Raw genomic sequence first — 144,179 nt, 5'->3', positions numbered from 1 at the left:
CTGGAGTATCTTAGCCAATAATACTTTCACATCTTTGAAAACCTGGGTCAGATGCCAATTCCTCCAGAAACACTTCTCTAGTTCACAGGCTAGGTAAAATTTCATCCTTTATTTTTCCATAGTAAACTGAATTGTACTTTTCTGTTTATGTATACATTTTATAGTAAGATACTACATCTGCCCCTCCCATCCTTACTCTACTAGCCTGTGAAGTTCCTGAAGATAAGGACTAATGAATTCATCTTTGCATGCCTAACACTCTAAGATAGCATTAGCATCTCAATAAATGTCCCTCAAATGACTGGCTGCTCCCTGACTCTCTGGTCACAAGCCAAGGTCTTTATCAACCTGGAAAATCTTTTTTGGAACAATAATTCTTACTCATTGGTTAGGAGTCCTTACCATGGACTTACCCCTTCCTTCCTGCGGCCAGACTATGAAAATCAGACTATGAAGAATGGTGCCAGCTTAGAGAAGCTCCAGTTTTACCATTTCCTCATGAATATTATGATATACCAGGCCCTTTGGGGGGTGGGGCAGCTGAGAGACTCCCCTTTGGCTGGTCGCTGTCACTTGGACCCATTTATTCTTGGATGACTCCTTGCTTCACAGGCCCATTGTTGACTGCTCAGCAGACTTGAAGTCATAGACATATAAATTATAACACAAGCTACTCCCTCCAAATGCCATAGATGTTCCCATCTTTGTACTCATTTTTATGTTGTGTCTTCCTGAATTCTCCCTGCTGACTTCTCAGCTTAATTAAACCCTCCTCATTCAAATTTTATTTCAAGTTCTATCTTCTTCGTGAAGTTTCTCTAAACACCCTAGCCCACATTAATCTCTTCTCATTTGCATTCCTCTTAGTATTTAGACTCCCAAATTAGCCCTTCTCTTTCTCTCAATTCACCAGGTTTTTTCCTACAAACCTATCCTGTTTTCTCAATTGGGTTATAAACTTCTCAAGCTTGGGTGTTTTATCTTGGGGATACCTAAGTTTAGAACATGTGGACACTTCAGTAACACATCCCATCTCAGGCTTGGGGGGGAGCAGGAATTATAGGACCAGATCAGAGATGGACAGGGTGAAGTTGACCTGTCCATAGAGGTTGGTTTCTTGGGGAGACTGAGGCTGACCAGTGCTCTATGTCCCAGAGGTGAGGTGGGCAGAGGTGGTTCACGCCAATGTTGGGGAGAAGAAGTCTGATGTGTTGTGTGAGATGGGGCAACATGGTGAGAATTTGGATAGCGGATTTTATCGTGGCTCCAGTTAAACAACGTCCTGCTTATAGGAAGCTAGTCAGGCTGTGCCAGCAGGGAAGGCTCTGGGAAAATCCAGGTAGACTGGGAAGAAAGGCTCAGTAGGAAATGGGATTGGATTAGTAGGTTGAGGTAAAAGTTTAAACCACGTGATTGAGGTAAAGATAGGGTGAGAGGAAAGGGAGAAAGAAAGAGAAAAAAGGAGGATGGGAGACTTAAATGGGAAATAAGGGAAAGGTAGATAAGTTAAAGTGAAAGAAAAGAGAAGAGAGGAAGAGCTGGAGAGGAGAAAAAGAGGTGAGAAATGGAAGTGAGAGAGAGAAAAGATGGTAGAAAAGAGATTAGAAAAGAGAAAGCAAAAAAAGGAACAGAATATTGGAAAGCTTATCTCTACACAACACCTGCCTGAACAACAACAAAAAAATCCAACCCATTAGTTGTGGTAAGGTGTGGGGTCAAGTTGCATTATATTCCTGTAAAATCACCATTAGTTTTCACCTACTTTGACATGGACAGCTGTCATTTTTTTTTTTTGTTGACTGTGAGCAAAAGCATTTTAAGAAAATCTGGTTACATTTAATTTGCATTATAATACATCATATATACATTACATATATTATGCATGCATTCTTTATTAGACACAAATACACTGTGATTGCTACTCAAACACAGCTTCAGAACAAATTTCCTAACTGCAGTGAAGCCTAAATCCCTGTGTGCAGTTCTGGGTCTGCTATAGCTTCAGTCACAACCAGCTTGTAGCTTTGAGGCTGCTGAGGCGTTTCCTTGCCTTTTTAAATTAGATGGCTCATTTCTGGGCAAGTTCAAGATGGTAGATAGTTGAGAACGTGGTCATGATGTAGTTTTAACATCCAGCTACGCCAGGATCAACAATCATTCATTCCCAACATTCTAATATAGTAGATATCAAATAGATGAGTACAAATAAAATAATATCTGTGTGTAAGGCAAAGCTGCTGTGAGGACTTAGAGGCAAATGCTTAGAGCAGTAACTTTGCACAAAGTGCTATTTAATATGATCTATTATGAGTTTATTTTATTATTATTTGTTTGGTGCTTACACCTTATAATGCAGTACTTTACCTGATCTTCGCAACACTTATAAGGTGGAGCAGGCGTTATAACTCGTTGCATTAATGAGGAAACTCAGTTTCGCCTATGGTTTTGCAAAGGCACGCTGGGAGGAACACAGCCCCAGAAGTGCTCTGTCGCCTAGTCCATTGTTGTCTATTCCCTTGTGAGCTACAGCCAATTTGACCAGCAACAGAAAAATGACTATTTCTATATTATTTCTAAGTGGCCACAAAATAATATATTTTATGCCCCGACAATCCTCCAGTAAACAATTTCAGAGCTGTATCTGTTTGATACACTTTAACAAAATTTAGTTTCAGCCAGAGTTTATTTCTGTGCTCTTTCTCCATTATGTTTCAAAATTGAGAAAGTAATGCTCACAATTTTAAGACTAACGGGCAACTGGGAACAAGGTTTCAAAATAAAACTGGCTTCCAAACTGTGCCCAGTTTTATTAGTGTGTGTAAAACTGACATTCAGTGGTGCTTGTGTGTGGGCTTCAAGTTATCTTCTGCTGAAGTGAAAGGACAAGATGGTAAATCTGAGGCCGGAATCAGGACAGCCAATTTCTGACTTGCTCTCTCATTTTTGAGAAGTCAGTTGGTATCCATACCTTGTTATCTTGCAAATGCAAACTAGGACAAACACCAGGACAGGAATGGCGTGGGGCATTGTGATTATCAGCAATCAAAACATTTGTTGAAGCAATTCGTGGAAGCAGTGTTTCCATACGCATGTCAGAATGTTGGATGGATTTGGGCCTCACAGTTCAGATCTCTTTGGGCAGACACCATCGCAGGCATTGATGCTGGGCCTTGGTGATTTTACAGGGGACGTGCTATGAGCATAGTCACTGCCTCTGGTGGATGCATATTCATTCTCTTCCTGTGACCTCCAGAGGATTGCTGAGGAAAATCTTGAGAAATTACTTTGGATTTAACTCAGACAAAAGGCCTACAGCGAAGCACTGGCTGTACCTCATTCATCTTCCGGAAGCCCTGAGGATGCCCTTATTAAGCATTTCTGGCATATTTTAAATGTGTGAAAACTGAAAGAATAAAAGATGTAAGTTAAAAGAGATTATGTTTCTCTCATATCCACAATTCTTCTTCAGCAACTTGGCCATGATACTTAACACACTTAAATAAGGATTTTATATAATTCCATTGACTAGCAGAATTATCCCTTCACTTTCCACAATTTTAAAGATCTTCAGAATATAGTGTTGTTGAATAAAATTTGCTCAGAGACCAATTCATATTTCAAATTTATGTGTCTCTTTTTTAATTATTACTCACTCTCTAGGTGATCTTATCTAGCATCAAGGCTTTAAATACACTCTATGTGTTGACACTCCCATATTTATATCTCTGACCTAGGCCTTTCCTCCGAACTCCAGATTACATATCCAATTGCCTGCTTCACACCTCCACTTAGTGTCTAAAAGCATCTCAAGCTTAAGATGCCCAAAACAAAATTATTGTTTTTCCCCACCAAACCTGTTATTTTCAAAAGTATTCTCCAACTCTATGAATGGCAACTTCATTCTTAAGTTGTCCAAAAACTTGGGGTTATTATTTGCTCTTTCCTATCTCACAACCCATACTCAACTCATCAGAAATTCCCACAGATTTACTTTTCAAAATGCATCCAGCATCAGACCACTTTGTGTCATCCCTTGACTATCAGATAGTCACCGAGCCACCATCGCATTTCATCTGTGTTATCGTAATAATATTCTAACTGGTCTCCATACCTATTATCATCACAGAGTTTCCCATGTGCTCCTTTAAAATGTACACCAAATTTTGTCATCCCCATCCTCAAACCTTCTGGAACATTCCCAACATGTGGATAGTAAATTAAGTCTTTAAAATGATGTACAAATCCTACAATATCTGCAAGTCCCCATACCTACCCATTTTCATTTCCTAACAGTCTTTCTCTTACTCTCTTCCAGGTACTGTCTGACCTGCTCTTCCCAACAATGCCAGGCACTCTATAGTCTCAGGGTCTCTGCATTTTTGTTGTTGTTGTTGTTGCCTTTTCCTGGAATTTTCAGATGGGGAGGAAAAACTTCTCCTCTACCTTTTTAGGTCCTTCTGACTGGTCCAAGAATGAAATTGATATAAGACAAATTAACAAGAGAAAAAGAAATTTAATTTTGTACATATGAGGGCTCCATAAAATATGGGGGGCCACAGATAGTCAGGCAATTAGAACTTACATGTTATTCTGAATTAAGGAGAAAAGGTAGGAGCCTGGGACTTCAAAGGGAGGAAGACAATTAACATGGAGATAAAAGCAAATGTTTGATACACAGAAGTTTGCTGAGCATGCAGAGACAATGGGACATAGAAAGGACTTTTGGTCTCCAAATCCTTGTGAGTTCTCCCTCCCACCCATAGTCCATATTCTCTCTGGATATCTTTGGTGATAGTTCCTTTCCTGGACTGGGCCCTTATCTGATTTCTTTTAGAAAGTAAGGGAGAGGTAAAAATCTCATATTAAGCCATTTGGGCCTCAATAGTTTTCAGGTCAAAATAGTCTGCATGCCAGGGTGACGCACTGTGGGAAGGCCTGTTTTGAACCTTTATAGCTCCACCAGGTCCTCTAAAGATGGCCTTCTGTGCTTGTTTGTCAGCTCCCACATTCTGATAGCCGCTTTCTCCCATCATGGCACTGTTGGACTGCAAACAATAACAAAGAATCTAGAACAATGCATTATCATTTGTGGTTCTCTCTATATCTCGTCAATTAGCCTTTTGTAATAAGCTTCCTTATATTGTCCTAATTTGAATATGCTCTTTCTTTCCATGACCCTGAATTACACAATAATTAGTATTGTTACTGAGCCCAGCTAGTGAGGCCCTACTGCTTGCCACCAATAGGCAAAACTCTGGAGACAGACTTGGGTGGAAAGGAAGGGAATCTTTTATTTGGTGAACACACAATATGAAATAAAGGCACATTTCTGCTCTAAAACCTATTTCCTTCTAAAAAAATCCAAAGAAAAATAAACCTGCCACCCTCTGCCAGGCCAGACCAATCTTAGGCCACAGCCTGAGTTCCCTTTTCCTTTAAAAGTACTGTCCTTGGGAAAATGCCGGCAGCTGAATCATGCTTCCCGTCATGGTCTGAGTGTGCTGCAACTTCTTCAGCTTCGGCTCATTGGTCCAGCCTTGGCTTCCCATATTTTCTGCATCATCTCACTGGTGCGACTGTGCTTCTAGCCAGGCAACTTCCTGGACTGGCCTGGATGGCTATTGACTGCTACAGCAGATGTGCAGTGTTTCTGTCATGCAGGCTGTGGGGCCAGTGCCAGTCACATGGCCATGTGGCTTCCATGCTGTCCAGGGCAGAAAGCACTGACTGGCTAAACACCTTCCTGCACATCAGTGTGGTGGGTCCGAGGCCCTGCCTGGGCTGGAGTGGGTGGAGCAGCAGTGGCAGCTCTGCCACTGACAGTACATGTGCTGGAGGAGCACACATGGTTGTCAGGTGAGAATGGTTGTCAGGTGGGTGGCCTCCTGCTGGCCGGGGGACTTGAGTCTCCAGTGTCCAACTAGAGCAGTGAGAGGAAGGGGATTGCAAAAGCGTAGTGTTTTCTTGCACTGTTCTTTTAAAGACTGCCCCTAGAATGCATTGTCTTGGTTGCGAGGCAAAGTATGCTGGTTCGTACTGTAGCTGCTGCTCATGCAGTTGTCCTGGTACTTCCCAACCCTGCCCCCATTTCCAAGAAGGGTTTCCCTGTTACAGTATTACATTTAGCACTTATTGGTACTGGAAGTGGCCATAGGAAACAGGCCTGCCAAATGGGATTCTGACATGGAATTTCTCCTAAATTCATGGAGCACAGGGATTATTATCATCTTCCCAGGGCAAGGTGGGACATGAGTACTCCATGGAATGGTGAGGCATTATTATATAAATTTTCAATGATGGTGGTATAGAATGATGTACAGATCACTATGTCAACAAAAAGAATTATAAAGATTGTGGAGTAAGCTTGCTTCTTCTTCCCTTCAAGAGCTTACTTGAAGACAAAAAAATCAGAGATACACACATGGAGAACAGGAAAGTCTCTGTGGAAGTTCTCATCTCCTGTGGAAGATGCCTCATCTCCTACTCTGGGTGGACACATTTGGCTAAGGCACAAGCCCAGAGCATGGTTGTAAGAGGTGTGGGATTATAGCTTCAGTCAAATGCTCAAGTCTGTCATGTTTTTCATGTAAGGAAACTGGTTGGGCGGTCATTAGGCTGAGAGCTTTGACCCTCCAAATTCTCCTGAAATTCTCTTGCCTGGGAAGGTAGTCGCTGCTCTGTGCCATCCCTCTAAATCTCTCTAAATAGTCCTCCTATGCATAAAAGCTTTTCAATGATTGAGCCTAAGTCTGTTGCTGCATAACCTGGTGCTGATTTTTTTCTGACTCAATCTATTTATCACTCATTTCTTTTAGACCTAAAATGAGAGTTATTTTCTAACAGAATGATTTGAGAAGCTCAAGACCTGCTTCCATGAGAGTAGAACATATAGAAAAGGACAGAAGACTTGACCAATCTGTATTAGCAGATGACAATAGAGGATGTGGGAGAATGAATTCTAAAGGTTTTAAAGCAAATAAGAGAATGACCGCTGAATCAAGATAAAGTCAGTTACAAAGGTCCATTCACTTGGCAGTCTAGATTTATGGTGTTATCTCCAGGACTTTGGAATGGTACTTATAGTCTAGTAGGTTTATTAACTGAATTCTAGATTCATATGTGGAACTTGCCTGGCATATTGCAGAGCAAAAATTCTGAAGGCTTATGGAAAATAGAAATATTGGAATGAATGTACTATAAGGAAAACTGCTTAGCTACTCATTAGTGTGAGGACCTAAAGGATCCACCATTCACCTAAGCATTAGGAAATACCTTGGTGTGAGGGACAGCAGTAGGCTTGGAGTGTTCTATGCTTGCTCTGTTTAGGTCAAAGAAGATGGAAGCGATAATGTAATGTAATTGGATTCACTGATCTCAATGTGAATTGTGAAAATTTCAGATTTGTAGAGGAAATGAAGTAGCAATTAACTATCAGAGAAAAACTGGGTGTTACTGCTGTAATAAGCCATGAGACTGGCATGATATAATCATAGAATTTAGATTTGAGGGATCTGTGAAATTGCTTATTTGATGAGGGAGTCTTAGTATTAAAATAAATGGCATACTACTAGTGGACTGTTTGACATAAATAAGTGGAAAAATTCTTGGTTCACAGCGCAAAAACCTAACTCAAATTTTTGAAATGGACTCCATGACTTCTATCCAATTTCTGAATCTAAATTGTCTCAAAAACCTGAAGCTTCTTAACAGAGGACTAATGCAAGTCCCTTTGATGAAAGACCTTATAATATGGACCTATCAACCCCGCTAATCTTTCCCCGAGGCTTCCTGAGAGATCTGAAGCGGTTTATTACTGTGGCTGTGCACTGAGAAAAAGGTAAATGCCCAGCCTTTTGTATGAGCTGAAGCTAATCCCTCAGGACCCAAAATAACTCTGTATCCCATTCAGCAGGGACTCATAGACACCAGGTGATAGATATAATTGTGGCTCAAATCTAAGAGTAGTTTTAGGAGGCCTGGGAGTAAATGCTGCCATTAATTCCTTATCCAAAAAGTATAGGGGAATTAATACATTTAGGAAGAGATATAACTCACATACTGGCACTCTGACCCATGAAGCAAGGGATTTTATGGTAGAAAAGATCAAGTAGAAACCCCTGAAACTGCTTCCAATCCTTCCTCCTCCTCTCCCCAATAACATAACCAACCAAAAACAATGTCTAATTACTGGAGATATTGTAGAGATTAGTGTCACTTTCAAAATTTTGAGAAATAAAATGGTTATGCTCTTCACATATTATTTATTTATTTATTATTGAATTTATTGGGGTGGTGTCATTAATAAAATTATACAGGTTTCAGGTACACGATTCTACATCATCTGTAAATTATATTTTGTGTTTCACATTTGATTTCCTTCCATCACCACTTATCCCCCCTTTACCTTCTCCTACCTCCTCCCAAGCCCCTTCCCTCTAGCAATCACTATACTATTGTCTGTGTCCATGAGACTTTCTTTTTTTTTAATGTTTGCTTAATACCTTCACCCTTCTCGCCCAGCCCCTAATCCCCTCCCCTTTGATAGCTGTCAGTGTGTTCTCTCTGTATCCAGGAGTCTGTCTCCACTTTGTTTGTTAATTTATTTTGTTCATTAGATTCCTCATGTAAGTGAAATCATACAGTACTTATCTTTCTCTGACTGGCTTATTTCACTTAGCATAATGTTCTCCAGGTCCATCCATGCTGTCCCTAAAGGTAAGATTTCCTCCTTTTTTACAGCTGAGTAAAAATGCCCATTTTGTAAATGTACTACAGCTTTTTTATCCATTCATCTACTGATGGGCACTAGGGCTGCTTTCAAACCTTAGCTATTGTGAATAACACTGCTATGAACACAGGGGTGCTTATGTTCTTTTGAATTAATGTTTTGGGTTTCTTCAGATATGTTCTCAGAAGTGGAATTGCCAGGTCATAAGGCAGTTCCATTTTTAATTTTTTGAGGTACCTCCTCACTGCTTTTGACAGTGGCTGTGCCAATCTGCATTTCCACTAAAGTGCAGGAGGGTTCTCCTTTCTCACATCCTCACCAATACTTGTTGTTTGTTGATTTATTGCTGATGGTCATTCTGAAAGGTGTGAGCTGATATCTCATTGTGATTTTAATTTGCTTTTCTCTGATGATTAGTGACATTAAGTATCTTTTCTTATGTCTATCGGCCATCTGTATATCCTCTTTGGAGAGGTGTCTATTCAGGTCCTTTGCTTATTTCTTAATTGGATTGTTTGTTTGTTTGTTTGTTTTTTGGGTGTTCAGTTTTATAAGTTTTAAAATAAATTTTGGATATTAAGCCCTTATCAGATGTATTGGTGAGTATGTCCTATTTTTCTGATATATGGCTTTGGACAGGGGAAACAAAGAAATAAACAAATGGGACTAAATTGTAAATTAAACTAAAATGGTTTTGCACAGCAAAGGAAATCATCAACAAAATGAAGAGATAACCCACTGAACGGTAGAACATATTTACCACATATCATTTAACACACCTATTTGCTTGGTATAAGACCAGATATATCATGGAGAGTAATAGTTGACTATAGAAAACTTAATGATATAGTGATTATATTTTCAGCTGTGCATTTCAATCAATGAGGAAAATTGGAAACAGTTTGCATTTTCATGGCAGGTACTGCCAAGATATTTTTATTATTTTGCCCAAAGGCTATGTCAACTTTCCAACTCAATGTTATAACATAATCTAGATGAACCTTGATTATCCAGTTTCACAAATATTTCACTCATCTACTGAATAATTATGACATTGCTAACTAGGTCTGGTAAGTAGGAAGTAGCAAGCACTCTAGATATCTTAGTAAGACATGTGTATTCTAGAGGGCAGAAACTACAAGCTATAAAATTTCAGGGTCTGAAAGACCAGTGGTGCGGTAGGAATAATGTGACTTCCTTCCTGATGTGAGGGACAAGTTGCTGTATTTTGCACAATACTCTCTACAGAGAAAAAGCTATACACCTAAGACCAGTTAAGGTTTTGCAGACAATGCATATTTTGGTGTATGATCCTCTCATCCATTTATTAGTCCTTCATAATGTTATAAGTTTTGAGTGTGAGCTATAATAAGAATGAGCTCCATAGCAGCTCTAGGCTGCAATGTAGACTGCTCTGCTATCTGGGTCTTATAGTATGGGACAATACAAATAAAAAAATACGATAGACATTCTCCTTGAATATCTAGAAAATTCAATAGAAAAACTAGGGATCTGGAATAAGGTCCTTATTTACTGACAGCTCTTTTCCAGGCTCTGGGAGACACCAAACACTTGACATAGAATGTAAAATTGCTATGCATCCTGAAATTCCCATTACATATAGAGTATCATTTAATCGGCAGAAGTTAAAGTTGAACAGAAACAATAATATTATGTTATCAAATCAAAGTAGCGTCCAACCCCGAGCATCTTCATCACTGCAGGAACAGGCAGCTCAGACTCATATTGTACCTGCTTCTACTGCTTTGCCATTTTTTCCTCATCCACACCAATGACTTCAGGGAGAGTTCAAAATGACTTGTGAATTATGAAGGCAAAGCATAGGTCTGATTTACGGATAGATGATCTCCATGCTTTGCTAGCACCAGCTGAAGGACAGATACTACACAGCAATCACGATCAGTGGTGACCTTGAAAGACAGGTGACAATATGACGGAATTATTATCACTCCACGATAACAAAACAGTTGATGGGACTTTATCAGATGAAGCCATGTATTTTTCAACTGGACAAAGGGCAAGAATGAGTGGTAAGGGGCAAAGTATGTAGGCTGTGCTGAATATTTCTCATTTGAAACTACAGATCAACTCTCACCCTTCTAAATTTTGATCCCTGCCCTGGCAGATGGGTTTGTGTGGACTACATCACAGGCTCCTTGGACTTTCAGCTGACTGTGGCCAGCAGGGATCCCAGGCAGAAGGTTAGAACCACAGGGAGATTGACACGTTTATCCTCATTGCTCTTTTCTTGTGAGTTCACTTTAAACCATCTTTGTCCCTTGTCTCAATATCACCATTAGTTTCAAGGTAATTTTGTTTGCCTGAGTCTATTCTTTTATGTTTTGGTAACTGGTCCTTACCCTTATCCTTTTAGGCCTACAGGTGATGACAGCACTGTTCTAACCTACTATGGGTTAATGCACAACCCTTGTGATTCTGATCTACCCTATCTATACCTCTGCAATAAAATCTTAATTTAAACAATTCCCTAGGATTTTCTAATTTGAGTGGGCCATCTTTTTTTTCATTGGGAAATACCCTGTTTATTATTTAGAGATCATGCATTTGCAAATGACAGAAATAATCCAACTCACCTTGTTTAAGCTAAGAAAGCATAGGGCTTTATTAGCTCATATCACTAGAAAGTCCAAGGGGTAATTCTGTCTTTAGGCATGGCTGAATCCAAGAGCTCACATGGTATTGGCAGGGCTCTTCCCTTCTCTTGGCTTTATTTTGTGTTGCCTTCTTTTTTAAAGGCAAGTCCTTTTTACAAAATAAAAAGTATGGACACTGGTAGTTCTGGCTATTCTGACTTTACAGATTGCAATCCCAGAGAAAGAGTGTGTGCGATATTGCAAGTGTCCTCACACCCATTGTGATGCTGTTCCAATGGTGAACTGCTGGGTGGAGTTGAGGTTGCTTCCCTAGCTGTCACATTGGCAGTCATGCAGAATAAATTAACAAACCCACTGCAGTTTGGCTCAGGAGCAGCTGTTAATAGAAAAGAACATTGCCTAGCTCAGAGGAGTACCATCTTCCAATCCTCAACTGGAGCTCATTCTCTTTGAAGTTTAGATTTGAAAACAAGGAGGAATGCTGATAATAGAGGCAGTAGGGCAAACCAGAGGCCAACTTCTGTTTTAACTGGAATGTTCTTCTTGCCAGAAGACACTGTCACTTGTCAGCCTCAGAATAAAAATTGATTTAGCAAATCCACTTGGAATGGCCTCTCAGCCTCAATCCGATTATCAAATTCAACAATATGTGAAGAGAGATTTCTTTGTGTGAACAGTGAAGTAGATCTCTTCAAAGGACTTTGTGAAATACAAGGAAGACTTTGCCAAATTTGCATTTTTCTGTCACAACTCATGCTGCAAATGTGACTTGGAACAGTGCGCCTGACTTTGGGATGAAGGGGAATGTAAGACAGCTGGCTTGTCTAGGATGGAAGGTGTATTCCATCTTCTGTAATTGATAATCTGTAATCCATAATCCAAAACAGCTGTGTTATGGCAGCAGCAAGAACAGATAGATACGGTCAAGTAAGTTCCTGAAGGAAATAACCACCATTAATGTACTTAGTAGAATCATGGAAAACCTTTGGGATTTCTTATTGAAGTACAACATGAGAGTGGTGAGCATGGAAAATAACTTTGTCTATGGAGTTAGTAGACTGCAGGGAAGGAGGTTATAGCTGTTAAGAAAGAAGCGCCTGGGCTATAAACAAGGGAATGAACAGTTTACTGGAGAGAAAGTAAGACAAGAGGTAAAGAAATTGTTCTGTGCTGGAGACAGAATGAATTGTGCTAAGAAACAGTAAACAGAATTCATTGGCCTTGTAATTTCTCATTTGCAGCCATCAAGCCAGGAATGAAAGTACTATAGAAGTACACATTGTGCCTTTCACAGAACACATAACATTTTGTGACTGGAGCGTTTGGAATGTTTTAGTCAACAGATGTTTTTTTATGTTCTTTATTTTTACTATGTATTTAGTAGCTACTATGAAATGAAGTATAGTATAATGGGGGAAAGTATGGGTTTTGTTGTCTGGTAAGACGGGTTTTTAAATACTTATTCTGTCACTTACTAGTTTATGCTTTTGGTAAAATACTTGACCATCAAGTGTAAAATACAGAACACAATTCCTACCTTATGGGATTGCTGAACACATTAAGTTAGTGCATACAAAGTGGCTGCTGCAATAATCACTCAACAAATGGTTGCTGGTGTTCCTACCAACTCCTTAGTTAGGAAGGCTTTGTTAAAAGCAGGATGACATCATACTTACGTTCATTGGCATGTATATCAATATTTACTCCTACTCACCCTGCCTGCTTCACTTTGAATTATTTGAACAAACTGAGCATGGTAAGGGTCACCACCTGTTACTTTTCAGCCTGTGGTCTGGGGTAATTCCCCACTGGGATCAAAAGCATGTTGTCGGCCTGGGTCACACACTGCACCAGCGGGGACATAGATGGTCTCTGCTGAGATTTAGAAATCTAGCGGTAGTTTAAAATTTCTGGCCTCCACCATGAGCTCATTCCTATATATTTTAATAACTCAGGGTTTTCCATGTACATTTCAATACCAGTGTAGCTTGACCCCTGGCCCTCCCCTCATTTTGCCACCACTTAAAATTACTGGTGCAGAACTAGCTGTTGTCTTTCCATTAGCAGAAGAGAAAGGCACACTTAAGTGGCGTGTTTGGTTCTCTGGTTCAGTGGAGTGAGTTAACCAGGAGGATGGTGCCACAGCCACCAGTTACACAAGTGTGCCAGCAGGGGGAAATGTGTGAACGGAGGGAAAGTGCCATTTAAAAAAAAGTTAACTTTTATGCATACTATTTAAAAAATGATTACAGCAATTATATTTCCCCATTTGCTATTGAATGTGTCAGGATGGTTCCTCAGTTTAAAGTTGGACTTACTGAAATAATATTGAAAGTTGGAACTCAAAATTGAATATAAGAAACTCCTTTTCTTGATTATTTTTTAATCAGAGAAAGTAGCTGGTGTTTGTGGAAGTATTTATTTTGGAAATTTTCTGGATGCTTTTTGCTAATTCTAGTTTAGAGCTTAGTATCCTGTGTTCGTTTTCTTGTCAGATACCTTGTACTTACAACCTCCTTCTGATTTTCCTGGTTACATAAAATAAAGCTCTTGAGAACAACAGGAACACAGTTGTGCAAAGCAGAAGTGCCTCATTAAAGTTACATTTAAAAACTACTTAAAAATTTCAGAATGACCTTGTAAAACTCAAAAGACTTTTTTGGCTTTAATTAGTAAGTGTATTTCTTTGTTTAAAACATCCAAGCTAGACATTTTCAGGTTGCAAAGAATAGTGGTATGTCCAGGATACTCAAACCTGAGTTTAATGTTCAGGATTAAACTCAAATTTTGTGAGTTTAACCCTCTAAAGAGAGATAGCTGATGTGGATCCGGCTCGTGGGGTCCAGGTCATTATGGATGAATATGAGACATTCCTCCACTACCGAATCCAGTGGAGGAAAAGGGACAGCACAGCTTTTCTCTCAAGGGGAGCAAAAGCCTTGGCTCTTGAGCCAATGAGCTTTTATTGTCTTACTGGGCACATGACAAGAAGGTCCTCATTAACTATGCACAGGCTCACTTTAGGTGGTTACCTCTACAGAAAACAAAGGAGAGGATGCCAGTAATCACATCACAGAAGAGGGATATTTGCAAATGAAAAGGCAAATGATTTGTACTGGTTACACTCATCCTTGGAAGGTTTAGCATGGTTTTTAGGAAGTTGCTTTGCAGTAAATGTCCTCAGTTCAGGGTGAGGGAGTTTTAGCAAAAAGCAAGACCCATCGTGGCCTAGGTACATTGCAGGCCTGAAACCCCATGGGAGAACCTATCCGTGGGTGTGGGTCCTGTGCATCTCTGAGTGGGAGCTGGGCCCACACCATGAAGAGCAGTCTCCCACAGATAGCCACAGAGACAGACTGCGGGACAGAAGCTGGAAAGGAGGTACAGTGTGATGCCCCCTGTGAACACCTCATCTTCACTAAGACACCTGGTCAAACTGTGGCTCAGTTGTCATTTCTTGGTCCAATTAGTTGTGGCCAGAAGAGCAGGGTCTCAAATATAAAGCGTGAGATGACATGCCTGAGGGGCCATCCGGTACAAATCGTGGAACCTTATGCCTATTACATTTTTTCTTAGCAGAACATGGTCATAGCAAATGTTCAAAGCCAGATGAAGTTTTCTACAGTATATGTCACTCAAAATACATAATCTAGAAACTTCCAAGAATTTAAAACACATACCCTAATTCACACCAATTAAGATGACTACTACTTAAAAAAATAACAAGTGTTGGCAAGGATATGGAGAAATTGAAATTCTTTGTATTGTTGGTGGGTATGTAAAATGGTATGACTGCTATGGAAAACAATAGGGTGCTTCCTCAAAAAATTACAAATAGAATTACTATGTGATCCAGTAATCCCACTTCTGGGTATAGAGTCAAAATAGTTAAAGACAAGACTTCAAAGATAATTGTATAGCCATGTTCATAGCAGCATTATTCACAGCTGCAACCTAAGAGTTCATTGACAGATGAGTAAACAAAATGTGGTCTATACATACAATGGATATTCCTTGGCTTTAAAAAGAAAATTTTGATACATGCTATAACATGAATGAAACTTGAGGATATTATCCTAAGTCAAATAAGCCAGTCACAAAAAGAAGTACCATATAATTCCTCTGATACAAGTATGTGAAGTAGCCAAATTCATACACAGAAGTCAGAATGGTGCTTGCCACAGCCTGAAGAAAGGGGATGAGAATGGTGAGTTATTGTTTATGAGAAGATTTTTTGGAGAAGGATGGTGATGATGGTTGCACAAAAATATGAGTGTAGCTAATGCCACTGAACTGTACACTTAAAAATTGGTAAGATGGTAAATTTTATGTAAACATTTTAAAATGGAAAAATAGACACATAACACACCACACTACACACAATGTTGCACATATGGAAGAGTCGGTATGGTGCGACGCTGAAGTGCACACTCTCTATAACCAGAATGCCTAAGCTCAACTCCTGCCTCTAACATCTGACAGCAGTGTGACCCAAGATGACAGCCTCTTTGTCATCTTCAGATTCCTCATCTGTAAAATGGGGATAATAATGCTATTTACCTCATAAGGTTGTTTTAAAGATTACATGAGTTAATACAGTGTTTAGAATAATGTTTAGAAGATAGTAAGTGCTCAGAAAATGGTAGCTGTTTTTACTATTTAGGTATGCATAAAATATGATACTTTATTGTAAATAAATTGAGTATTTCGAAGAATAGTGACTTTAGCATGTGCATCTTGTTTTACAATCTGAACTAAGGAATTTCTAACAGAAGGTTCTACTATCCTAAATGTGAAAGAATAACAGCTCTTTGCTTTTGGAACACAATGGTTTGGTTTCTTTAGGTCAGAGATATTCACATAAAATCCAGGTATTGTATTCTGTTAAATTAGCAGTATCTTTCGCTTGTAATTATTTTTAATTTTGCCATTTACTTAGAGAAAATATATTTCTACACTGGATATTTTGCTTTCTCAGCCTCAGCCATTCTATTTTTTGCTAACTCTCCTTTCTCAGTTATTATGGCTTGTATTTATTACAGGATGATTTGGTGAGTGAGCTTCTGAAGCATGGCTGAAAATACATCATGTTGCAAATCAGACTATGCTAGACACAGAGCATTATATTTGCATAATGGCCACAGTACACCTAAACTTAAAACATTTTCCTCTGCATAACAATGACATTGAAATTATTATGCTGCTCAGAATATAGCAGTACACTAACCCAATCGTGTGTCCCAGTTTAATATAACATGCTGTAGTTGTTTTCTCCATGAGCATACCTCATGAGGTTCCTGGTTATCCAGTTTTTTCATGTCACAGTCCATGTAGGGCACCTCAAATGATCAGTTTGTGTGAGCCTGTGCATAGGAGATTCTTGCTTAAAACAAAGGCATGTGTTTTCCTGGTTTGTTTTTAGTCCTATTGCAATTAATTTCCCAATCTGCATTCTTATTGATGCAGTTAAAATAATTTTTAAAGCCTAGGAAATAGGTATGTATGAATAGTAACAACAGCAGTTTGTAAAAAAGAGTGTATTTCGGCTTTACGATCTCAAACGATTTCAAAGTTTTCTTTTTAAGTAGCTACATTGAGAATGTAGGATTTGTTACGGCTACCACAAAGTCAGGTTTTTCAATCGTATATGGAAAAATGTGAAATTATAGACTTTCGCTATATTCCTTTTTCACTTAAATGACAGTTATGAACTTTAAATTTGGCATCACGTGCACCCCTTTCTATGTGCACCCATGTGCTGCTTTTCTATTTACTAGTTATGTGGCTTTGGGAAAACTAATCTCTTTAACCCTCAGTTTTCTTATCTATAAGTGAGGTAATAATACCTATGTTTTAAAGAGGTTACAAGGATTAAATGTGAAGCATAGAATATGCCTTCCTTCTCAGGCTGGCTCTTCATCGTGGTAGCCACATGGTTGGGAGCAGCTCTAGCCCCAGCCCCAGGCAGTAAACTGCAACAGTTCCAGGACACTGTCACATCTATGTCCCTCCTCTCAGGGATGAGAATCCTGCACAGCCAATCACCTTCTCTCTAAATAATTTATATATTTTTCTATGTTTATAATTGTAAATGATGATAGGGAAATTCCTGGGCTAGCTAATTGTTTGTGAGAAGAAACAGAAGCCCTTATTATTCTTAAAGCTGGAGTCTAGGTTGGTCTAACCACAAAGATTATGAGTGAAAAAAGATGAACCTCAATAGAAAATCAAATTTATAATTTTCCTTTGAGATACAAGAATAGTGACTGTGGATGCTGGATAGGCAAGATGCAGGAATAGTGACTATGGATGCTGGATAGGCAAAACAGCAACACTGTGCATGATAATTTTGTTATAGAATGAGTTCTATAACAAAAATTGGAGTTCTGCTAACCTCCAATTACTTCTTTTACCTGATTTGTAATACCTGAAATATCACAAGAATAAGTTCATGCCTTTAGATTAAAGCTTCATTCATTATTTAAATCAATAACATTTTTTAAAGAGTGAAAAATTTAGGTTTCATAAACTCTCTTGGACAAATAAAAGTATCATATTATTGGTTAAAGTAGTGTTTGATATAGAAGCAATAGAGAAGAAAGAAGTTTGAATCAGAGGATTACAAAATAAAGGGGATATTCCAAACAAAGCCTGTTTAATATCATCCATTACTTAGAAATTATTTTTCATCTGAAAGCAAACTCCCATTGCAGCTTAAAATTAACAAATTGTGCCACATTGACTAGAGATCAGAAAAGTTCACATACTTCATAAAGATATCACCTTTAAAAATAGTTCTGATAAGGCACTAATCCCTTTAATTCTGCCATTGTTAGAGGTTCAAAGAGTATGTTTGCTAGGTCAAAAATAATATTTTCCCTCTAATACAATTATCAAAGTGTAATTGATACACAACTGAATGTGTTTAAAGTATACCGTTTGATATTTTTATGCATGCAAATATACTTATGATATCATAACCACAGTCAAGGTAATGAACAGACACATCACCTCAAAATGTTCCCTTCTGCCATTCCCTACACCCCATCCCAGGGGAACCAATGAACTACTTTCTGTCACTGTAGATTACTTATTGTTTTTCAAAATGTCATGTAAGTAAAGTAATGTAGGAGGTATTCTTTTTTGTCCATATTTAAAATAATTTTCTTTACTCAGTATGGTGCCCTTGAAGTTCATCCATGTTGAGTGCATCAGTTCCCTCCTCTCAGGTATGGAGGGGTTGCACTGTCCATCTCTGGCAACAGCTGTGGATTTATCAAGTTTTTCTGGCAATGCCATCAGGTTTTTTCTCTTTGCTTCATTTTAATTTGAATTCTATAGTTAGGTACATAAACATTTAGAGGATTGCTATGTTTTCTTAAATAATTGACCCCACTCTCAGTATGAAATAATCCTTTTTATTCCTGGTGATATTCTTTCTTCTGAAATCCACTTTATCAAGTATTAATATAGTCAGTCCACCTTTCTTTTGATTAGTGATAACAGGTACATTGTATTAGATCTTTTTTAAAACCTATTTGTAAGTAGGTTTCCTATAGGAAGCAGGAGTTGGTTTTGTTTATGTATAATTTGACAATCTCTACCTTTTAATTGGTGTGTTTATACCATTTACAGTTATATTTGGTCTAACTCTTCCCTTCTTCTTGGCAATATATCCCCTATCATATTTTGAAGACCAAAAGAATTAAAACTTCATATTATAATTATTTCTCTTTACTCAGATTCTAGACTAAAGAGGCAAAATCATAATTACAATTTTGCATTCCATTGGTTTTCCGTGAAACCATAATGTACTGGCAACCTATAAGAACTGCTATAGTCTACTTAAAAGTTGTATTTCTCATTGTAAGCTTGTCCCTCAATAATCCTGATTATACAGCTGTCTTTGTAACCAGGGTGAGCCTCAGGAAATTAACCACCCTCTGAGCAGCTGACATCCTTCAGATCTGAGGTTTGACCTTGGAATACAAAATCCCATTGAGATTACTACCACACTCTGATTGGGTGTTCTGCCTTCCCAGATAGCTCATTCTTTTTGCTCTAACTAGTGAGTGGTTTATGGAATATTTACATAAGAATCATCTGGCGTATGTCCTGCAGTGTAGCTTAATTGAATTTATCTCTGTCAGGTGGGCTATAGGAATTTACATTTAACAAGCTTCCCAGGTGCTTTACATGCACACTCAAGTTTGTAAACCATCATTCTATATCATGAACTCTGATTAATAAAGAAATTTAATGATACTCTGTATTTATTAAAAAGTTATAAATTAAAGATGTATAATATAAAATTATTATAATAAACATCTTTTGTATTTATAACATTTGTAAGTGTTACACATGTGTTATATTATTGTGTTATATAGATCATAAACTTGGCAAAAGTTAATTCTAAAACATTGAAATTTTAAATAAATAAAAATAAAATTTCTAATATTGTATGTCTCTGTCTATTGTGGTGGTTGTATTGTATCCACTCACTTTGCAGACCCATATTCTAACTTTGGGGAGCTGGGTAAGCTGAGGTCTATTTTCAATAATTTTATTTAAAAAAAACATCAACACAAATGCTCCAAAGAAATTGTTGGTGTATTGACTGTCAACCCTGATAATGTCCAGCCTCACCCAGACCAATTAAATATGAATCTGGGATGGGACTCAGGCATAAGTATTTTCAAAAGTTTCCCATGTAATCCCAAAGTGCAAAGAACGGTTGAGACTGTTTCTATTAGAACAATGCTTCTTAAACTTTAGCATGTGTAGGAATCACCTGGAGAGCTTGTTAGTACTTGGATTCCTGTGCTCTACTTGCAGATAGGTTTAGGTGGGACTGGTTTTTATGTTTTTAACAAGCCTGCAGGTGAAGCTGATGTTACTGGGCCATGGATGATACTCAGCAGCCCTGTATGAGTGGTCATACAGCCTTAAGAAATCTTTAGATAGGTTTTCACTTCTGATAATATCGTCCAGCTTTTAGTCATTAAAACCTTGTATTCAGCTTACACCTACATTAATAAATTATTCCTTTGAGAAGAAAATAATTCCTTTAAACCATTTAATTGTTGGCTCTGTCTTATGTATTTGAGAAGGACCATTTACCACACACTCTATACCGGGTCATCCTGACCAGTTAACACTGTGGCCATATGATGAGTAAGATGGGTCCACATGTTTGTATGTACTTTTTCTTCTCTACTGAAATTTTTGTTTAATATATTTTGTTCTTGATATAAGTAGGGTCTGGTTTATACAATTAAAGGTCCTTTCTTATTTCAGATGTAGGTCTTCATAGACTCCTCTGGTATCAATCCTCAAATCTCAAAATTAGACACAGAGAAAACAAGAGTGAGAAGACTCTGTTCTAGTCTGACTCTGCCATTAACTCTAAGTTCAAAAAAGGCACTTTAAACTTTTTGGGCTTCATTTCCTTCAGTTATAAAATGAGATGTTCGACAAGATGAATATTTTTAAGTTCTTTTCCAGTTCTAAAATAGTCTTCTCTATAATTTCACAAAATACCAGACCCAAGGCAAAACGTTGTTTATTTTGTGAGTTGTTGGTTCAGTAACTCAATACATTTGAAAAAAGAAAGTTCAAAAGCCTAACTCAGCTTTTCAGCTTTTAGGGCAGAGCAAACACAGTTAAAATGGGTAGAGCTCCACGGTGGCCTTGCTCCATCCAACTGTGACAAGGAAACCTCCACAGCATCTACTTGAAACAATAAAAATCATGTTTCAATGTTCCTTTGGCAAAACAAAAGGACTCTGTTATGCTTGCAGAAATATTTTTCTTTGTGTAGGAGAAATTGTATTCTTTGCATAAAGTTCATGTGCCAAATAACAAAACTCAATAACATTATTTCCAGATTCAAAAAGGAGGATTAGTGGTTTTTAAAAAGGTTGTGAATCGGAGTTTCCAGTATGTCAGCCCGATACAGAGCAGTTGGATAACTGACAGTGACCTATGCCCAGAGGGAATTTGAAAGGTGGGATTTAGCTTATTACTGATTTCAAGGACTAACAATCTAGTAATATACAGTGCTTGGAAAAAATGAGAAACATTTTAGGAGTTTTAAAGAAAACAGTGGATTATAAAGCTCACTCTTAATTACTTAATAATCTTCTTCTGGATTTATTCCCTAAGGAAATAATTGCAAACATTACAAAAGCAGGGTTCATAAAAATTCGAAGGGCAGGCTTACACAAGGTCTAGAAAGTACTCATCCATGTAATATGAAAAATAGAGATGTTTATTGAAAAAGATACAAGGTACAAGAAGCATTGTATATAGGAAAATGACATTTCAGTGCCCTTCAAAGTAGACACCTTGGGACCTCACACAGTTCTCCCAGTCACCATCAGCTCCTCTATTGTGTTTTCCTGATTCTCACTGATGGTCTGATGTCTCTTCCCTTTCAAAGGTGATTTTAGATTGGGGAAAAGCCCGAAGTCATAGGGGTCCAAATCTGGGTGGCAGTGGGCTGAGTCACTCATGGGGTGACTTGGTATTTCACCAAAAAAACTCTGCACAAGACGCAATGCATGAGTGGCACATTGTTGTGATAAAGCTGCCAGTCACCAGTTGCCCATAGCTTCGGCCTTTTGAACCATCCCAATAGTTTTCATGGAGGAATGTTCAAGCTTAATACAAAATTTGATGCAAATTTGTTACTCCACTCACTCAGTAATTTTGATTGTGATGGCCACACAGTACACATGCTTACTCAATGGAGTCTACTACCCCTACTGACTAGCACAGTGAAGTCATCATTGTTTATGCATGAGCATTCTAATCCAATCTCCCTGGCTGCCAGGTTACATTCATGTGGAACAAACTATTCTTATTATATTAACATGGTTGGACTTTTTCAGGACAGACCTCATATACGTATACAGTAGGAAAATATTGAATGTAGCTGATTGTCCAATAGTGGAACATTTAAGTGAATTATTCCACCCACAGGATTGAATAATATGAAGACATCAACTGAATTGTAATAATTATACAAAAACATGGGAAAACAGTAATAATATGATATCTGATGAAGCCCAAGTATAGAATATGTACTATAATAACCATGATACAAAATTATAAATGTAGAAAGATGAAAAGAGACTATACAATACACAACAGTAATGTAACTGTGAAGAGATTATGGGTGACTTTTCCTTTACTTTCCTAACTTCCCTAACATTCCATCTCTATGTGTTACCTTCATATCATAATGGCTTATTTACAGCACAAAGTTTGCACCTATGTACCTGTTGTCAAACTTGGCTCCGGCTCTTATCAGCTGGGTGAACTTGGAAAAGTGATTAACCTTTTCTCTCAGTTTCCTCATTTATGAAATGGGTATAATTTTAGTAACTCCCTCATGTGTTGTGAAGATTTTATAAATTAATGTATACAAAACACTAAATCAGAGGATATAGCTTATAATAAATATAAGTGTTTGCTATTTATCAATGTTTAAAGTAATTTGTTTTATCTATAATATCCTTTCTATTAATAGAAACACTGCATCTTATGTTTTTAAATAAAAAGAACATAAAAGTTCCTTTCTTACATTACTTAATTCTTCACAATTCAGGAAAAATTACTGGTAAACTTGTATATTCTATACATAATCTCTCTTCTGCTTACATCTAATATCTTGGAAAGTTCCTTAAAGTAAAGTTAGATAATCCAATTGATTTACAGATACACAAATATGCAGTTTCAGAAATTATCTTTGGTGTCACTTTAAATGAAAGATGCAATTTTTGTTTTTGTTTGAACCTCTAAAATCGCCAGAGAGTTTTCTGGTATTTTTCATGTGCTATGGTCCTGGTCAGCAAATAAGGAAAACGTTTTTTAAACAATTATTGTAGGCAATTTCATCTCTCAAAATGCTGGAAACCAGGATCTACCTTTAGGCCTTCTCAAACTCCCTGGTACAGGATTTGTGTATGTCGTTATGAGGCAGTGCAGAAGGACCAGACCTCAAATTCACCGAGCAACCTTTTAAGTAATCCCTTAAACTGAGAAAAAAGTTTAGAATATTTGGAAGTAGATGATACCCAGGTATTGATAAATGTTAGTAGTGACATGCAGATACTTCTAAACATTTAGTTGAAAGTTTTTTATTTTTTTAATTTTTTTATTTTTTATTTTTAATTAATTAATTAATTTATTTTTTTAGAGAGGGAAGGGAGGGAGATAGAAAGAGAGAGAGAGAAACATCAGTGTGCGGTTGCTGGGGGTTATGGCCTGCAAGCCAGGAATGTACCCTGGCTGGGAATCGAACCTGGGACACTTTGGTTCCCAGCCCGCGCTCAATCCACTGAGCTATGCCAGCCAGGGTAGTTGAAAGTTTTAAAGTGGAAGAAAACACCTAGCTCCACTTTTTTGGTCCTAGTACATCTCAGAGGCAACAAATTCTATTGGTTTTATTTTCAGTTCTTATTGTTATTACTCCTATATAGTCAAATAATGTGCTGATACTACTACTTCTTGATTTACTAGTTTTTAAAAAAAAATAATTTGACAAATTCTGTTTTACCAGACAAGTTAATGCATTTGTATGTGTAATTATTATTGGCATTTTAAAATGATTTCTACAACCTTATTTTGTGTTTTCTTTTTTTCTCCAAAGCATTTCCCTCCATCCACCCTTTTTTGTCTTCTTGGATTATCAAGATTTTAAAAATTCTCTTATTTGCTTTAACTAGTTTAGAAGTTATGAATTATGTTTGGGGTTACTTGACTTAACACACCTACACTGACGGGTTTTGAAATGTTAAACCAAATTTATAATTCACATATAAACCTAATTTGTCATGATATAGTATTCTTTTTCATACAGTGCTCTTTCTGAGTTGCTCATATTTGAGGATTTTTTTTATCTCTGTTTATGAGTGAGATTGGCCTATAACTTTCTTTTCTTTTATGGACCTTGTTGGGATTTGCTGTCTAGGCAATGCTAATTCTTAAAATCAGTTGAATCAGTTGAGAACTTGAAACACTTTCAATTCTATGGAAGAGTTTGTGTACAATTAGAACATCCTTCCTTAAATATTCATTAGAACTCAGCAGTGAAACAATGTGTACCTGAAGTTTCCCTAGTAGACAGTTTTAAATTACTACCCTGAATCATTTAATATAAAATTATTTAAAATTTTTACTTATTTCCACAAATTAAAAATTTCTTGTCTGTAAAATCTGAAACAATGTCTGCTTTTTTCATGACTGAAACTGATTATCTCTTTCTCCAACAGCCAATTAATTGTAATAGTCTTTTCAGTTATTTTTGCCTTTGTCAATAGTCTTTACTATATTTGTTTTCTATTTTGTTAATATTTTCACTTTCTTTAAAATTATTTATCTTCTAACTTCTTATGATGGATTCCTAGCTCCTTTATGTAAGGCTATAGTTTTCTCTCTATAGTGATTTAGTTGCACCCTATGAGTTTTGATAGAAATGTTTTCAGTTTATACAAAGAAGTGGATTTGAAGGAGAAGCTGTGATTTGTGGTGGGTAAGGTTACGCATTTCCTGATCACCCTTCCAGAAGGAATAACTGATCTCTCAGTTGCTGAGAGGCCTCCTGGTGGAAAGCCCTCTACTCTAGGCTCCCTTCACACACTGTCTTCACTGATAAGTACTGCCTCTTCAAGGCTATACTTCCTTCCTTGCACACTCTGCATTCAGTGCTTGATCGGCATGAGATATAAATTCCTGACCCTCTCTCCTCAACTTGGGACAGTACTTGAAGGTCAGCCTTAAAACTTCCCCTGGAGTCAGCTGAGGTCTCTGTTGAAATTTCTTCACAGCTGTATTTCTTCTGGTCAATCTTATTTTCTGCCTTTTTTTCCCACAGATATTGATCCCAAGAGAACTCTAAAAATCCTGTGGCAGAGTTATCTCTGTGTTATTCTCCTCAGGGAATTGAAGCTATAAGAGATGGCTTCCTAGAGGAAATGGTATTCATCCTGAGAACCCAAGTAACTGTACAGAAGAACATACACAGTAAGTATTAACAGCTCACAAGGTTGGAGAATAGAAGGTGTGTGCAGGTGTATGTCTGCTGAAGTGGAGTGATGGTGGAGAAGTTTGGCATTATGGGAGGTAGAGCTAGGAAAGGAAGCTGTACCTAAATCAGATCTTATAACCCACCTCGAGAAGTTTTGGCCCTTAGATACCACTGGTAGTACCACAGCTGTAGGTGCTAGACACAGTTCATTTATTGAAAGACCTTTGCTGGGTAGAGAGCTCAAGAATATATGGGGAGACAGATTTCATCAAAACAGTAAGTATATTTTTTTTTATTTTGAAGTTTGATAGTCCCTATCCAACAACAAAAAATGTATGCAGATAGAAATGATCACTAAGTGATTACAGAGTTGCTAACCACCCAATTACTCATTAGAAATTCATTTCATTGTTCACTTACCCAGCAGGATTTTGGAAAATGTTAACTCTACTGGGACCATGTAACCTTCTACTCTTACAGCTTGTAGGCAAATGGCACCCACAGGGAAAATTCTACTGCCCATTGTCAGCTTTCGATATGCAACCAGATCACTGCTGTGCTTTATTAAAGGCATAAATCTCAACTTGTGCTAAATATGTACAAAGGAAATTTGGTTTGTACAGCTTTATAACATCAAAGAGTTACTTCAGTTTCCAAAGGCAGCCTACTTACTGTCGCATTAAAGGATCAGCGCCACAGTAATATTTTCCGGTAGGTGATTTCACTGACAGGTCTGAGTTTCCTGTTTTAAATGCAGTGGAGAATGCAAGATAACCATAAAAAAATACAAGCTCATACTGACTTTTCAAATTGCCAGGAATTCACCAGATATGGAAAATACTGATTTTATTATTATAAATGCAGTTAAATTAAGCTTCTTGGTTAGAAAAGAAATCTCTGTTGAGTACGCAGAGAATTGAAGCAGAAGTTGGTGGCAGGAGAATGAAAGGAGGGAGAGGAAAGTGAAGGGATACATACCTGTGCTTGATGGAAGAGAAAAACAATGATGCTTCTCTGAAGATGTGAACAAGCACTTCAAAGATCTGACACTAGTAGAAAAGTCATCAGTGTCACTTTGATTATTCATTCTGCTGAGTAGCAAATCCTGTTGCATATGCATACTTCAAAAGCAGTATTGCAACTCCTGAGTGACATACTGTTCAATTTACCAGTTCAGTATATCCAGGAGAAAACAACGCTTGTGAATGAAGTTTCATAAAAAAACTGTTAGGCAAAAATTGGTATTTGTGGTCTATATTAGGCTCAGACTAGCTGCTGCAATAATTAAAAGCACCAAATTTTGCTAATTCAGTACAGGACAAGTTATTTATCATTGGTGCAGCAATCCAATGAGGATTGGGCATATGTTCCCACCTACCTGCAACGGAGGCTGGGAACTGTAATCAGTGTTTGTGAAGCCACTTCCCAGCATCATTTCCACACCGGTGATTTGGGTGGGCAGTTAACTCTCTTTCACATGAGCCAAGACTGTCCTCAGGAAATAGCAACAGAACCCTATTTGATTTACTTTTCTGATAATTTCTGCATTGGAATGCATATATCTAATCTATATCAGATTCTCTGCATTTAAAAATAAAAATTATTATATTCAGTTTAATTTAATAAAATTGTACTAAATATTCTAAGGATCTAATTATTGTTGAAGTGCAATGTTAAATTCTGTGAATATCAATAGTAGATGAAATATTGTTAGGGTCCTCAGAGAACTCATAGAATACATTCTAATAAAACCCAATTTCCATGCAATGTAATAAGTGCCAGTCTTTTTTAAGAGTGCTGGAGATTTACTCTTCCTATATTTTAGTGAAGCATCTTTCTTTTCTTTTTTTTTTAAAGATTTTATTTATTTATTTATTTATAGAGAGAAGGGAAGGAGAAAGAGAGAGAAAGAGAGAGAAACATCAATGTGCGGTTGCTGGGGGGCTGTGGCCTGCAACCCAGGCATGTGCCCTGACTGGGAATCGAACCTGAGATGCTTTGGTTCGCAGCCCGCACTCAATCCACTGAGCTATGCCAGCCAGGGCAGCATCTTTCGTTAGAGGATTGTCACAAATACAGATATAATTGTCTGACATTTGAATGGTCTGTTTATGTCACAGATAAATAAAATAATTTTATAAAATTTTAGTATATCTCTATAATATAATCATTTAGAAAACTTGATGTTGCATTAAAATGTCTTATTTTAAAGAAAACTCAATTTTGTCTTTCCAAAGTGGAGGAATAGCATCAGGCAGACTCAGACTAGCCAATGTCATTTTTATTTCGTAATGTGACACATGCAGCCAGCCTTTTCTGACACCTAGTGATCAATGTTTTGTTTTAATGAGCTTTAGTTTAAGAAGTCCTCCCCAGCACTAAGGAGTCTGACAGGTCACGTAAGAGCACAACCATAGACCATATGACAAACAGTTTGCTTTACCTGTATCATCACTTTCTATGTTCTTCAGTGTCTGCCATAGCCAAGGTTCACTATTCCTAATTCTACTCTGGGACTTTTTGATAAAGAATCAGATCCATTTTGAATCTTCATAAGGTATTAGATTAAACCCAAAGGGCCTGGGTCTGTCACTCAGGGTCTTCATTTCTTCATATGTGAAATCAGAGTTTCAGATTAGTGAAACTTCAATTCCCTATGTATCCTGTTCAGTGAGTCTATTATTCTAATGCATTTTTAATATAGTTATGTTGTTTACACAGGGAATTTCAGTGTGAAAAAAAAAAGTCCAGTGGATACAGACTTTTCAAATAATAGCCCTTGTATTATTTAGATATAATCTTCCCTATTTGTTCAATTTGGAAATCAGTTTGTTAATGCTACCTTCTGTTTATGAGGTTAGCTTCTTTTGTGCTATACCTTCCTTATCTTCATAAATGCAAATTATTGCTTACCTGAAACTTATTCCATAAGCTACATACTAAAAATTTGCACAATTCTTTTGTTTGGCAAAACTCTACCAAGGAAGATAATGTACTGAAATAAATAGGCTAGGCTTTGGGAATGTCTCCAATTTTGAATCCTTGGCAGGGTTGGACTTCCCCTGGAAAATAAAATTAGCCAAAGCTCTAGCTCAAAATCTTTTAAAAGATAAAGCTATGGGGATTACTCTAATGCATTCAAGGTGTCCATGTACTCTGAGTACAGCTAATAATAAGCTCCCTGGAAAATATGATGAAGACACTGGCAGATTATCACTGTTCAGCAAAATCAACTTCATGCATAGCCAGGACTGCCACTACCAACACAGAGTGGTGGGTTTCAGGTTTATTAATTCATTTGGAATGTTATCTTGGGGAGTGTGGGGGCATTTTTCATAATCGAGGAGAAGGGCACGATGAGCTTTGACTCCCACAGCCAGTGTGTGTCCTTACCTTGTTTCATCTTAGCATCTTAAAGTCAAAGGGCTTCCAGCGAAGGAGAAGGCCACCCAGAAGCCACAGTGGAGATATTGCAGTAGAGCCTGGCTACAGTCCTGAAACCCCCTTTCCTGTATTTTTTTTTAAGAATGTAGAGTAATATTTGAGTACTCATAATGAAATAGATGTTCTACCCACCAAACTCATCTTTTAGGAATTCTGGAGTGGCACTGTGTCCTCAGAGGGACTGGACTTCAAAAGTAACTTAAGATATTACATTGCTATTCCAAAAATACAGAGTAAATAAGAAAAAATTCAGATCATGAGACTTTTCTTAGTAATTTAGCTACATCTAGGGTTCATAGGAAAGGGTTTAATTGTTAACTGAATAAATTATATAACTTCCCTTTCTATTCAGGAATTATATAGGGTAACTTCCAGCAGTTATTTTCAACTAGGGGGGCAAAGTGAGTGTCGCAGCAGAGTTGTCTGTGATGCTTTTCCAACTTACGCCGTCTCTCTTCTCAACAGGTCCTGTTTCCTCCCCAAGAATCTGGCACATTCCTGCCCAGGGGGCAGCATGGATTGAATCTGCTGCTGTAGTCAATAGTTACTTATAAGAGTGTGTTGCATGTCCTGGATATTGGAGTGGAAAAAAAGTTGAGAAACAGCTCCACTGTCTTGGAGCAATGTTTGTCCACAGTGCCCTCGCTCTTTGGGGATTCATGAAGTTAGTAATGGGGACTTGCAGGCCATGTTTGGGGATTCATGACACTAGTAATGGAGACCCCCAAGCCATGTTCATTATTTTTTAAAATAACCTTACAGACCCTGTATATCTCCTGACAATAAAGTTGCTCTAGCTCCTGGCTAAAACCCTTTTTCTTGTCTTCAAGCTAAAATTATATAAACTCCTGGTGATTAACTATGGCAAGTATTTGGAAACTCTGATGAACACTTACAAATTCCTGGATGAACAGATTAGAAAAAATAAGTGTTTAATTACATTTGATCATTTAATAGATAGACCATTTCAAAATACCAGACACATAGAAGAAAAATAATTAAAAGAGCACGTGACAGCTAAAAAGTTTGGAAACCAGTGATTCCAAATGAGATAGGATAAGTAACAGCAGAGATATCTGTTGATTTCTTTCTCTTTAATCAATAACTTTCATAGTCATGGTGATGTATATATGTATGCAAGTGCACAGATATGTGTATTATTCTAAAGTAGATGGGACTGAAGAAATGACAAATCTGTTATTAAAGATAGGGTTCTCTCTATAATGATAGCTGTAATCAATGACTAATTTTAATTATGAGTTCTTTAGACATTTTTTATGTTTTATTTATCTTCAGCATATTCGAATTTCACAGCCTCACCTCTCCTGCGATGGGTGCTGTGGGTGGTGAGGCTCAACTTCAGAATATATTTTACAAAATTATTATCATTAGTAAGTTCTGGGTCTTATGTGAGGTGTGAATGAGTGACCTTAAAAGTACACTTGTAGCCCTGGCTGGTGTGGTTCAATGGATTAAGAGCCAGCCTGAGAACCAAAGAGTCACCAGTCAGGGCACATGTCTGGTTTGCAGGACAGGTCCCCAGTAGGGAGCACATGAGAGGCAACCACACATTGATGTTTCTCTCCCTTTCTTCCCCGCCCTTCCCCTCTCTCTAAAAATAAATAAATAAAATCTTTAAAAAGGATTGATTAAAAATACATTCATAAATACAATGCTCACTAATATAGTTCTTAGTACTTTCTGTACAACAGGTGATAAACTAAAGTCTGGGTCTTTTTCTTTCTTTTATATAATTAGTAGAATTTCTACCAGCAAACTGTTATTAGGGAAGTTGTTATTAAGGCAAGAAAATCATAGAGCAGAGGTATGAGGCCTTAAAAGTCACTGGCTTTAGCTTTTGGAGAGCAGAAAGCTATTTGTCCTTTTTGTTATTTTCTTTCTAATTCCAATTAAGACTGGGGGTGGCAAAGGGTGACGGTGCTTTGTTAGATGGCAGTGAGGGACAGGAGCATGAGAAGGGTGACACAGTTTTGAGATGAACAAATATCTGCTTCTGTTGGTTTGGTCTCCAAGGTATGAGTAAGAAACAGTGAGAGGCTGACCTGCTGATTTTTCTTCCTGGAAGAAAAGTGTCTTTTAATTCTGAAACTAAAGTGAATTCTAGAATTCTGCTTTTTAAAAGAGTAGTCAACAAGTTCTTGACATTCCAGGTCTTCCTTTTAAATTGCTTGAATAAAGAGCAAACGTACATTATTGATAGCAGTGAATATGTTCATTCACATATTTATTTAACAATAGGTTAGCATGTTTAGAGTGACACTGGGTGACTATGCAGTTAGTGGTCACAGTGACTCCTCAGTCAGATTTCATCAAAGGAGATTGGTCAGAAAACAAAAGAAAAGGAACGAAGGATGCCAAGCATTTTCACTACGAGATAACATTATATGGATTCGTCTTTTTGTAATCCCTTTTCCATCAATGCCTATTTCATTGTAAAGCAGGAGTAATAACTGGAAACTCAGAAGCAGTTTGACATCTGTTGCGCTTCATGTATATGAATGGTATCCATACTCTGTCAGTGTGTGCTTTAGGCAGCAGAGTGGAAGTCTAGAGTGCAGGAACTCGAGAATCAGCATAACACAGACCCTTGGTTCTGTGGTCCTTTGAGTTGGAGGGCTCAGAACAAAGTCAGGAAGGGAGTCTTACAGGTGTGCATGTGCTCCAACAGCCTAACAAACAATTGCAGAGAAAAGTCAGAGATCATTACATTATTTGTCAGCAATTCATTACCTTCATCCTGCTCTGAGCTTTTTAGTAATTTTCTTATCTTTCCTATTCTTCATCTCCCATCACTAAACTTTAGTGTAGTGCTCTGTATACACATTGGCCTCCCAATGATTGTGGGCAAATTGAAAATGTGATAAATTTGAGCCAGTAGGATGGGCGTGGCCTGAGAGCCATGCAAACACACCACTTGGATCTGCTGTGCAGAATGACGGAGGGTCCCACTGCTGCCTTCCGAATCCTCTTCTGGCAGACCCATTCCTACGAGGGACAGGACTCCTCCAGGGTGATTTCTTCTTTCAGACCCTTTATAGGTCTGGCTGAGGCCTTGTAGAGCTGTGCCACACTGTGAGATTTTCTACCGACCCTCCTGCCCTTCTTTCTTGTCCCACAGAAGTCAGACCTATTGGCCATTCTGAAGGCTTTCCCTGTCTTCTCCAGTCTCCTCCTCTTGGTTGTTCACAGTGGTTTTCTCCCATAAATCCCTTGTGAGTCTACTATTGTCATGGCATCTGCTCCTTGGAGGAGGTGAGCTAACATGAAAGGGAAATAAGCTTTCTCTGGCTTAAATCTGAAAATCTGAATGTAAATAATTTGATAGGGAAAGCCAAGGGACAAAGGCAATGTTCAAGTAGAACTCTGAACTGTGCTTGGCCACTCTCTCTCTTCTTAACTCTTTGGCCTCTTCTCAGACCTCTAGTAGGGGTAGTCAGCTTTTTATAGGGCTAGATAATAAATGTTTTCTACTCATAGGTGGTGTGATCTCTGCTGCAACTACTCAGCTCCGCTATTTTGGTGTGAAATTACCCATAGGCAATGCATAGAGGAATGGACATGGCTGTGTTCCAATAAAACTTTATTTAAAACTAGCCTGGAGGACATATTTGGCCTGCAGGTTATCATTTGCTTATTTCTTATCTTCAAGTTCATATTGAAGATTTGCTTTGGCTGACTTTTTGAGTCATTTATTTAGGCTCCTAAAAATGGAGATCAAAGCTAAGCTAACAAAGACCAGGAGGATCTTTTGTTCTGCATCAGCACCTGCTCCTTTAGGAATGTCTTTCCCAGGGGTCTGAGTGCCCCATGGGACCCTCTCCCCAGCTCTTTCATTTTGCTTACAGACTGCTAAGCACTTCTCTTTCTATTCTAACAAATAAAACATTTCTTTGTTTTTCTCATTGCTGGAAATTTTAAGACTAAAATATAACAAGAAGATGACTGCATCTTACAAAAGCTTCTAACAATTACAAGAGGAGTCACCATGGCAACTCACATTTTTTTGGATTAAAGTATTTAGCGTGGGAGCTGATGAGAAAAAAAAAAGTAAGTTTCACAAAGCAAACCGGGGTTTTGACTTTAGTTAGAAAAATACCCTGAAGTTTTCCCAGAGGCAGAGGTGTTGGGGAAAAGGAAACAGAGCTAATATGGTTTTCACGGCCAAGAACAAACCCAGGCAGCAGGTCAGTCAATCTGCAGCTTCAGGTGAGATGGGAAGGCTTTGCTTGCCTGATCATGCTCAGCTGGTAGTGAACACGACTATTTTGTAATTAGTGTTTTACATACTTGCTGTCCCTTTATTTCTATACTTGCTTGGATGGTGCACTTGGGTTGTCTCATCACGAAGTAAAGATGTAGAAAAGGGCACTAGGCCTAGTTGGATCGCCATTGGCTCTTGTTCTAAAGTCTAAGACAGAATGGAAAAAAAAATAGCCTCATTTCTTGGACAACGATGTGGTATGCCGGTAACATAAACCCTGGCTGTACTCTTGAGAGAGATCCGTGACTCAGAATGGGTTTCTAAGCCATTCCTTTGTCTCCTGGCACTTCACCCCGATCCCTTTGTTCTTCCCTCCCTCTTTATTCTTATTAAGGATTGAGGCAGAGCCAAGCCTGCAAAATAAGTAATAGATGATAAAGCTTCCTTTATAGAGAACATCTTAAAATGGTAACAGTGTGCAATAGTTTTAACAAAGCACCCGTGGTTGTAAGGGTTTATTATCAAATTAATTATAACATAGCATGTACTTAATAGAAATCATTAGTTATAAAGTGGTGGACTAAGAATTATTACAATGAGTAATAAAATAGTAATGAAATGTGCATCATATCATTTGATTTTCTGTGTAGTTGCCATTTTATATATTAGAAAGTTGAGGCTCAGAGTTTAATTTTGATTCAATGAAGCTACTAAGGGAAAAAAGCTGATAATCTGTGGAGTCGAAATTGTTGGCGAATCTGGCCTCTAATGACTGAGGCCTGATGGTTAGGCTCAGACCTCTGGGTTTGATGATGTGGGTTTGAATCCTGATTCTGTTTCTCATTTGGTAAGTTACTCAACCTCCATGTCTGCCACAGAGGGCAGTAGTACTGCTGTGTTTGGAGAATGTTTAGAACTATGCTTGGCATATATACTACATTAGTGTTGGTAGAATCAATAACAAAATTGCACTGGTTCTAAAAAGTTGAATACATTAGCTGACCTTTGGAAATCGGCCAGATCTTTCTAAGCTTCATTTTCTATTTATCCACAAAATGAAGATAATAAAGTATCTACCTTATAGATGCTTTCAGGGCTAATCAGACTTAATGTGAAGACATTAAGATTGTACCTGGTACTTATTAAGGACTCTATTTTTGTAAGCTATTGAACTAGTATAGATTCTGTAGAGAAACAAAACAAATAGGATATATACATATATATTTATATAATATGAGATTTCTTTTTTAACACTGAATTTACATATTATTCCCCTCCCCCTCCCCCCAAATATCTTCTGGGTCATCAGGAGATGGATGATAGCACATTTTAAAAAGATGATTAACTCCAAGAGCTTCTCACAAATTTCTCACCCATTCCTTAAGTATTTATATACACATGCCCAGACAATGACAATTCCATCACGACTGCTGCTTGGCTACAGTGATTTTAAGATTGAAGAGATGTTAAAAGTGAAACTATAAACATGGCATTTGCTAAAGAAATCCTGAGAACTATATAGATGCATGTAAGAAGTTCTATACAACTATATATGTAGGTAGGCAAGTCATAATAACATTTTACACTCAATATGCCTGTGAAAAATGAATAATTCACAGCTAATTAGTTATGGAGAGGCCTCTTCAAGAGATTTAGAGGTCAAGGCAAGAGTGTTGCATCCTCTTCTTTGTCCTGTTCCTGACTCTGCAGAGGTGTAGCAAGAAGGATGGGGCTTTCACTTAACTGGGAAAAAACTTGGCTATCTCCTTTTTTTTAGCTTTGGCACTTTTTTCTTCAGCCTCTTGCCTTCTCACTATAATCTGTCTAAATTTATGCACAGTGGCTTAGGATTCTGATTCTGTTAAGGCTGATAACACTATACATTTTATGTAGTCAAATGTCTTTAATTTACAAAAATGGAAATTTGATATCCATATAGAGGTAAGAGGCAACATGTTCATAGTCATATGTGAATAGATATAGAGTAAAATGAGTAGATATTTCAGTGGAAGGTCATAGGCTAAACACGGGAAAGCCTAAACTCATGCAATGCACACCTATAATACACACTGTTTAAAAGCATCTGTTAGAGGCTGAATTGTGTCCCCTCAAAATTCTTTCTTATATTGAAGCCCTAATACCTCAGAAGGTAACTGTGTTTGGAGATGGCATCTTTAAAGAATTAATTATGTTTAAAATGAGGCTATTAGGTAGACCCCAATCCAATCTGACTGGTATTTTTTTAAAGAAGAGTTTAAGACATCCACAAAAAGACACAAGGGGTGCAGTAAGGCAGTGACCATCTATAAGCAAAGAATAGAGGCCTCAGAGAAAGTCAACCCAGCACTTTGATCTGGGACTTCTGCCTTCACAATGGTTAGAAATTTCTGTTGTTCAGGCTACCCTGTTTGAGTTTGTTTTTTCTTTTCCCTTTTCTCCTCTTCTCTTCTCCTCTTCTCTTCTCTTCTCTTCTCTTCTCTTCTCTTCTCTTCTCTTCTCTTCTCTTCTCTTCTCTTCTCTTCTTTCTCTTTCTTTTCTTTCTCTTTCTGTTTCTTTCTTCTTTCTTTTCTCTTTCTTTCTTTCTTTCTTTCTTTCTTTCTTTCTTTCTTTCTTTCTTTCTTTCTTTCTTTCTTTCTTTCTTTCTTTCTTTCTTTCTCTCTCTCTTTCTTTGACAGTGCAAGCAGATTAATACAACATCTTAATGAGAAAAGAGAAGAGGGGATTCACAGAGATAATTACAAATGAGGGAGGAAGAGCCCGCTGGAATGTTCTTAATAACTTGCAGCAAGATCTGGATATTAGATATCATTGTTCAAAGAGTCCCTGGAGAAGGGAAAGCCTCTCTTAAACCACAGCACTTTTCTTCTGAAGGCACTCAAGGAAGATATTTGCTGAAGGCACAGTTGTTAGCGAGCTGTGGTGCAGGATTCCATTAGAGAACTCTGGTTTGCTGGGCCCAGGAACAGGACAAAGCCTACTTTCTGTGCCCTGAATCCACACCCATTGTAGCCCCCGGTTTGTTAGTTGTTAGTTTGTCATGCAAGAGGACCGTACACAGAAGAGAAGAAAATGCCTTTCTTGGCAGTTTCAGGTTTTTCATTTCTTCTTGAGTAAATCTACTCAAGTAAAACTACTTATATTTCCCTATAAACTCACCTATTTTATCAAGATTATAAAATTATTAGTACCTAATTATATATATTTTTATAATTATAAAACATCCTTTGTATTTATTATAGACCTTTTCTTATTCCTTGTTTTATTTGTCTTCTGCTTCCTTTTTTCCTTCCCTACATTTACTACATCAAAAGAGAATTTAAATGCCTCTGTTGTGCCTGTTCACTCAGGATCTCCTATACAGTTGCCCTCACGTGCTGCCTCTTAACCTGTGTTCTTCATGTGTGTCTCTCGGTCATGGAGGGGGTGCTCTTGTCCAGCCTTCTCTCCTGATTCTCAGGGTAAGCCAGTTTCAGATCTATGCTCTTCTCCTGCCCTGCATTGTATTGAACTAGCTTGCTGTTATACACTGAAGGAAATAGATTGATACATGGTGTTTACAAACTGCAGTATATGAATTGCCTTTGATCTCGCTCATGAGCCACGTTAGCATTTGTCTTGTTTTTTTCTGTCTTCTCCTGTGCATTAAAAGAGGGCAAGTTGTTGCAGTTTCCATTTTGTTGCTGGAGTTTGGCATCCTTTTACCTAATGTAACCCTAATGAGGTTCAATCACATGACGCTGCTTCTCAATTTGCTCCACCCCAAGAATCAGAGCACTAAATGAAAAGCATAATATGCAGAACATTCAACTCCTCAGGTTCTTTTTATGCATGTGCTTAAGGCCTGTTCCTACTTTCTGGCTGGTTGTATTCTGAGTGTTGCAGTCTCTATATGGGTATAGAAAGAGATTTATAATGTCCAGGGGGGAGGGAATGCATGAGATATCACCTTGCTGGCCCCTAGAATGGAATACTTGCAACTGCAGGACTTGGGCTCAATGTTTTGGTTGATTCATGTCCTTGTTCTGAGTGGGACAAGCAGTGAGGAAATAAAAAGATATTTTCTTTTCCATTATCTTGCTTTTGCAGAACAGATTTGCTTTCTTTCCAGAAGGAAAATATGTATGCAACAGGAGTCGTGTTTTGCAGTCCCATTTCATCAGTTCAATCTAGTTTTAGGGAATTATATGAGTTTTTATGTTTTTCTCAGACCGCTAAAGTGGCAGTCTGTCTTGTCATCTTACTTCTGACATATTCACAGCATCTGGTATACCCAAGGTACTTGATAAATAATTCATTTAATTAATGAATGAAAGTCACTATTCTTATATTACTGGATTATTAGGACAATTAGGTAGAAGAAATTTTAAACTAGTCTTCCCTACTTAAGTTGGTTTCATTAAGTTTTAGTGCCAATTTTATTTCCATCCTACCTAGTAATGTGTCTATAATTTTAACAAAGGCTAATCACTTGATTTGGAAATTTCAATATAAAAAAATTATATTAAGATCAATAATTTATTCCATAAACATGTATTGAGTGACACTTAGGCTGGAACTATGCCAGGATAGAATTATTTCTAGCTCTGTAGGGGATAGGGGTTTGAGGGTAGCTGTATAAATATGAAGAGCATAGGTTAAATATACAAATACATTTTATATTAAACATAATTACAATGTATTGTGAAGTATAACAGAAGTACAATGTATTGTATTGTATAACAGAATTATGTGAAGTATGCAATGATATACAGAAGCAATGGCACTTAAGTTATGTTATTGGCCTTGAAAGAATGCCATGAAGATTACAAGTTGTGAAGGATGAAGATCTAAGAAAAGGAACATTGCTGGGGAAGGTAGTGACACCCGGGTCCTAGAAAGATCAAGAAATCACATGTAGTTAACTGTGATTTATAAAAGAGAGAGTGATGATAACTGGAGGGGTTTGAAAATGCAGTTACCTGTGGGTCACTAAGGATGAATTAGACCCAAAATGTGTGGGTGACACTAGATTCAGAGGGGGCCACGTGCCAAAGTGATAATGGCTGGGCAAGACATGTATGTGTGAGGGGTTGTTAGATGTGTGCATGGGTAAGGGTTATGTAATTTGAAAGGCTTCCTGTGAGGAAGTCTATTTAAAATAGCATTGTATAGGTTAGAATAGAAAGTGCTGAGATAACCATTTTGCACTTATGGAAAGAAATGTGTGTGTGTGTGATCATAAGTGCATGTGAACGAGAGTTTGGGCTGTGTAGCTGCTTCAGTCAGCCAGCATTTGTTTGGTATCCCTTGGAGCCATGGTTTAAAACACGGGCTCAAATCCAAGACAGGAAAAGTACAGATAAAATTAGAGAATAAGCTAAGAATGCTTGAGGAATAGAACAAAAAGAACTACCAGTGACATTGTTGGGGAAGCGTCACCACAGATCTTCCAGGGCTCTAAGCTGATATCAGAGGATTGGTGCAGAGTGAATGCATAACCTTAAAGAGTAAATATGAAGATGGGAAACTATGATTAAGTAAGGGGTTTACAGCAAGAGTGGGTCCAAGCAATCAGAATTATGATGTTAAAATCAGTAAGAATGATTTTTTTCACTTGACATTTTATACTTGACATATACTATTATACTTGTTTCAGGGCTACAAAATAGGGTTACACATTTTATAATGGTCTGATAGTCTGCCTGGAAAAAGTCCAACCATTGTTAATATAACAAAAATGGGTTGTGTGACATTGATATAACCTGGCAGCCAAGGAGAAGGAACTGGAATGGACATGCATGAACAATGATGACTTCACTGTACCAATCAGTGGGGTCAGTAGATGCTGCTGAGTGAGCATGTGAACTGTGTGGCTGCCACATTCAAAATGACTGAGTGAGTAGAGCAATGAGTCTGCATCAAATTTTGCATTAGGCTTGAACATTCCTCTGTGAAACTATTGGATGATTCAGAAGGCTGAAGCTATGGGCAACTGGTGATTGGCAGCTTCATCACAACAACATGCCTGTTCAGGCATCATGTCTCTTGCAGAGATTTTTGCAAAACATCAAATCACCTAGATGACTCAGCCCCCCTACAGCCCAAACTTGGTACCCTGTAACTTCTGGCTTTTCATAAAATTAAAATCACCTTTGAAAGGGAAGAGATTTCAGATTGTTGGTGAGATTCAGGAAAATAAATAGGGCAGCTGATGGTGATTCAGAGAACTGTGTGAGGTACCAGTGTGCCTACCTACTTTCAAGGGAACTGAGGTGTCCTATGTTTCTTGTATCTTGTATCTTCTTCAATAAAAGCCTCCATTTTTCATACTATATGACTGGATACTTATATATACATCATGCTCTGGTCTTGGTTGGGTGGAGGCATGGGAGAGATAGGGGAGTGATGGAGGGTGGGGCTACTTTTTTGACTAACAAATGTTTATGTTCGCTGTAAAAATTAAACATAGCTTCAAAGTTAACAAAGAAAATAACAATGAGAGAAATGCCATCTTTTAGTTATGAATTGATATGCTTATTTATTTCCGAGTTTCCTGATAACTTTGACAAATTGGGAGATATACCAGGGTGGAGCAAAAGTAGGTTTACAGTTGTTCATATGAAAATAATATGATAATAAATAACAATAAGAGAATAAACTCTGTGTTTTGAGTACTCACAACTGTAAACTTATGTTTGCCTTACTCTGTATTGGCTTTATGTTGCCTAATAAGAGAAATAATACCAGCTCATCTGCCAAGACAAACTTTGGTGGCAAAAACTTAAATCCACTGTGTGATACAGAGAACAGACTGACAGCTGTCAGGGGGAGGGGAGTTGGAGGGCTGAGTGAAAAAGATGAAGGAATTATGCAAAAAAAATAAAGCTTTATAGACATAGACAGCAGGATGTTGATTATCTGAGGGAAAGGGGAGTGGGGGAGGTAGGTGAGAGTAAAGGCGGGGATAAGTGGTGATGGAAGGAGACTTGACTTTGGGTGGTGAACACACAATACAATACACAGATGATGTATTAGAGAATTGTACACTTGGAAGCTATATAATTTTATTAACCAATGTCATTCCAATAAATTCAATAAAAGTAACAATAATAAAATAATAAAAAATAAAAATAAATATATGTGTCAGTCTTTATATTAAAGGGCTATGGAGAACCAACATATCCTGCAATGTTTTCTGTTAGGATTTTGCAAAGGACACATCTATGTTGTTCAAAATGGAGTTTTATGTATCTATTATCTATAAAACTTGAGGGAATGACATTAAAGCATCACTTGGGGAAGGCATTTCTGCAGAAAAAATGAGTTGGATTCAGGAATATTGTTTCATAAAGGTCTTTTTTAATGCAGGCATTAAGTTTAGAGAATCTAGGAGAATGCTTAGTTAAGGTACTCATATGTTATTTTTCTGAATTATCAGTGGCTGAAGAGTCATTCACAAATGCTCAGAGTTGACTTTTGGTGCTTATCTGCTAAGAACCTGAAGCAGAGCTATTGCCAAAGGAATCTGATTTATTGGTTCAAATGAGGCTCATGTGTTTGACTTTCAGGAGTTGTGCTTTCTATTGACGCTAACTTCCATTTCCTTCTGTAACGTTCTCTCTCTAGGTTTGTCACCACCCCTGATACTATTCAATCTTAATTTTCCTTCTGCTCATGTTTTAAACATTGGTGCTTTTCCATTGTTTTATTCTCACTGTGTAAACTCTTTTTGTCACAGCATATCCACTCTCTTTAACCACCATACATGTGCTGTGATGTCTCAAACTGTCCCAGTTGGGATACCTCCTCTGAGATCCAGGCTTTTAATTCTCACCACATCTCCATGTGGAAGAATATGTGTATATATAAATAGATATTGCAAACTCTACTTCTTCAAAATTAGACTTATGATTCACTCTCACTCCTGTGTTTCTTATACTAATACCACTATTTAATTGGTTATTTAAGGGGGGCATCCATCTGGGAGTCATCCAAGATGTATTCCCTTTGCTCACCTTTCATGTCTTACATTGCAGAATTCTGTCAACTTTCCTGTTCTTCTATCTTTATGGTAATTGTCTTAGTTCAGGCACTAATAAAATTTAAACAGAACTGTATTAATAACAGCCCCCCACACACAGTAGATTGGAGCACCTTAATAGCATGGATTTCTGTCTCATTTTTGCTTTTCTCACACTTACTTTTAGCTGATAAATGTTTATTGAATTAATATGTAATGTGAAAAAATGTAATTAAATTATGAATATCTCTATCCTCTTTGTTTAAAAAAAACAGGTTAAAGATTTTGTCATTTCATTTATTTCCTGTTCCTTAGCTACCCTGAAGGTTTCCACATTTGTTAACCTGCAGGTTTCCTTGGGATTCTGAATAGAGAATTAAGATAAGAAACCAGAAAGAAAGAGGAATCTTGAGAAAGGGCTTGAAGGGCAATTACTCCCAGAACCTTTGAGAAAGGTAAATGTATTATATGACTAAAATGGATGTGGCAGAAAGAAGAGATTTCAGAGTATGTTGCTACAGTCAGGAAATCTCCCTCAAGTATAGAGTAATGCAAGTAGAATAAAAGCGATATAGAAGACAATTTAAAAATGACTTTTTGTTACCTAATTGTGTATAGACTTGACAGAAGAGTCACAGAGTCAATGCAGATATTTGAATGCAAAATATATAAAAAAGTGAATAAATGAGTGAATGACTAAACATTTCACCAATATTGTCATCTGAATGGAGGGTATTTCACCTGCATAGAATTTATTGCAGTTTGTCCACAGGTAAGGGTTTGTAACAGGAGAATTCTGTGGCAATTAATTTAAAAGAGGCAATTTTGATTTAAGTGTTTTTCAAGGTCAGGTGATGATTATTTCATAATAGTAAAGATGCTTGAACAGAACCATATCTTGATGAGCCTATTAAAATAGATTTATATGTGAATACATATCAAAGCATGGAATAAATTTATCTGTTTGATGAGATTGCTTAATATTTTTTTTAAACATTTTATTTATTTATTTTTAGAGAGGGAAGGGAGGGAGATAGAGAGAGAAACATCAATGTGCGGTAGCTGGGGGCCATGGCCTGCAACCCAGGCATGTACCCTGGCTGGGAATCGAACCTGTGACACTTTGGTTCACAGCCCGAGCCCAATCCACTGAGCTATGCCAGCCAGGGCTGAGATTGCTTAATATTTTTAATTTAATTATATTTGTGTATATACTGATCTCAATTTGAATGTAGTTGGTGGGGAGTTTTGTGAATATATATATTTTGTTATGGATAACATTCAGCTATTATGTTCAGCTTTCTTTAATTCACCTCCTAGTTATGATAGTATAACTGCTATTAACTTAGCAAAGAGTAAATGCTGTAGCAAATGCATCCAGTCACCTAGTAACTATTTAAATTTTTATTGTAGATTGGGGACTTTAGGACATAGGCTTGATTTTCACATCATTAAAAATCAATTTTTTCTGTGATAAGTTTCTTTGCACGCACTGTGATATCAGCAATTTTATTAGAAAATAGCCTCAAGGAAGCATTAATAGGGTGAGAGCTAGAGAACAATGATCCCATTTGGTACACAGGTGGTTCCTTCTTTATAAATATGCAACACAATGAATGGTTGGTAAAATTGAAAATAATCTTACCTTATCTTTTACTATATTTGTAATAATTATCTCACTGTTGATGCCAAGCAGAAATATCTGCTGGGTCCACATGAAGGATACTAGATTTTTAAACCTGGTTGTAATCTTTTTTGAGAAGAAAACTGGAGAGTAGGAATATCTGGTAGGGCAACTAATTTGTAATTGAAGATATATTTTCTTTATAAAAATCATATAAATGACACATTATTTTGAAGAATTAATTGGATAGTTAGACAAACTTTGATTCCACCAGTAAGGACTGGTTCTGAGCTATCTGACATTTTAAAGCATTACCTTATATTCCTGCTTCCCCTTTTCTTTGGGAATGGAGGTTCTAAATCCGAGGATTGGGGTCCCTAGACTCCTTGGACCTGTGCTAATAAGGTAGACATTAAACACTATGGCTGTTGAACATCTGAATGTGGCAACTCTGAACTGAAATGGAGTATAATTGGAAAATTTATTGTGTACCTGATTTTCAAGACTTAGTTTGAAAAAAAATAGTGCATTTTTTGAGTTTTAAAATATTTTTACTTTTCATATGCACAATGGAGAAATTAATTTCATTTGTTTTTTCCAGTTTTTGATATGCTACAAGAAATTTTAAATTACATGTTTGGCTCACATTCTATTTCTGTTGAATAGCATGGCCTTAGGCCCTGTCATAGGATTATTAGTCTAGGTGATATAATTTGATGATGGGTCAGTGGATATGTGAGCTTTAATAATTTTATTAGTTGAAGTAGTATTTCAGGATTCTTAGGATATATTCACTGAAGTGGAATCACTGGGTCAAAAAGCAGATCCATTTTTTAAAATTTTTTGAGGAAATTCCATATTGTTTTCATGGTGGCTGCACCAGTCTGCATTCCCACCAACAGTGCACTAGGGTTCCCTTTTCTCCACACCCTGGCCAGCACTTATTGTTGATTTGTTTATGATGTCCATTCTGACTGGTGTGAAGGGATAAAGGGGGATAGGATTGAAGATGGGGCAGGGGAAATTGGTGGTGGGAAAATGGAGACTACTGTACTAGAACAACAATAAAAATATTTTTAAAAATTAACCCTTGTCTAATGTATTATTGGCAAATATGTTCTCCTATATAGTCAGTTTCTTTTTCATTTTGATGATCATTTCTTTAGCTGTGCAGAACCTATTTAATTACAGTCCCATTTGTTTATTTTTTCCTTTAGTGATGAGAGATATATCAGCAAAAAATATTTTTACACAAGATACCTGAAATTTTACTGCCTATGTTTCCTTCTAGGCTTTTATGGTATCACAACTTATTTTTAAGCCTTTTATCCATTTTGAGTTTATTCTGGTATATCATGTAAGATGGTGGTCTAGTTTCATATATTGGCATATACCAGTCCAGTTTTCCCAACACCATTTCTTGAAGAGGTTGTTTTTACTCCATTGCTCTCGCCTCCTTTTTCAAATGTTAATTGACCATAAACACATGGGTTTATTTCTGGGCTCTCTATTCTCTTCCATTGATGTATGTGTCTGCTCTTATGCCAGTACCAGACTGTTTTGATTACAGTGGCCTTATAGTATAGCTTGATATCAGGTATTGTGACCTTCCCAACTTGGTTCTTCTTTCTCAAGATTGTTGAGGCTATTTGGAGTCTTTTTTTTTTTGGTTCCACATAAATTTTTGAAATATTTGTTCTAGGTCTGTGAAATATGCCATTGGTATTTTAATAGGAATTATGTTGAATATATAGATTGCTTTGGGTAGTATAGACATTTTAATGATGTTAATTCTTCCAATCTATGAATATGGTATATGCTTCCACTTATTTGTATCTTCCTCAATTTCTTTCTTTAGTGTCCTATACTTTTCTGAGTACAGGTGTTTTTACCCCTTGGTTAAATTTATTCCAAGGTATTTTACTATTATTTTTTGTTGCAAGAGTAAATGGCATTGTTTCTTTAATTTTTCTTTCTGATAGTTCATTATTGGTGTATAAAAATGCCATTGATTTCTGAATATTGACTTTGTATCCTGCTACTTTGCCAAATTCATTTACTAGGTCAGGTAGTTTTTTGGTGGAGCCTATAGGATTTTCTATGTACACTATCATGTCATCTGTGAATAATGACAGTTTCATTCCCTCCTCCCCTATTTGGATGCCTTTTATTTCTTCTTCTTGTCTGATCACTGTGTCTGGTACTTCCAGCAGTATGTTGAATAAGAGTGGTGAATGTGGACACCCCTGTTTTGTTTCTGATATTAAAGGAAAAATTTTTAGTTTTTGCCCAACCATATAAGGTTGGCAATAGGTATTATATATGGTCTTTATTATGTTGAGGTATGTTCCCTCCCTTCCCACTTTGCTGAGTGCTTTTATCATAAATGGGTGCTGGATTGATCAAATGGTTTTGCTGCATCTATTGTTATGATCATGTGATTTTTGTCTTTCATTTTATTTATGTGATGTATCCTTTACTGATTTGCAAATATTATACCAATTTTGCATTCCTAAGATAAATCCCAGTTGATTGTGGTATATAGTATTTTACTGTATTGCTGGATTAATTTGTTAATATTTTCTTGAGGATTTTAGCATCTGTGTTCATCAAGAATATTGGCCCATAATTTTCTTTCATTGTTGTGTCTTTCCCTGGTTTTGGAATTAGGATATTACTGGCCTCTTAAAAAAAGTTTGGAAGGCTTCTCTGTTCATCGCTTTTTTGGAGTAGTTTGAGAAGGACAAGTGTTAGTTCTTTGAATGATCAGTAAAATTTGCCTGTGAAGCCATCTGGTCTAGGATTCTTATTTGCTGGGAGATTTTTGATTACTGTTTCAATTTCATTAGCTGTCATTGGTCTATTCCAGTTTTCTGTTTCTTCCTGATTTGGCTTTAGAAGATTGTATGTTTCTAGAAACAACTATTTACCCAGGTTTTCCACTTTCTTGGCATATAGTTTTTATAGTATTTTCTTATAATCCATTATATTTCTGTGGTATCAGTTGTCACTTCTGCTCTTCTCATTTCTGATTTTTATTGTTTTGGTTCTCTCTCTTTTTTTTTCCTGATGAATCTGGCTAAAAATTCAGACCAATTTTGTTTATCTTTTCAAAGAACCAGCTCCTGGATTCATTTTTTTAAAATTGTATTTTTAGTTTCTATGTCATTTATTTCCACTCTGATCTTGATTTTTCCTTTTTTCTACTCACTCTTGGATCTGTTTGTTGTTTTTCTAGTTCTTTTACATGTAGGGTTAGGTTGCTTATTTGAGATTTTTCTGTCTTCTTTAAGTAGGTGTGTAAAGATACAAACTTAAGTCTCAAGACTGCTTTTACTGTGTCCCATAGGTTTTGGATTGTTATGTCTTCATTTTCGTTTGTTTCCAGGTACTTTTTGATTTCTTCCTTAATCTTACTATTGACCCATTCATTACTTAATAACATGTTATTTAGTATTTAATATTCAAAGACTCCATGTATTTGAATATTTTTGAGTTTTTTTATTGAGATTGATTTCTAGATTCAAGCTATTGTGATCCAAGAAAAATTTTTGCTATGATTTTGCTATGATTTTTCTGTAGTTATTAAGACTTATTTTGTGTCCTACCATGTGGTCTGTCTTTGAAAATGATCCATGTACACTTGAGGAGAATGTGTATTCAGTGGCCTTAGGATGAAATGTCTGTAAATGTCAATCAAATCCACTTGATCTAGTGTATCATTTAAGGTAGCTGCTTCCTTGTCGATTTTTTGTCAGGTAGATCTATCCATTGTTGACAGTAGGTTGTTATAATTGCCTATAATGACAGTATTGCTCTTGATCTCTTCCTCAGTTACTCCAAGATTTTAAAAATATATTTAGGTGCTCTTATGTTGGGTGCATATATGACTACAAAGGTTATATCCTCCTGTTGGATTGATCCTTTTAGTATTATGTAGTGACTTTCTTTGTTTCTTGCTATGACCTTTGTTTTGAAGTCTATTTTGTCAGATATAAGTACTGCCATCACAGCTTATTTGCCTCCATTTGCATGGGGTATTTTTTCCATCTCTTCACTTTCAGCCTCTGTAAATCTTTTGTTCTGAGGTGGGTCTCTTGTAGACAGCAAATATAGGGGCCATGTTTTCTTAGCCATTCAGCTACCCTATTTCTTTTGATTGGAGCATTTAATCCATTTACACTTAAGGTCTTTATTAATAAGCACTTATTCATTGCCATTTTTCCCCTTTGAATCTGTGTTCCTCTCTTTCCCTAGTTCTCCTTCTTCTTAAAGCAGTTCCTTTGGTATCTCTTGCAAGGCTGGTTTGGTGGAAACGTACTCCTTTGGCCTTTATTTTTATTTATGTATTTATTTGTTTATTTATTTATTTATTTAATCTTGGAAGCTCCCTATTTCGCCTTCTGTTTTAAATAATAGCTTTGCTGGATAAAGTAGTCTTGGTTGTAGGTCCTTGTTTTTCATTACTTAGAATACTTCATTACAATCCCTTCCAGCCTGTAGTTTTTCTGTTGAAAAATCAGCTGACAGCCTTATTGGAGCTCCCTTGTAGGGGACTGTTTTTGTCTTATAGCTTTTCAGGTTCTCTCTTTGTCTTTAAACTTTGGCATTTTAATTGTGATGTATCTTGGTGTGGGTCTCTTTGGGTTTACATTGATTGGACTCTCCATGCCTCCTGAACTTGTGTGACTTTTTCCTTCACCAAGTTAGAAAAGTTTTCTGTCATTATTTCTTCAAATGGGTTTTCTATACCTTACCCCCTTCTCCTTCTGGTATTCTTATGATGTGATTATGTTACATTTTGTGTTGTCTCCAACCTCCCTTAAGTCATCCTCATTCTTTTTAAGGTTTTTTTTTTAAATGCTCTGACAGGGTGTTTTTTCCTACCTTGTCTTAAAAATTGCTGATTTCATCCTCTGCTTTATCTAGCCTGCTTTTAATTCATTCAAGTATATTCTTCATATCAGATATTGCATTCTTCATTTCCAATGGGTTCTTATTCATAGTTTATGTGCTTTTTTTATGCTGATGTAGTTCCTTGAGCATCCTATAGTTCTTTGTAGCTCACTAAATTCCTTGAGCCTCCTTATAACCATTACTTTGAGCACTATGATAATTTTCTTGCCTCAATTCCATTTAGCTCCATTTCTGGGGATTCTTTCTTTGCTTTTGTTTGGAGGTTGTTTCTTTGTCTCTCCATTTTAGCCATGTCTTTCTGTTTGTTTGTTTCTGTGTATTTGATAATTTGCTTTGACTCCCTGCCTTGGTGTGATGGACTTATGTGGTAAAAATCTTGTGGGACCCAGTGATGCAACCTCCTTGATCTCTTGATCTGGGTGCTGTAGGAATGTCCTTTGTGTGAATTATGTAGACTCTCTTATTGTACTTGGGTCCTGATAGCTGTTGGCCTATTCTTTGGTGGGATATCCTCTCTGGCTGGCTGACTGAGAGGCTCAACCCCTTACTACACCTTGTACACTATTGTATAGATGCTGACAGAACAAAGCAAAATAACAAACACACACACAAAGCACAAAAACCAAAACAAGCAACCCCAACAACAGCAAAATCAGTGACAAAAAGAATACATAATTATACAAGTGGAAAGAGAAATAGAATATTACAGGAAGGGGGAAAATGAATAAGAGAAGACCAACAGAAAGAAAAGTGATTATGACAGGAGAAAGGAAAGAGAACTAATATGAGTAATGAATAGAAAGAGGTAAACAGGGGAAAAGGGACAAAGAAAGAGAAAGAATAACAAAAATATGAAAAGGAAAGAAGAAAAAATGGAGTAAGCAAAGGTAACAGTAAAGTAAGAGATTGTAAGAAAAATGTATCAACAAAGATAGAAGAAAAAACTCTAAAACACAATAAAAAGGTTATGAAAAAGAAAAAATAATGAAAAAAAATAGAATTTGTCTCAACATAGTTTAGTACTTACCTGCTGGGTTCTCCCTTTGGATATGGCTCTGACATTGTCTGAGGCTGGTGTGAGCCAATGTCAGGTGATGTCCCCATCTAGCCCTCACCAGCCCATTCAAAACTACAGGCAATCTCCAGTTTTTGGCTGTTTCCTACTGGCTTGGCTGCATGCAGGATGGGCCAGCCTTTGTTCCCGAGCTGTCTTTTATCAGCACTGGGTCCAGGGGTGGGTCAGCAAACATCCCAAGCCATTGCAGCATCTGCCTCTGCCTGCCTTTGCCTGCAAGCCTATGGTCAGTCTTAGACTAGTCTCTGACCTTACTGTTTCTGATGGGGCTTCTGGCAGAATCTGGGGAATGGGACTCCTGAATGTCCTGTGGAAAGTGTCTGTGCTTTTCAGACTTCAGGGAAAATGGTGGTTGTGTTCCCCTCCCACTCTCCAAATGACTTGTCTGAGTCTGTTGGGGTTTATTTCCCTGAGCTCAGCAAGGTAGAGCCCATAGTGGGTGGGGTCTCCAGAGCTTGGACTCTGGGTCTGCTGGAAATCAGGAGGATTTTTCTCTAGCTCTCTAATGAGGGGGAAGAGCCAGTCTGGTTCCCTGGGAAAGTGTACAGAATGGCTGTGCCCTAAAGCCTGTTTCTGACACCCCCTGAGTCTGCATATGTTGCTGTATCCTCAACAGAGGTTAAGATGAGGGAGTGGGGGAGAAAAGAAAAAAGAAAAGGGAAACAAAACAAAATAACAAAACCAAACAAGAGATGCAGAATGGGGCTAGCAGTATCCCATAGGTTGGGGTAATTATTTTTCCCCTGGGAGTGGCTTGCTCTTCTCAAGAAGATGGCTGCTGCAGTATGGAGGTATATTACTGCACAGAAATCCCCACAGCCACTCCCTCACTTCTCTCCTCTATGCCTCCCACTCCAGACTTTGCTCACATGACTCCAATCTGTACTTCCTTCCCTTTGGTCAAACCCAAATTGAGTGTCTGTGAACCCAAAACATGTGCTTTGGCTCCTTTAAGAAAAAAAAAATGGTGTCCCTGTCTCCGGTGGGTTCCATTTCTCCCAGCAGACAAAACTCCGTGACTTGTCACAGCTGGAATCTACATGGGTGGCTGATCCAGGCATTGGCACTGTTCTGTGCTTGGGAGCCCAGTCTGGGGTCCCCACTGCGCTCCTCTCAGGGGCAGCACCTATAGGCAGGCCACAACCTTGGTCGCCCCCTGCCCTTGGGAACAGGGCAGTCCCATTTCACATCCCTGGCCTTCCTACTGTCTCTAGTTGGTTTATGGCTGTCCTTGGTTAAAAGTGCTCTTTCCAGCTTGTCTTTGGCTATTTATTTTGTGTGGTTGCTTTTCTCTTTCATTTTATTTCCAGTTTTGTTCTGGGAGGAGGTGCACGACATATCCTCCTACTCTGCTTCCATCTTGCGACCCCCACCTCTGTATCTTCAAAGTTCCAGTTCAACCTTTAATTCTGTCTACTGAGTGATTCCAAAATTGAGAACTTAAAAACAAATCTTACATTGTCATGATTATGTGAAGTATATTCACAGCAGAATCTAACAGTGAGGTTGTCTTTCTTCAAAACAGTTTTTGGACAATTCTACTGAGGCTTCCTTCTTGTGGACTTAGAACACCATAACCTAAGTGTGATAGAGAAAGCTTTATAATATTCTATTACAACAGAAATTTATGTATAAGATGAAAATGATAATATTAAATACACTTACATCATCATAGCTTGTATTTCCCTGAGAATTTTTGCTTACATAAAACTTCATAATGTCTTTCAGACAGTAATGGAGACCTGCCTCCTGATGCCCCTAATAGGAAAATATGGATTGTAATTGGTTATTACTGTTGTCCATCACCTTGGGATAAAAGAACTGGACAGGTTGCCTCACAGAAGAGATTCAATTATCTGTAGATCTTGGCCCTAGATGAATCACATTTTTAAAATCTACCTTTTTAAAGATAGAAGCAGAGTTGGTGAGTACAGAAAATGCCAGGCCTTTGAAACAAGGACAATACTCAGGTGACTGAAGTTTGAGAATCCAGTGTATATAATCATTGATTATTAATTAAGTTGCGTAGCAAATAAAAGGATTTTTTTCCCTGGAAGTCCTTAAACTAATGTTTGTATTTTAAGAGTGTGAACTTTTTATTGCTTTACTAAAAATACCTTATTAATTAATTTGGCTCAGCAAAAACAAGGGAGCCTTTCTTGATCTTTGGCCAAAACAATTTCTTAAAATAGGTTAAGAGCAGGAAACATAATCCAGTGTCATTCAACTGTGCCATTTGAAGTATGCTATTCTAAGCATCAAAAGCTTTTAGAAATATTCTTCACTGTGTTTTTCCTTTCTTCCTGCATTAGAAAATAATTAATAAAGCAAAGTAGAAAAGATCTGTTGCATCTTCCTTAAACTGTTTCTTACCTCCGTAAGATAGTACTTGGCTGAACTATGTTTAGTTTCTTCAATGCCTATGGAAAAGAGACAAAGCTTTTCTAGTATGTGGCTTTTATTTGTGTTCAACCTTGTATACCGAATTACTTGTATTTATTAGCTCTCTTTTTTTTTTGTTTTGAAGTTACTGTTTATGCTTGGTTTATTTGCTAGGCATTGTACTAATCTTCTCAAAACCTTAATATTGCCATTTTAGAATTAAGAGGATAACTGATGGAACCTAGACTCAGCTCATGTCTAACTCCGAACTTGTCATTTATTTCACTCCTGTGCATTGTACACACTGTATGCAGCTGAGAGAACAAGCAATGTCACATAACTGATAGTGTTCCATTTAATCACTCCAGCTCGCCTACCCATTTCAGTAGTAAACCTGAAAAGCCCTCCCCTTTAAGTCATCATATCTTCTATACTAGACAATAAGCTCTTACAGGGAAGTAACGATCACTTATGACATATTTTCTTAAATCCTGTGCTTAAAATAACATGTTGAACTAGTAGGAGGTAATAAAGCTAAATTATTGATGACAAAGATAATAACTATTAGCATTTGGTATTAGTAGATCATTTCAATTTCTGTTCCCTTCCCATGAGCATTTCTTAAAACTTCAAATTTGAAAGCTTCCCACACTTCTCTATCCAGACAGTTTGACTTCAGTTTTATACTTCACACTCTGAACCACCACAGAGTGAGAAGGTCAGATATCAGAACTTCAGAGTCACTGTTCTTTTTTTGAAATAAAAACTTATGCCAATCCTAGGGAGTGGGCCATATCATAATAATGGGATGGAGCTGAGATAGAGCTCATATTTCTAGAATGCCAAAGTGAAGTTCAAAACTTTTCTGAACATAATTCCTAGATATTAGAAGCACTAATTAAAACTGGCGGCTCCTTGCCACACACACACGTGACAAACAGTGGTACTGCACTCAGCAGATCAGTGGGCTTTACTGTGAAGCCTGAGGAAACTTCCTCTGTGCCTTGTCCTATCTATCAAATCATCTAAGCTCTTTGAGGTAATTAAGTGACATAGCAATGGAAACAGTATTGTAGTGGCTGATAGTATTTGTTTTAACTGTTTTTATTTGCTTTAGTTTTATATTTTAATTTTATTTAAAATTAAATTTATTGGGTGACATTAATAAGGTCATTTAGGTTTAAAGTGCATAGTTCTATGATAGATGATCTATATATTGCAATATTGCATTGTGTGCCTACTGCCCAAAGTCAAATCACCTTCTGTCACCAATATTTGGCCCCCTTTATCTTTTACTATCTTCCAACCCCCTTTCCTCTGGTAACCACCATACTGTTGTCTGTGTTTATGAATTTCAGCTTTATATCCCACATATGAATGGAATCACATGGTTCTTAGCTTTTCCTGACTGACTTATTTCACTTAGTGTAATATTCTCAGATTCACCGTGGTTGTCATAAATTTCATCTTTTCTTATGGCTGAGTAGTATTCCATAATATATACACACCACATCTTCTTTACCCAGTCATCTGTAGAAGGATAATTCAGTTGTTTCCATGTCTTGGTCACTGTGAATAATGCTGCAATGAATATAGGGGTGCATATATTTTTTCAAATAAATGTTTTCAAATTTTTTGCATAGATACCCAGAGGAGAGATTGTTGGGTCATATGGTGAATCTATTCTGAATTTTTTGAGGAACCTTATACTGCTTTCCATGGTGGCTGTACCAGTTTACATCCCCACCAGCAGTGAATGAAAGCACCCTTTCTCTACAACCTGTCCAACACTTGCTATTACTTGTCTTGCTGATAACAGCCATTCTAATAGGTGTGAAATGCTTTCTCATTGTAGTTTTGATTTGCAGTTCCCTAATAGCTAGTGAAATTGAGCGTCTTTTCATATATTTGGTGTCATTTGTATGCCTTGAGAGGAGTGTCTCAGGTCTTCTGCCCATTTTTTAGTTGGATTATTTGTTTGGTGTTGAGTTATATGAGTTCTTTACATATTTTGGATATTAAGCCCTTGTTGAAACTGTTGTTTGCAATATTTCTTCCCAATTCGGTTGGTTGCCTTTTTGTTTTGGTTGCAGTTTCCTTTGATTTGCAGAAGGGTTTGAGTTCGATATATTATCATTCATTTATTTTTGCTTCTTCTTCCCTTGCCTTTGGGGTCAAATTCAGAAAATGTTCTCTAAGACCAAGGTCCATTAGTTTTGTATCTATGTTTTCTTCTATGTAATTATTTCAGATCTTATATTTAGGCCTTTGATCCATTTTGAGTTAATTTTTGTCTATGGGGACAAATTGCAGTCTAGTTTCATTCTCTTGCATGTGGCTTTTCAAATTCTCTTGCAACATTTACTGAAGAGTGTGTCTTTACTCCATTGTATGTTTTTGGCTCCTTTGTCAAATATTTTTTGCTTATATACATGTGGTTTTATTTCTGGGCTCTTAATTCTGTTCTATTGGTGTGTCTGTTTTTCTGCCAGTCATGCTGTTCTGATTATCAGTGCTCTGTAGTATAATTTGAAGTCAGATAGTGCGATACCTCCAGCTTTGTGTTTTTATATCATGATTGCTTTGGGCATTTGGGGTCTTTTGTGGTTCCATACAACTTGATGATTTTTTTGTTTTGTTCCTTTTAAAAATGTAATGGGTATTTTAATAAGGATTGCATTAAATCTGTATATTGCTTTGAGTACTATGGGCATTTTAACTTGGTTGATTCTTCCAATCTATGAAAATGGAATATTTTTCCATTTCATTGTGTTTTCTTCAATCTCTTTTAATAATGCTTTGTAGTTCTCCATTTATAGGTCTTTCACATCCTTTGTTGAATGTATCCCTAGGTATATTTTTGTTGTTGCAATGCAAAAGGAATTTTTTTTTCATTTCTTTGTCTAAAGTTTCATTGTTGGTATATGGAAAGCAGTGAATCTTTGTACATTGATTTTGTATCCTGCAACTTTACTATATCTGTTTATTATTTCTATAATTGTTTAATTTTTTGGTGGAGTCTTTAGGATTTTCAATATAATGAATTATGTCATCTGCAAAAAGTGACAATTTTACTTCTCCATTCCCAATTTGGATGCCTTTATTTCTTCCTCTTCCTTGATTGCTCTGGCTAGGACTTCCAGCACTACGTTGGACAGCAGTGGTGACAGTGGACATTCTTGTTTTGTGCCTGATCTTAGAGGAATAGCATTCAGTTTTTCACCATTAGGTATGATATTAATTGAGGGTTTGTCATATATGGCCTTTATCATGTTAAGGTACTTTCCTTCTATAGCTATTTTATTGAGGGTTTCAATCATAAATGGATGTTGTATCGTATCAAATGTGTTTTTTTGCATCTATTGATAAGATTACATGTTTTTTTTATCCTTTATTTTGTTAATGTAAACCCTTCGGGGTGCCAACATTTGTAATTTAAATTCACATAGCCTTACTATAGAATACTATAACACAAGCAAGAGAAACCTTATGCTAATATTTTACCAGCACCACAAAGAAGCTGTATCCTTTATCAGAATGCACACACACACAGGCTTAGTTTGTATTTGTGAGCAAGAAAGTGAATGGGTATCATAAGGGCCAGTCAAGACCTGACCCTAAATTTGAATATACAGGTAAAATTTTATAACTTAAAACATTGCAAACATTGTTTTATGTGTACTTAAATGGAGGTAATCCAGGCTCACATTTGGTGAACAAAATAACTATGTTTACAGAAATCAAGCAAATCCATATTTAAAAAAATTTCTCTCAAGTTAAACTTCCTATGGGTTTTATCCCCATTATGGAAACTCAGCCCTAAACAGTAGTGATAGTTAAAAAGATATCTAGCCATAGGTGTGACACAGGTATTGACTTACAAGGACAGATGGCCTCAAAAGAACAAGAATGATATGATTTCACTCATATGTGGAATGAAAGATAGAAAACAACAAATAAACAAAGAAACAAATAAACACAAAGAATGTGGTAGTTGCTAGAGCGGAAGGGGAGTTGAGTGAGGATATAGAGGGTAAAGGGGTCAAATATATGATGACAGAAGGAGACTAGATGATGGTGAGTACTCAATGTAATAGACAGCTGAGAACTACTGAATTGTATACTTGAAACTTATATAATCTTAGGAACCACTGTTAACTCCAAATATTTAATTAAATTAAAAAAGAAGAAAAAAGTCATAGAAAGAAAAAAACTACAGATGGGGTCACTTTTGCCAGGCATTAACCCTTTAGGTGCTGGATCTTAGAGAGATGTGAGGTCCCAGGGAAGGGACCAGGAGGTCTGGGGGGTGGAGGGGGCACCTGGGGAGTAAGTGAACTCAGAATAGCAGCTCTTTATCAATGGTACTAAAACATTTCAATATTTTAACACTTTATCAGACAAATGTTAACTTTGCTAAAACCTCATTTATATTAATAGGTGACACTAGAATTTTGATGATTAGAAATATAAAAGATTTCTAGTGGTAGAATAGAAAGGTTTAGAAATTATTTCAGTTGTTGGAAAAAGATCTCAGGCTTGCCCATTAATCTTGAATATAAATTCAAGTAGTTTTAATGCTGATTCTCACTGAGAAATACAAAGTAGGAAAAAGTTAATTTCTTCTGTCCCCAATACATTATAATCTCACTTCATTATCTCAATAACCCTGTAGGAAAACATATTAGTTTACTAGGGTCACTGTAACAAAGTACCACAGATTAATGGTATGTTTAAGTGGCTTAAACATCAAGAATTTATTTGCCACAATTCTGAAGGCAAGAAATTCAAGTTTAAGGTGTCAAAGCTTGTTTCATTCAGAGGTGTCTTTCTTTGGCTTGTAGATGGCTGTTTTCTCCCTGTGTCTTCATGTGGTTGGTCTCTCTCTCTCTCTCTCTCTCTCTCTCTCTCTCTCTCTCTCAGCTTCCTGTTCTTAGAAGTCAGTCACATTGGATTAGGGCCTACCCTGGTTATCTTATCTAATCTTACTTATCATTTAAAAACCCATCTTTAAATTTAGTTACATTAAGAGGAGGTATTGGAAGTTTGGACTTCAATATATGAATTGGGGGTAGGGGGTAAAGCACAATTCAGCTCATGAAAGAAAGTTAGGTAATATCTCTCCTTTTTAAAAAAATGTTTATAAAATATTTTGTAAAGTTAATTTTATTAAGGTATAGTATACATATAAAAATACATCCGCATTCAGTGTTTGGCTTGACTGCTAGCAAATATATACACCCATGTACCAGCAGCAAAATCAAACTACAGAAATTTCCATCATCTCAAAAAATTCCCTTATGCTTCTCTCCTGGCACTTCCATTTCATCTCTGGCTCAGGACAGTCACTGGTCTGATTTATATACTAGTGTTTTATATAAATGGAGTAATAAAGTATGCATTGTACTACGTCTGGCTTCTTTTCTTTTGTGGCTTAATGCACAATATTTTGAGATTCATCCATTTTGTAGGGTGTATTAGTAGTTTGTTCCATTTTACTGCTGAGTGGTATTCCAGTCTATGACTACACCATAATTTGTTTATTGCTTATAGCTTTTGGCTAGAGTTAATAGGAACATTTTTGTTATAGATATTTGTATAGCTAGGACATACACATATTAAAAGGTTTTATTTATTTATTTGTAGAAAGAGGGTAAGAGAGGGAAATAAACAACAGATGCAAGAGAGAAACATCCATCGGTTCCTCTCCTATGTGCCTCGACTGGGGACAAAACCAAAAACCCAGGCATGTACCCTGACTGGGAATCAAACTGGCGACCTTTCATTTTGCAGGATGATGCCCAAACAACTGAGCCACACCAGTTAGGGCAAGACATACATTTTTGTATCTCTTAGGTAAATACATGAAAGTGGAGATACTATGTCATATGAGAAGTATGCATTTAAATTTTTAAACATTTTTTCAAGAAGAATCTGCTAAATTGTTTTCCAAACAGTTGTATGATTTTACATTCCTACTAGCAATGTATGAGAGTTCAGGTTCCTCCATATTCTCACCACCAGTTTGTATCATTGGTTGTTATAATTTCAGCCATCCCTGTGGATACGTAGTAGATATATAGTCTCATCGTGGTTTTAAATTTGCATTTTCCTGATGACAAATAATATTGGGTATCTTTTAATGTGCTTATTGGAAAATCATGTTATCTTCTATTCTGAATTGTCTTTTCAAATATTTTTTCTATTTTTTAGTGATTAACTTCTTAATTTTATGTTTTTGAGTTCCTTACATGTCCTATATGAAAGCCACTTGTCAGAGGTCTATATAATGTAAATATTTTCTTCTATTTCTTTGTCTAGTATCATCAGTATACTATGCTCATCTGAAGAACAAAATTTGTAGTTTTGATAAAGTTCAACTTTTTAATTTCTCCTGAGAAATTACCTGACAGCCTTATGGGAATTACCCTGTAGGTAACTAACTGCTTTTCTCTTGCCACTTTTAAGAATCTCTCTTTATCTTTAATCTGTGGCACTTTAATTATGATGTGTCTTGATGTGGTCCTCTGGGTCCAACTTGTTTGGGACTCTCTGTACTTCCTGAAGGACTGTCTATTTCCTTCACCAAATTAGGAAAGTTTTCTTTCATTATTTTTTTCAAGTAGATTTCCAATTTCTTGCTCTTTCTCTTCTTCCGATAACCCTATGATGCAAATGTTGGAATGATTGAAGTTGTCACAAAAGCTCCTTACACTACCCTCATGTTTTGGATTCTTTTTTCTTTTTGTTGTTCTGATTGCTTGTTTTTTGCTTCTTTATGTTCCAGATAATTAATTTGATTTTCAGCTTCATCCACTCTACTGTTGTTTCCTGTGAATTGTTCTTTATTCTAATTACTATATCCTTTGATTGTGACTGGATTTTTTTAATGCTCCTAGATCCTCACTAATTTCCTTGAGCATCTTTATAACCTGTTTTGAACTCTGCATCTGATAGATTATTTATCTCCATTTTGTTTACTTCTTTTTCCAGAGTTGTTATTTTTTCTTTCATTTGGGCCATGTTTCTTTGTCTCCTCATTTTGGCAGCCTCCCTGTATTTGTTTCTATGTATTAGGTAGAGTTTCTATGACTCCCTGTCTTGGTAGCATAGCCTAATGTAGTAGGTGTCCTGTAGGGTCCAGCGGCAGAGCCTCTCCTATTACCCAAGCTGGGTACTCAAGGTGTGCCCTTTGAGTAGGCTGAGTACACCCACCTCTTGTAATTGAGATTTTGTTGCTTTTGGCAGGTCAATGGGAGTGATTTACCTAGGCCAGTCAGTTGCAAGGACTGGCTATGACAACTGACCACCAATCCCACCTCCATGGAGGATCAGCTGTGCAGGGGCAGGGTGGTAGTGCTCCAGCATTGTTTGTAGCTGTCCACTGGGTACACTGGCCCTGGGATTTCCTGGATGGTGAGGGCCAAGGTCAGACCCCACCTGTGTTTTGCCCAGGGCCACCCTGCCTGAGCTATAAAACAATCTGAGATGGCTGCTACTTATGCTGGGTCTAGAAATTCCCAGGTGAAGCCAAGCTGTGAATCTCAGCTGGCTATTGCTAGTGCTGGGCCTGGGGCTCACTGAGGCCAGCTATTGCTTGTGTGAGAGGATTTAGGAAGTTATGCAGCAAGAGTCATGGGTGACTTTTTTTAGGAAGTTATGCAGCTTGGGTGAACCCTTAAGTTGGGTTTGGTGGAGTCTCTGGGGATCTCCAAGGTGGGTCAAACAGTGTTAGCCAGATTGATGGAGTCCCAGATATGGCACCAGCTTGCTGGCTCTATGAAGTTTAGAAAAGAGACACTGCCCTCTGCTCACCTTGATGCCAGACACTTCAGTCTCTCCCTGTGTACCAATGGTGGTTTTCAAGCTGCTACCACAGCGCTGATGCTCAGAGAGAGTGAGTCTTGGTAGGTGAGTCTTTGGGTGGGCTTTTTAATGGAAACTGCTTGGGGCTCCAGAAGTTTCTTCCACTGATGCTATCCCTGCTGGTTTTTGCAGCCAGAAGTTGTAGGGATTTATCTTCCTTGCACTGGAATCCTGGACTGCGGGGCTTGGTGCTGGGTGGGACTCCTCACCCCTGAGATATCCCTTCTGAATTTGTATCCACTACATGGTGTGGAAGTGGCCTATTCCACATCTCCACCCCTCCTACCAGTCTGGATGGATGTGGTTTCTTTAATTCTGTAGTTGTCAGACTTCCATTCAACTCGATTTCTGACAGTTCTGAGTGATGGCTGTTCTATATTTTAGTTGTAGTTTTGGTGTGGATGTGCGAAGGGCCGAGCCATATCTACCTACACTGCCATCTTGACAAAAATCTAAACTAAATTATGATTTCAGGTCAATAGTGTACTGTCCTGATTACTGTAACTTTAAGGTAAATCTTTAAATATAGTAGTGTGAGTCCTTTACCTTTAAATAAAATGTTTCAGCTATTGTAAGTTTGTTTTATTTCCATACAAATATTGGAATCATCAATTTCTTTTCAATCAAAGAGAAAAATTGGTTTGGACTGAAATTGTGATAGGTCTATAAATCAGTTTGAATAGAACTGACATGTTAATAATATTAAGTTTTTGAATTTTTGATATGGTATTCTTTAATTTCTCTCATCTTAAAATATATAGGGTATATATATATATGTTGTAAAATTTATCCCTAAGAAATTTATATTTGATGGCATTTTTGTAAATGATATACTTTTTCAGCTTTCATTTCTTTGTTACTAAGTAAAAGAAATCAGTCTGCAACCACAACAAATTCAATTATTAATTCTAGTAGCTCTTTTGTAGATATTAAAGGATTTATATATGATTCTGTCATCTTCCTTTCCAACCTCTGTAAGACTTTATTTTCTTTGCATAAATGCATTTGTAGGACCTTACTCCCCCACCCCTCAGATTTAATGTAGATTAGAAGGGACAAGAGTGAATATATTTACTTTGTTTCTAATTTTAAATAAAAGCTTTTCATTTCCTCCTTTATATAAAAGTTAGCTGTAGGTTTCCCATAATTTTGCATTATCAAATTGAGAAAGTTCCCTTTTAATCCTAGTTTAATGAGAGATTTTATCATAGACTAATATTGAATTTTGTTAAATGTTTATGTCTATTGAGATAAGAATATGTTTTCTTCTGTATGCTGTTAATAAGTTGAATTACTTATTACTGATTACTGTATGACCGATATTCAAATGTCAGACCACCTTAGATTCCTGAGATAATCTTGCTTTTTATTTTTTTATATTACTAAATTTTATTTGCTGATATTTAGTTAATGGTTTTGATATTTTTGTATTAATGTTCATGTGGGCTAGAAGCCTATAGTTTTATTTCCTTTTACTTGCTTGTAATGTCCTTGGCTGGTTTTATTCTTAAGATAATACTGTTCTCATGGAATTAATTATGAAGTGTCCATCCTTTTTGTCATTTCTGATTACATTTTTTAAAATATATTTTATTGATTATGCTATTACAGTTGTCCCATTTTCCCCCTTCACTCCCTCTACCCTGTACACCCTCTCCCACCCATATCCACCCCTTTAGTCATGTCCATGTGTCATACTTGTAAGTTCTTTAGCTTCTACATTTCCCATACTATTCTTACCCTCCCCTATCTATTTTCAACCTACAATCTATGCTACTTATTCTCTGTACCTTTTCCCCCTCTCTCCTCCTCCCACTCCTCTGTTGCTAACCCTCCATGTGATCTCCATTTCTGTGGTTCTGTTCTTGTTCTAGTTGTTTGCTTAGTTTCTTTTGGTTTTGCTTTAGGTGTGCTTGTTAATAATTGTGAGTTTGCTGTCTTTTTATTATACATGTTTTTTTCTTTATCTTCTTTTCTTAGATAAGTCCCTTTAACATTTCATAAAATAAGGGCTTGGTGATGATGAACTCCTTTAACTTGACCTTATCTGAGAAGCACTTTACCTGCCCTTCCATTCTAAATGAGGGCTTTGCTGGATAGAGCAATCTTGGATGTAGGTCCCTGCCTTTCATGACTTGGAATACTTCTTTCCAGCCCCTTCTTGCCTGTAAGGTGTCTTTTGAGAAATCAGCTGACAGTCTGATGGGAACTCCTTTGTAGGTGACTGTCTCCTTATCTCTTGCTGCTTCTAGGATTCTCTCCTTCATTTTTACCTTGGCTAATGTAATTATGATGTGCCTTGGTGTGTTCCTTCTTGAGTCCAACTTCTTTGATGCTCTCTGAGCTTCCTGGACTTCCTGGAAGTCTACTTCCTTTGCCAGAATGGGGAAGTTCTCCTTTATTATTAATGTTCCAATATGTGTTTTGTTGCTTTTCCTCTTCCCCTTCTAGTACCCCTATAATTCGGATGTTGGAACGTTTAAAGATGTCCTGGAGGTTCGTAAGCTTCTCCTCGTTTTTTTTGAATTCTCATTTCTCCATTCTTTCCTGATTGGTTGTTTCTTTCTTCCTTCTGGTCCACTCTATGGTTTTGAGGCCCAGTTTCCTTCCCATCACTATTGGTTCTCCATGCATCTTCCTTTATCTCTTTTATGGTAACCTGCATTTTTTTCATCTAATTTGTGCCCAAAATCAACCAATTCTGTGAGCTTTCTGATCACCAGTGTTTTGAACTGTGCATCTTATAGGTTAGCTATCTCTTGGTCGCTCAAAAGGATGAGTCCTGGGGCATTGATCTGTTCTTCTGTTTGAGACATGTCTCTCTCTCTCTCTCTTTTTTTTTTTGGGGGGGGGGGTCTGGTCACTCCCATTAAGGTGAGGGGCAGAGCCTTAGGTGTTCACCAGGGCTGGGCACTCCAGTTGCTAGATTGTAACATTGTATGTGAGGGTGGGGTCAAGAGGGAATAAGGGTGGTAGCTCCGTTCTCTGTGGGACCTCAATCCCTTCCCTGGGATCCTGGGTTGCGCGCTCTGCCCTGCTCCACAATCGCCTCCTCACTGGGTCTGCCAGCTGCCGCTTGCGTACTCAGGGTCCACCCGCTGCAATCTTCTGCGTCCCAGATGCCTTACACACTCCCGGTTGCCTTGTGCGCCCAGTTCTCCCTGTTCTCCCCACGCCATGACCTGCGCCTGGCTGCTCCTCTCTGCCCCTCCTACTGGTCTGGATGAACGAGTCTACTTCAACTTCTTGGCTGTCCGACTTCCATTCAGATACATTCTCTGTCAGTTCTGTGTGTTATTCTGCTTCTAAATTGTTGTTGTTCTAATCTTGGTTGTGCATGGAGGTACGGTGCATCTACCTATGCCTCCATCTTGCCAGAACCAGCTAATTACATTTTTATTAACTAATTTCTCTCATGGTTATAGTTCACGGTTTACATCTTAAGAAGCATCTATATAATTTTTAATTGGAAGTTGAATATTTGGAACTTCATGTTGTTGAGTTGTTGTTTTGCTGCATTTAATTTGTTTATAAAATATCATCAGACTTTGTCCTGGGAGGCCTTTAAATATTTTGTGGATTAGCAGTTGTTTTCTTTCAAGGCTTGTTTTTAGGTCATGTTAGAGCTTTACTCTAGGGGTATTATTTTTTAACTGTAAATAATTTTTTATTTTTTCACTATTAGTTGGTGTACAATATTATATTAGTTTCAGGTGTACAGCACAGTGATTAAACATTATATAACTTACTAAGTGATCATCCCCCAAAAGATCATAACCCTGTGACACCATTCACAGTTGTTATAACAATAATGACTATATTCCCTATGCTGTAGCTTACATCCTGTGGCTATTCTCCAACTACCAGTGTGTACTTCTCCACAATGGAACTTTTTTCACTCATCCCCCCCACACTCTTCCCTTTTGGCAACTGTCAAAAAGTTCTCTCTATCTTTGAATATGTTTCTGTCCTGCTTGTTCATTTATATATTTTTTGGAATCAATTGTTGATATATATGTTTTCATTGCCATTTTATTATTCATATTTAGATCCTTTTTCTTCATTTTAAAAGTGACCCTTTAACATTTCATATAACACAAATCTGATGGTGACGAACTCCTTTAGCTTTTTCTTGTCTGGGAAGCTTTTCATCTGTACTTCAGTTCAAATGATAGCTTTGTTGGGTAGTCTTGGTAATAGATCCTTGCTTTACATCACTTTGGGTATTTCTTGTCAGTCTCATCTAGCCTGCAAAGATTCTGTTCAGAAATGAACTGACAGCTTATGTGAACTCCCTCATAGGTAACTGTTCTTTCTTATAGTTTTTAGCGTTGTCTTTTTTCTTTTTGCTGTTCTGATTGGGTGATTTCTACTTTTTTTACTTCTAAATTTATCAAAACTGGGTTTCCCTTAAAAAGCATCTTGAACAGGAAATAGGTATGTTCAAGCCCATAGGACAAAACCCCTTAAAGCAATGACAAAGCATGCTCATTTGATGCAACATAAGAAATCTCATTTGTGCTTGTGGGAAAATTGCTAAGGGGAGACCTCTGGATAATCCATCACAAGTTCTCAGTTCAAGGTAACTATTATTTAATCACAATGATGGATATCTTTAATATTAGGCAAAAATTAACAGTTTCACAGTCTTGAAACTATCATTACTCAAAACACAACTTTTAAAGGACATACTCAGCTTTCTTTTTAGGACCTCATAAAGACTTGAATGATCATAAATAGAGCTTAACTGAGACAATAGTTTGGCAACAAAATGTCCTACTTCAATAGAAGTTTAAAATGATTTATAAAAATGCTGACATTACCTCTGAGATTGATGGCACAAAAATGCCATGAATATCTCTGCAAATTCCTCAATCCTCTTATCATTTTTTTAAAAAGATCGTATTTATTTATTTTTACAGAGAGGGAAGGAAGAGAGAAAAAGAGGGAGAGAAACATCAGTGTGTGGTTGCCTCTCACATACCCCTACCTGGGACCTGACCTACAATGCAGGCATGTGTCTTGACTGGGAATTGAACTGGTGACTTTTGGTTCACAGGCTGGCACTCAATCCACTAAGCCACACCAGCCAGGGCATCACTTCAATTTTTTAAAGATATAATATTGTAGTTGTTAGAATAAAGCATATTCTTTATGTACAATTCTCGAACCAGAATGAATTTTATTTTTTCATTACCATTAAAAAGCTTTCCCTTTCCCTAACTGTTGCAAATTCTTCAAAGAGTTTTTACTAAAAGTCAAGAAAATGGTTTTTCTAGATACCAGAATAACATATCACTTGTAGTAATTTATGTTGCAGAAGAGTTTGTTTCTATGTGGTACATTCTGTTTAACAATGCTTCTGCTGAGAAGCTCAGTAGAGCATTCTAGGGGTACTGGAACATTTTCCTTCTGAAGACAAATGCAGCATGGATGGCATGCTCTGGCCACTATCACACTGGGGGGTTTAAAATCTTGCGGGTTAGAGTAAAGCAGGGACAAAGCATCTCTCATGGGAGAGTGTATGTATTGAAGGTCCTTGATCTTTTCTCTACCCTCTTACTTTCTTTTTCCCCTCCAGTTTCCTATCTTTCTTTCCAAAGAACCAGGAAGGGACAACAGTCAGAAATAGAAATATGCTTTCTTGGTGTCTTGATGTCCAGACATTAGGAAGCTAAAAGTAAGATGATTATTTGTGTAATCCCTAAAGCTGAACATTTTCAGATACACTGCAACAAAATAAATTTAAAGGGCAGTTTTATATACAGCATTCTGTCTCTACTACACTGCCCTCATATCACTAAGATGATTTAGCATCGAAATCAGTTTAGTTCTTCATAAAAGTTAAAGAGCTGCTGCTGGCAGCTTACTAGTTTCCAAACTTTCCACAGAACTTCAGCCAACATGACATTTTGATTGTATGTGTCCAAGAAGTGGTCAAGGTTGATCTGTCAGCTTTTCACAGAGGAACGTGCTCCTGATGGAGTGGCAGCTATAATTGTGTGTGTGTGTGTGTGTGTGTGTGTGTGTTTTAGGAAAGGGCTACACTGAAAAATAATATCATGATTATGTATTTATAAGGTGTTCATTTCTACAAACTGGAAATTTAACAATAATTGCTAGAACAAATTATTACATTTCTAAAAGAAATAAAAAATGCACAGATAGTATTAACCAAAACAATTAAGAAAAACTTTCAATCCTGTTCATCTTCTTAATTAATGCAGTACAGAGAGTCATAAATGCCCTTATATCCTTGTTACACAGCATGAATTACAAATAGACCAAAGAAATGGTATAACTTACCTCTAACGGGGTCTGATATGTGAATCCTTTGTCCCTTTCTCAATTATTACAGATGCCTTTCATTATAGAGTTCTCATAATTCATCCAACATAGTTATAATTATGGAAGATAATACCATTGCCATTTTCACAGTTGCATTATGATTTTTAGTGTATTGAATAGAGTAATTATTTATTACAAGTAACACATGAAAATACAAATAAAATACCTTTATGTACAAGGTGGCACGTCATGATTTCTATCTAATATTTAATAATACACTTGCAAATTTCCCTGCATTAACATAGTGGAAAACAATAAATACAAATATTAGGTAATAGAAGAATACTAAGAAAGTAGGAAAGTCCCTATGGATAAAAACTGTCAGCTCTGGAAACTTTAAACTCAAGGAAAGGTCCTAACATTGGGGAGCCCTCATGCCTGGGCTCCCAGGTTAACTGCTCACAAACACCTTTCCTAAAATTTGTTCTTCTGAGAATGTTCTTATAAAATGTACAAATGTGACTTTTCCTGTCTCAAAGGACAGGGGATATCCAGGATTTTTTGATTCTCTCAGATTATTGTATGTCATCTTGGTGTCACTTTGTTGGGACAGATGATTGGTATGGATTGGTGAGCCGGATCGAAGTCAGGATAAATTCCACAGGGCATTCTCTCTGTCTACTCCTGGAGCACAGAAGCTGAAGATTAAGCCTGTAGGGGAAAAACAGCTCATATTTCAAGGAAGTGAGGAAGTGGAGATGTTGGGGGAGATGATGGGGCAGAACAGCTGATTTTTTTCCACCCAGTGGAGTCCCTTGAATCTCTCACAAGCACTTCAAACACAACACACCTGAAAGGGAAACCACTATACTGCCTCCCAGACCCGTCCCCTCTCACTCCACGATTCCCGTCTATGCCCTTACCTCCATGAGTCATCCAGACACTCATGCCAGAAGTGTGGACATTGTCTGTAGTACTAATTTTCCTCATTTCCCACTGCCCACATTCAGTTATTCACCATCTCTGGAGACTTTTATTTGCTAGACATTTCTCTATTCTGTTCTCTCTCTTTATCTCCATCCCCATTGTCTCTGCAGACGTGGAAAAACCCTTGTTTCTTTCCTAGAGAATATTGTACTAGTCTTCTGACTTCTTTGCTTATAGTCTCACTCCCTTTGAATTACTCTTCCAAAGTAAACATTTGCTATGTGTCTCAAGCACAAATCTCATCACATTTCTATTCTGATTAAAATTCTTGACTACTCTATCCCCAGTGGAATACAGTTCAAGGTCTGTTGCTTGGGATGACCATTTAATTAAGAAATTTATTGACAAAATACATTTTTCTCCTAATAAGTCAGGAAAAGAATGAACAGAAAACTCTCTACTTCTCTTTCACAGGGGAGCCAGGACTTTGGTTGACCACATTTTTTTCAAGTAGGACAGAAACAGCTTTCTCTATTTGTCCAAAGAGAAGCAGGAGATAGCGGCTTCTGTGCCTCAGCTGGGAAAGGGGTAGTGGCCTGACTGAGCTGAGCTTAGATGTTTTCTGCTGCTATGGCAGTGCTGGAGGTTTGCTGGAGTCTGGGAGGAGGATGGTAGGGTGGGCGTGTGGGTTGTCAGTGGTGCTGGGGTGGCAACCTGCACCCTACTCTTTCATGGCGTGGTTGGCAGGGCCTTTGGTAGGGATGGTTGCACTGTGGCCTTGCATAGGGAAAAGCTGGCCACTGGCAGCCATGGCTTGGGGGACAGTTTGAAGGGCAGAGAGTGACCATAGGCTCTCTGTCAAGACTTTGTGGGAAGAACTGTAGAAGAGAGTATTTCTGATGTTCTACCAGACCATCTGCCACTGACAGAAGGTCCAGGACACACCAGAGTATGGTGTGGCTCTAGAAGGAGCACAACGATTATAAGGATGACTGCGGAACACACCCGCCCTCTCTAATTTTGGACTCATTTCCTGGGTGTGCTTTATATCCAAAGTTGGAGGATCTCCCAAAATGAGTAAGTGACTTCTTGATGGCATTAATGAAGGAGGAAAGAATCTGATTTTATTCTGTTTAGAAGACGAAGGTATTTTACTAACATCCTGTGAAGACTTTATAGTTTACTGTGGTAAATAGAACTTCGTATGAACTTCTGGTCCCTTTTCTGCTCCAGCCTCTTTTCCCAGCCCTCTGGAACTGAACCCTATCCTGTAGGTGAGTGCTTCCTAAGCATTCTACAGTGAAGAACCTGGAACCGTGTGCCATGTGACTTTTTTTTAAAATTTCTAATCAGCTGCCAAGTGATTTTTTAAAAAATACAATAACATGAATAGAATGTTGCAGCAATATCAGATTGCTCTAACAATTTTTTATTTTTTTAATTTTTAAAAATATTTTATTTATTTATTTTTAGACAGAGTGGAAGAGAAACATCAATGTGTGGTTGCCTCTCACATGCCTGCTACTGGAGACCAGGCCCAAAACCCAGGTATGTGCCCTGATTGGGAATCGAACCAGTGACCTTTCATTTCGTAGGCAGGTGCTCAATCCACTGAGCCACACCAGCTGGGTTTAACAATATTTTAAATATTTACACTCAGTTTCTGAGTGTAAATAGTATCAATGGCTCACTGACCCAACAACAGATATGTAGAGTGCAGCTCTAGGCTAGCCAATTATTTATGAATTATTTCATATATCATGCAGTTTTATAATTCTTTGCATTTGTACATATTGTTCTCCACCTCTAGAAAAACCTAGGCCACTTTTTTTTAATTATTCTGTAAGTCTCAGACAAAATACCATCTTCTCTAAAAAAATTGCCATTAAACTTCAAAGTGCCATGTCTATCTTTCCACACCACTATCTTATTTCCCATATTATATTAAAACAATATTCCTTATATTTATTTATCTCCACTTTTATGAGCTCCTTGAGGACATTAACCATGTCTTGTCTCTCTTTATACCTGGCTGAGTACTTGGCAAGGAGTAAGATCTCTGTCACTTTTTGTTCAACTGAATCATGCTCCTCCATAGGTGAGTTTCCAAGTGAAGTCAAGAGTTTGCAGCATAGATCAGCAAGGTAAACATCTGAATTTATGTGAGTAGGATAATGCTCATGATTACTATTGCATTGACCTTTTTTTTTCAAATATCTACCACAAATATAGGAACAAAGTGGAGTTTTTATCAGAGTGTCCATAATAGCATTTTATGAGGGGCTGGACAGGATACATAGATAGTGGACACAACAATATTCGTCCCCCCAGACTCTACCCCAATGTCTGCCATTTTTGCCAGGCCAATTATAGGCATATGCGTATTTTTGTTCTTTTAAAAAATCTATGGTTTTCAGAGGGCCAATTCTTCTGCACATTCTAAAAAGCATCAAGCACTAATTGTGTGGGCACTTAATCAATGCTTCTTATGAAAGCTAAATTAATCAGAAAAAAAAATCTCCTTAACAACTCGAGGAAAGAAAAAGACAATCCCATGTTAAGCATGGATGGTTCATTTCAGCAGGCCTCAAATCGGCCTGAGCTATTTTAGTGAACTAAGAAATATACCTACTTTGCACTGATCCCTGGTCAAAGCATGAAGCATGCAGAATAACAGTGTTGCTTGCAACCAGAGTTTTGAAAAATTTCAACTATTTATAGATTAACTTATTGTAATGAAATTGACCATCTGCTTGTGGTCTCAGTGAAACACCTGGAAGGCTCTGTCACTCATCTAGTTTCACAGCAAGAATTTTCCTTCAGGGCCAGCTGGGTATAAGAGAGCCTAGGTGAGACTGCATTTTGGACCATCTTCTGTGAGGTGTTCGGTTTCTGGACCCAGAGAAGTACATCCTGGTACACCCCTACTGAGGAAGGACAGTCAGACCTCTCAGCTGGCCTGAGCCAGCCTTTGTCTGTGATGTACATCTCAACTTCAATGGAGCTGTTGTTGCTTACCCTTTCCTGCAATAAACTACAATTTGTAGGCATTGTCATTTTGAGTCCTGCAAGTCTTCAATAGCAATAGAATCCTGGCTAACCTCCACTGTCAGCGTGTGTATAGTGGCCCAGGTAAAAGGAAACTCCGGTTAGAAGGAAACATTGCCAACAGGCGGGAAGAGTGAATTGTGTCATTCCTGAGGTAGGCAGGGCAATGGGAAGAATTCTTTACAGCCCCCAGGCCATGTATTACTCTGGCAAATCATTTCAGTGTTTGTTTTTAGACAAATAGACAATGATGGTTTCACTAACACAGATCATTAACTTTTCATCTTATAAAAGTCTTTAAAAATAATCTAAGCTGTAGCAACCTAACAAAACAGATATTAATGAGTAACTCAGTGAATGAAATTGGGAAACTTACATATTTACTGCCCAAGTGTGGGGAGGATTCATCACGCTGTCAGTTCTTTGTTTTTCCTTGTGCAGAGTGCTCACCTAAAAACAAAGGATATGTTTTCATCTGTGAGCTGAGCGAGTGAATAAGGATGAAAATAAAGTTTCTTGGCTTGTTCTTTGTTTTTCAAGAAAAGTCTAATTTCCCTGCAAGAATGACATTAAAGCCACAATTTACCTCTTGGTAAGGTCTGGAAACTGTTCACAAAGATTTATGAGCTTTATTCGGCCATCCTCTGTTTTCACCCTAAAGGAGCAAAGCTAACTCACTCCCTGGGAGCGGGGAGGGGTGTGAGTGAGAGGTGATAACAAGAGAGGCACCCTAGGGGATGAGTTATTGATTTTTGGTTGTTCTATTAGCTGGCCCTGCCTAAGGAAAACTATGTCATATATTCAAAGTATCATTTTATCAAGAAGACATTCTAGGATCCTCTGTTTAACTCAATGAGAGTTTTGTGAAAATGAATTTATAGGTCAACGTGAACACTTTGGTGACATACAGAATGACACAGGGGACATTACTCAAAATAAAAGTGTTATTCCACTGCCCAGTATAAAGGCAACTATTAACCTAGGAAGTTTAGAGACATGACTCCAGATTCGTGGTCAACACATTTCACATAACCTGTGTCCTTCAGGTAGATTCAAGTTTCAACACCAGTCATACTATATAAAAACAACATGGATTAAAATCTCCAGCTTTGAGAATAAATGTCATCATTTTGCTCTAGGTTTTAGCTACCATATAGGGAATCTGTCTTTTGGGGATGTCGTTGATGTCACCTGTTACCTGCATGGTCATGGAGGCAATAAACAGTGCCAGAAACCTATGAGGGGAACAAACTGGGTTTGCTCTGGGAACTTTCCTTGGGTCCCATGCTCTGAGAAACTCCAGACCCAGAGTGGTGGCCCTCATGGCCCCAAGGCCAGAGCAGCTCTTTGCCCACTGAAGGCACAGCCTCTCCTGGAAGCTGTAGATATGAAGAACAGGAATGACAAGTAAACAAAATAAACATGTATTGAACACCTACTGTCTTCCAGAAGTCATGTGAGACAAATTATACGAAAATCGTTACAATTCTTACTCTCTCCCTTCAAGGCCTTTCTGATTGGGACTAAAGAATATGAAAAAGATTCGACAGCAATCTGATTTCAATAACAATGAGAATAATGACATCAATGGTAAAAGCAAATGGAACACATGTACCTAGAAAAAACAAATGGAAGAAAATACTCCAGACATCAACAGTGAGTGCAACAAGGTTGTGTTTCTTGAAAATTTAAATTTTTTTCCACTTTGTATTTTTCTATCCTCTACTATGTATAATGTGATCAAATATTAAAATGGGAGTTGAAGCCATAAAGAGATATTCCAACATGGTAATGTATGTTCATTTGCCAGAGTAACAATAAGAGGAGAGAAAGCCCGCGTATAGCTGGGGGAGCTAAGGACGATTTAGTGAAAGTGCATGCAGAGTGAGACAAACATTGAAGGACTGAGGAGACGGAAGCTGAATCTATGCATGGCTTTACAGATCTAGTAATCTTTTTGCTGATCTTTATACCTTTGCTCGTTTCTTACTGATGAACTTTTACATGTAAAAATAAATAAGCAAATACAAGTGTGCCTGCTAATAATACAATGATAATGGGTCACCCTAATTTTAGGAGGGGAGGGGAGGGAAACCAAGACACCATCGCCTCTCTCAGAAGACCTTGAGTGCATCAAGGAAGACAGGGACAAGCAGGGAATGAATGGCATCTGGGGAGTATGCCCTGTTCAATGTTTCCAAATGGAGCCAGGGGAGTCTGTTGCACCATGGCCGGCCTGGCAGACACACTGAAGTGTTTGAAGTTAATCTGAGCTAATAACACACTTATTAGAGTTTTCTAAGCAGAGCGATATTCTAATGAATTCAGATCTGCTTTTTCTTCTTCCAAATGTTTCAAAATCAAGTAATGTTTTGAAACTAAATTCAGAGCTATGTTTTGTTTCTTCTGTGGAGTCATGTAGTCCTTAACTAATTTAAGCAGTTTCTTCAAGAGATTCTTATCGTCTTTAGTATTACAAATGAGATAAGGTGTTTTACCGTTCTCAGATATGATGTCAGTGGAAATTGCATTTAGCATGCATCGTCTCACGCGCATATCCTGCAGTCTGGCATGGCATGTTGAACTTGGCCTGATTTCTTACTGAAGCTGTGTGGTATCTCATGTTTGGTGTTCATTTTTTTCTAAAAGCATGTTCTTGTTATAGTAGGCTTTCTCTTTTACTTAAAAAAAAACCTCCTCATTTAAGTGATCAAATTTTGAACATGTATGGGCTAATATTTCGCGTGGAAGATCCCTGCCAGAGAAAGAACATACTTAAAAGAAGCAGGGGTTTAGAAAGATGAACACTGCAGCTGATCTGAGGAGGCTTGAAGGCAAGGAACTGTCTTATCAGCAATAACCGTGGTGCACGGAGGCTTCTAGAAAACCAGACAATTTAGCACCCACTGACATTTCCTTTGAAGGTGGGTGGCTGCAGGGCTGTTTCCTTGGAAACACGATTTCCTGACCTCTAAAATGACACAATTTATTTTCAGATATAAGACTAGAGTTTATAAATTGAAACACTGACCAATCCAGTGAACTATTATGGTTACAGAAGCTCAAGTTCCATTTTGTTACCACTTAGCCACATTAGTGCCCACTGTGTTTCTTAGAAGAACATCACATAAAATGTATCACTTATCAGTTCTGAGTGATGGGTAGTCAGGTATTCTATCAAATTATTTTTAAAATTTCTAAAAAAAAATCTATACAAGAGTTAGGGGAAAATTGGGCTAAATCTGTGAACTTAGATCAAACCTAATCATTTCAGATTTTATTTTAGTTATATTTCAGGAAAGATGTCACAATTGGGAAAAGATATTAAGTAAAGATAATTATAACATAAATTCTGTTGAGTGTAGTGAACATTAGTTTATAGAAAGCATGTTTGAATAAGTTTGAAAGGCAGTGGAAAGAGACTTGTGAGTGTTTCAGGGACCAGATTTCGATAAAACTGTGGTAGCACAAAGAGCATTTGGAGATCATTATGTTTTAGATGATTAACTCTAGCCTGTGGAAACCGACTCTGAATCACCAGTTCAGTCTTGTCCTCTGACCGAACATTTTCCATGGTAATCAGCTGGGTTGACCATTAAGAGGTTATTTTATTAAATGAGGTGTGAGTTTTGAGTGGGGATTGGCAGAAACCGAAGTACCAGAGAACAGATCTCATTATTTCCATGATAAGTGGGCCTCCCTATGGAGAAAAGGGAGCTTGGAGAGCCAAGGGTCTTGACTGTCCTGCCACGGTCCGTTCCACTTATCGCTGCAGCTGCTCTACGAGAGAGGGGAGGTACCAGCATGTGCAGCATTCTCCTTGGGCCTTAAAGAACAGTCAGATATTACATTTGTCATCAAGTAACAGAAGGTTCTTTAGAGTTTTCTCCCCCGGAAGCCTCAATTCAGGTGTCAGTTGTCTTTTCCCTGGCAGAAAAGGATGGTGCGGTAGGGGGTCCTGATCCCAGCCCCTTCTTCTCAAGGAGGGCCAGGGGCTCCTACACAGAGGCTTCATTCAAGTGCAGGTTAGCACACCGACCCCAGCCTGAGGAGCCCTGGGGCTGCAAAGTTAGGTTAAATTCCCACAGGAGTAAGGGAAAGTGCATGAAATTGTTATGATGCCTGCATGCAAGTCATGGGCAGGTTCTGAGAACTCTTCTTGACAAGTGGGATAGTCATGCTCAGGATTCTGCTTGAACTTACTCAGGACTAATTCACACTTAGGCTGCTTTTTCCTGGCCTGGTAGAATAGGCCTGGCTACTTAGTGGCACCACGTGAATAGCCAGGGAAAACTTGTGAGTAGTTTCCAATGATCCTATGAATGATGTTTACTCCTGCCCATTCAGATAGTTACCTCTGAGAGAGCAGTGTAGGAATAAAGGAACTACGTACATTAAAGATTGGAAGGATACATGAATGAAGACAGTCTCTCTTAAGAGAGTGGCTCATGTGAAGGGTTAGGGCACGTCTGCGGGTTTTGGGTGCTCGCACTTTTCACATCTTCTGTTGTCTCCCTCTTCTTTTATTTTGACACTGTTACAGATATCCCCCATTTTCCTCCCCTTTGCACAGCTTGTAGTTTGTTCTAGTTAGAATTTCCTTACTGAAATTTAATGCAGCCTTTCATATCTTGCTCTTGAAATGAGAAAATATAAATTTTTGTTTTACAAAAAAAATTTTGCTGCCATGGCTGGTGTGGCTCAGTGGATTGAGTGCTGGCCTGAGAACCAAAGGGTCACTGGTTTGATTCCCAGTCAGCACACATGCCTGGGCTGTGGGCCAGGTCCCCAGTAGGGGGCGTGTGAAAGCAACCAGAAATTGATGATTCTCTCCCTCTCTTTCTCCCTTCCCCTCTCTCTATAAATAAAATCTTTAAAAAAAATTTGCTACATATTTATAATGTCATTTGTCATTCTATAATTCACACTTTATATAACATCTATATTCTCAGACTATTTTGCATTGATAAAATTGGGAGAACTGAAATGTGTTAATGTAAGTTGGTATTTAAATTAGAGCCACACGGATTTTTTTGTAAAATTAATAATTACTTCTTATTTATCTGTTTTGTAATATTGATATTTTAAATATGTGGTCTACTCAAAACAAGAAAATAATCTGTGCTTTTTAATTTTAAAAGCTATATAAACTCACTTATTATTGCCATTGATACAATATAACTCATAGAAATCATATCTATATTTTGAAAAAAACCTTTACATTTCAAATCAAGCAAAATTGAAACCTAAGAAAATGGAAAACGAAAAGCAAATTTTATCAACAGAAAACCGTATTTTGTCCTCATGGGGAATCTCAATTAAAATCATATGAAATTATACAAAATGTGATTTACATTTTAACTGACAAATCCTTGTTCCTGTCGACTACACACAGCCATTACCGAAAATGAAACAAAATAACGGTGATAATAAAAATCCTGTAGCACATGTAATGTTCTTTTTACCCCTACTAAGGAATGGAAAATCCCCCTAGTTACCACCCGTTCTTTAGAACACATCTACACATTATAAAAAGCAACCTCTAAAAACAAGATAATGCAATAATTTTACCAAAAATTATATTTTGGGTGCTTATCTTTTCCTTATGGGAAAATTTGGCATTTAGTGGGAATTACTAATTGACTATTCTGAAAGAAGTTATACTTTTCAGTTATGTTTTAACACAAACAAAATCCAAGTTAGATTTTGAAATAAACATTTTTCATCTAATCAACAATTTGGGAGCTTACCAGACTCATGAGAAATTGTCTTAACGGTGAGAAGCTTCACACTCTCTTTATCAGACTGAGGTCTGTTTGGAACAGAAAACATTAAATTAGCGCCACAGTAATTAGCATCACGTGTCTGTGATAGAAAGTAAACACAATATACACAGAATGAAGAAGATACACAAGCATACGTACTTTATGTGTTTCTATGGCAAAACCTGTGTTTCACATACAAATTCACATACTTTTATAGCATTTTCCAGTTCTGAAATCAAGCCAATAAATTGCCATCACTCTGATACAGCAATGATCATCTGATAAATTGAACATCAAGATGGATCATGTGAAACACTTGTCACAAGATCTATATGGTACATCTCCAGTCCTGAGTTAGGAAAGGGAAGATATAGAAATGCTTCCAAACGTTGGGTGCTACCACTGAGTTCTAGGGGTATTGCTTCTGATGTGGTCCTGGATTCTGCAGTGTAGGGTCTGAGCTATTTTAACTGAGTTCCCACCTGTCCCCTCTCAGATTCTAAACAGTTTCAAACTGTTGCTCTTTTCCATGGACATCTCAAAAGCCTTTATGCCTAATTAAGAAGGGTAGGTGATCTACAAATTTTACTTCAAAAGTTCTTAGGCTGATAAGCATACAAAAAACACCTACATAAAGGCAGGGTACAAACTCAAGTCAACAAAGGAAACCACAGAAATGGTTTCTGACATTACAAACCACAGAATTGTTTTTTGACAGTTTGTCTCTTCATAGCACCTTGGTTGCACCAGCTGGCTGGACTGGTAACAACTATTTCATTTGCTTTTAAAAAGTCAACACAGAACACACTTTACCATCAGTAAAGCCACTCAGAACTGTCTCAAGGGCAGCCATGTTCTTCCCTAATTGTGAGAAATGCACTGAAAAATTCACTGCAAAAACTATTTTAAATTCTAGGTATGTTTTCTATGATATTTATCTTTGTAGTTATATTCATTCCTTTGTGTTTACATTTTATTTTTTTATTTTGCATTTTAATACTTTATTCAAGCTTAAGAACAATCCTCTTTTAGTTGTTGGAATTTCCCTGTTGAAAAGAGAGAGCTCTGACAAATAGTCAAACTCCATTTGCAGTACTTTCTACACAAATTCTTAAAAAAAACCCCAAAAAGTATAAGTAGAAGATCAATATTTTTCCTATGTAAATGATACTGTCAGAGCTTCCAGGGGAAAAAAGTGATATAGCCTTACTTACTGGTCATTTCCATTGTCTGGTGTGCCTAAGGAGAGGAGAGAATTGTTACTAGAGTTGGAAAAAGCTTGGCTACAAAAAACAAAAACAAAAACAAACCTTAGACCATGCCATTTTCTATGCAGAGATATTTCTAAAGCCAATTTTTACCTTTTTTATTCTCTCCACTCCCTGCCTTATTGATCAGTTTCTCAGATACTTGTATGGTTACAACTCATTCCTCAGGAGTGTGGCTAATACCAGGCCAGCCCCACTGAACTTAGTTCTGTGCTGATGTTCATCCTGCAGTTTCACATGGTGATGTTATCACACATTCCACAAACACCAGAAACTGTCTCTGTTTATTTCCATATCTCTGGAAAACATTCTCCTCAAAGTATTGAATTACTGTTTTATATCAGAGAATTGAATTTCTGATATTTCTTCATCCAGTACTCTTTCTGGGGATACAAATCACTGTATTTGTGGTGAACTATGATGTCAATATTGCTTCTAACTGCATTTGAATCATACTAATTTGGTCTCTCAAAAGTGCCCTGCAAAATGTCACTGAGGCAACTAAGGGCAACTAATCTTTTGTAGGCTTTGCCAGACTGCTCCGCGGGGTCTGGCAGAAACCAGCCTGGGCTTAGAGTGAGAACTAGGGAGATTTGTTCTGCACAAGAGCATGGCCTCTGGAAGCCATGGTGGTAAAACCTCACATTAACTGTGGGCTATTAGGTAAAATATACAATCACTTAAGGTCTCCTTTGTTTTGTCCCCAATTTTGTTGTGGTTTTATTCCATTGCTCCTCAGTTCCTCTCTCCTCTTTCCTTCTTTAATCTAGCTTTTGTCATTGGATATATAAAGCCCTTTAAATATAATTTTCCTGCCTTTGAGCATCATTATTTTATAAAGACCTTGATTTCTCCTAATATTTTGGCTACTTCTACCTCACCTTGGCTAAGACATACCACCATGACCCTTAACCCCAGGATTTAGTTCATGTTACCATGTGCTTGCTCACCACTTAGATTGAACCTTGTCTTTCCCACCATCAGTAGGGTTTTAGCAGCATTTTAAAATTCCTATTGTAAGTGCTTTATAGAATACCACCTGTGATGCTCATAACCCTGTTCCAACATGAGTTGGTATTTTTTGTATGCCTGTTTCAAGATTTTTTCCTTGGAACACTGTAATATAGGTTTATTACCAGATAGATGTATACCAACAGACTCTATGCAGTTCTTACTTGGGTAAAGCTCAGACTATAGTCAACATTATTCAGATAAGCTCAGTTTCATAACTGAATCTGATTCATGTTGTCTTCCAGTGAGCAGAGTAGGTTTACTAATTTTCTGAACTTAATAGAGTCTCACCAACATACTGAAGAGTGGTGTTTAATGGTGCTAATTTAATGATAACAGTGCTATAAATTCTGTTTGGCAAACAAAGTTAATGATAACCAAATAGATTTGGCTAATTGTGCAATTGCCAAAATTGGTTATAAAATATTGTATGTCTTTAGAATAACTCTCCATAGTGGTAGAAATTTTATTTTATTTTTCACAGTGGTAGGAATTTTATACATTTCTTCCTGAATGATTTGATTCATTCATAGAGTCCTGTTAAATAGCAAATGTCAACTTTTCAGATAACTTATTTGCAAATCTTCCTCTGCAAAGCAATTTTCATTAAAGGGTATTTTTATGAATGGGTCTAGCACATTAAGTTTTTACTTCTCCTATGCACTCCATAGACTTTAACTTGAATGGTTGATTTCCCATAAAAGATAATATTGGTGGTTTAGAAATTTAGAGAAATTAAATTGATTTATAAAAATGATACTTCCCCTCTGGAAACTCAGTAAGAAAACATATTTTAGACATTATTAAGAAGTTTATTCACTAACTCCCCAAGGGAGAGTCATTGATTTGTTTTCTTATTACTTTCCACTAAGGGCTAAAATGAACACTACTGGTTTTTTCTTTCTTTCTTTCTCTTTGCTCATAACTTCCCGTACATTGTCATGCTCTTGTACGAAGCCAGCCATGCAATGCATGGTGAAGGACTGGCCTCAGGACCAGCATTCATTAGCATCCTGGGGACATACTGTCCATGGGGTAAACAAAGAATAATGTAGCTTATATATCTTATAAAAATGGATTTTTACTTTTTAGTAGTATTAGAGACTTAGGTAGAGTTCTGTTAATGAAATATTTAGAATCAAAGTGAGGAAAGACAAGGTTCTATTTTACTGATACTTAAAAATTCAACTCAGTAAGTATGTAGTAGGTTCCGCTATATATTATACACAATGCAGGGTGAATACTACGTGATGTATGGCTGGAGAGGCTGCCTGATGTTATGAACTGAATGTTTGTGTTCCCCTAAAGTGCCTATGTTAAATCTCCAAGCCCAATATAATGGTATTAGGATGTTGGGCCTTTGGAACTTGATTAGGTCATGAGGACTGAGTCTTCAGGGGCTGAGTGACTTTATAAAAAAGACCACAGAGAACTCTCTTGTTCTTTCCACTATGTGAAGGCGCTGTGACAAGGTGGCCACCTGTAAACCAGGAAGAGGACTCTCACCAGACACCCAATCTGGCACCTCAATTGGATCTCTCAGCCTCCAAAACTGTAAGAAATAAAAGTTTGTTGTTTAAGCCACCCAGTCTACGCTATTTTTGTTATAGTACTTGGAACAGACTAAGGGGGAACAGGCACATAGAAAAGTACCATAACTATACTATAGCATGATGAATATTATAAAATTCTATAGCATTTAAAGTGAGAATACTCCATTCTGCTTAAAGAGATGGCATGTTATAAAAAGATAGGTTAAATTGGTGTTGGAGCTAGATGCTAATGGACAAACTGGAGACTGGGCATGGTATAAAAGTTAAATGGCAGGCTGGATGTTCTAGGAGAAAGACTAGTGTGGACAAAAGCACAGATACACAATGCTGCATTACACAGGCAGGGCAGGGGTCTGGACGGAATGACTGACTAATACTTAAGGTAACAGAGGGGATTGTGAGTGATGGGAACTGAAGGGCAATTCAGGTGAAGTGAAGAATAAAAACCTCCACTTCCTGGAACAGAAAAAAGACAGTAAAGATTGGAAGAAATTTGACAAAGTAGGGACCTTAGTTAATAAGAATGTATCAACCAATATTAGTTAGTTATGATAAATATATCACAATATTAATAACAGCTATAGGGTATATAGAAATTCTTTGTAACTATCTTTGCAGTGTTTCAGCTAATCTAAATCTGCATCAGTTAATCTAAAATCTGATTCAGTTATTCTAAATCTTCAGTTAAAATAAAACATTTCTGTAAAAATGGATAAAAAATATAATGCCATTACAGGAACTAGAAGTATTTAAGAGGCAGGGAGAAGATGAAATAACAAGACAAAAACAAAGAGTGGGGATGTTTAAAAGAGAGCAGTGTCGTTTTAAAGAATAAGAGATGTGAAGGAAGATAATAAAGAATTTCAGACTAGAATCCCACTAAAATTTGCAATAATGTTCAATCCCGAGGAGCCAATTCAATGAGCAGAACACGCTGCCATGGAAGACACTTCATTGGATAGAAGCTGTGCCTCCCAGGGGAGGGACTAAGTCACAGAATGTTCTTCCTGAGATTATGGGCCCCTGAACTAGATTCTTAGCAAGACTTCCCTTTACCCTCTATTCCATGGAAAACGAAAACAAATATTCACTACAAAAAAGCATGTCTTTTTTGTATTCTTTGCTACCACATTCCTCCAAACACCCACAAAGCTGGGGCTATTTCATTAAAAAGAATCTGTCCCCATCTGATAATATCTGCCACTAGTCCTTATCCCTACCCCTTACATTCACCAGCCTTTCATGGATTTCTCTGTCTCTTCCCCATTATTTCTGTGATCACGCAATATGGCATTTTATTTCTTTCTATAATTCCTCTCTCCCCTTAAGAGTTTAAATTACAGTTTTGATATAGCATGTATATTCTCCTTTCAGGAAAACAAAATGAAACAAAACACTGTTACCCACCTGGGTCTGTCTTCCTGCACATTCGGTACAAGCCCACCAGAGCAAAGACTGAAAGTGTTAGTACAATCAAAGTAATAACCACCGGCAAAATAATACCTAAAAAGTATTGGAGATATGGTCAGTTAGCGTGGAATTCAATTTCACAAGAAATAGTTTATGAACTGAGTAAAAGCATGCATGCTTTCTTCTGTAAACATCATTCTATTTAAAATACTGTATTTCAAGCAAAGAAAATTTATCTGATTCATGGGTTTTGCCTCAGTTGTCATTTCTGACATATCCACTGGATGTCAGTCTTGTAGCCTATCTGAAATAAAATTTCAAACCTTAAGGAGATAGTTCCCTACTTTCCTGGAGACTGGAGTGAGAAGAGGGGAAACAAGAGGCAGAAGATGTTCTCTAGACCTAGAGTCAGCTCTACATTCACACACTGTATTCTTTGCTACTTTGTATTATTACTTTATAGTGAAGTTATTGGAAAAAAGAGCATATACAGCCTACACTGGGTCTGCTTTAGTTATAAAGCCAGCTTTCTAAAATACTCACAAATATCTTTCCATAATAATATCTTAGAACTAGAAAAGACATAAAATAACATGGATGAATATAATTATATATCACAGTGCATATTTCTAAACATGAATGACATAGTTCAAGAAAGATGTGCATATATATATATATATATATATATATATATATATATATATCTGATTGTGGTGTTTCCTCCACTTATTAAGAGGAGGGTTTTACTTTTTTTTTAAGCATCTGCCTTCTTTTCTGATAGTTGTTTCTCAGGTTAAAACAATAGTGATGAAAAGAGAACACTGTCCCAGCGATATAACTAGAGACATAGAAATTATTGTTAGCATTCAGTTAGGTGTTCTTATCTGTTTTCTTATGTATTCATTGTGTTTATCAGGGAATGAAAATGGTTATCCAACTCATTTGTAGGGTGGTTTACACTTCCATTGTTATTAAATATTTGTTTCAAGTAAATTCTTCTAGGTTCATGTGAGACCTTGAGTGACGCCTCCCGACATGGGACGTGAGTCAGCAGGTCAGTAAAGGCAAAGCTGCCCTATGGAATGGAATGGCTTTTCCCAAACCTAAAATAACCTTTTAGAATTCCAGCTTCATATGTATTCACCATACTCTAAATTTCCAGGGAAATTAATGAATATTCTCCATTTAGTCCCAGTATACACACATATAGGGTGGGGCAAAAGCAGGTTTACGGTTGTGAGCATGTGAAACACAGTTTATACTTATATTATTATTTATCAACTATCGTACTTTTGTCCATATGAGTAACCATAAACTGGCTTTGCCCCACCTTGTATGTTATATGACATACATCTGTTTTTGCTAAAATGGAACACTTATTAAAAGGCCATTTTTAACATAAAGGCAAAGTTTTGTAAAGGTGAACAATTCATTTTTATGGAGACCTCTGTGCACTTTGGCTTATCTGAGATTAGTCTTACCAATTCACCTTGAAATTTGGTGGTAATTGCTTAGCACTAAGGTAAGGAAATAATCTCAAAGGTGTGCTCATTAAAATCAGACTCATAAGCAAGAAATTCTCAAAGCAAGTGGCAGTTAGATAGGATTATAGAGGGATTGCAGGTTTAGGAAAGCTGATAAAAGACTATTTATAATCCAATCCCTTCCCTTATTGGTAACATTCAAATATCCCACATATCTATTATTATGAATGTTACTCACTGGAACGAGATGGGTTGGTTGAAGAAGGACTTGCATTTTTTGCATTCTGAGTGCCTATTATTTTAAGAAAGAAAAAGATAAATTACTTTTAGGTAATGTGTGCCAATCCTCACAATCCTCCCCTCATTCCCCCATAACCACTCATTAAAGTAAGCTTCTGTGATCTATAAGTAGGATACTTCAAATAAGTACATTTGATCTCATTCTGAAAGAACTCTGTTTTGCAAATCAAGACTGGTAGGGAGTTCATGTATACACTTTGATGAGTTGGGACATACATCCATGACACCATTGCCACAATGAAGTAATAAGATATGTCACCTCCAACAATGCCCTGGTGTCCCCCCTTTTGTGGATGTGCATTTTTGAATATCAATGATAAGTTAATAAAGCTTGTTTTTTTAAAAAAAATGATAAGGTTTTCTTGGTGAGAAGGAATTAAACAAAGCGAATTTCTAGTCATGCACACAGAAGTCATACCGTGAGCTGTTGAGGCATTTTCTGGAATTGTTGTTGATACTAAGGGAGATATACTACTAGTTTCAGAAGTTGAGGCATCTGGTTGTGAAGTGCTAACTGTAGAAAAAAAATCAGAAATCCAGAGTCAGATTATAGTATTAACTCTTCTTATTGCATTTCTTTGCAGATTCAAATACTTTGCGTCTCTGAAGATCAGTGAAAACTCTTTCTTGTTGAATAATAGGATACATATAATTGTACATTAAATCCTAAGTTCTATTATTCTTGTAATGATGATTAAATTTAGCATCATAAAACCTGAGTATCAGTATTATGTTCTCAAGAACTGCCCAAAAAACTTGGGCACATCTCTTATCTTAAGCTATAGTCTTTATCACCCGCTGCACAAGCTTCTTCTGGGATGAAAATCTATGCAAGAGCATTAATCACATTTCAGATATAGTAACTTTGGGTGATAGTGATCTTTTCCCATCACCCATCCTTAAAGTGAACATAAATACACATGACTTCATTTCTCTTCATTGCCATAGTGTTTTTAATGGTTGAAGAGAAAAATTACAGTAGAAATTATGGTTAAAAGGACTGGGGAAAATAAAAATATTCTTTTATTTTCATCTTTAAAGCTCAGCAGGCACAAAAGGAAATTTATGTGTCTTATCTAGAGAAACTGCTGCTTGGTTTCCACTATTATCCATGATCTTTCTTCCAAGAAAAATGTAAATTAAACTTATTATAATCTTTTTGTGTGTAAGTAAATAAATGTTTCATAAGAATATAGCACTTATTTTTATAACTTTGGGATAAAATGAAATTTGTATTTGGAAAATTTTTGAAAAATCATTCTCTTTTTCTTTTAGTATGAAGTGATATCTTTTTATCACAACTGTTTGCCTCATCTCTCCACTGCATTGCAAGTTCCTGGAATGGGAAGGCCACCACTCTCACCATACCCCACATGGAGCTCTGAGTACACTGGGTGTACAGGAAAACATAGCTTACAGCCTGGATGAACTAAAGAGGCATCTCTTATAATTATGGCTCCTTGAGGAGTATTGAGGCCATGTATAATTCTCTCAAAGAAATTGATATTGCCTATGGACTGTCTTGGATTTTTCCTTCTGTGCCACCCACAGCCCAGCACGTATTGCATGCTCATGCATTTTTGACATCTGTGGGGGAAGAATAATGTTTAAAGCCTGTACCATTCTTGCCATGCAAGAGCTATGTGGGAGGAAGCTAGATATATGCCCCTAAGAACAAAGAAAAGTGTCAGGCTAGTGCACAGGCAGGCCAAAAAAGGAATATTAAATAAGAGTGGGATTTAGCTGAAAAACCTTGGTACTTTTAGTTGCTTTTTTCAGTGTCAAGTGTTTTAATAAGGATGAATGACCTTTCAGTTGTTTTGGAAGAGAATGAGATGGTTGATTAAATAACCAATGGCATTAATCCATCTGGAATTTTCCAAGGGCTAAATTTCAAGAATTATCTTCTCATAGACAGGTTAAATGGCAGCTTCAGTTCTGAGTATAATTTATCTGGTTCAGATGAAACTCCAATTTTCCTATTTAAAATGTGTTGATGACCCAGTGTCAACTATTATTGATAATGTTCTATAGGTAGGCAATATAATTAATTTTTCTTAGAAGGAGAATTCCTTGGACCCCTGAACAAACACTTAAGTTTTTTTTTGTTTTACTTTTAACCTCAACCTTCAGTTAGTAAATCATTTATCAATCCAGCGTGTGTGCACACACACACACACACACACTTTACCTCTATTATATGTAATGCCTTCTGGAGTTTTCTATTCTTTTATTTGATTTTTTAAATACTGGTCATACTACACTAATGGAAGTTAACTCATGATTATATTAATGAAATTATGGGTCTTGGCTGAATTCATCAATTGTGAGCCTAATGGGATTCGTTGTGTGACTAAGAGAGTGGGAACCACAATGTGTTCAGAGCTAATGATCTCTGCAGGTTTTGTTGATATTCTTTTATCCTACATTACTACTAAAGTAGTTTTGACAGAGGAAGTACAAGAGAGGGATAATATATAAAAGCATAATTCTGAAGACTGAGTATGTGATTCTTGTGCTTATTTGCTGTGGAATCTTTGGCAAGTCACTTAACCTCTTTTTGTCTGAGTTTTCACATCTACAAATGGTGATTATAATAATTCCACATCACAATATTATGAAAATTAAATGAGTAAAAATAATTTAAATTGCTTAAAAAGTACTTGATAGTAACATTTTTATATTATACATGTTATAAAATTACACATTTTAACTTATACTCTATTAATGTATTATATTATAATATGTTGTTATTATATTAAGATTAGGCCCCTAGAGAGCTTTACTTTTCAACCAAAGTCCATGTGTCTAATTTTCTCCAAAATTTTAAGTGTAAAAATACATGAAATAGACTTTGAAGAAATCTCCATGTTTCCAGGTGCTTTATTGCTCTAGTCAGGAACAAGAGGAAAGAAAGTGGGTGATACTCCTCGATGACTTGGGTTTGCTCTTGAAGTCTGACTTTTGGTGATTGGAATGATTATTCAGTTGCTGATATTTTGTGTCATGATTTAAATGCAATTTGCAAACTTCAGGCCAGAACTTGCAGCTGGCTGTTTGAGGTAGAGACCCTCAGAACAAAGTTTATTGAAATGAAGAGACCTTCAGAACCCAGACTGTTATAAGAATATGTATGCAAACTTATCCTATTGGTGTCTGACAGTGGTACATATTTGGCCCTTACTGTAAACCAATTACTAGATAAATCATTGGGAGTTTTAAAGACAGAGACCTTTTTGATGTCCCAGGGCACCAAAAAGTAAGACTGCATTCTATTTTTATTTTCCTTATGTGTTCTATACTTTTTATTGTTATGTGTACATTCAATGTGTCTGAGGGGCTAAATTCAATTGAATTGAATGATCATTAATTGTTTTGAATTACTTATAAATAATTGAAATTAGTTTCTAATTGCAATTTGATGGATTCCCGTTCTATTTTTAAAAAGAACTTCTCAGTATTTGAAACTAAATCATTACTTCTTCTTAAAATATTTTCTTCATGTGGCTTCTGGTAAAGCACATTCTATTTCTTTCTCACCTACCTTATGGCCTAATTCTTCTTGGTCTTTTTGATGGTTCCTCCTTTTGCCTCTGACTCACAGTTGTGGTGGTCCCAGGACTTACTCCTCATCTCTAACTACACTTTCTTCCGTGATTAAATTCAATTTTAAGGTTTAAATACAACACTAATGCCAATGATCCCCAAATTTATATTCCCAGCCCAGATCTATTTCCTAAACTCTAACTTCATAAGCCCAGATACTCACTCAGAAAATAATAACAATCTAAACCCAATATGTCAAACTTGGACCTCTTCTTTATCTGTAGCCATCTCATCTTAGCTGACGGCAATGATCCCTTCCAATTGCTCAGCCCAAAGACCTCGGAATTATTCTGACTCACCTCTTTCATCCTATCCCACACATAATCATCAAGAATATCTATTGAAAGCACCTTCAAAATTTATCCAGAATTTGGATATTTCATGCCTTCTACCCTTACACAACCTCAGTCTAAGCTACCGTCATCTGGCTCTTGGAAAATTTGCAGAAGGTATCCCTGCTTCACTGGATGGTCTCTCATCAGATCTCACAACTACACTTATGAAACATGAGTCAGATCATGTCACCCTTTTGTTCAAAACCTCCAATACTTTTCCATTCCATTTTTATAGAGAGAGCCAAAGTCCTTGCAATAGCCCATCAAACAGTGGGTAATGTGCCCAGCCAATCCCCTGCCCGGCCCCTGCCCGTGTATTTGGTGCAGTTTCTTAAACATACCAGACATCTTTTCAAGTTCTATCTCTACTTGGGTACTCTTCCCCCACCTATTGGGTTGCTTGTTTCTTGTATTTACACAGATCTTTTCAGGGACACTTACCTGACCACTTTTTTAAGTATGCAAACTGCACCTCTCCAGAACTCATGACCTCTCCTTCCTAAATGGCTCTACACCTTCTCTTTCTCATAGCACTTTTCATCTTCTACCTTATGGTGTAGTTTGGTTAATTAATATATTTATTGATTATAGTTTTCCTGCCCTACCAAAATGAAAACAATATTTAAGGCAAGGATCTTTATTTTGCTCACTGATGTTTCCAAATGTTAGAACAGTGTCCAGAAGAAGGGTCTGCACAAGTCTTTGCTAAATGCACAAACTTTTTGGCAGCAAAGGTGACTGCTGTTGAAGACTAAGTGTATTAATGAGATGGCCTTTTCAATCTTAGTATTAGGTTTGTTACATATTTTAAATTACTGCATTATTAGTTTTTACATTCACTTTGCAATAACAGAAAAGAATAGATACACACTCTAGGCCAAGAGTAGATGTTGAAGGAAATACAACAGAGTACAAGAGATTAAGGACTTCTAGCACAGCCCAAAATTGATAGATGTGAAGAGATAAAGAGTAAAACTAAACTGTATGTCAGGGATTAAAGTAGGAGAGACTATGTTATTGTTTATTGACTCTTACTTAAAAATAACTCTTATCAAGAAGGATTTGAGGAACTTAAGCAATGATATATATTGTAAAATGAATACAATAGAAAAGGAAATCAAAACAAACACAATTTGAAGAAACAAACAGGTACCTTCAAAGAGTTAATGCAGTTGCTGGCATTGCCAAAAGAATGGACTCTGAGCACCTTGCGCCCCAGAGAAAAGAAGCATGGTCTACTCTAGGCTTTTGCTATCATAAAAGAAAATGGTTTATTATAAAATAAATGGCACATAAGTGTTACAGACAATAAATGCTGTGAGCATGTTTGGTATCATCCTGTGTTCTGAGTAGGGAATGTGCTGATGTAATCCCTGAAGTCTCTTTTGCCTTTAAGATTTTAGATTCTTGTCAGGGTTCTTTTCAATGCAGACTTTGTCATGGCTAGAATGTATTTGCACCCGTAATGGCAGACCTGTCCACTTAATGGGCAAAATATCAAAGGGGGAGATTTCTGCCTTCACATGATGAGAACTGATTTCTGCTCTCATCAGACCTTACCTTTCTTACATAGTTGTGTTCTTAATGCAAGAAAAAAGTTTTATCTCCAATATCTTTTACTTTACTCTGGGCCATCAATGTGACTAACCTGAGGTAATAGTGTCCTCTAATCTGGCAAAAACTGTGAATAAAGATTCATTTACTTTAAATAAGTCTGTAGAAATGTATGTTGAAGAAGGAGGATGTATTTTTCTTTTGTGATTTAAATATGACTAGGTATTAATTTATATAAAGTTATATAAAATATACAAAGAATGAATGAGGCACTGTGCTAATTACTTCCATATGTGCTAATTCACCTTATTCTTACACATTTTAATCCTGTGCTTTAAAGGTGAGAGATACTGTGGCTCACAAAGATGAGGCAACACATCTGACAATAGTGGAAGAGCTAGACCATAAGCCAAGTATAACTCAAAACCCTTTTTATTTCCTTTCCATAACCCATGTAACCAACACATTTGAAATGAGTTATCTCACTTGCTAGTGGCATCATTATTAATGATCAATTGAGTTTTTTCTGAGCATTCTGAAAGGTTTAGAATGTTCTCACTCCTCCCCCAACATGCTGACTCACAATTTGAATAGTGTGACCTGAAAACACTGAGAAGCTTTTCAACACTTAATTGCATCCTTGCGATACGCTTTCTGAGAACAGGAATGTAAGCAGTCCAGGTGATAGACATAACAATATTTAAAAAGATGTGATCGTCAAGCCCTGGACACTGTGTGCCAGACATTATTTGAAGTATTTTACAAATATTAACTTACTCAATTATAGTATTATTAATATTTGCATTGTACAAAGTGGAAACTGAAACCTAGAGAGATTAACTAACTTGCCTAAGGCCACAGAGCAAGTAGGTGGCAGAGCCGAGATTTGAATGCAGGCTCTAGCTCTGTGTAGTCAGCTACAATGCAGTGCTGCCTAAGCTGCTGCATTTCAGTAGGAATAAGTTATAAATACATGCCCGGTAGTTTTGTTACATGGAATATAATCTATTTCAGTTTAGGCTCTTGTCAAGAATGTGTTTTTTCCTTTAAGACAAAATGAACACCCCCTTTCTTCAATAGGCCAAACTGGACCATGCAGATGCATGCAAGGAGACAGAGAGAATCATTCTTAATGTGTTGAAATAAAACATGCTGTAGAGTTTATTGGGGGAGCACACACCCATAATAATACCATTGAAAAATATTGGCTCATAAAGTGAATGCTGGTAGGTTGAGATCGAGATTTTGTGGCCTTTCAGTGTGGGCTGGAGAGGCACAAGGGCAGTGCAGAACATATCAGAGACTCAGAAGATCTCAGAACCAGAGGAGACTTAGCCATACCCAGATTTATACCATTTAAGTGGACATTTACGGAAGACCCTCCCTCTGACATAAATATTGATATACTTCTCATTCTATAAGTGAGTTCTTTTATTCTTAATTAATCTTTCAAGCATCATAAAATTTCCAAGTTAAAAAAAATATACACCACTATGTATTGCTTTGGTATATGTGTATTTTCAGCTTGAGTAGATCTTAACTGAACAATAGTGCCAAGATTCTGTCATTCAAAATTAGAATACTCAGATAAATAATCCTATGTATATAATGAATCATACTTCATGTTATATGAATTCTGGGAAATCAGCAACCAATCTCTAGGCAGCACATAGGATGTTAAGCACAGAGAACATGATAGGACAAAGTATCTCCTTTTCAAAGACCAGTGGTCAGGATGGGTGGTACTTTTTATATCTGTTCTGGCCTCTGATTTTCCATCAAAATTAATGTCTACAGTGCAATAGAGTTTCTAAAATACAGTGAAGGAAAGTGAAGAAAATAGGTACAATGAGATGATTCACAAGTTGTGCTGGTCACTACCAGAATATTGTTGTAATGATTGATTTCATATGTCAACTTGACTTGGCCAAGGGATGACCAGCTACTTGGCCAAACGTTATTCTAAGTGTGTCTGTGAGTGTGTTTTTAGATGAGATTAACCTCTGAATCAGTGACTGAGTAAAGCAGATTCCCCTCCAATGTGGGTTGCTCTCATCTAATTGGTTGAAGCCCTGAGTAGAAAAAAAAAAATTCTGCCCCTCCATTCACCATGAAGGAACTCTTCCTGCCTGACTGTCTTGAGCTGGGTCATCAGTCTTTTCTGCCTCTTGATTCAAACTGAAATACTGACTCTTCTTTATTTTTTAAAGTATATTTTATTGATTATGCTATATAGTTGTTCCAAATTTTCCCTCTTTGCCCTCACTGCCTGGTACCCCCTTACCTCCAGCAATACCTGCCCCCACTCCCCACTTAGTTCATGTCCATGTGTCATGTGTATAATTTCTTTGGCTTCTCCATTTCCTATACCGTTCTTAACATCCCCCCCTGTCTATTCTGTACCTAACAATTATGTTTATGTATGTACCTGTACATTTCCCCCATTTCCCCTCCTTTCTCCTCCCAGATGATAACCTTCCAAATGATCCCCATATCTATGATTCTGTCCCTGTTCTGGTTGTTTGCTTAGTTTTTTTTGTTTGTTTGTTTTTATTTTTTTTTTTAGATTCAGTGTTGATAGTGGTGAATTTGTTGCCATTTTAAAGTTCATAGTTTTGGCCCTGGCTGGTGTGACTGTGTAGATTGAACACTAGACTGTGAACCAAAGGGTTGTTGATTTGATTCCCAGTCAGGGCACATGCCTGGGTTGTGGGCCAGGTCCCCAGTAGGGGGTACTCAAGAGGCAACCACAACTTCGTAGTTTTGATCTTCTTTTTCTTAAGTAAGTCCCTTTAATATTTTATGTAATAATGGCTTGGTGTTGATGAACCAATGCTTTACCTTGTCTGGGAAGCATTTTATCTGCCCTTCCATTCTAAATGGTAGCTTTACTGGATAGAGTAATCTAGGTTGTAGGTCCTTGCTTTTTATCACTTTGAGTACTTCTTGCCAGTCCCTTCTTGCCTGCAAGGTTTCTTTTGAGAAATCAGCTGATAGTCTTATGGGAACTCCTTTGTAGGTAACTCTCTTCTTTTCTCTTGCTGCTTTTAAGAGTCTTTCCTTATCTTTAATCTTGGGCAGTGTAATTATGATATGTCTTGGTGTGGTCCTCTTTGGGTCCAACTTGTTTGGGATTCTCTGTGCTTCCTAGACTTGTATGTATATTTCCTTCATCAAATTAGATAACTTTTCTTTCATTATTTTTCAAATAAGTTTTCAATTTCTTCCTCTCCCTCTTCTCCTTTTGGCACCCCTATGATTTCAATGTTGGTACTTTTGGAGAATTCCCAGAGGCTTCTTATACTATCCTGTTTTTTTTTTTAAATTGTTTCTTTTTGCTGTTCTGGTTGAATGCTTATTTCTGACTTATGTTCCAAATCATTGACTTGAATCCTGGCTTCCTCCCCTTTACTGTTGGTTCCCTGTAGATTTTTATTTCATGTAGTGTAAACTTCATGTCTTCCTTTATGTTGTTGCCATACTCTATAAGTTATTTGAGCATCTTTATCACCAAGCCTGCTGGCTTTCGGACTGGTACCATTGGCTCTCCTTGGGTACCAGTACAAAGAGGCTTTGGAATGAAACCATCAACTTTCCTGGGTCTCCAGGCCTCCAACTTGCCTCCTGAAGATCTTGGGACTTTTTAGCCTCTATAGTGCATGACCCAATTCCTTATAATGAATCTATCTGTTTCCTTCCTTCCTTCCTTCCTTCCTTCCTTCCTTCCTTCCTTCCTTCCTTCCTTTCTTTCTTTTTCTTCTTTCTTTCTTTCTTTCTTTCTTTCTTTCTTTCTTTCTTTCTTTCTTTCTTTCTTTCTTTCTTTCTTCTTTCCTCTTTCTCTCTTTCTCTCATCTTTCTTTCATCTATCTATCTATTCTATTTGTTCTGTTTTTCTGAAGAACTCTAATACAGTTGTATTTTCTATAAAATTGTTTATTCCTTTCCTAATTCATGGAGGCATGGTATATCCATTTTTTTTCCTGAGCTGAGCTCTCTTATCAAAGAAATAAAGAGGTTCATTTGCAAGGAGAAGTCTGTGAAAAAATGATAATGCTAAAGAAAAGTGAATTTCATCATTGCTTAAACTTGTAATGGCCGCATGCCTCATGATGTCTGCTTACATCTCTAGGGAGTATACAGCCTTTCATCACTTTGTAGTAGGTATTTCCATCCCCTCATGAGCTCAGTTAGAAAAATGAGTAGGCAGAATAATCTGGCAGTTAGAAGGTCACTTCTTTCATAAACTCATTCCTCATCCTTCTTAAACTTCTTTCCACATACATAATGAATAACATAACCCCAGCTAAAAAGAAAAAAATCTTTACCTCCACCAATCTTAACATAAGTTTATCTGAAACTTTTCTATCATTTTATACCTACACAATTACTAGAGTTTTATAACTATGATGCTGACAAATTTCCCTTGGGGACACTTAATGGAAGGCTTCATATTATTGAATGCCTCAGTTAGTGATGGTTACAATTAATCTGCAGTTAGTGGAAAATACTATTCTATATATTTTATAGGGTATCATTCTAAATTTGAAGTCTTGCCAGATCTGTTATAATGGGCAGCTGAAGTTGTATACATGCTTTAGACATTGAGCATATTACCTCGTGGTTAGCATTGTTAACTACAGCTATCTACTGAATACTATTGAATGGAATGAATGGATACGTCTTCAGATCTGTATTGATCATTTCCATACTACTACCTTTCTTTTATGTTTTTATATAATATTAAACATCATATGTTTGTATAATTTCTTAAAATTTACACTTTATATTCACTTACCTTACTTATTTTGGATCCCCCAAAATGATCCTATATAAAACAATCATCAACTTCTAGACCCTTACTAATATTTTTTGAAGTGAGTGGTAAAAACATCACTTTTCAAGAAAATTAAAGCTATATGCATATGAAAAATGTCAAATGTGAGAAATATGTATGATCTAGTCAAACACATGCATGCTAGTTCATATTTATAAAAAAAAGCAGTATTAATATTTCTGTAGGCTGGAATTCTACCTCAGCTTCTACCCAAATAGAGAAATACTAGTTATTTTGAGATTCTTGGACCTCTGGCCAAAATGGAGGCATAGGTAGACACACTGTGTCACCTCTCACAACCAAAAGAAGGACAACAACAAATTTAAAAACAAAACACAACAGAATTGAAAGAAAATTTAACTGTATGGAAGTCCGACAACCAAAGAGTTAAAGAAGACATACTCATCCAGACAGGTAGGAGGGGTGGAGACAATAGCCGGGCAGAGAGGACTGTGGCAAGGTGGTGGCTGCAGGACCTGGGCAGGCAAGGTGACAGCTGGCAGAATGGGCAGTCCCACATTTTCATGCAGATAAACTGGGAGAAACAACTGAGGAGCAAGACAGATCACATAACCCAGGGTTCTGGCATGGGGAAATAGAACCTCAAAACCTCTGACTGAAAACACCTGTGGGGGTTTAGGCAGCAGCAGGAGAAACTCCCAGTCTTACAGGAGAGTTCATTGGAGAGACCCACAGGGTCCTAGAATGTACACAAACCCACCTACGTGGAAATCAGCATCAGAAGTGCCCTATTTGCTTGTGGATAGCGGGGGAAGTGACTGGAAGTTGGCAGAGAGTGGAGCAAGTGGCACTGTTCCCTCTTTGCCTCCTGCCCCACATATGGCATCACAACCCAGCAATGTGGGTTGCCCCACCCTGGTGAACATCTAAGGCTCTGCTCCTTACTATGTAACAGGCATGCCAAGACAAAAAAATGGTCCAAATGAAAGAACAGATCAGAGCTCCAGAAAAAATACAACTAAGCAATGAAGAGATAGCCAACATATCAGATGCACAGTTCAGAACACTGGTAATCAGGATGCTTACAGAATTGGTTGAATATGGTCACAAAATATAGGAAAAAGTGAAGGCTATGAAAGTGAAATAAAGAAAAATGTACAGGGAGCCAACAGTGACAGGAAGGAAACTGGGACTTAAATCAATGGTGGAAGGAAGGAAGAAGGAAGAAAGAAACATTCAACCAGAATGGAATGAGAAACAAGAATTCAAAACAATGAGGACAGGCTTAGGAACCTCCAGGACATCTTGAAACATTCTAATATCTGAATCATAGGGGTGCCAGAAGGAAAAGAGGAAGAGCAAGAAATTGAAAACTTATTTGAAAAACTAATGAAGGAGAACTTCCTCAATCTGGCAAAGGAAATAGACTTCCAGGAAGTCCAGGAAGCTCAGAAAGTCCCAAAGAAGATGGACCCAAGAAAGAATACTCCAAGGCACCTCATAATTACATTACCCAAGATTAAAGATAAGGAGAGAATCTTAAAGGCAGCAAGAGAAAAGGAGGCAGTTACCTACAAAGAAGTTCCCATAAGACTATCAGCTGATTTTTCTGGTAGTAAAAGACAGAAAACTGTATTTGAACAACAATTAAAATAAAAGTTAAAAAATTAATTTGCTATTTTCCTATCAATAAAGTTTTGCTCTTCTGAAAAAAGAAGAAACCTCACAATCAAGAAGGGGATAGAAAGAAATATTTGAAGTCATGAAAGGCAAGGACCTACATCCAAGATTACTCTATACAGCAAAGCTATCATTTAGAATGGAAGGACAGATAAAGAGCTTCCCAGATAAGGTAAAGTTAAAGGAGTTCATCATCACCCAACCCTTATTATATGAAATGTTAAAGGGACTTAGCTAAGAAAAAGAAGATAAAAAATATGAACAGTAAAATGACAATAAACTCATGGCTATTAACAACGGAACCTAAAAAAATACAAAAACAAACTAATTAAATAACTATAACAGGAACAGAATCACAGAAATATAGATCACATGGAGGGTTATCAGAGGGGAGGGGAAGTGGAGAGAATGGGGGAAAAGGTACAGGGAATAAGAAACATACATGGTAGGTAGAAAATAGACAGGGGGAGGTTAATAATAGCATAGGAAATGTAGAAGCCAAAGAACTTATATGTGCAACCTATGGACATGAACTAAAAGGTGGGAATGTAGGTGGGAGGGGGTGTGTAGGGAAGAGGGGAGTAAAGAGGAGAGACTCTAATAGCATAATCAAATATATTAAAAGAAAAAGAGATCCTTATCCTTGATCTTACACGTGAATATTTCACAAATTTGATATATGATCATCTTTGATAAACATATGTTACAATATTTTAAGTAAACAAACACAGGTACAGTTTTTAACAGAGGTATAATTAATATCTTGTTAATAAATGTTATTATTTTTAAAATGAATTTTGATTTAGTCTTTAGCCACAACATATCTGAAACTGGAGCCTGACTTTCCTTGTGGCTTAAAAATCAGTCTCATTTCTTTTTAGTTCACTATTCAAATCATTGGCTCATTTTATTTTCTCTTTTAGGAGAACTCATTTCCATAACTCAAAATTAAAATCTAAATGGGCTTTTCAATACATTTAAAAATAAATTATAGTTAAAGATGGAATTTTGTAAATCAACTTTTCTAAACAAAATAAAGCCTGCTTCATCCCTCCTTAAAAGGAGCTGAGGATTTTGGCAGCTCCCTATTTCCCCATCTGCAGCTTCTCCAGGATGACGGATCTGTTAAGCAGAGGGGAAAAACTTCTCTAGAATGTGCACAGCATCGGCCAATGCAAAGAGGCCCTTTTTGCCTGGATGTACTGTTTTTGTGTTTTGTTTTGCTTTGTTTTTCTCAGTTTTCTTTTGAGTGCATTTCCAGACTATGTAGATGGAAATAAGAGTAAAAATGTGGTGATGAGATGAAATACAGAGAATTAATACTATAAAATAACTTCATTCATGAGGAATATTATGTAGAAGATAAATACTTAAAAGTTAAAAGCATAATCAATTCAGTTTTGAAGCCTTCAAACACAAAAAGTAGAATTTAGACTGATGATTATTTTGGACATTTGTTGTGAGATTGTTATTAGATTCACTGAAAATTTTCATAGCCTTATTTTTCCATTTTTTTAAAAAGTTACACAATCTTCTATCTTTATTTCATATATTTCTCATTTTATAAATACCAAAGGTCATGAGGATTGAGAACCTAAGGGATTTGTCATTTGCTAAAGTACCAGGTAGGATGTAGAAAGACAAGAATTGTCCAAATAATTTTGACTTCAAAACAAGAGGAAGATTTAACGTGACCATCTTCCCCTGCCCAATGATCTCTTTCAGTTCCTATTGCTCCATCATCTGAAATCTGTTCAGCTTAAACCTAAGGATGGCAAGACAAGCAATTTGAAGTGACAACATTTTAGGCTGTTAACTGTGGTTTATTAACATCATGTCTTTGGATGCCAGGACCAGGCTTAGTTCAGAAACACAGAGAAGACTGCTCACATATACTTCTCACTATACTTCTGCAGAGGACATGCCAACCATGGAAACAGATCAGAAACAGCAGGTTCTGGTCAGAGGACAATTCCACATGCTTCATCCATTTACCAGGGCTGGTTCCACTCATTAAAACCACAGAACATTCAGGCACAATCTTGCATGTTCCCTGGTCTGCATTTATTTTCAAGTACAAGGTCTCCTAAACATTTTAGTTGCTATGTAATGTTTTCCCTGTATTATCTCACCTTGCCCTCTAACTGGTTTTGTCTCATTTTTGGGACTTTACATATGAACATCCTCAAAGGATAAAACCTTAACTTACCTGGTATTTGTGTTGTATTGATTGAACTTGGATTCTTAGCTTTAAAGGAAAGAAAAGAAAAATACTGAAATTGAATGCTGAATATCAGACCTATTCTTATAATTATTTCAGATGGCACATGAGTATAGAACTTCTATATCTATGCTTATCTATGAATCGCTTTCTCTTAAATAATAAAATTGCAAAGCTTTATGATTAAAAGATACTTTACAGCAAGGGTCAGCCAAGTTTTATTTAAAGGGCCAAATAGTAAATATTTCAGGCTTGTGGGCCATATGCCTCTGTTGCAACTACTCAACTTGGGTGTTGGAGTGTTAATGCAGCCACACATAATACCTGAAGTATAGGTATGTCTGTGGGCTAGTGAAACTCTAATTAGCAAAAGAGGTGAGGGCTGGATTTGGCCAGCAAGGCACAATTTTCTGAATCCTGCTTTAGAGCATCTGGGACAAACTCGCGTCTTGAATACACCAAGATAACACAGACAACTACAGATCTTTTGGCAGGTGCTCTATGTGTTGTATACCTAATAGGATATGATGCATCTTCTGACCTGGGGAAAATCCAGGAAGGTTCAGACAGATATCTCTGAAACTTATGGAATTCCTTTAAAGTAAATATAATCCAGAAGATCTTCCTACAAGTCAAATTACTTGATATAATTATGATCAAAATTCATTTCAACAACTTTGAGTATATTCACCATGAAAAATATTTGCCATGTGGAAAATATAGAACATATTTTTGAAACAAATTAGGAGCCCAATAATAAATGTTTAGCATACCCATTTGCCTCCTTGGTACTTTCACTTGACTGGTATCCTTAAATCTGCTTTTTCCCCTGCCTTCCTGGTTCAGTGCACAGCTCAACTGTCCCCCAGTTACACAATGCCAAATGTAGTGGCCTTTCATGATTCTCTTCTGTTTCTCACCTCCATCACCTCTAGCTCCAAAATATATTCCAAATATGTCTCATCACTTAATTGCCTACTATTCCTCTGGAACCCATATCTTTTCCCTTGGTAGCTACAATAATAGCCATCTAGAAAAATCATTTTAGATTTAAACTTGGCTGCTTCATTAGTTCCCCATTCTTATTATGGCTGGCAAGTCTTTATAGGAAGTAGTCCTTGCCTTGTTCCTCAATTCATCTCCAATAAGTCAGCCCCTGTTTAGATCCAAGTCAGGGGGCTCTTCCTGCCTCAGGATTCTCTGCTTTTCTATGCCTCAGTGTTGTTCTCTCAAGCTGAACATCAGCTTCCTTTGACCTTTAATGACTCTACTCAGATATTACCACTCAGATAAACCTCCTTCAACCACCTTAGCTAAAGTCGTGTCTTCATTTCCCTTCATACTAGCCCACCAATCTGCTTCACTTGCTCAGTAGTATTTATACTACTACAGTGACGTACTCTATTTTTTACAAAAATTTTGTTGTCAGAATGTAAAGTCCATGACACACAGATTTCTTTTTTCATTTAAAAATGAAGGTATAGTTGATATGTAATATTACATTAGTTTTCAGTGTGCAACATAGTGATTTGGCATTTACATGCATTGGAATGTGATCACCACAATATGTCTAGTAACAAAAATTATTACGACATTATTAACTCTATTCCTTATTCAGCCTGTAATTTACTTGCTTTATAACTGAACATTTGTACCCCTTCACCATTCTACCTATGCCCTGTCCCAGGCTCCTCTGGGAACCATCAGTTTGTTCTGTTTCTATGCGTCTGTTTCTGTTTTGTTTGTTCATTTGTTTTGTTTTTAGATTCTGTATATAAGTGAAATTGTACTGTATTTGTCTTTCTCTACCTGCCTTATTTCGCTTGCATAATACTTTCTAGGTCCATCCAAGATTCCTTGTTTTACAACAGTTCCAATGCCCACCACTAGGATAGGGCAAAATACAGGGCCTGGCACAAATAATGCCCCATTTTTATTACAAAACCTTTTATTACAAAATCATAAGCATGTAATTCTGTAACATAACAACATCACACTCAAGAACACCATATGACATTTTAGGTAAAATATCCAAATTAAAGCTATAAATTACTACACCCATATTAGTGCCCTACCAACCATACTCAAGCAGGCGTTACTTCTGTTGGACCCTATAGATCTCTGGTAAAAAATACGGAATGAATGAATGAGAATAAATAATAATAATAATAGTAATAATAATAAATAAGGCTAATTGTACGAACCTAGGTTTAAGGGAAAATTAATGTTTTGTTTAAAATATTTAGTTGGATAATCACAGCTACCATTTTTAAAGCACTCTTATGGTTAGTCTCATATATTATTTGTTGATGTCTACAAGAGAGATTCTCATTTTGCACATCTGCAAACATTTTCTGAGACAAGTGAAACTACTTTCTGAAGGGAGTACAATGATTATAATTCAGATCTCTTGGTCATAACGCCCATCCTCTTTTACTAAAATAGACAGCTCTTTCTTCCCCTAAACTATTATGAAAGGAAAGCTTACATAATTAAGCCCTACTTTTTATAATACATGTGTGTTTTGAGAAAGGGCCAAGATCTGATCTATAGAGGAAGTGATTACATTTAAATAACAAATGAGTGTAGTGCATCCTTTTAACCTATTCTCAAACTTGGATGTTTAATAAAGACTAACATCTTAGGGTAGCTGGTCAATTAAAATCTGTTAGCTGAGTTTGATTTTCTAATATGGAACTAAAGTCATGAAATGCAAATGAACTTCTAAACCGCTAAAGTTTAATTCACATTAATCTAAAGCTAAGCTTTACTCAAATAATTTGGTTTCAAAACAGAAATCTTAAATAACAGTACAACAAATAACTTTGCTAAATATTCTTATATTGTGTTTCCATTCTATAGAGGTGTATATAGTTACATACAGAACATCATTAACAGGTCCAAGAGAAAAAACATACAGTTATTACAATTCTTTACTGATTTGCTTAAAAGAATTTACTATAAACAATTCAATTTCCCTTAATATTCTTCCATACATGGCATTGACTGAATGATTGTATATGAGATTATTTCTCATTCATCTGAACCATGACTTGTGACTAAGAGTTTGTTATCTTGAAGATTCATCTTGTGTCTGTTCACAAGAAATTACACAAACTAATTAACATGTAGAAAATGTTATGACAATATTCCCAAATAAGTGGCATAAATAAATCATGCCATTACAAAAGAAATAATGAGTCCGGAAGATCAGATAAATTAATGTTTTCCAAAGGATGAGATGAATAGCACTGTGTGAGAGATCCTGTAAGGGGATACTAGAGAGTGGCATTCAATAACATTGAAACACTTAATTAGGAAGTTATTTCTTTTTAGTTTTCTTTCAGTATTTGAGTATTTCAAAGAGGAAGTTTTAAAACTTCAGTTTAATGCAAATATGTCATTAATAACTATCATGGGTTTACCTTGACTTTCTTCTTGTTTTTAGGAGAAAGTGAGAACCCAGTCCAGCACTATGACAAATGATGCAGATGAGTTTCCCACATTTGGGGAAATTGCAGGGGCCAGCACATCCAGAGTGCAAGGGATAAGCCTGGCCCTGGGAAAACCATTTTCATGATCATGGTATCTCCCCTGCCAGGTATTTGATTAATTTTTACAAACAAGCAAGCCTCAAACTCAGAGCCTTTGGAGAGCAACAAAATCTAGCTGGAACTTAAATTTTATTTTGCTTACATCATAGTGATTTTATAGCTCCTGCTTATGCCAAGTGAAACTGGTTTTTCATTTATGATAGTTTCTTTTTCAAACAAATTTAAGAATAAAAAGTGCATCAGTTTAAGGAAAGTACTAAATAAATAATAGTGCAGATGGTACACATATCTGTCACCACTCATTCGGTTGTGGGAAATAAGGACCATACTAATGAGAAGGCAGGAAACAGACACATAGGAAGTCAAGAGTAAATCTAGCATGGTGGGCAACATGGAGAAAAAGCACCCTGTAGATTTATATTGTTGGCCAGTTACTCAGTTAGTCTCTTTTGCTGTACTTATCGAACCCCTACTTGTCAAGCATATAATACACCCAGTTAAAAGCTAGTTGTTTTTTATTTCCTTTAGATACTTTACATAAAGTATCTGTACTAAAAATAAGTGTGATATAGTAAAGTGTATGGGGTTTGAGACAAAAGAAACAGAGTTTGAGTTGCATCTTTTTAATTTAATCCTGGCCAAGGTATTTAATCTCCTGCACCTGCTTTCTTATTTATGGAACTGGTATCATCAATACCAACATTGCCTGGCTTTCCAAGGGCATTTATTAATAAAATAATAACTAAAATTTACTGTGTTTACTTGCCATATACTGTTTTAAGCTTTATATGTTTTATCTCTTTTAATATCTACAGGAATCTGATAAGGGTATAGTATTATCATAAATTATTTTATGAATGAGAAAAGTGAAGCACAGAGAAGTTAAGTAAATAAATGATTGTACCATTATTTGACCCTAAGCAATCTGGCTTCAGAATCATTATTTATAACCAATAAGCCACGTTTCTCTTGGCATGGTTAGAATGCACAATTTTAACGTTAAGAACGGTGTGTTGCCTTGAAAATCACAGGCTTGGGTGTAGGCTCCTCTTGTGTTCAGGCATTAATATATCTAAAATGTGTACTTGGTTACAGTGAGATTATGTTTTGTAAAAAAATAAATCCCATATTAGACTATGACAAATTATTCAAAAGGAAATATGAGATAGACTACTTAGTATATTTAAATGTAATTAAGTTCTACTGAGTAACCTACTGATTACCTATACATTATTCATTTCGAATTAACAAAAGTGAGGTTTTCCCCTCCAGATTTCAAGTCTATAATATTATATATGCTATGGTAGCAGAAGTTCTGGCTCAGAAAAATAAAAAATTTTATTCAATAACTTGCCCTACTAGAGTTATGTATTGGCATTTTGCTTATCTCAATTTGCCTTCTACCTAAAATCTTATTCCACACTTTTTTCCCTTGGCTAAGTTTGAATTCACCAAAGGAAGATATTATAGTAGCATCTTCTTCCCTCCAGTCTTGCTTTCGAATATGGTTATTGAAACCTGAATGATTCATTTTCCAGGAAGAAAAGCATCTATTTTGCTTTCTTCCTTCCATCTTCCTTTTTCTTTTCTGTCCTTTCCTCAGAAATTATCAGGATGTGCACAGGAAATGAAAAAAGAAGAGTCAGAGAGTATGCCACATTTTCAAGCCTTTAGCAGAAATAGGGAACTCAGGAAGAGACAATCTGTAGTCTTACAACTGAGTTTCCACCAGTCCTTCCACATTTTAGATATTAAAAGCTTGACTTTTCCATGGAATCACCCCTCAGTGCCCAGCAAGGTAGCCCTGCATATAGACAATGACAAATGTATCGGTGATGAAATCTAGGTGTTGTAAGGGCAAATTCAGGACATGGTCTGGAGTGGGTGAAATGATGACACCCCTTTCTTCCCTGAAGAGGTATGTGCATCTGTAACTCATGAATGTGAAGTTATTGGAAAAGGGTCTTTGCAGATGTTATTAAGCATCTTGAGATATAATCTTTCTAGATTAGATCAGGCCCTAAAACCAATGACACTTGTTTTTATAAGAGAAGACAAAGACAGAAGAGGAGATACAGAGGAGAAGGCTGTGTGAAGATGGAGACAGAGAGTAAAGCAATGTATCTATAAACCAGGGAACACAGAGGGCTGCTGGCCCTCCCCAGAAGCTAGGAAGCATGATGGCACACAGATGCCCTCCAAAGGATCCTTAGTGAATGAATTAATTTATAATTAATTCAAAGGGCCCCCATTTCTTTAACTTTAATGTCAAAAATGGTGAATGAATGAGGATTTATATCTTAAAAATTTTAGGATTCTAGGAATGTGTTTTCTACAGGCAGAATAAAACAGAACAAGAGCAAACAAGATAAATACACTCAACATTCATCAGATTCCACATATAAGTGAAATCATAGGGTATTTGTGACTTTTAATGTTTCTTGTAATAATGGTTTGGTGGTAATGAACTCCTTTAGCTTGTCTTGTCTGGATGTTTGAACAGAAACATTTCAGGCCAGAAGGGATTGACATGAAATATTCAAAGCCATGGAAAGCAAGGATCTACAGCCAGAACTGTTTTATCCAGCAAGACTATGAGAGAGATAGAGATAGAGATAGAGAGAGAGAGAGAGAGAGAGAGAGAGACAGAGAGAGACAGAGAGAGACAGAGGGAGACACAGAGAACTTTAAGAGAATGGGAAAAAATTAAAGACAAATGTTGTTTTCAGAGATCTTTTTTTCTGCCTTCATCTGCCTTTCTGCAGAGTAAAGCAGAAACTTCACTAACTCTTCTCTACTCCAAATCAATCCTGCACCTGAAACAATGTACCCACAGTGCCTTTATCTGCTATCTGAAGACCCATTGCCCATATAGGTCCTATACAGGGGATGAGTCATCACCTGTTCAACCTTCCCCTACTAGTAGATTGTTTTGTTTTCTTTCTACCTCTCTGTCATGGCTCCACTAATTTTAAATATATATCTGAAGGATGGGAATAGAAAGGGTGCTAACCAGGAATCTGGGCAGGCTCCTGGTTTCATCATGTAGAAATGGAAATGTGTATAAACTCACTATATCCAGTGGGGTCCATGCTAAGTAGGAAGCACCTTGAGAATGAACATGATCTGGGGAGAAATGAATTTCATAACAAAATGTCTAAAGGACTTAGCATACACCTTAGCTAATGGAATGACAAATAGAAAGGGCAGCAGTAAATACTCTTATTTCATTATCTTGCTTTCTATGGTAATTGATTTTTCAAGAAATGGCTTTGTGGGTGTTTTTTAAAACTACTTGGAACAAAGCAAATTCTCAGTGTTCAGAAGCCAAACAAATACAGTAGTCCCTAGAATTGAGATGCAGAGGACATTTTACTGTACAAATCAAAATAAAATGAGGAGTCTTAAGTGACTCATAGGGTTGGCCACTCACTTCTGTATAAGGGCTAGTTGAATAAACTATGGACCTGAATGACATTGTTCTCATCAGTCACTAAATGTGGATAAGTGCAGCATACTAATTATTTGAGTGTAAGCTTCCACTGCCATGTATTTTGCAGATTCATATTTACTTTTATTTGTGTTTGTATTCAGGGCAGTTGTAGGATGAGATGCATGAGGTTTTGATTTCCTAAAGGCACCTTTCAGACATATATTGCCTATAAACTAGGTTCTACTTATAAGAAGCCAAACACTACCCCAGGAAATGTTCTTCATAGGAAGTAGAAATGATCCTGCCCTTCCAATTCCTCTATGTGGTCACTGCCTCATAAAAAAATATTAGTTCACAATTATTGTGTGAAATCAGACTCATTCCAGGTAGTCTTCTTTATGTTGTGCTTAACATGATTACAGTAAAAAGGAAGAAAATGGATGTTCTTGATGTTTTTCAAGACAAGAGTGGGCCTTGGACATTATGGTTCCCACTTGCCATCTCCTTTTATCTAAGAGGTCTCCCAAGAAGAGACATAGAGACTCTGAGTCATCTGTAGCTGCCGCTTATTAAGGATGATGGAAGTGTCAAAAGTACATCCATTATTTATAATAAATGGTATCTGATAATGCTGTTATGACAAATTACTAGCTTTTATAGTCAAGATAATTTCAATAAAAGTACAGATTCCTTTATATCATGGAAGCCAGGATATGGGAAGTGCTTGTTAAGAAGGTATAAACTGGAACTGGAAATCTGTCAGAAATTTGTCTTACTACTCTCTCTGTCCCTCACAAACAACTTAATTTTGCTTATAAGGTTTCTCCATCTTCCCATATACTGTCTCCATTCTTCTCTATCAACTCTACTTACTCATAAAGTTTTTAGTGCATCATAGGTAAGCATGGAAATCACCACAGCTGTCTCAGACTCACTGTACTGAAGGCTTGCTGCTTCAGTTTCCACACCTAATCACTTTTTTTTTGTTTCTTTGGGTTTCTTAACTCATATGACCCAGGGAATTTGATTGGCCTAGGTCAACATTTTATTTTCTTTAGCATTTTAACTAAGCTTTATAAAGAAATTAAAAACTAAATAAACTAATTTGAAGTCTACAACTCAATACTTTTTAGCAAATTTATAAGTTGTGCAACAATTAATATAATCCAGTTTTAGGACATTTTCATTAACACAAAAGACTCCCCTGAGCCTTTTTTTGCAGTTAATCTCTAGTCCCATCTTCAGCTTTAGGCAACCACTTGTTTGCTTTCTTTCCCTATAAAAATGTTCATTCTGGATATTTTATATAAATAAAATTACACAATATGTCATGTTTTGTGAAAAAGTTCTGTCTTGGGCATAATACTTTTGAAGTTCATTGTGTTATAACATGTATCAGTATTGTGTCTCTTTAAATTGGTGAATAGTATTCCATTGTATGGCTATCACATGTTTTCAAAAATTCCAAGTTCATTCCAAATGGAAAATCCACTGGAGTATTCCATTTCATCAGTTCATAGATATTTGAGTTATTTTCCGTGTGACTATTATTAATAATGCTACTATTAACATTTATTTTCTCAGTAATACCTATCTTGATAACTATATCTTTAGAGTAAGTTTTATAATTAGCTTGTGTACACCCTCCAACTTTGTTGTTTTTGAAAGGTGTTTTGGCTATTGCAGGTCCTTTTTATTTCTATATTATATATTTTAGGACCAGCATATCAATTTCTAAAAAAAACCTTTGCTGTGATTCTGATAGGGATGGCATTGAATATATTAATCAATTATTTATCAACTTGGGGAGAACTGATATCTTGAAATATTGAGTCCTCTAATCCATGATTATATAATGTCCATTGAATTAGATATTTAATTTCCCACAGAAAATGTTTTGTATTTCAGTGTATAAATCTTACACATCTATGGTCAAATTTATTTCTATATATCTTGCTCTTTCTCATGCAATTGTAAATGACATTATTTCCTTAACTTTAATTTTGAATTGTCATTGTAATATATAGAAATATCATTTATAGTTATATCTCATATGCTGTAATACAAAGTATTCTTTATTAATTCTAGTAGTTTTAGTAGTTTCTTGGAATTTTCTACACAGATGATGATGTAGTCTGCTAAGAAAAACTGTTTTGTTTTCTTCTTTCTAATCTGGGTAAATGGTCCTAGTTATCTGTTTGTGTCTCCATGTGTCTGTCTATCTATCACCTTATTGTACTATCTAGAATCTTTGCTTATAATTTTTAATAGAAGTGGTGACAATGGACATCTTTGCTATGTTCCAGATCTTAAGAGAAAAACTTTAAGTTTTTCACTATGGTGTTTAAGTATGGTGTTTGCTGTATGTTTTTCATCGATGTCCTTTATCAGTTTGAGAAAGTAACTATTTATTTCTTATTTTGTGAGGGTTTTAATTATTAGTGTTTGTTAAATATTGTCAATATTTTTATACCTACTGATTTGACTAATATGGTATATTATGTTATTTCATTTTCATATGCTAAACCAAGCTTGCATTCCTGGATAAATCCCACTTAATCATAATTTTATATCCCTTTTTATATGTCATTAAGTTTGGTTTGCTAATATTTTATTAAGGACATTTGAATCTATATTTATGAGGAATTTGGCAAGTCAAGTTTTCTTGACTTGCTTTTCCTTTTTATTATTTTCTAACTTTGGTAGTAGGGTAATACTGGCCTCAGATCTTTATTTATATACTTTTCTCTCTTCTACTTCATGAAAGAATTTGAAAATAATTGTTTCATTTCTTTTGAAAATAATTTATAGAATTCACATGTGAACACATCCTGAATGGAGTTTGCTTCATGGAACAATTTTACATTTCTAATGCAGTATCTATAGATGTTTTAGATCTTTTCAGATTTCTTTTGTCAGTTTTGAGTCAGTTTTAGCAATTTGTTGTTTCTAAGAATTTTCTTGCTTATCAAAGTTGTCTAATTCATAGGCCCAGTTCATGTTTTTTTTTGTGCCAGATACCACAGGTGACTGCCTACCCTTGAAATGATCTTCATTGGCACCCAGCCATTGGTGGCTGTGGAGGGGTAGAGTGTCACTGTACAAACCAACACTGCCAAATGGTTGTCTTATTTGGCAGAGACTAGGAGAGAATTTGGGGAAAGCATGACTCTTCAGTAGCAGTGGTCTAGAAAAACATTCTGAGTCTAATTCTATCTAACATGCTAGTTTAACATTTCTGCACAAATTCTTATACTTACTTGTATCTTGGGTACTTTGTAATGTTGAAACAGTACTTGGAAGTGAAAGATTTCTCACCGTTACAGTTGCAGTGGTCAAGTTTTTCATCACAACATCATTGGTTGTAGCTCCTAATTATGTAAAAAGAATCAACAGCCATCAGAGGTATAATCAACCACAAAGTAGTCTCATTAGTGTCCATATTAACATCCAGTTATAACATAAAGATTAATTACTGAAAGTCTTCTAATCAAGATTTAGAAATTGAACATTTTCATATGTACCTTTTAGTGATCCAGTTAAAAATAAGAGGCACATTAGACTCTCCTATATGTTTGCAATAGGTTATCTCATTTAAGTATAATAGTAATCCTATGAGTTAAATAATAATTATGATAATAATTTCATCTAAAAATCTCAGAAAAGACTTCCAATCAACATGGAGGTATAAATAGATACACTTTACATCCTCACACAACCAAAAGAAGGACAATGACAGATTTAAAAACAAAAAGTAACCAGAACTGCCAGAAAATTGAACTGTATGGAAGTCTGATAACCAAGGAGTTAAAGAAGAAACATTCACTCAGACTGGTTGGAGGGGTGGAAATTGGTAGCTGAGGTGGAGAGGACGCAAAGCAAGGTGGTGGCTGGAGTACCTGGCAGGTGAGCTGGGAACTTCCACACTTGTATGTGGTTAAACTGGAAAAAACAACTGTGGAACAAGACAAACTGCACAACCCAGGGTTTCAGTGTGGGCAAAAAGAGCATCAAAACCTCTGGCTGTAAAAACCTGTGGGGGTTGAGGCAGAGGGAGAAACTCCCAGGCTCACAAGAGAGTTTGTTGGAGAGACCCACAGGGTCCTAGAAAAAACACAAACCCACCCACCTGGGAATCAGTACCAGAAAGGCCCAATTTGCTTGTGGGTAGGGGAGGAAGTGACTGAAAGCCAGGTAAGAGCCAAGCAAGCGCCTTTGTTCCTTCTTGGATCCCTCTCCCACATACAGCGTTACAATGCAGCCATGTGGGTTGCCCACATGGTGGATTCCTAAGGCTCCACCCCTTACTATGTAACAGGTGAGTCCAGCCAGACAAAAAATGTGGCCCAAATGAAAGAACAGATCAAATCTTTAAATATAGAACTAAACCATGAAGAGATAGCCAACCTATCAGATGCACAGTTCAAAATACTGGTAATCAGGATGCTCACAGAAATGGCTGACTATTGTCACAAAATAGAGGAAAAAGTGAAGACTATGCAAAGTGAAATAAAGAAAAATATACAGGTAACCAACAGTGAAAGGAAGGAAACCAGGACTCAAATCAATGATTTGGAGCAGAAGGCAGAATTAAACATTCAATAAGAACAGAATGAAGAATAAAGAATTCAAAAAAATGAGGAGAGGGTTAGGAACCTCTGGGACAACTTTCAAAGTTCCAATATGTGAATCATAGGGGTGCCAGAAGGAGAAGAGGAAGAGAAAGAAATTGAAAACTTGTTCAAAAAAATAATGAAGGAGATCTTCACCAATCTGGCAAAGGAAAATAGACTTCCAGGAAGTCCAAGAAGCTCAGAGAGTCACATAGAAGTTGGACCAAAGGAAGCACACACCAGAGTACATCATGATTACATTGCCCAAGATTAACGATAAGGAGAGGATATTAAAGGCAGCAAGAGAAAGGGAGACAGTTACCTATAAAGGAGTTCCCATAAGACTATCAACTGATTTCTCAAAAGAAACCTTATAGTCCAGAAGAGCTGGAAAGAAGCAATCAAAGTCATGAAAGGAGAGGACCTACATCTAAGATTACTCTATCCAGCAAAGCTTTCATTCAGAAGGAAGGGTGGATAAAGTGATTCCCAGATAAGGTCAAGTTAAAGGAGTTCATCATCACCAAGCCCTTACTTTATGAAATGTTAAAGGGACTTATTGAAGAAAAAGATGATCAAAACTGTGAACAGTAAAATGACAACAAACTCAAAACTACCAACAATTGAACTTATAAAAACAAAAACAAAAACAAAGTAAGCATACAACTAGAACAGGAACAGAATCACAGAAATAGAGATCACATGGAGGGTTATCAGAGGGAAGGGGAAATGGAGAGAATGCTGGAAAAGGTACAGGGAATAAGAAGCATAAATGGTAGGCATAAAATAGACAGGGAAAGGTTAAAAATAGTATGGGAAATGAAGAAGCCAAATAACTTATATGTATGACCTGTGGACATGAACTAAGAGGGAGGAATGCCAATGGGTGGGGGTACAGGGTGGAGGGGAATAAAGGGGGGAAATAAATGGGGCACATGTAATAGCATAATCAATAAAATATATTTAAAAAAAGACTCAGTAAAGTTAAATGATTTCCCCACAGTCTCATAACTTGTAGCAGGAGAGAGCCAAGACAAGAGTCCAAGTTTTTGTGATGCAAAAGGTAATCACTCAACTACCCTAGAAAGGGGATGGTAAGGAAGCAGTAACAGCTGAATATGGTACCATGGTTCCCATGTTGTATGAGAAATAATTTTTAGGTAGGCGTACTCGCCATAAGGAGGAGGATCACAGGATAAGTAAAATAATCTTTTAATTATACTTTGTTCATTTTTAAAAAGAAAATTAACAACAAAAATAAGCTGAACTTTCAAAAATAACATTGGAGTAAGTCTACTTGAAACAATCTGTATTTGCACACATCTTATAAAAACAAAGTGATCAATGCCCTTCAGCCTTTTTTACTAACATTGGGTTAGTAAAGAAAAACATGTATGCTGGTTAGTGCATGCTTAGGGTTAGCTAGATAGGATGTTGGCCAGAAATGGGGGGGAAGTGATTTAATAGATTTTTATCAAGAAAGTAGGTTGGAACCTGGAATTGCTGGGGCCTTCCAGAAATGCCAGTTTCTATTCTATAGCATAAGCTCCATTCATGCAATGCAAACCCTTAGTGCTGTTGAGAGATATATGCTAGAGAAATTAATAGTTTGCAAGAAAACTTCACAGGCAGTGGGTAAATACGTCTTCACACAAAAAGCCTTCAGGAATTGGCATGCAAACAAAGGTAAAATAAATTCAAACATAAGCTACATCATTAACACTGCATATGAGAAAAGACAAGTGGCAATGGGCATAAACTTCAGAGACACCTCGAAGTACTCAACTGAGAGGGAAATACTTGAGGAAGCAAAGAAAAGTCTTTTTGTAGCAGGAGGGCAGAAGCTGATATCTGTAATAGCGTGGAAATGGGAAGGTCACGCAAGGTGCAGAAACTCAATACTTGAGGATAGAGACCCATGTAGGGGTAAAGATTTTTGCTTGTCACTAGAATTAAAAAAGAAAGCTTGGAAAACATGAGAACAGGAGATTCTCTTTAGAAATCTTTGGAGAATAATTCTTCTGTTAAGCTAAAATTGGAAAACATGAAAAAGATACTCTAACGGTCTAATAAATTTCTTAGTATAAAGTAGACTCAATAATCTTGGCAATAGGAGGAGAATATATAGCTAAGAAAGACATGAGGAGCTGCCAGATGAGAAAAATACAAACAAAACAGTAGGATAATAATGGAAGAGCTGACTGAGGATGCAACACCAAAGATCTTGCTTAGAGAACTACCTGTTATTGATATGGAATACACTTCACAAGAGAGTAGACTCAGAGTCCACACTCACTTCAGGAGAGGCTGTCAATGGTACAGTTAGTCAATGGAAGGAATCCTGAATGCTTCCAGTTAGGCAATAGAAAGAATCTCAAATGCTTTAAAGGCAATCAAAATATTTTAAAATATCCATAGTGGACCTACAATGAAGAGAAGAAAAGACACAGAATAATTCTGCCAGACTTGTAAATTCTTAAATTTTACTGGTATAGGAATATGTTTCAATTCCTAGTCTCAGGATAGGGGAAAAATGGGTGACTGACACATATTAATATATAAGAATCATAGCCCTGTATTAATGTCTTATTGGAAAAATTGTCCTCATTGCATTATGAGTTGACACATAGAAGATTCTGAACTCCTGCCAAAAAGTGTCTGTCACATCAGAGTAAGAAGAAAACCAGTCTTAAAGCTATTCTCCACACTTATATGATTTGCTTTGTTTTCCATCTGGCCATTTTTTCTATCTGGGTATTTCTCCCCAGATACCACTATGTATCTGCTTTGGTTTACAGCAGCGATTTTCAACCTTTTTTTAGTCTCATGACACACGTGATCTAATCCACAAAATTCTGTAGCACACCAAAAATATGTATATTTTTCTATCTGACAAAAATAGGTATAATTTTTTATTCATTCCCACCTTGTGGCTATTGTTTTGTTGGCTGTTGTCATTTTTTTTAACTTGACAATCTAGGGGAAAAGAGGTCAGTGCCCCTGACTAAATAGTTGGGTATTGCATGTTTCAAAAATTCTTGCTGCACACCAGTTGAAAATGCTCATCTCCAGGTTCATGTTGCATTGTAAGTCAAGGTAATAATAATGTATTAGTTTTGACAAACATTATTTTAGTTGAGAAATATTAATTTATATTGCAACATTAAGATAATATTGGCTTTATTTTTAGGATTTGTGTTTTTGAAATTCATGGTGTTTTAATTCTAAGAACTTTGTTTTAGCTGAAATATATGCAAGACAAAATATAAATAATTTTTAATCCACATTTGAATTGGAATAAGGAAAATCTAGCATAAGAGATACTTGAGAGAGACACGTCAATGCTAGAGTATAAGTACAGAGAAAAGGGATTGAGGCTGTTTTATAATTGTCTTGAAAATACTAATATGGGATTCATCTTGTGTATTTTGGGAGATTACATTTTGGGGAGGAAGCTTGAAGTGTAAACATTAGTTACATTAGAAATTTAAGGTGTATTTACAACAGATTGACTTGAAAGGGAGGGATTATGGAGTTAAATTTTTCAGGGAAGGAAATTAAGCAGCTTAATTCTTCTGAAATTATATGATTTAAATTATAGTTATTTTTATAGTCAAATTATTTGAAGCTGCATAGATTTTAAAATCAAAGAAATGTCTGTGGTAGAATTACTAAGATTTGAAAAAGTGTTAGTATGCCTTGTAAAACCCTAGGGGAGAGTATTTTCTTAAGTAATTTCCCAAGAGCCTACATTTTCAGGGATCACTTTATGGATTAGTATTCCCTAGAAATTCTGTCCCCACGACAACATGGGTAGTCCAGGATAAATTAATTAAATTAATGTTCTGATTTATTTCACAGACTTCTGGGGTACTATTAAAGAGCCACTCATAAAAAGATTGTGAGGAGCATAAATGTGTGTGCCAATGGTCCAGGGAGATGTGTCAGAGGGTGCTAAAGACTTAGAAAAGAAGCTTCTTAAGGTTTAGATTAGATTCTCTTGATCTCCTCCCTTGAAGTGAAAATCAATGCCCCAGACTATATATGAGTTTAAATGTTAAGCTGAAGAGAAAAAAAATAAAAAATAATAATAAAAGAGATGTGAAGGAGTGTAGGCCAAACACTGGAGCAATTCAAGAATTTAAGACCACATCTCTTTTAGTCCTTCCCTCCTACGGGACCAGGCTATAAAAAGAATTTCAAAGTTTTTGAAGAAAACAAAATAGTGCTGTTAGAGAAATATAGGTAAGTTTTACAAATTATGACTCTTGGTGAGAGACAAGAAGAGTTTTATTTTAATGTAAATTTTATATATATTTTTCCATGTCATTTACATGGGGGTTAAGTTCATGGCCCACTGTTCTCCCTCTTGCAAGACCACTTAGAACCTGAGTATAACCCCAAGGCAGGGGAGACAGAACAGACCACTGAAAGGCTCCCTGCCACTGAGGCATTGCTAACAGGTGTTTAGGTGTCTCCAGTTCTGTCCATCATCTAACCCAGTTTACCAAGGTAAGTTCATATAGGAATTTGGGATGGATCCTAGGCCAGGAATAAAGTTGTACTTAGAGGTGCTATTTGCATATGTAACCCAGAAATGAGATGTATTGGAGTAGTTTGGTGACTTCACAGGAATCTAGTAGTTTGGGATTCTTTTTCAAACCTTTGTTCCTCCTTATAGACTTCACTAACAAGTAGATGTTGACTTTCCACTTCCTTAAAATCTATTTTAATTGTGTTTCTTGGAGCCAGAGAATATATTGGTAGGAGCTTCTCCTTTATTTTCTCTTATTATCTAGTGGTCCTATTTACTTACAAGTTTTTATATGTCAGTGAATAATACCAATGATGCTTATAGGGACATTAAAAGCTTCTGGAACATTTGAGTTGCTCTTTTGAAAACTGTGGTTCACAACAATTGCACAGTGGGGTACCGAAAGGGGGACCTTTCACCTGGACTTATTTAGTCTGGTGTAAACACAATTCTAACAAGTTGTTGTAGTGTGTACATGTTAAGTTGCTTGCATTTGAAGCAGTAACTTAAAAGAAATAACCATCCATAGCAGTTTGGCAATGTCTCCAAAGGGATAGCCTGAAAGCGGGGAAAAAGAAGAGCATGTACCAAAAACAGAAACAAACAAACAAATATTTACAGAATTTGGTGACCACTTTGTGGAGGAAGAAAAAGAAAAGCTGTGTGAGTCTTATTAATACCTGAAGGGATCACTATTTAATAGCCAAATGATGAACTGAGATTAAAATAATATCAATTCATTAAGAAATAGTTGGTTATGAATTTGTTAAGTAGAAAGAAAAATTTGAAGTTAAAGGACCAAATTTCCAATTCAAAATTGTTATTATAAAATTTGTTTTTTAAAAAATTGTTATGCCAGTTTAACCTTTCTGAAACTGATATTCATGTCTTTAAATAATAGTGTTTAAATAATAATATTAAACCAATCTAAAAATGATAATAATTTTTTTAAGATGAGAGCCAAATGCACTGTTTTAAAAATAGTATTTTAAAAAATTGCAAAGCCCTTGGAGGTCAGGCTTATTATGCTCTGCCTCATGAGAAAAGGATATCCATAATATTCTTTAGAATAGTCTCTATACCATTTATTTTTAATTAAATTCAACTTAGTTTTAAAATTAAGTGCTTAAGAAAAGTAAACTGTGATAGACAGTAAATGCACAGAAGAAAAATATTTTTTAAAAGATTTAATTTATTTATTTATTTTTAGAGAGGGAAGGGAGGGAGATAGAGAGATAGAGAGAAACATCAATGTGAGGTTCCTGGGGGTCATGGCCTACAACCCAAGCATGTACCCTGACTGGGAATTGAACCTGCGACACTTTAGTTCGCAGCCCGCACTCAATCCACTGAGCTATGCCAGCCACTTCTAGAATATTTTCTAGAAGAAAAATATTTTTAAAAAACTTAGTAGGGAGGAATTAATAAATATGTAGATGTTAAGCAATGCAATCGTAAAAAACAAATTGGTCAATAAGTAAATTACAAGGGATATTAGAAAACACTTGGAGATGAATGAACATGAATATGTAGTATATGGAAATGTATGAAATATAGCAAAAATATCACTGAGGGGGAAATGTATTGGTGTAAACCAATGATTATTAAAGAAGAAAGAAGATTTTGAATCAATATGCTAACCTTCCAACTTAAGAATTTAGAAATAGAAGAGCAAACTAAACTAATGGGAACAAAAGGAAAGAAATAATAAATATTAGGGAGGAAGGAAGTATAATAAAAGTAACAAATCAATAAAATGAAGTTATTTTTTAAAGATCACAGAAGTTGATAAACTTTTAGTTAGACTAACAAAAAGAGGACACAGATTACTAAAAGAATGAATTAAATTGAGGACATTACTATCATCTTAACAAAAATAAGAAGGATTATAAGGCAATTCTATGAACAACTGTGCGCCAACAAATTAGAGAAGCTAGAGGAAATGGACAAATTCTTAGCAAATGAACAACTAGACAAGTAAGTCAAGAAAAAATAGAAAGTCTGAATAGACCTATAATAGATAAAGAGGTCGAGATACAAACTTTCTTCACAAGTAAAATACAAGGACCAGATAGCTTTACTGGTAAATTCTGACAAATGTTTAAGGAATAACTCTTCATAAATGCTTCCAAAAATTGGTAGACAAGGGAATACTTCCCAATTCATTCCATGAGGCTAGCACTAACCTCATAACCAAATCAGACAAAAACATCACAAGAAAAAAACCCCACAAAACTACAAACCTATATCTCATAAGTGTAGACACAAAAATATTTACAAAATAATACAAGTCATATCCAGCTATATACATATAAAAAACATTATATGCAATGACCATGTGGGATTTATCCAGGAATGAAAGCTTGTTCAGCATACAGAAATCAATATCATATTAACAAAACAAGAGATAAAAATCACATAATAATTTCAATATAGTAAGATAACAGACACAATCCAATGTCTTATAAGAACACTCAACCAACTACTAATAGAAGAGTATTTCCTCAGCCTGATACAGGACATCTGTGAAAAACCCACAATAACATCATATTTAATGATTAAAGACTAAAGGCATTCCCTTATAATTAGGAACAAAACAAAGATACCTCCTCTCACCACTTCCATTCAAAGTTGTACTGAAGGTTCTAGCCAGGGCAGATATGCAAGAAAATAAAATAAAAATCATCCATATTAGAAATAAAGAAGCAAAATATCTCTAATTGCAGATGAATCTTGGATATAGAAAATCCTATGGACCCCCCCCCCCCACACACACACAACACATGCACAAATTGGAACCAATAAATGAGCTCAATAATGTGGCAGGATACATTTTTACTATTTGAAAATAAATTCTATAGTAGCAATGAACAATCCAAAGTAAAATTAATAAAGTAATTCCACTTATAGCATCTTCACAATGAATTAAATATTAGAAATAAATTGAACAAAAGAAGAGCAAGTCTTTGATACTGAAAGCTGTAAACATTACCAAAGGAAATTTGAAAAGATCTAAATAAATGGAAAAACACCTCATATTCATGGATTGGAAGAATTAAGGCTGTTAAAATGCCAACATTTCCCAAAATGATCTTCCCAAACAGATTTAATGTAATCCTTATCACGATCTCAGTTGACTTCTAGAAGAAATTGACAAACTGATTCTAAAATTTGTATGAAAATTAAAGTGATTTAGAATAGCTAAAGCAATCTTGAAAAAGAAGAAAAAATGTTGGAGCACTCATTTCATAACTTAATGCAAAACTGTGGTAATTAAGAGTGTATAATGCTGAGACAAGGATAGACATAAAGATAAATGGAATAAATTTGGAAGTCCAGAAAAACACCCATGCATTTATAGCTGATTGATTTTCATTAAGAGTGCCAAGACAATTCAAATCAGGAAAGAATAGTCTTTTTAAAAAAATGGTATTAAGACAAATAAATAATTACATGTGAAAGAAGGAAGCCAGACTTCTACCCTACATCATATATAAAATCAAAGACTTAAATGTAAGACCCAAAACTATAAAATTCTTAGAATACATTGGTATAAATCTTGTGATTTGAACAATGATTTCTTGGATTGAACCCCACTGCACAAGTGACTGAAGAAAACTAGAGTGTCACCCCAAACTATGTGTCTTTGACAAAAATTTAAGTTGAAGGCAATTAAGAAACAGCAAATGCAGGAAAAGCTTCCCATTTTCTGCCTAAAGGCAGGATATAAATTCTTTTACTGGAGACAAACCTTTATCAGCCCAGAGAAGGCACCAGAGGAATTTGCAAACAAAACTTAGTCCATTAAGCTTCCTTTCATATATTTACCTTCCTTCAGTCTGCCACCCTAGAGAGGCTTAACCATTTTTCTTTGTCCTGTCATTCTCTATTTTCCTTTCTCTTTTTTTCTTTTTACAGATTTATTGGGTTTTTTGTTGTTGTTGTTGTTGTTGAAGATGGGATATAAACTGAATTCTAAGCTGCTGTTCTGAGTTACTTTTGTTTTACGTTTCTCACACGATGTGCACTGCATGTGTTAATAAACTGTATTTTTTTTCTTTTTTGCTGTACGTCTTTTTGCTGAAGTCCCCAGCTGAAAACCTAAGTTGGGTAAAGTTTTGCTTACTCTACATGACAAAAGAAAATATAAATTTTGCTCCATTAAAATTAGAGATTTTAATCCTTCAAAGGATACCATCAAGAAAATGAAAAGACAACCTATAGAATGGGAGAATGAATTTGCAAATTATCTATCCAATAAGATCTAGTTCAAAATATATAAAAAACCTTTACAACCTAACAATAAAAAGACAAATAGCTCAATTTTAAAAAATGGGCAAGTACTTAAATAGACATTTCTCCAAAGAAGATATACAATGGTCAATGAGAAGATTCTCAACATCATTAGTCATAAGGAAAATGTAAATCAGAACCACAATGAGATACCATTTCACAGCCCCTGGAATGGCTATGATGAAAAAGACAGACAACAAGTATTGGTTAGAAAATAGAGAATTTTTACTCTCATACGTTTCTGGTGGAAATGTAATAAAACGCAGCTCTTCTGGAAATCAGTTCCTCAAAAAGTTAGACATAGAGCTACTACATGGTAACTCAGCACTTCAAGGTATACACCCAAGAGAAATGAAAATACATGGTCACACAAAAACTGGTAAACAAATATTCTTAGCAGAATTATTTATAAGAGCCAAAATGTATAAATGACCCAAATGTCCACCAATGAATAAATAGATCAATGAAATCTAGTTAGTAATCCATATAATGAAATATTATTCAGTCATAGAAAAGAATGAGCTACAGAAAGATGCTACAGCATGGATGAACCTAAGAGCATTATACTAAGTGGAAGAAGCAAGACACAAAAGGTCATAGATTATGTGATTCTATTTATATGCAATTTCTAGAATAGGCAAATCTATAGAGACAGAAAGTGGGTTAGTGACTGCCAGGAGCTAATGAAAGCTGGGAGTAGCAAGTGATTATTAACAAATACAGGGTTTCTTTCTGGGGTGATGAAAATATTCTGGAATTGGATAGTGGTGATGGTTATACAATCTTGTGAATATACTAAAAACACTGAATTCTGTACTTTAAAAGAATATACAGTATGGTATATGACATTATGGTGTGCAAATTATACATAGAAAGAAAGTGGTGGCAAAACACATTATTACTCACCTTCACCTTTAGCTGTAGTGATTATTGAAATAACCGTTGGCAGCGGAGATGTTGGTATGGATTCTTTGTTAGCTGTTCCTAGTTTGAGAAGATAGATGACATTATTATTAATCACAATTTCATCTCACCTGCCAAGGAGTAAATAAAAGTCAGTCAAATCTGGAGGTGGACTGTAATCCGTCTATAGAGGTACTGGATAAATGTTTGCCTATCTTTATTTTGCTCATTTTCCAGTTCCATTTGTCCAAAATGGGAAATGTAAGTACTGAATACTTGGCTGGCCCTATGGAAACACACACATATACACTCATGCACACACACACATTTTTCTATTAGAGGCCCCAAAGCAAGTTTTTACTACAGTTTGTTACCTGAGGATCTTAAGATGTGCCAAAAATATTATTATAAAAACAAATGATTTTCCCATGGGAAAAGTGACCTGGTCAATAGGACCTGAGAATAACATACCCCTTTTTTTGTGAGTCACATTTCATTTTGTTGATTTAAGACTGAAATTTCAGGTTTATTATTGTATTTTAGAAGTTCAGTTTATGATAATTGGTGTCTGCAAAATGTTGATTTTCAATTTTGTCCATTAGCCTTTGATACAAATTTAGGAAGGGATCAAGTCCTGTCTCTCTAATTGGGTAAACCTCCCGAGAGCAAGCCTGGCTCTGGGCAGAGCTCTGTCCATCACCTTTGCCGTCATTGCAAGGGTTTCCATCTTAATTGCACATTTTTCACTTTTCTGATGTTAAATTTTTTTGCCATTTTTAGGAGAAAGAAAATATACATGCTTTAGAATACCCATAAGCACTATAGCTCTGACTGGTATGACTCAGGGGTTGAGCATCATCCTGCAAACTGAAAGGTCATCAATTTGATTCCTGGTCAGCGCACATGCCCAGGTTGTGGGCCAGGTCCCTGGTTGGAGGCATGCGAGAGACAACTGATTGATGTTTCACACATCGATGTTTCTCTAGCTCTATTTCTCCCTCCTTTCCCTTCTCTCTAAAAATTAATAAGATCTTTTAAAAAAGATTTTATTTTTATTTATTTTTAGAGAGAGGGGAAGGGAAGCAGAAAGAGAAGGAAAGAAACATCAATGTGTGGTTGCCTCTCACACACCCGCTACTGGGGACCTGGCCAGCAGCTCAGTCATGTACCCTGACTGAGAATTGAACCAGCAATGCTTTGGTTTGCAGGCCAGTACTCAATCCACTGAGTTATACCAGCCAGGGCTTTCTCTTTTTAAAACATTTTATTTTATTTTTAGAGAAAGGGGAAGGGGGGAAGAAAGAGAGGGAGAGAAAAATCAATCAGTTGTCTCTCACACACCCCCAACTGAGAACCTAGCCTGCAACCCAGGTACTTGCCCTGACTGGGAATCAAACTTGAGACCTTTCGGTTTACAGGCCAGTACTCAATCCACTGAGCCACAGCAGCCAGGGCAATGAGTAAGATCTTAAAAAAAGAATACATGTTCACACAATTAAATCAGGTGTCTTTTGACCTTTGGAAAAAATAATCTGATTGGGAAGCTTTACAAAGAAAATAAAGGAGCTTCTCCATAGCATGCTTTTTTTGTTGTTAAAACTTTTAGTGTAACTAAAATGACCATCCTGGTCATGAGGATGAGGGGAATATGGAATCACTTCACTATAGATATACCTTTTGTGATATTATTGTGTAATCTAAAGATAGTTGTTTTAGAAGATGATATATTGTATAAAACTCCCCAATATGTAAATCACAGGTCTGAAGTTAAGAAAAACATCTATACTGGTACACTACTTAGAATATGAGAATTCAAGACAAATTTCTCATCACCTTCATTATTTGTGTATTAATTATATTGCTTTTAGGATCATGGGCAATGCCCAGTATATATAGTTCAACTTCCTTACACCCTAATATAAAAATGCTGATGAAGTAAGCCAGACAGAAAGCAGTGTCTTTCTCTGCCTTCCTTCCCTTCTCATTTTCCTATAGACATCACGGACCCCCAGCTGCCTGATGGCCCCATCCATCCGAGCCACCATGCCAGACTTTCTGTTGCCCATCCTGTGTCAGAGCAGACTGTGGCCACAGAGTCTACCTTTCCTCCTTCATCTGCCTCCCACCACCACTCTTCCAGCTGCCCTCCTGAGAGACTCCAGAGTGGACTCATTTCCTTCCCCTCTTCACTACTAAATTCAAGGTTACTATATTTTTAACCCTTAAATATTAGATGATTCTAATATTTTTAATCCAAACAAATACTGGATGATTCTAAGACATTATTATTAACTTCAGGGATTTCATAATGACATTGTAGCTATGTAATAAATTGTCCATATTTTTGAGATGCACATTTAGTATGTAGATGTAAAACAGCATAAAGTCTGGATTCCATTCAAAATATTTTATAACCAAATAAAAAGAGAGACGTGAAAGAAAAAGAAAGAAGAAGAAAGGAAAAGAAAGAAGGAGGGAAGACAAAAAAACAAAACAAATATGGTAAAATCTTGGTTCTGGGAAATGAGCATATCGATATTAATTAATAGCACTCTCTACTTTAGGATTTATGTGAACACTTTTGTTATGAAAATAGAAAACAAAATTTCTCTAGCTTATTACAATTTTTACCATTGAATGTGAATAATTTAAAAGTCTTCTGGGGTACTTTTGAAAAACACAGACTAGAGCTTAATTTTTGTTAAATGTGCCCATGAAAAGGAATGAGAAGTGTGAGTGTGTGTGTGTGATTGTGTGTATACACACAATCTCAAGTGTTCTATGCACTTGCTTCAGGGAAGGGTGCTTCAGGGTCCCTTTAGAGAAGCCCCCAACTATAAAGGCACTAAAATGTCTCTCAGCTGTGCTTTACATGAGTAGGTACAGAGTTTCCCTTCCAAGTCAGAAACATAAGATACATTCCTGGTATGAGAAATGACAATTCTGTCTGAATTCCTTCACTGAATGTCCTTTCATTGTCTTTAACATAGTGGTTACGATTTGTATTATTTGGATGGCGTTATGCAGCACAAATCATTGTAGGCAGGGTTAGAGGTCTTCCTATTGAAAAATCATAAATTCCAAGTAATTAACATAATAATTATGGAACTTCAACCTTTTGGGTCTGCATGTCAAGCCAGTATTTACTGGGGGCGCATTATTAACCCTGGAAATAGAACTGAGACAATTTTTAAAAACCATAAAAGTACATTGTGTAGGAGTGGACTGGAGGCCTCACGCTTCCTGATTATGTCATTTGGAGCTTCTGTTGGTTGAAAATAAAGCCTGCACTACATTCTGGAAATAAAATTCCCTGTGGTGACCTCATTGTGTAATGCTTTCTCCTGGTTTGTAGAGAAATTCTAGGCATTTAAGGTTTCACCTTAAAATTAAACGTTTCAGGAATAATGGACTATATTCATAATACCCTCTATGAGAATCGCCACCCCATTCAGCCCTAATTAACTAGCCCTCATGGGTCCTCAGCATGTTTTTAAGTTTGGCATTAGAACAAAAGGTGAGTGAAGAATAGAGAGGCAAAGAAGACAGCTGTGGGAATTTAGTCATTCATTCATCAGGGTATATGATTATCAGGCCTTTCTGTGAACTTACCATTCTAACCAGGTTTTCTGCCCACAGGTGATCAACAAACAATTTTATTTTTCCTCTCCATTGGTTCTTGGGCCTGAGTGAGCTGCCTTATTTTATGTATGTTGCAGGACAAATAACAGAGTATTCATTGGAATGATAACCTCTTGAGTTTTTAATTCAATGATCTCAATGGCTCCTTTTACTTTTCATGTATGGTAAGATAATTCCCTTTAATACCTAGAGCCATAAAACATGATGCCATTGTCACTCAGTCCAGTAACAATAATGATGACATTGTTACTGAAACCTATAAATTAAAGCTGTAATCAGCCTGATAAAACTAACAAAATCAGCTTGTTATTAGTATAGTTTTGCTTTGTCAGCTGTGCTGCTTAAGTGGAGAACTAAAACATTTAGGAAGATATTTTTATGATTTAGGAAATGGTGATTTTATTCTACTCTAAAAATAAACTTTGTGTATGTAACCTTCATAATAGGATAATTCTCCAACAGGAAGCGATCCAAGGGGACATTATCAAAGAAGCCTACTGAGATCTCAGGGTTCTGTATCCGATCCAAAATAACATGAACTTCAAAATAGTAAAATAGCACAGAACCGCATAATAGATATAAGGTCCCAAATTATTTTCCTGTGATTAAATTACATAGGTGGTACTAATTTTATTTGTTAAAGTTAAGAGTAAATTTCACTAAGTGTTTACCCTACCGTTGGGAGATGTTCCAGCTGTTGATGTTGTAACATTTGGTGACGACGACTTTTCGACTTGCGTTGAAACAGATGCTTTTGTTGTAAAAGATGCTGCTGGGTTTAATGCAAGAGTTTGATTATCTGAAAAAGTAAATTGTGTTGAAGCAGTTACATTAAAATTTACATTTATTTTGCCAAATCTCAGACTATTACATTTAAATAAAATAAACCATATGTATGTTGCTGCTAACCCAGTCAGTAGGGCATGAGTTTGAAATTAATTTTCTGATTGTTATGAATTCAGTCTTGAGGTTATTATTCACTCCCAACCCCATCTTCTTTTCACCAATGACATGAATTTTCAGGATGGCTGGAAGAAGCAGTCTGTGGGTCTGAAACAAAATAGTGTCTGAAAAAACTAGTAAGGAACGAATGTGTGAATTTGAAATGACTATTTTTAAGTCAGCTAAACTAATGTCAGCTGAAAAAATTAAAGAGGCACTCTCTGGGCAGTGGATATTTTACTAAATATTTGCAATATTCAACATGCTTAAATTTTTGGTCATTAAGCCACCATAAATCTGCATTTTCAAATGGTTTACTTCTCTAAACTGTAACAACCAAAGGCATAGAAATAAAGGCAATTGTGATCTATATTATTTATTTACTTTTTTAGAATATATTTTATTGATTATGTTATTACAGTTGTCCCATTTTTCCCCTCTTTATTCCCCTCCTCCCTGCACCCCTCTTCCACCAGCATTCCCCATCTTAGTTCATGTCCGTGGATCACACATATTCTTTGCTTCTCCATTTCCCATACTATTCTTAACCTCCCCCCTGTCTATTTTGTATCTATAATTTATGCTACCTATTCCCTGTACCTTTTCTTCCATTATCTCCCATCCCCCTCCCTGCTGATAACCCTCCATGTGATGTGTATTTCTGTGATTCTGTTCCTGTTGTAGTTGTTTGCTTACTTTGTTTTTGTTTTTGTATTTTTAGGTTTGCTTATTGATAGTTGTGATTTTGTTGTCATTTCACTGTTTGTATTTGTGATCTCCTTTTTCTTAGATAAGTGCATTTAATATTTCAAATAATAAGGGCTTGGCAATGATGAATTCCTTTAACTTGATGGTATCTGGGAAACACTTTATCTGCCCTTTCATTCTAAATGAGAGCTTTGCTGGATAGAGTAATCTTGGATGTAGGTCCTTGCCTTTCATGACCTGGAATACTTCTCTCCAGCCTCTTCTTACCTGTAAGGGTTTTATTTTTATTTATTTATTTATTTATTTATTTATTTATTTATTTATTTTTGTGTGTGTGAGAAATCAACTGATATTCTTCTGGGAATTCCTTCGTAGGTAACTGCCTCCTTTTCCTTGCTGCTTTGAAGATTCTCTCCTTATTTTTAATCTTGAGTAATGTAATTATGATGTGCCTTGGTGTGTGCTTCCTTGGGTGAAACTTCTTGGACTCTCTGAGCTTCCTGGACTTCCTGGAAGTCTATTTCCTTTGGTAGGCTGGGGAAGTTCTCCTTCATTATGTTTTCAAATAAGTTTTCAATTTATTTCTCTTCCTCTTTTCCTTCTGGCACCCTTATGATTTGGATGTTGGAATGTTTAAAGTTGTCCCAGAGGATCCTGAGCCTCTCATTTTTTTGAATTCTTCCTCATTTGGTTCTGGTTGAATGTTTATTTCTTCCTTCTGGTCCAAACCGTTAATTTGAGTCCCCATTTCCTTCCCATCACTGTTGGTTCCCTGTGCATTTTCCTTTATTTCACATTTCATAGTCTTCATTTTTTCCTCTATTTTGTGACCACACTCAACCATTTCTGTGAGTATCCTGGTTACCAGTGCTTTGAACTGTGCATCTGATAGGTTGGCTATTTCTCTGTTGCTTAGTTGTATTTTTTCTGGAGCCTTGATCTGTTCTTTCATTTGGGCCATATTTTTTGTCTGGGTACACCTGTTATGTAGTAAGGGATAGAGCCTTAGATGTTCACCAGGGTGGGGCAACCCATATCACTGTGTTGTGATGCTGTATGTGGTGCTGTATGCGGTGGGGGGGGGGGCGTTCCAAAGGTATGCAAAGGTATGACCACCCACTCTGCCAGCCACTGCCTCTCCTGGTCCTCCAGAGGAGGACCACTGTGCTGCAAGTCCTCACCACCTGAGCTGCTGATCTCAGCCCCTTTACCAGTCTGGATGAATGTTTCTTTTTTAACTCCTTGGTTGTGGGACTTCCATACAGTTCAATTTTGATTGGCAGTTCTGGTTATTTTTTGTGTTTAAATTTGTGTTGTCCTTCTTTTGGTTGTGTGAGGAGGCAAAGTGTATTTACCTATGCCTCAGTATTAGCTGGAACTATATTTACTTTTAACAATTCTGTTTTGGCAGTAGAAAGTCAATATTTTATAATAATTCTTAGAACTCCCATTGAAATTTATTACTTTTTCAGAGTGAGGTAGGAGTTAATTCTCAGTGATTTATGAAATTTTTTTCACATAATATTGTGATTTATTAGCATTTATACAATCTTTTAATCCTCTATTTTGTTGTTCTTATCTCTGTACACTCACTGTTAGTTTGAGTATCAAAAAACAACAAACAAATGTCTACAAAGGACTTAGAACAAGTATTCATGTCCATAGAAGTCATTATTTTTTTGTTGTAGAGTCAATGGAATACACTACAGCATTTAGTTCAGAGGGTGGATTCTGAATAACAAAGACATATTCAAATCCTGAACTAGCTATGTCATTTCAGTAAATGTATGTTATCAGTATGACTTCCCAAATTTAAATTTCATCCAAAAATTTTCTCTTTGACATATTAAAATGTCAACTGTAATTAAAAATTTTTAAATATTAAAAAATAAGAGATGTAGCCTGGTATTATAATTGTGCATTTTACATTTCAAAAATAGTACAATTTAAATATTGTCTTTGGGTATATTAAAATAATTGTAATCATTTAAAATGTAGGTCTAAACTCATCAATTTTAACTTTTGTTACATTAAAATATATTGTGTTAACTTCTTCAGTTATAGTGAATAAAACTAAAGTTAATTAAAATTTTTTCTCTTTGAATATGGGAAGTACCAATAACCTTTCATGTCAGTGAAAAGCACTAATTCTGATGCCATGAGATAAGGCATATGTCCTATTTCACTATATAGCATCCATTTTCAACCTTTTTCATCTCACGGTACACACAAACTAATTACTAAAATTCTGTGGCACACCCAAAAATATATTTTTGCCAATCTGACAAAAAAGTTATAATTTTGATTCACACTGGATGGCTACTGTTGTATTGGCTATTGTCATTTTTTATTTGAAAATCTAAGGGAAAAGAGATACCCCTGATTCTATAGTTAGGTATTGCATGTTTTAAAATTCTTGTGGCACGTTGGTTGAAAATCACTGCTTTATAGTTTTGAGGTGCTTAGAAGTGTTAGTGCTTAGTACCAACTTTGTTTATAGACATTGCACAGAAATTGCTTGATGTATTCAGCATATATAGATGTGTTCAGTGCATACAGAAGTGACGAAATTACCTTCTTCACAGGATTTATGGAAATCGAGTCTAAAACTTTTTTTTGCCTCTTGGCGGTGAAAAAGTTTGTGAAAAACTTCACACCATTGGTGTAGCCCCACTCCCTTCCATAATATTCATCATGGAGAAATAACATAGCATGGGTGAGGTTATCTTCTGTTAGTCATTTTGTTCTCACTATTTTTCTTTTTTTCCTAGAGTCCATGATGTGACACTATTTTTCTAAATTTAGTTTGTGGTTAAAGAAGTTATTCAAAGAAGCACATATCACACTGCCTGGAAAATTTTCTTGTACATAACTTGAATGATTCTCATCTATTGACTACCTAAATATCAACAACCTTGACTTCTGAGTTTAATTGACATCTTCAGAAATATTTTTATTTCCTTCCTCCCTCCCTCCCTTTCTCACTTTCTCCCTTCCCTTTTTTTTTTCTACAAATGCTTAACAACTAATATGAAATGCATTATTTGATAAGTAAAAGATTCTATAAGGTACCACATAGTATCACCCTTGTGTAGCTTTGAATCTGGTGGGGAACATATGCCTCTACAAAATAAATAATAAAGGATATTTTGTACATAGACCAGTGTTTTTCAAAGGGCAGTTTATGATGCAGTTAAAGAGTGATTTAAAACTTTTGTGGTTTAAAACTGTTTGGCCACCCAAAGTCAAATCTCCTCTGTCACCATACACTCAACTTTGGGTGGTGGGCACACAAGGCAATATCCAGCTGACGTATTATAGAATTGTACACTTGAATCCTATATAATTTTATTATCCAATGTTACTCCAATAAATTTGACTTAAAAACAACAATGACAACAACAACATCTGGTTAGTGGATCATAGGTCTTTTGCCAAATAAAAGAAAAAAAGAGACGATACTAGAATGATTCTTGAATAATCTCATGAACCTTTTGTGTAGGTGTATATGTGTGTGTGTAAATTTAAGTGAAATGTGTGCAATACAAAATATATTCCTTACTGTAATTCCAGCTAAAAACTTGAAGGATACTGGACAAAAAACTGGGCAAGAATTTATAAGATAAAAGATGACCACCCTGCTGGCATGCGCAAGGAATGTTTCCTGCAAGAGCTGACATAGGGGCTGGAGGTTAAAAAGTGTCTCTGCACAGACTAGAGGAGAGAGCATGAGCAAAGGTCTGGAGTGGGGATGAGAAGTGACTGAGAAGACTGAAAATGGTTCTTTTTGGCTGGACTGCAGTATTCTGTGAAAGGATATAGTAGATGTTTGGTAAAGTTCGGGAGGCCAGATTATAGAGATTCTTGAACACCAAGCTGGGGACTTGGGACAATATCAATGTGTTAGCGGGGAGCTTTGGAAAATGTCTAAACAGAAATTCTCCTATAGAAAAAATGTGATGAGGAAATGATGTGGCAGAGATTGAGAAAAGACACCAGTGGAATTTCACTGAAAGTCCCATTTTTATGTTAGAAATGTTTTCTGCTCTCTTGAAATCAGCAGGTGAGATCAGTGAGTTCCCACCCATGAAATAACTTGAGGTAAATTATGAGGAGGCAAATTTCTAGCCACTGATGAGGTATGATAGAGATGGACTGGAAGACTTTTTCTCCTCACCATCCTCTTCCACACATATGGCCACTGATTTCCTTGAGTAAACCTTGATTTACTAGTGCTCATAACTACCATTTCTATTATTAATTCTTCAGCCTGCTCAAAACAGTATGCCCCCTTTTGGCAAGGGTTGACAACAACTCCTAAAAGTATTGAATGTCACTACATGCCAGGTTCAATGTGATTGCTTTCTGTGGATTGTCTCATTAAATCCTAACAAAAAGCAGGCAGTACAATGCTTATACTCTTATGAGCATTGTTTTACAGATGAGGATTCTGGAGCTCTGAAAGGCTAAGCAGCTTGCCCACATTATGCATGGGGAAGTACTGCAGCTGAAATTTTCATTCAGACAGGCTTGACCCCAGAGAAGATATTATTAACTACCACACATTTTGCCAAGAGTAGGTGGCTCCCCGCAAAGCCACATACCCCGGCTCCACCTGCTCTCTGAACAAGGTGTGATAGCAAAAGGGGGAAGGGGCTAGTATTTTGCCTTTATGTATCTAGAATGAGGAAACAGGCACAACTCACCATTTTTTTCTTAAAAATAACACTCATTCTTTTACATACATGTACATACACACATAAAATATTTCCATACTCAACACCACTTTAAGAGAAACTTCCAACCTGCTAAAACTATATTTAAAAATAAAAATAAGGATTTACTCAGTTTAAAAAATGCTACAAATAGAAGCTTTTTCTTATTGTGTGGTCAATAAGAATTATTCCCACTAACTCCCACTGTTGAAGATTTCATTGTCCATGATGCAAGAAGCAGTTATGATTGTACTGTATTTATGATTCTAGGCTTGATTTGATGTCATAATAAACTATTCTGAAGTATTATCTCTTCACAAGATATAGTAAGATAGCATTTTCCTTCTCTCTCTCTCCAAGGTGATTAGAGATAAATTAAACAAGACCTGTGTTTTGCTTGTGCCAGTGACTTTGCTTGTGCCAAGTCAGAGAGTGCTACTCTTGGGAAGTTCTGAGGGAAACAGATGGCATTTCGTCCTGATTCTGCCCATGTCCATATACCCAGCCTGGGACACCATGACACTAGTTTCCTGTGCTGTCAAAGGACAAAGCACTGTTGGGATTTTAATCAAATAACCATTTTAATTATAGAAATTACATGATAAATTTATGCTAAGGTATTTGCATAGACCCTGAATAGTCTTCCTCTCTCTGAAGTTCAAGGTATGAAATTCCCCAGTGTTCATACAGAACACCATATGGGACATTTCTTATATGATTTATACATTTTGTCTTTGAGAATTCAGCTATGGCTGGAAACTAAGTATCCCATTTTCTCCTGTTTTCAAATGGCTGAGTCATCAACTCTAATCATTCTAGGTAACTCACAAATAGTCTCTAAAAATTAGAATTTCATTTACCCTCATATTGAACAGCTCTCTCTCTAGTTATCTCTTTCCTTCCCATGTCCATGTCTGTAGCCCACTGGAAGTCCACTACCAAAGAGAACAGAACTTGCTGCTTCTAGGTCACTACTAATACTGGATGACTAAGTTAGCTTTCTAGGACCTGAAACTTGCCAAGAAGTTTTAAATATCCTAACATAATATACTCTCTACATTTCATGGCTGAGAAAATATATTAGTTTAAAGTAGTTTCAGAAGATCACCACCCCAGTTAGCAAAAATGTCCCCCTGATTCCCAATTCAGTGCTCTATTATGCAGCATAGAAAGGTCTGTTTTTGTTTTTCATTCTATTATATGGGCATGTGAGTGCACTCCTGAAGGAAACCGTGTTGTTTTCCCCCGAATTACCTTTGAAAAAATATTTACTTTGCCAGGTCTAGCTATTTAAAATTTCAGAAGAAAGATTTAAATTCTTGAAGGACACAAAAGAACAATTTCTTTAGAAATATGTAATTACAGTAAAATGCTAATTACTAAATGATCCCATAAATCCTTAATGTACCATAATTAGGTAATAATTTTGTAACCTAGACCAACTAATCTAGAGAATTTCAGATAAGGTAGATAATTCTATATTTTAATAGCTTATTATGTACTATTTCCACTAATTCGTATCATCTTCATGCAATGCCACCATCTATATCTATTGCTATGCTCTTAGGCACTCAGAAATTTTACACAGATTTTACGGTGAAGCAAAGCCATTGCCAATTATTTAGTTACGATTGCTGATGCTTACTGCCTTAAGCATCACAGCTTTTAATGAACATGCATCCACTTGTAAAGTTTGCATGTGATAGCAATACATAAATCAGTATATTATAATTGGTAGGAGGGTCCCTTTTCATAATAATTTGTCAGTAATTGCTAGCATTATAATTATTGTTTAATGAGACCCTTATACCACAATTGTTAGTAAATGATCATTAATGAAGTTTGAGTTGAAAATTTCAATTTTCTCTTACACAGTAAAACATGCATATTAAAAAACAAAACATAATATATGGCAAATTTATATATAAAATAAAAATATATTTAAATTCATTAATTAAATAAAATATTGCACCTCTTTTCATGTTCCCATTGATACAGAGGCTTCATGAAAGATAAAGTGGCAACTGCTTTTGATGATCAGTTTCATATCAACACTAATGGTGGGGCTTCTCTTTCAACATAGCATAGGTTCACTTTGGTTCACTGCCAATCATGTGTAATGCACTTAATTTTTCTCAATTAAAAGAAAAAGCAATTATATGTTAGAATATATCCTTAATGATTTATTTTATTTGCATTAATCCAAAACTTCATAAATCCTTTATGAAACATATAAGTAATACACTAACCAATAAGTTATTTACCTCCATTAACTTTTATTAAATGAAACTATGTTTTTTAGAGTTTGTCCCTCAAGATTATATATATATATAATGCACATATATATGCATATATATACAGAGAGAGACAGAGACAGAAAGAGAGATAGCTATAAGATTATGCTAAAGTGCCATATAAAATAGTGCTATATGATTAATATTATACACAGCTAGTTTTTTTACACAATGTGAAGTGAAATCAAAGTAAGGTGATGTCTCTTTATGTGTCTGGAATAATTAGAATCATTTTTGTGGAAGCAGAGATTCAAGAGGAATCAAATAATTTAGCACAACATGGAAAAAAGTTTCATATGGATAGTCAAGGACAAGGGAAAGTCAGTAGAGGCCATATAATATATGGCCTGTAAGGGGATATAGATGACTTAGACACTATAAGCAAATTATTTTGGGAGAGGTAAACAAGAGAGTTTATTTTTTTTTAAGATTTTATTTATTTATTTTTAGAGAGGGAAGGGAGAGAGAAAGAGAGAGAGAGAGAGAAACACCAATGTGTGGTTCCTGGGGGTCATGGCCTGCAACCTAGGCATGTGCCCTGACCGGGAATCGAACCTGCGATGCCTGGTTCGCAGTCCGAGCTCAATCCACTGAGCTACGCCAGCCAGGGCGAGAGTTTAATTTTTAATAAAAACATCAGAGCTAGTGGCAACTCAGAAAATCATTTTAAATTTAAAGTACAGTTTCAATTAATTTTAACAAGGTACTGTAGCAAGCAGAAAAGTTTTGAGACTGCTTAAATGTTCTAGGTGGAATAAATTTGGGGGGTAAGTAAGAAGAAAATTTCATTTTTTACAAAGAGAAAAATGTGTAGATTAGTGGGAGAAAGCTGTGCTCAAAACAGGAATCTCCTCAGGTTGCCAGCCATCTGTGAGGTGTGGAGGGAGCGCCAAGCCCAGCAGGCTCTGAGTGTGGACAGGTGTCTCAGCCACCTGGCTCCTCTGGGGAGAACGGTAAGGCAGCATTACATTGGTGAATTTCTTAAACAGAAAACAACAATATCTGCAAAATGGACCTGAAAATCTGAGTTGTTTTGCTGACAAATGAGAGGAGGTGTACAAGGCAAATCCCTCTATTCACCCAGGTGTTAGGTTGGAAACTGTGGAGCAACACAGTTATTCTTCCTTCACAAAATAATTGTGATCTTTAAAATTCACATTCCCCAATAATGAGATATTTTTAAATGGTGGACTCTATGATAAAGGATTTTTGTATATTGTACCAAGTTTTCTTGAAGAATTTCAATTCCTTGAGGTATAAAAAGGCAAAGGTTCTATTTAACATTTATAGGGGTGGGAGCAAGAGGGAAAAGGAACAATCTGGCCATACTGCTAGGCTTGTAGGCAATGTCCCATAGTCCCTCCCACCATGCTGTGCTCTGACTGCAGAGAGGAACTGTGTTTCTACAGTTCAAAAAGTACCTTCCAAGGAAACGTGATGCTCAGCCTTCACATGCTGGGGTATGCCCCAGCAATCTTTACAAGCAAGTCTCTTGGTCGCACATCATGGCTTCAGGAGGGGGATCAGTTTGGATGCAGCGGGATCCCTCTCAGCCCTAGGAGAAACAGCACTGCTCTATCCCTTCTCTGGGCTCCATCTAGGGGCCACGATAATAAAGGAAGTTGCACTCCTGTTACCTCTCTAATGGCAGCTCCTGCTTTCCTCTGAACTTAAAATGTAGTCACTTGAAATCTTGAGTCTCAACTATAGGCTCTCCTGAGCATTTCTTCAGAGACAGGGAAGGCCTCACTAGACACATGTACCAGCAGATGACATGAGCTTGGAATAGTGACTTGCACATATGAAATGACATGATGGGAAGTAGAAGGAAAACAGATCTGGCAATTCTGACATTAGCTAACTATGTAACTTTGATTGAGCCACTTTACCATGCTGGGCCTCAGTTTCCTCTCTATAAAAAGTGGCTGTTGAACAAAGTCTTTACAGCTATAAGTTTAATTATAAAGTAAATATTCATTATGGCAAAAAATAAAAAGTTAAGTTGCATTTGTATAGACCAAGAGGATGCTTGTACTTCAGCAGTTTTACACAATAGCTTTATGGAGATATTAATCTGTTATCTGGGAGAAATCTGAGCCCTACAGGGAACTCTATATTTTAAGGAACAAAAATGTCTACATTCATTTGCAATTTGACAATGTTGCTTGGATAAAGGGTATTTCCCTTTAGAGTGTTTGTCTATGTAGAACTAAAGGAAAGACGAAGGACAAAATTTGAAATAAACATTTGGAATCCCTTTTTAAAGTTTTCTTTTCCACATAGAAGACCAAGTGTAGTGAGAGAAAGTATTTTGTATAGGTAAATTAATTTCTATATGAACAAACAGAGCTCATATCTAACAAGCTGGTTGGTGCCCTCCCACCGTTGTGCATGTATGTATGTATATGCGTGCATGCATGCGTTGATGTCTACATTTAATTGTAGACAACTGAATTTCTAAAAATAGTCTACAGTATTGTATTTGGAGCTAGGACATATTTGACTGAATTTGAGGTATCTTATTTATCATATAATCTACTGTTATTTTTGTTTTCATCAAATGTAAAGGAAAACTCTCTAGCTAATTTAAAATGTTACTTAATTTGAAGAACAATCTGACAGTAACCAGAGGGGAGGTGGGAGGGGACAATGGAGGAAGGGTTTTCAGGAACATCTATAAAGGACACATGGACATAACCAAGGGGGGTAGAAGCAAGGGAGGGAGGTGGTGATGGCTGGGGTGGGGGGGAATTGTGGGAAGTAAGTGCAGACAACTGTAATTGAACAACAATAAAGTAATTTAAAATAAGAATAATAAAAGGAAAAATAAAATGTTACTTAATTTGTATCAGTTGAAGGACTATACTTTCAGTTAAAAATATTAAAATAAAAGACAAAAATTGATTTATACCTTCGGAAAACTCAAAGACAATCTTTTATTGCCCTGAAAAGAGTTATTTGAAGGGACAAACAACTTTAAATGATGGACATTGCAAGAACACAGGCATGTGTGACAGTAATCAAACTCTGATGTTCTAATTCCACCGTTCATGGTCTTTCCCTCTGCATTGCCTAGGTCCTTGGAACAACGGTCACATCTGTGGCTGCAGCATCACTGTACAACACTTCAGTTCTCTAATGACTTTAGAGGACATTTTTATCTTATTGCTAATTGTTATGAAAATAAATATAACTAGTTAAGATAGGAACAGCATTGAAAGTTAAAAATGTTGATCACCAGTTTTTGGTTGACCAGCCAGCCCCTTTATCCATCAGGGATTATTAAATAAATCAAAACAAAACACAATCTCTTAGCTCCAAGTTTTAGCTTATCTTGTTCATTATTAGAACATTAGTGTAAAACAATTGTAATAGAAATTTTAAAGTAAAATAGTCAACTTTTTATTGTAATATCAAGTGACTCAGAAAATTTATGCAGGACTTTCTAAGATATAACTTCTTTAGTGTCCTTATCACTTTACTTGTCACTTGTCCTGTTTTTAGGGTAATGTTGCAGGAAAAATGTTTATCTTTTTTGGTTTTGGCATAAAGCAGTGATATGGTAAATATATTATTGTTTGGTTTCACTTTTATAGCAAAATCACTAATTACTTCACCTTGATCACATCAAGTAACTATTTCACCCTCTTTATTTCATTTGCATCAACTTATTTTTAACATATATATATATGTCAAATGTCCCATGTGAATTTAAGAAAAGACACCGAATAACTGAAGATAATCTGTGAGCCGGAATTAAATCAAGTGTCAGTCTGGCACGGGAAGAGGATCATTGCAGGGCTCTGGGGCCATGTTGCGTAGTTCAAGGTTGGGCCCCACCAGTTACCAGCCATGCAACTGTCGCAAATTGTTTAATCTCTTCAGCCTCAGTTTTCAATATTATAGAAACCTACCCCATAGGGGCTTTTTACAGTCAAAATATTAATGTGTATAAAAAGGTTCAGCCCCTATCTGGGTTGCACTTAAATTTGCCATAATTAAAAGCCATTAGGTCAGACACATTTATGCTTCTTGCTTATACTGTCCCTCACTGCTTATTACCTTTTTACAGGGCCATGTCCAACACAGTCAGTAGGTTCAAGATAGTAAAGTCTTTCTGAAAAAAACTTTAAAATCTTCCCTAAATCATAACCTGTCTCCCACTTATGTCCTAACTTTGACAACTACTTTGCCAGATTTTATAAATTAATTTATTTTCTTTTTCTAATACCCTCATACCATTTTTTCCAAGAAATTTTTATTATAGTAGTAGAATGAAAAAATTCAGAATAACAGAAAGAAAACTTGGAAGCCATTTCCATGCAATGGGAGTAAGAGACTTTACATGGTGCAGTTTCATAGGCCCGGGGTTGCTGCGATGCTGCGGGTGTGCTGCCAGGGTCTGCAGAGTTTTCCGAGGGATTATTAAATGTGTATCCACACTCAGTACTGTCTGTGTACTAAAAAAAAAATCACTCATGTATGCTACTATTTTTAAATATGTATAGCTTCTACTGTGATTAATAAAATACAAAAATTTTTAAATTGTTAATATTTAGAAGCATTCTATTTCTAAACACGTGGGTGCAATTGTTATCTTTGTGGAAAAGGAGTTCATAATAAATTCCTCATAAATGAGATTTGTCTTCAGAAAATTGGGGTCCACTTCATTGTACAATATATCTTTGTATGTCAATAACAGCACAATTTTGTTATTTTGACTAAAGGCTTCATCTAGCATCACAAACTGAATCAGAATTTGTTATCTTGTTTCAACCGTTCCGGGGAAATGGTTAGGGACAGTCTTTACACACCTGTGACTCATAGTTTTTTATTAGAAACAAATAAGCAAAGATTTACAGAGCAACGGATTTATAAGCCCTTTTGATTCCAGTATATCCTATTTCTAAGTGCTTTTGGTAAATCTACTTCCCACAGTTTCTCCAAATTGGTGATAAAAAAACTGTGCTCACCCACATGCCCCTTAGGAACCTATCATGAATTTACACAAGGACAAGGGAGTTATGGTATCTACTTTCTGATTTTAGAGACTAGTTTTTACATGACATGTTTTCTAAATTAAAAATATTCTGAACTTTTCATTAGGATGCCATCAAAGTAGTCACTTGTGGTGGGTTAATTAAATCTAACATATTTAAAAATAACTCTGTATGTTGAGGGACAGATGCAGCCCTTGGAAAAAGAAAGAAATTATACTGAACATTGCAACAGATTTTTGTATTTAATAGTAGGCAACAGACGTTTCCAGAAAATGCTTTCAAAGCCTGTTTGGGAAGTATCTGCTCTCTTGATGTGGGAGAAATCAGGAAATTTATTTGTCTCATTATTTTAAAGTAGTACCTTCTTGCATGACATCATCCACTTTTAACTAGAAAAATGAACTCTCCAAAAATCCATTCCCAGATGCCAAGACTAGGCATGGAAAATGAAGACTTGGATGGAAAATTTGTTCTCATCGGAGAACAAATGGTCAGATGTGGTCTTTCTAAAGGTGATTTTTGGAATGCAAAAGGATGTCCAGGCTGTAAGCAATGTAAGAGAAAGACCTAGAAAGATCTGAATAGCTCTGCTCAACAAAAACAAAATAAAACAAAACAAAAATGGAAACAATTTGTTAGTTTTTTACCCCTGAGGTTGAAAAGGCAGAATATATGGAGGAACAGAAAAGAAAAAAGGCCAGGTAAGAAGGAATTTTAATGGCAGAGATATTTAAAACTCATCCTTAACTCTGATGTCAAACCTTCCTCTCATCAAACCTTCCTTTCTTCTATAAACTCGGTTTCTACACATGCAGTCTGCAAATACCAACACAAACTTTAGTTAAGAGGACCTTTCTGGGCATGTATGAAGGAAAGGGGAACTACGTTTTCATTGCTGCTAATGCAAAGTTGAATGTTGCAAGATACCAAATGGAGTACAAGATTGAAGGACGCAAGTAGCTGCAAAGAAAGGTGAGCCTGAGAACTTAATCTTCCCTCTGCCACAAAGGATTTGTTTGCAGAAATGTGGAGCATTGGTCTTTCCTCAGAGCAGAGAGTATGTGTTCGATTGGAACATATTTTTATGTTAAAGGATGGAGATATCCTGGTGACTTCCGAGTTATATAAAATTAGTTTCTTAGTTTATTAAATACCATTTACTGGATTCAGAATTGCTGAGTCACATTTATGCTCTTGCTGAGCAGAGGATGATAATAAATTTGTTCTATAGTAAATTATTTCAAACTATAAATTGTTTGCTTCATAAATACAGCAAGATAGATAATAAAAAATGTAGATCCTCAAGCTATGGAATAAACACTTCAATGCAGCAGCAATAATCACTGAAATCTGAGATATCACTGGTATTAGGCAATAAAGTATTTTCTAACTCTAAAGGTTGCCATTAAATCACAGTTGACATTTGTAAACTAATTTTTCTCTGGTTTTGAAGACAAATTCCTGTCTGAACAATTAAATTTACTTTCCTGACAGAGTAACAGAGGTAGTAAGAAAACCAATTATGTATAATCTCTCATTATTATCAATATGTAATTAGTTTATTTTGTTCAGAATGCCTAAACATATGGTACCTTGTATAATTAAACATTTGTATTTATTTAGAATCACTATGTAAGATATACCAGAATGATAGATTTCAAGCAATTAGAAATGAATATCAGGTTAGCATTAACATTTCTGTGTACCTTCTACTATGAGTGCTGTACTGGACAAGAGACCTTTATTAAATTGTAAACGTAAGTAAATTTTTTCACGAATAGCCAGAATCCTCAAAATGTTATAATTACACTGTATTTTATTTTTTAGATATATTTTATTGATTATGCTATTGCAGTTGTCCCATATTTTTCTCCTGTTTATTCCCCTCTGCCCTGTGCCCCCCTCCCACCAGCATTCCCTCACCTGTTTGTCTTCTCCTTTTCCTATGCTATCCTTAACCTCCCCCTTCTATTATTTACTGACCATTTATACTTCTTGTTCCCTGTACCTTTTCCCCCATTCTCCCAGCCCTCCCTGCTGATAACCCTCCGTGTGATCTCCATTTCTTTGAACCTGTTCCTGTTCTGGTTGTTTGCTTAGTTTGTTTTTGTTTTAAGTTTCATTGTTGACAGTTGTGAGTTTGTTGCCATTTCACTGTTCATATTTTTATCTTTTTTTCTTAGATAAGTCCCTTTAACACTTCATATAATAAGGGTTTGGTGATGATGGATTTCTTTAATTTCACCTTATCTGGGAATCACTTTATCTGCCCTCCCATTCTAAATGATAGCTTTGCTGGATAGAGTAATCTTGGATGTAGGTCTTTGTCTTTCATGACTTGGAATACTTCTTTCCAGCCCCTTCTTGTCTATAAGATTTTTTTTTTGAGAAATCAGCTGATAGTCTTATGGGAACTCCTTTGTATGTAACTGTCTCCTTTTCGCTTGCTGCTTTTAAGATTCTCTCCTTATCTTTAATCTTGGGTAATGCAATTCTGATGTGCCTTAGTGTATGCTTCCTTGGATGCAAATTCTGTGGGAGTCTCTGAGCTTCCTGGACTTCCCAAAAGTCTATTTCCTTTGCCAGATTGGGAAAGTTGTCCTTCATTATTTGTTTAAATAAGTTTTCAATTTTTTGTTCTTCCTCTTCTCCTTCTGGCACCCCTGATTCAGATGTTGGAACATTTAAAGTGGTCCTGGAGGTTCCTTAGCCTCTCCTCATTTTTTTTGAATTCCTCTTTCTGTTTATTTCTTCCTTCTCCAAACCATTGATTTGAGTGCCTGTTTACTTCCTGTCACTGCTGGTTCCCTGTATATTTTCCTTTATTTCACTTTGCATAGCCTTCACTTTTTTTTCTATTGTATAAACATAACCGTTTCTGTGAGCATCCTGATTACCAGTGTTTTGAACTGTGCATCTGGTAGGTTGGCTATCTCTTCATTGCTTAGCTGTGTTTTTTCTGGAGCTTTAATCTGTTCTTTCATTTGGGCTATACTTTTTGTCTGGGTGTGCCTGTTACATAGTAAGGGGTGGAGCCTTAGGTATTCACCAAGGTTGGGTAACCCAGTGGATGTTGTGACACTGTATATGGAGGAGGGGTCTGAGAGGGAACAGTGCTGCTTGCTGGGCTCTTGTCTGACTTTCAGTCACTTTCCCCACTACCCACAAGCAAATTGGGCCTTTCTGGTGCTGATTCCAGGGTGGGCGGGTTTGTGTATATTCTCAGATCATGTGGGTCTCTCCAACAAACTCTCCTATGAGGTTGGGAGTTTTTCCCACTGCCTCAATCCCCACAGATTTTTTTCACTCAGAGGGTTTGAGGCTTTATTTCCCCATGCTGGAATCCTGGGTTGCACAGTCTGTCTTGTTCCCCAGTTGATCCTCCTGGTTTATCTGCATGCAAATGTGGGGCCCCCTGCTCCGCCAGCTGTAGCCTTGCCACGAGTCCTCTCTGCAAAGTTGCCCGTCTCTGCCCCTCCTACCTGTCTGGATGAATGTTTCTTTAACTCCTTGGTTGTCAGACTTCCATACAGTTTGATTTTCTGGCAGTTCTGGTTATTTTTTTGTTCTTAAATTTGTTGTTGTCCTTCTTTTGGTTGTTCCAGGAGGCAAAGTGTATTACCAATGGTTAAAAAGTAAATCTTGGGTTGAATTTATATTGAACATATGATCTACTGTTGACATTTTATACTGAAATTAAATTCCTGGGTTTAAATTTATTTGTAAATCATTATTCCTTATGCTTTATTTATAAACATATCTGTGCTCTTTTGCGACCTCAGCAGTGTTGATTTCTGTATCAATTTGGATTTGTGATTTTTTTTCTGATATAGATTCACTTTAAAATCTGGGAAGAAATCATAGGAAGAATATGTTGTTGACACTTTTCTCATCTTGTGAGTCTTCTGTAATATTTGAAAGCATTATACTTCATAATCTTCTGAGTTATAAAGGTTGAAATATAATGTAGTTGTTAAATTCAGAAGAGTCACTTATCAACTATCAAAGTGTCCTCAAAACTCTTGCCCATTGCCCAGCCTAGTAGTGAGAACAAAAGAGTTGACAAGAGGGAATGCCAAATTTGGCTGTAGCGGCCTCCTAAGGTTTAATCTCCAACAAAGTGTGTCCCAAATTTAATTCACTCCTCTACCACTTTTGAGTATTTCATACTCTTTATCTACTATTAGTTCCTTATTTTCTTAAAATTAAAACACTTTAAAGGTTAAATTTAGTTTTTAACTGAATAACCATAAAAATGAAAATATGAAAAAAGTAATTTTCTATATAGAGATCACTAACAACAATGGTTCCATGCTTGAGTCCTGCTCTCCCTGTGTTGACAAGTGAAATCAGTGGGTGTAAGGCAAAGAAAAGATATAAGAACACCAAATGCACACTGATATAACCAGAAGTATGAGAGAGATTTCAGTCAATGTTACTTAAATCTGTGGCCATATATGCCTACACTTATCTCAAGTACCACCAGTTGTACTCATTACATACCCTAGGAATACTGCTTCAGGTGAAAGCCTTTTAAGGCCACCCAATCAATCTTTTTTTTTAAAGTGTTGTTCAAGTACAGTTTTCTTCCCTTTACTCCCATCACAGCCCATCCCACCAGCCCTCCCCTACCCCCTCCCATCTTGCCCCCTTTGTTATTGTCCATGTGTCCTTTATACTAGTTCCTGTAAACCCTTCCCCCCTTCCCCTGAAATTCCCTGCCCTCTCCCCTCTGGTCACTGTCAGCCTGTTCTCAATTTCAGTGTCTTTGGTTATATTTTGCTTGTTTGTTTGTTTTGTTGATTAGATTCCTGTTAAAAGTGAGATCATATGGTATTTGTCTTTCATCTCCTGGCTTATTTTGCTTAACATAATGCTTTCCAGTTCCATCCATGCTGTCACAAAAGGTAAGAGTTTCTTCTTTCTTTCTGCTGCATAGAATTCCATTGTGTAAATGTACCATAGTTTTTTGATCCATTCACTTACTGATGGGCATCTAGGTTGCTTCCAGAACTTGGCTATTGTAAATTGTGCTGCTATGAATATTGGGGTGCATAGGTTCTTTTGGATTGGTGTTTCAGGGTTCTTAGGATATAATCCTAGCAGTGGAATTGCTGGGTCAAAAAGCAGATCCATTTTTAGTTTTTTGAGAAAATTCTATACTGTTTTCCATAGTGGTTGTACCAGTCTGCAATCCCACAGTGTACTAGGGTCCCTTTTTCTCCACAACCTCTCCAACACTTGTTGTTTGTTGCTTTGTTTATGATGGCCATTCTGACCAGTGTGAAGTGGTATCTCGTTGTAGTTTTAATTTGCATCTCTCTGATAGCTAGCGATATTGAACATCTTTTCATGTGTCTCTGGGTCCTTTGTATGTCCTTTTTGGAGAAGTGTCTATTCAAATCCTTTGCCCATTTTTTAATTGGGTTGCTTATCTTCTTAGAGTGGAGTCATGTGAATTCTTTATATATTTTGGAGATTAAACCCTTATCTGAGGTATCATTGGCAAACATGTTTTCCAATATGGTTGGTTCTCTTTTTATTTTAATACTGTTTTCTTTAGCCATGCAGAAGCTTTTTATTTTGATGAGATTCCATTTGTTTATTCTTTCCTTTATGTTTCTTGCTCTAGGGGACATATCAGTGAAAATATTGCTCTGTGAAATATCTGAGATTTTCCTGCCTATGTTCTCCTCTAGGACTTTAATGGTATCATGACTTATATTTAAATCTTTTATCCAACTTGAATTTATTTTTGTGTATGGTGTAAGTTGGTGCTGGAGATTCATTTTTTGCATGTAGTTTTCCAGTTCTCCCAACACCATTTGTAGAAGAGGCTATTTTTACTCCATTTTATGTTGCTGCCTCCTTTGTCAAATATTAATTGACCATAGAGAGTTGGGTTTATTTCTGGGCTCTCTCTCTGTTCCATTGGTCCATGTGCCTGTTTTTATGCCAGTGCCAGGCTGTTCTGATTTCAGTGGCCTTGTAATATAGTTTGGTATCAGGTATTTGATCCCTTCTACTTTGCTCTTCTTTCTCAAAATTGCAGCAGCTATTTGGAGTCAGTTATGGTTCCACATAAATTTTGGAAGTGTTTGTTTTATGTCTGTGAAATATGCCATTGGTGCTTTAATAGGTATTGCATTGAATCTGTAAATTGCTTTCACCGCATCAGTCTTAAAGTACCATGTAATGCACCAAGTTACAGCTTGTCCATATGGCAGAAAGTCAGCTTGACTCCATTTTTTTCATCCTCACCTTTTCCATTGAAAAATGAATTTTTCAAACATGTATTGGTTCATACCCTTTAAAAGGCAAGGTCACTGGAGCCCAAAGATCAGTATTGCTTAAGTGCCTGATAATATTGGTAGAAAGGAAGGGCTGAGTAGGTGATTGATAATCATTTACTGTCTCAAATACCTATGTGGAGAAGAAAATATATATATTGTCCCCCTTATCCATGGTTTCATTTCCCACATTTTCTGTTACCCATGGTCAACCATGTTCCAAAATATTAAATGAAAAATTCCAGAAATAAACAATGAATGAGTTGTAAATTGCCCATCCTTCTGAGTAACATAATATAATCTCATGGTATTAGCCCTCCCCTCTACATTGTGAATCATCCCATTGTGTAGTGTCTCCATGCTGTATGCACTCTCTGCCCATTGGTCCCGGGTAGCATTCTCCATTATCATATTGACTGCCATAGCATCGAAGTGCTTGTGTTCAAATTACCCTTACTCTACTTATAATGGTCTTAAAGCATGAGAATAGTGATACTGGCAATTCGGATATGCCAAAGAAAAGCCATAAAAGGGCCTCATTTAAGTGAAAAAGTGAGAGTTTGGTACTGTCTGTGGTTTTAGGCATCCAGTGTGTGTCTTTGAAGTATTTATTATCCACAGGCAGGAGGGGACTACTCTACAATCAGAAGTCAGGACCCTACAATAATCTAGTTAGGACTGACTAAGGCTTTTGATTTTGACATTACAAACTAAATTATAAGCCAGCAAAGGACAAAATGAATTTAGGAGTTTGGTGCAATCATGACCTAGTTTAAGAAATAGAATATTATCAGCTGTTCAGAACCTCCTTAGAAATCTTCTGTGAGTTACACACCTTTCCTGCTGCTCTAGAGGTTACCCATAGCTAATCCAATTTATGGCCATCAATCACTTCTAGCCATTCTTTATAGCATGGATTTTCAACTAGTGTGCTACAAGAATTTTTAAAACATATAATACCTGACTATTTTAATCAGGGGCACTGACCTCTTTTCCCTTAGATTGTCAAATAAAAAAATGACAACAGCCAACACAATAATAGCCATATGGTGTGAATAAATCATATTATACTTTTTTGTCAGATCAGTAACAAATATATATATTTTTTGGTATGCCACAGAATTTCATTATTTACATGTTCCATTAGATGGAAAGGGCTGAAAATCACTGTTTTATAGATTTACTTTCTATATGCACATCTCAATATAATAAAACTTAGATTTGATTGTTTTTAACTTAATGTAAATGGAAATATATTATATTTTTTGTATTTTGTTTAATACTATATTTTATGATATTTTGTTTTGTTGATTACAGCTGCAGCCTGTTCACTGTCACTGTATACAGTTCATTGAATGAATAAACCATAAGTTGCTTATTAACTTATAATTCTAGTCATTTGTGCTCCCCTAGTTTTTGCATATTATGAAAAATTGCTATAAGCTTACTTCATTTCTATTCTTATGAAAAAGTTAAGTACCTATATAAGTCTGCCCCTTTTTTGGATTGGATTATTTTTATTTTTCTTACTGATTTATAGCTTTTTAATATATATTTCTAGATGAAGTTTTTTTGGTTAGTTGTAATCATATCAGATATTTTCTGACATTTTGTGGCTGTCTTTTCACTTTTGCTATGGTTTTTTTGATAAATAGAGTAATGAATTCTAAAACAATAAAGTATGTGTGTTTTCCTTTAGGTTAGTGGGGTTTTTTTTGGTATATTTTCATAGAATAAAGTAACAAGAATATTCTCCTATATATTCTTCTTAAAATTTTCAAGTTTACATCCTAGTAAATAATTCATCTGGAATTGGCTACTTGAATTGTTATACAGAAACCCCATATAATTTTTCCCTAATGTCTTCCTGATTGTGTTACCAGTATTTAGTGAAAGGCCAATGCTTTCCCAATGCTCTGTTGTACTATCTTTATTTTTTATATCAGAGATCCACATACATGTAGGTTCATTTCAGAGCTCTCCATTCTATCTACTGATCTACATGGCATTGAAGCCATTATTGTTTAATATATCTAACTTGCAATAATTTGAAATTTTTTGATACTACATCTTTGATATGGGATTTGATATCTGGTAGAGCAAGTTCTCCTTTCTTGTATTTCTTCAAGAATTACTAAGATTTTCTTGTCTGTATGTATTTCCACATAAAAATTTATAATCATCTTCTTATATTCCACAATAAAATCTATCAGGATTTTATTTGTAATTACATTGAATCTATAGGTCTTCTAGGAGACAATAAACAAAATTAAAATACTGGGTTGTCAAATTAAGGAACATTATTATATATTAATGATGTTTGAGGTGTTCTTTAATTCCACTCAATAATCTTTTATTATTCTTTGCATAGAAATCTTGAATATCTTTTATTAGAATTGTTTATAGGTACTTGATATATTTTGATTTTCTGTAATGGCATATTGTTAAGTTTTCTTATAAAAATTTTTGTTGTGTGGCTAGAAATACAATTAATATGTAAATTCTATATCCAGAAAACTTGATGCATTCTTTTTTTTTTAATCCTAACCTGATGACATGCTTATTGATTTTGGAGAGAAGGCAAAGGAGGAAGAGAGGAAGAGAAACATGGATGTGAGAGGGAAACATTGATTGTTTCCTCTTATACACATCCCAACTGGAGACCCAATCCACAATGTAGGCATGTACCCTGACCAGGAATTGAATCTGCAAGCTTTCAGTTTATGGGACAACACTCCAACTAGCTGAGCCATACCGGCCAGGTAGATGAATTCTCTAATTCTGATAATTTATCAGTAAATTCTTGTGGATTTTCTACTTATGCAATTATACATCATCTACAAAAAAGTTTTATCTTTTCCTTTTTAATTGAGATGTTTATTTTCTTGTTTTTTTTTTTTTAAGATTTTATTTATTTTTTAGAGAGAGGGAAAGGGAGGGAGACAGAGAGGGAGAGAAACATCAATGTGTGGTTGCCTCTTGCAGGCCCCCAACTAGGGACCTGGCCTACAACCCGGGCATGTGCCCTGACTGGGAATCGAACCTGCAACTGTTTGGTTTGCAGGCTGGTGCTCAATCCACTATTTTC

At 36.5% G+C, this 144,179-nt stretch overlaps 1 protein-coding gene and 1 non-coding gene across 2 annotated transcripts; both read right to left on the bottom strand.

Annotated features, from left to right (window-relative positions):
- Positions 1-64,954: 64,954 nt before the first annotated feature.
- Positions 64,955-141,514, bottom strand: EMCN (endomucin). The gene is made up of 13 exons (XM_036010821.1): positions 141,419-141,514; positions 134,147-134,261; positions 121,819-121,941; positions 117,504-117,581; positions 106,418-106,528; positions 96,159-96,197; positions 82,398-82,493; positions 81,918-81,971; positions 80,193-80,288; positions 76,168-76,192; positions 74,939-75,000; positions 69,565-69,638; positions 64,955-65,924 (listed from the first exon to the last, which is right to left on the bottom strand). The coding sequence occupies exons 1-12, from the start codon at positions 141,512-141,514 to the stop codon at positions 69,604-69,606; spliced, it is 930 nt and encodes a 309-aa protein (XP_035866714.1). The 3' UTR covers positions 64,955-65,924; positions 69,565-69,603.
- On the bottom strand, positions 99,616-99,779 carry LOC114493468. Its single transcript, XR_003684142.1, has one exon. It is a non-coding gene; the product is annotated as a U1 spliceosomal RNA (small nuclear RNA).
- Positions 141,515-144,179: the final 2,665 nt, after the last annotated feature.

The sequence above is a fragment of the Phyllostomus discolor genome, chromosome 1 (assembly GCF_004126475.2).
Source record: "Phyllostomus discolor isolate MPI-MPIP mPhyDis1 chromosome 1, mPhyDis1.pri.v3, whole genome shotgun sequence".
Taxonomy (NCBI): Eukaryota; Metazoa; Chordata; class Mammalia; order Chiroptera; family Phyllostomidae; genus Phyllostomus; species Phyllostomus discolor.
Note: the sequence above shows the minus strand (reverse complement) of the source record. Positions and strands in the feature narration are given on the sequence as shown.

Bases quoted from the DNA above. Each gene is read 5' to 3' on its own strand.
- EMCN (XM_036010821.1), bottom strand. From the start codon at position 141,514: ATGGCAGTCAATATGATAATGGAGAATGCTACCCGGGACCAATGGGCA. The intron at 106,529-117,503 runs GTGAGTAATAAT...TTACATAATTAG, and splicing joins CACTACAGCTAAAGGTGAAG to GAGCTACAACCAATGATGTT. The intron at 75,001-76,167 runs GTAAGTAAGGCT...TGTTCCAAACAG, and splicing joins CCAGACAATGGAAATGACCA to ACCTCAGTCTGATAAAGAGA.